Genomic DNA, 144,179 nt, shown 5'->3' with positions numbered 1-144,179 from the left:
TTTTGGATCTGGATTGGTTTTGCCAAAACCACCCTTCCGTGTTTTGGGTTCTGGGTTTTGTGTTTTGGATCTGTATTTTTTTTTAAAAAAGCATAAAAACAGCTAAAATCACAGAATTTGTTGGTTTCTCTGCTCCTATGCTATTATTAACCTCAATAACCTTAATTTCCACTCATTTCCAGTCTATTCTGAACACCTCACACCTCACAATAGTGTTTTCATGTCCAAAAGGTTGCACCGAGGTAGCTGGATGACTATGCTAAGCGACACGAGTGGGCGGCACAAACACGTGACCCATCTAGGAGTGACACTGCAGTGGCAGACAGGATGGCAGTTAGAAAAACTAGGCCCCAAACTGTACATAATGCAAAGAAAAAAAAGAAGTGCAAGATGGAATTGTCCTTGGGCCCTCCCACCCACCCTTATGTTGTATAAACAGGACATGCACACTTTAACAAATCAATCATTTCAGCGCCAGGGTCTGCCACACAACTGTGGCTGAAATGATTGGTTCGTTTGGGCCCCCACAAAACAAGCTGGCAATTAATGTGTCCCTGCACAAACTGGCTCTACGGAGGCAAGATGTCATCCTCATCCTCCTCATCCACCGATTCCTCACCCTCTTCAGTGTGTACATCCTCATCCTCACAGAGTATTAATTCGTCCCTGCTGGAACCACAGGTCCCTCTGTACGTTCTGGAGGCTGGTCTCCCTGGAAGAGTTGATAATTCATTTTATGAACATCATCTTCTCCACATTTTGTGGAAGCAACCTCCTACGCCTTTCGCTGACAAGGTTCCCGGCTGCACTAAACACTCTTTCGGAGTACACACTGGAGGGGGGGCAACTCAGGTAAAATAGAGCCAGTTTGTACAGGGACCTCCAAATTGCTTCTTTTTCCTGCCAGTACAGGTACGGACTGTCTGACATGCCTACTTGGATGCTGTCACCGATGTAATCCTTTAACAGACAGACGCACGCTTGTCGCTGCTGCTTTGAGGATTCAAGTGCGGCTACAGCCCACACAATTCACAAAGACAGAAAAAAAAAAAGAATATTTTTATTGTTTGTGGAGCACACTTTGAGGGTTACACCACCCTTTAACAGACAGACGCACGCTTGTCGCTGCTGCTTTAAGGATGCAGGTGCGGCTACAGCCCACACATTTCACAAAGACCGAAAAAAAAAAGAACAATATTTTAATTGTTTGTGTAGCACACTTTGAGGGTGTCACCACCCTTTAACAGACAGACGCACGCTTGTCGCTGCTGCTTTAAGGATGCAGGTGCGGCTACAGCCCACACATTTCACAAAGACCAAAAAAAAAAGAACAATATTTTAATTGTTTGTGTAGCACACTTTGAGGGTGTCACCACCCTTTAACAGACAGACGCACGCTTGTCGCTGCTGCTTTAAGGATGCAGGTGCGGCTACAGCCCACACAATTCACAAAGACAGAAAAAAGAACAATATTTTAATTGTTTGTGTAGCACACTTTGAGGGTGTCACCACCCTTTAACAGACAGACGCACGCTTGTCGCTGCTGCTTTAAGGATGCAGGTGCGGCTACAGCCCACACAATTCACAAAGACCGAAAAAAAAAGAACAATATTTTAATTGTTTGTGTAGCACACTTTGAGGGTGTCACCACCCTTTAACAGACAGACGCACGCTTGTCGCTGCTGCTTTGAGGATGCAGGTGGAATCTAGACGGGATTTGGAACCGAGGACACACTACCTCCATCAATTGTCTAAATCCCACTGCACTAATGTCGGATACCGGACGCACGTCTAACACCAACATAGCAGTCAAGGCCTCAGTTATACGTTTTGCTTCAGGATGACTGCTGTCGTACTTCATCCTCATCGCTAGGGACTGTTGGAGGGTCAATTGTTTAGTAAAAGTAGTGATGTTCCTACTTCCTCTCTGGGATGATGAACAACTCCCAGCAGCAGCAACAGCACTAGGAGGAAGAGGTTCTTGATCTTTCCCTATTTTATTTTTATCGGAGAAAGTTTGGTCCTCCATTTATGTTATATTGATATATATACGTGCGGCTAAAGCGCACACCAACACAGAAAATATTATTTTATTTTTGCTGGAGAGTAGTGCACTTTGTGGGTTACACCACCCTTTAAGAAATGAGCCAGCCGGCTCTTTACTTATGGGACACAGGCGCACGCTTGGCGCTGCTCCTTTGTTGATGCACGTGCAGCCACAGTGCACACAATTCACAAACACAGAAAATAATTTTTTTTTTGGTTTGGACTGGAGTGTACTTTCGGGGGTTACAGCACCCTTAACGGTCAAGCCAGCCGGCCCTTTACTTATGACACAGGCGCACGCTTGGCACTACTTTGTTGATGCACGTGCGGCTACTGCGCACACAATTCACAAACACAGAAAATAATTTTTTTTTAGGTTTGGACTGGAGTGTACTTTCGGGGGTTACAGCACCCTTAACGGTCAAGCCAGCCGGCCCTTTACTTATGACACAGGCGCACGCTTGGCACTACTTTGTTGATGCACGTGCGGCTACTGCGCACACAATTCACAAACACAGAAAATAATTTTTTTTTGGTTTGGACTGGAGTGTACTTTCGGGGGTTACAGCACCCTTTAACGGTCAAGCCAGCCGGCCCTTTACTTATGACACAGGCGCACGCTTGGCACTACTTTGTTGATGCACGTGCGGCTACTGCGCACACAATTCACAAACACAGAAAATAATTTTTTTTTAGGTTTGGACTGGAGTGTACTTTCGGGGGTTACAGCACCCTTAACGGTCAAGCCAGCCGGCCCTTTACTTATGACACAGGCGCACGCTTGGCACTACTTTGTTGATGCACGTGCGGCTACTGCGCACACAATTCACAAACACAGAAAATAATTTTTTTTTGGTTTGGACTGGAGTGTACTTTCGGGGGTTACAGCACCCTTTAACGGTCAAGCCAGCCGGCCCTTTACTTATGACACAGGCGCACGCTTGGCACTACTTTGTTGATGCATGTGCGGCTACTGCGCACACAATTCACAAACACAGAAAATAATTTTTTTTTAGGTTTGGACTGGAGTGTACTTTCGGGGGTTACAGCACCCTTAACGGTCAAGCCAGCCGGCCCTTTACTTATGACACAGGCGCACGCTTGGCACTACTTTGTTGATGCACGTGCGGCTACTGCGCACACAATTCACAAACACAGAAAATAATTTTTTTTTTGGTTTGGACTGGAGTGTACTTTCGGGGGTTACAGCACCCTTAACGGTCAAGCCAGCCGGCCCTTTACTTATGACACAGGCGCACGCTTGGCACTACTTTGTTGATGCACGTGCGGCTACTGCGCACACAATTCACAAACACAGAAAATAATTTTTTTTTAGGTTTGGACTGGAGTGTACTTTCGGGGGTTACAGCACCCTTAACGGTCAAGCCAGCCGGCCCTTTACTTATGACACAGGCGCACGCTTGGCACTACTTTGTTGATGCACGTGCGGCTACTGCGCACACAATTCACAAACACAGAAAATAATTTTTTTTTGGTTTGGACTGGAGTGTACTTTCGGGGGTTACAGCACCCTTTAACGGTCAAGCCAGCCGGCCCTTTACTTATGACACAGGCGCACGCTTGGCACTACTTTGTTGATGCACGTGCGGCTACTGCGCACACAATTCACAAACACAGAAAATAATTTTTTTTTAGGTTTGGACTGGAGTGTACTTTCGGGGGTTACAGCACCCTTAACGGTCAAGCCAGCCGGCCCTTTACTTATGACACAGGCGCACGCTTGGCACTACTTTGTTGATGCACGTGCGGCTACTGCGCACACAATTCACAAACACAGAAAATAATTTTTTTTTGGTTTGGACTGGAGTGTACTTTCGGGGGTTACAGCACCCTTTAACGGTCAAGCCAGCCGGCCCTTTACTTATGACACAGGCGCACGCTTGGCACTACTTTGTTGATGCACGTGCGGCTACTGCGCACACAATTCACAAACACAGAAAATAATTTTTTTTTTGGTTTGGACTGGAGTGTACTTTCGGGGGTTACAGCACCCTTAACGGTCAAGCCAGCCGGCCCTTTACTTATGACACAGGCGCACGCTTGGCACTACTTTGTTGATGCACGTGCGGCTACTGCGCACACAATTCACAAACACAGAAAATAATTTTTTTTTTGGTTTGGACTGGAGTGTACTTTCGGGGGTTACAGCACCCTTAACGGTCAAGCCAGCCGGCCCTTTACTTATGACACAGGCGCACGCTTGGCACTACTTTGTTGATGCACGAGCGGCTACTGCGCACACAATTCACAAACACAGAAAATAATTTTTTTTTGGTTTGGACTGGAGTGTACTTTCGGGGGTTACAGCACCCTTTAACGGTCAAGCCAGCCGGCCCTTTACTTATGACACAGGCGCACGCTTGGCACTACTTTGTTGATGCACGTGCGGCTACTGCGCACACAATTCACAAACACAGAAAATATATTATTTTTTTAGCACTTGGGGGGAGCACCCCTGATGGACAGAGCACCCCCTGGACAACACTACAGCACTCCTTTAGGACTGGGACACTGCACAGGACTTTGGAGTGGACACAGCCCCTATGGAGAACTGACTGCACAACACAGTCCAGCCAGCCCCTATGGACTTTGAAGTAGTGGACACAGCCCCTATTAACAACAGCAGCACAGCACAACACAGCCAGCCCCTATGGACTTTGAAGTAGTGGACAACAGCAGCACTACACTACACTACACTACACTACACAGCCCTAACTCCCACCCTCCCTCTTCACTGTCCACAGCCGAGTGAGAAAATGGCGCCGACGCGGGTACCTTATATAGGATCCAAAACCCGCGAGACTCGGAAGGCGGGATGATGACGTTTTGCCTCGATTTCAGATCCGAGTCAGGCGGGAAAAGTCGAGCCTGATTCGGATCGGACTCGGATCGGGGGGGCTCGGAGGGGTTCGGATTTCAGAAATCCGAACCCGCTCACCCCTAATAAATATATATGTTTTTTTTCAAACTGAGGGTGAAGAGCACCCCTGATGGACAGAGCACCCCTGGACAACCAGCAGCACAGCCAGTCAGCCCCTATGGACAACAGCCAGCCCCTATGGACAACAGCCAGCCAGCCCCTATGGAGCGGAAAGGACAACAGCCAGCCAGCCCCTATATATGGACAACAGCCAGCCCAGGCCCCTATGGACATAAGCAGCCAGCCCCTGAGTGACAATGACAACAGTAGCCAGCCCCTTTGCACAGCGTCAGCAACAGCACATTCACAGACCCCTCTCTCTTCACTCTCCACAGCCAGAATTAAAAATGGTGGCTATAGCGGGACCTTTTATACAATCCAAAACCCGCGAGAATCCGACAGTGGGACGATGACGTTTTGCCTCGTTTTGAGATCCGAGTCAGGCGGGAAAACCCGCGCCGGCTCGGATCTGACTCGGATCCCCTAAGTTTGGGTGAGTTCAGATCTCTAGAATCCAAACCCGCTCATCTCTAGTTAACATATCATACATAGTAACACGGCACCCTAAACCATAATACATAATTATTGAGAGGGACAATGCAGTTATATAAAAAGAGGGACTATTACACACAATAATACCACATGTTCATATTTATCAATATAACGTCCTATTAATATGCAGTGCAGTTCTGTCCACAGCAGTATGTGATGCACAGACACGCCATCTGCATTATAATGTGACACACAAGCAGTGTTCTGCAACAGCCATGGACTCTCTTGATTATCTGTTCTTCCTGCACTTATATACTTAGAAGCAGAAACAGGCTGTAAAAAGTATGCTATTCGGGTTACTTACTACCCTTGGATGAGCCAAGCTGTATGGTTAGTCATGAGATGGGGAGCACTTGGGTAGTCCCACAGTTATTCTATTTTGCTCAAAACACATTTGCCCTCCGCAAACTTGACAATGAATCCTTTCTTCTCTAGGAATGTTGAAGATGGATAGTGCTACTGTGCAGACTCCAAATTGGAACCTCCGGGGAGTCATCACTCCCTTACCAAGGCCACTGCATCTAGCACTGCGCATACATGGCACAATCTTTTTTACCGTGTTAGAGTGCCACAGTGGGAGATGCAAAGCTTCCACTTACCTCTCTGAGACCTGTGATATATACTGCCTTATACTACCTTCCAGAAAGTCTGGTTCCAGCTGCACACCGCTACCTACATACACTCACCAGCTGATGAGCTGTACTACAGTCTGCTCCACTCCATAACCAGTGTGGATAACTGTGAGTATGGCTGTACTTCCACTGCTATTAAAAAAACACCCCATTGGTTAACCAATCTGGACTGTTCAATGTCTCAGGGCATCTGCTGGTGTGTACAGGGCCAGTTCTACCGTTACGCATTGTATGCAGCTGAGTAGGGTGCCACATAGTGGAGGGCGCCTCAGCTGTGTACCATGCGGGCCGCGGGCAGACTGTGTATCTGTGACATAGCTGCACCGCGTGTGTAGCACTGACCGGACGGATTTCGGTCAGCACTACACAGTGCCAAACACAGAGCTGCCGGCGCCGGCAGCTGTGTATTTGTTTTGATTATCAGCCAATGAGAGTCTGCCAGACTCTCATCGGCTGCTGCGCCCACTGCCGGAACCATCTTCCGGCTCCTGCAGTGGGTCATGATGTCTCTCCCATAATGCAAAACGGCCCGGGAGGATGGATGAAGGAGCTGATAGCAGCAGCGGGACCAGGAGCAGGAGCGGGTTTCAGGTAAGTAGGGTTTTTTTATTTTTATTATGTGTGTCTCTTCTGGGGGGGGACTTCTACTGGGAACACTACAAAGGGGGGCTACTACTGGGGGCACTACAAGGGGGGGCTACTACTGGGAGCACTACAAGGGGGGATTACTACTGGGGGCACTACAAGGGGGGGACTACTACTGGGGGCACTACAAGGGGGGACTGCTACTGATGGCACTGCAAGGGGGGATTACTACTGGGGGCACTACAAGGGGGCTACTACTGGGGGCACTGCATAGGGGGGGAACCTCCACTAGGGGCACAACAATGGGGGGACTACTACAAGGGGGGACTACTGCTAGGGGCACTACCAGGGGGGGACACTACTGGGGCACTATATAAATGGCAATACTGGGGGCATTGCATAGGGGGGGACTACAACTGGGGCCACTGTTTAAAGGGCACTGCATATGGGGTACCACTATTAGGGGCACTGCATGGGGGACTACTACTGGGGGTACTATATAAGGGGCTTACTACTGAGGACACTGCACAGGGGGGACCACTACTGGGGGCACTGTAAAAGGGGAACTGCATAGGGGGGCGCCAAAAAATATACTCGCTTACCAAAAAATTTCGGCTAGGGCCGGCACTGGGTGTGTACACTAACTCTGCCATTCCACCACCCTCTGTACACACATATTCCAACAAGTTATGGGCCCAGCATGATTACACTGTGCCGCTACCCACATAAACTCACCGGCTAGTGAGATGTAAGGCCCCTCTCCCACTCGGCTCCATAACCAGTGTGGATAACTGTGAGTACGGCTATACTGCCACTTCTATGAAAAAACCATCCCACTGGTTATGCAATCTGGGCTGTTCATTGTCTCAGCGCATTCACTGCTGTGTACCATAACTCTGCCATTCCACCATCACCTGTAAACACATATTCATAAATAGGATACCTTTGGAAATGAGGTTTTCCCCATATATGTGACTTTGGTCTCACAATAGAACAATAGGCACCATCAGAATTGTAAAATGGAGTTTAGGCCAGACAGTTTGCCCTTAATTAAGTTAGCAGTTTTATTAAGGATTACAGCAGTAACAGATCTAATAGCGGTTGTCAGCGGTAACATAGTAATACAGAGTAAGCAGTTTGTGACACAAGGGGTGGTATTATAGGTACTCATGCCCTGGAGAAACATGTGCTGCACATCAGTGCAGTACATCACACTCGGCAGATGGCGTAGGGTAGCACATGCGCAGTAACTGGACCGGAAGCCATCTTGGTAAAAGTGGCAGGCCAGAATCAATAGAGAACAGGAGATGGTGCTGGAGCACACTCCTATCTATGATAATTGGCCTAATGCTTCCTCTTTTTTCTGCGTGCTGCTATTTTAATCTGTTCTAGTAAACAGTGGAATAGATAACAGCTGATTACCATTACAATGACACTAAAGCTGGGTACACACTGACAGATATATCTGCAGACATATCTGTCCATCGGCAGGTGTGTAGGGGGGGTCACCAGGCCGCCCATATACACACAGCGGCAGCCATGAGGAGGGGGCGGGACACGCCCTCCGCCTGTCGGGACACGCCCCATGGTCGCTGGAACCAGATGATGGATGTTCAGTGTGTATGAACAACCATCATCTGCAGATATAGCTGTATAGTGTGTACCCACCTTTAGCCAATGCAAATTTATCAAGACTAAAATTCAACAACGATCAGATAAGAGCTTTTTATATATATATATATATATATAGATAGATAGATAGATAGATAGATAGATAGATAGATAGACAGATAGATAGTGTGATAGACGCACTGGAGAAGTCTGGGATGGCATATATGTGTGTCCCAGATTCCTTTCATATGTGTTTTAAAAAACCCCAAGGAAAAGTCTGTTATGCCAAACAGACCAGGAGTTTTGGCTTTTGGTAAAAGCCAGATAATGGGTCCTAGGGGTCTGGAAGTGAGAAGAGAAGGGAGGGCTCCATCCACAGGCCATTCCAGGTGTTGGGCCTTTTAGTCTCAGAGCAGGCTGATTAGTAGTTGCACCTGCAAGTGGTTCATATAAGCTGTGTTAAGGGTTTGGTTCAGTGTCTCACATACCCTGGGGAGACTGAGGTTTGTTCAGAGACACTGTGATATTTGAAAGTGCTTTGTTTGTGTTTTGTGGTAAGGCAGTAGGCCCTGCCACTTGTAGAGAGAGAATAACCTGTCTAGTTAGTGCCCAGATGGGCTAGGATTTATTTTTATGTTTTGTTTATTTTGTTGTTTATATTGAACAATAAAACTAGTTCCAACCAGTTTGCACGAAAACCCAGGACTGGTGTGCTGTTTTCTGGCTGCTGTGTGTAAGGAGGTGTCCATCTACCCCGGGAGAGGGACCCCCTACCCCGATTATATCACAATATATATATGGATTTGGTATGCAGTATTCTATTACTTTGTGTATTGTTTGGTTGAAGTGCTACAGCTCTCTCCTGGAGTTTTGTTGTTTGCCTTTCTGAGGGCCCCATTTACAAACGAAGGGAACTGCCAGCGGCAATTTTTGTTTAGTATCACTGTGATACAAATTAAAATTCCGCTGGTATTTAGTAATGCTTACCCCTCCGGCAAGGTCCTCAGCTGGGCTCCAGTGTCATGCGCATGCGCGACGGTCCGTCTGCGCATGTGCATGAGAAGGAGACCTGGCAGTACCTGGAAGGCTTCGCTGAAGCCAGAAAGGCACCGCCGGGTCTCCATTGCTGGCAATGGAGCCAGCATCGTTTGCAGAGCGATACTGTACAAACAGCGGTAATCTAAGATTACCGCTGTTTACTAAATATAGAAAAGCGTCATAACCCCTTTAGTGAGCGCTAAAGGGGTTACTTTTTGTTTGTAAATAGAGCCCTTAATAAGGTACCTGATTCAGAGTTGTATGCTGTTAGCATCGCTGCTGCATTCTTGGACGCAACAGCGATGCTAACATATGCTAATACAGCAGGAACCATCTGGTGTAAATAGATGCTTCCAGCTTGCTTATGTGATCTGCAGCTGCGTCTGATGCAGACATTGGATCACTTGTGAGACCCTCAGGTTACTCAGATGACCATCTTACATCCTTAGCCGAGTCCAGGAAGTCTGATTTGGAAGAAGCAGACCCTGGCCTCAGCACTCCCAGAAAACGGGGGCAATATCCAGTAGCGGATTTACCACTAGGCTACTAAATTGGGCACCATGTGGCCTGCAGCATCGGCGGTACTTACATCGGGGCCCGCGACACTGTCAGTGTCACTGACTTATTATTACAGTATTCTATGGCTGACTGCGGGGCCACAAGGAAGGAGGAGGCTGTTCTCCTACCTGACTGCTTTGTCTTCTCTGCCTTGCTCTGATTGGATCCTCTTCCTTTTTCACCACTGCTGGTTCTCTGCTCTGATGCTGGCTATAGCGCTCAGTATGTGTCTTCCGGTTGTGGTGTGTAGTATTCATCCTCGTGTGTGTGTTCTAGCTCCTCCTGTCCAGCGTGTATCATCTGTTACTAATATCTCAGCCGTTTCAGCTGCATATCAGTGTCTGAGTGGATTATCTGTTCTTTACATCACTAGGAGATGCTCTCTGGATTATGTGGTGCTTACTGCGACAATCTCTGCATTATATGGTGCTTACTGCGACACTCTGCATTATATGGCGCTCACTGCGATGCTCTCTGCATTATATGGTGGTTACTGCGACGCTCTCTGCATTATATGGTGGTCACTGCGATGCTCTCTGCATTATATGGTGGTCACTGCGATGCTCTCTGCATTATATGGTGGTCACTGCGATGCTCTCTGCATTATATGGTGGTTACTGCGACACTCTGCATTATATGGTACTCACTGCGATTCTCTCTGCATTATATAGTGTTTACTGCGATGCTTACAGCGATGCACTCTGTATTATATGGTGCTTACTGCAATGCTCTCTGTATTATATGGTGCTAACTGCAATGCTCTCTGTATTATATGGTGTTTACTGCAATGCTCTCTACATTATATGGTGCTTACTGCAATGCTCTCTGCCTTATATGGTGCTTACTGTGACACTCTCCGCATTATATGGTGCTTACTCATACTTGCCTACTTTTGAAAATTAGTTTCAGTGAGATTACAGTCGGTTGTAATATGTTCCTTCGAGGGAGGTGTGCCATGCTCCGCCCAAAGGGTGTGTCTAGCTTTACCTATGGGCATATCCATTTGGTAGTGAATAGATCCCCTTCAGCAGATGTACCCCAACGTCATCGCTCACTGTCCAACGTCATTAGTTACTACCCATGTGCACATGGAGGGGAAATATAAACCTGTGACGAGTGAAGCGTAGCGAGTTAACAAATTTCTACTTTTGGTGTCCTTTATGGGCATGGAACCGCACTTCCGCCCCCACTCTACATCACTTCTAGGTACATCTACTGAAAGGGATCTATACACTACCATATCTATTTCTACTTAGGGGTGAGACGCCAGCAATAACGGGAGATCAGGGTTGTATACTGCAAAATGCATGTGCTGGGGATTGCGGGCAAGAGTAACGGCTGCCAGTTGCTGTGTGTGGGCTGATGTCTCAATGCTGTTGCAGCAGTGCAGGATGTATCATATATCATTAAACAGTCCTCTCCTCTATATAATACCACAATAGTGTGTGCTGGGAGCTGTGCTATTCCCCATCATATATCACTGTACAGTCCCCTCCCCCTATATAATAATACCACATAATGTGTGCTGGGAGCTGTACTATTCCCCATCATATATCACTGTACAGTCCCCTCCCCCTATATAATAATACCACATAATGTGTGCTGGGAGCTGTGCTATTCCCCATCATATATCACTTTACAGTCCCCTCTCCCCTATATAATAATACCACATAATGTGTGCTGGGAGCTGTACTATTCCCCATCATATATCACTGTACAGTCCCCTCCCCCTATATAATAATACCACATAATGTGTGCTGGGAGCTGTGCTATTCCCCATCATATATCACTTTACAGTCCCCTCTCCCCTATATAATAATACCACCACATAATCAGTGTGTACTGTGAGCTGTATCTCCTCATATATCACTGTACAGTCACCTCTCCTATATATAATAATACCACCACATAATCAGTGTGTACTGTGAGCTGTGTCCCCTCATATATCACTGTACAGTCCCCTCCCCCTGTATAATAATACCACATAGTGTGTACTGCGAGCTGTGTCCCCTGATATATCACTATATAGTCCTCTCTCCCCTCCATAATACCACATATCAGTGTTTACTGGAATCTGTGTCCCCTCCCCAGGTCAGGTTGCAGTCACTTACCTGGTACACATGATGACTCTGCTGCTGCAGCTCAGTTCTTGTGGCACTGACTGCCGTGGAGGAGGAAGCGGGTCCCGCCGCATTGTGGAGAGGAGGTAAGGGCACTGTGGCCGTAAAGGCAGCGCTGCCGCAGCACAACACTGCCGACCACCCGCGCACATTATACAGCCACACTGGGATCTGGCTGGGTTAGGCGGCCGGCCACCGCCACTCACTCCCAACCCCGCGGTGGTTGGCTTACAGTAAGCCTGACGTCCACACACGCGCCATGCAATCTCAAACCCCGCGCCTGTTACATCCGGACTGAGACGCGCATGCGCAGTCCGGATTTCTGATGGGGCAGTGGGGAAAGCGGGGGATTCCCTTTATATTGCGGGGTAGCGGGAGCTCCCACCTAAAAGCGAGAGGCTCCCGCAGAAAGCAGGAGGGTAGGCAAGTATGTGCTTACTGCGACACTCTCTCCATTATATGGTGCTTACTGTGACACTCTCCGCATTATATGGTGCTTACTGCGACACTCACTGCATTATATGGTGCTTACTGCAATGCTCTCTGCATTATATGGTGCTTACTGCAATGCTCTCTGCATTATATGGTGCTTACTGCAACGCTCTCTGCATTATATGGTGCTTACTGCAACGCTCTCTGCATTATATGGTGCTTACTGCAACGCTCTCTGCATTATATGGTGCTTACTGCAACGCTCTCTGCATTATATGGTGCTTACTGCAACGCTCTCTGCATTATATGGAGCTTACTGCTACATTCTCTGCATTATATGGTGCTTACTGCAATGCTCTCTGCATTATACGGTGCTTACTGAGATGCTCTCTGCATTATATGGTGCTTACTTCCACAGGGCCATCTCTTCCATTGGGCTTGTTGGGCAGATGCCCAAGGGCCTGAAGCTTGTAGGTGCCCACCAACCTGCCCCCCTGCAGCCACGGCCAGTTGGTAATTTTGTGATATTTTTATGAGACGCCGCCAGTGCACTGTATTCCGGTCTAACCTCCCCCACCCCATCCGCTCCCCGTGATGAGTACTCACCTCAGTCCCAGTTTCACTTCATCCGCCGGCTTCAGACCAGTCAAACAGAGTCTCTCTGCATGTGTGGGAGGTCTGATGGGCATGCGGGAGGGTTTAATTTTATTGACCATTTAAATTTTTTTCCTGTGAATGGGTGGGTAGGGGCCCCAGTGCTTTGGTTTGCCCAGGGCCCACACTGCTGTTAAGACAGCCCTGTACTGCAATGCTCTTTGCCTTATATGGTGCTTACTGCGACACTCTCAGCATTGTATGGTGCTTACTGCAATGCTCTTTGCCTTATATGGTGCTTACTGCAATGCTCTCTGGACCTCATTCAGAGCCGCTCGTAAAATGCGAGCGCTCGCTCTGAATGAGGGCGGCCGCATGTAAAAAATGATCCAGCCTCCTGGCCGCTCGCTAGGCTGTGGGTTACCACCCACAGCCTTAACAAGCGGCCAGGATGATGGCCATCGGGGCTTGCGACGAAACCCTTGTGGTAGGGTCTCGTCTACCGCAAGCCCCAGAGACTTTTCGGCTCTAATAGAGCTCTCCTATGGTCCTTTGCGGAGCTCGTGAGTCATAACTCACCGCTCCGCCCCCATCCATGTCCGGTAGACTCCAGCAACTCCAGGGAGTCCATGCGCAGCCAAAGACTGAAGCAAAACAGGTAAGGGCAGTGGCACTTGAGTGTGTCACTGTCACACATTTATATTATGGCAATGGGCTGCATACTATATGTATTATAAATACTGCTGGGGTCCTATGTGTTTACTAACTATATAAAATATCATGCATTTATGTTGCACTTGCACATGTATTTATTTAGGTGACATGCACATGTGAATGTCACTTTAACAATTACTACAAATGCAAGTGCAACCTAAGTGCCACTGCCAGCATATTTTATATTAGTAACAAACACATAGGGCACTTCACGATTATATATTGCAGGGGTCCTCCTATACTATAAGTAATTATTTAGGCGATGGAATGATATATAGTGTAGGTGTCATATTATTGTTACTTATATCTCATGCACATTGACATTTATGTAGGTTGTACTTGCACATGTGCATGTCACCTAAATAATTACTACATTTGCTCCTACATAAATGTCAATGTGCATGATAGATAAGTAACACACACGGGACAGCTGCAATATATTTCAGCCCATCCCATAAATAGCTATTACATATTGGATAGGACCCCAGCAAAAAAAAAACAATACTTTCTGCTCTGCAGTGCCACATTATGCAAACCACACCCCCAACATTATTGTCATGCCCATTTTAACATTGCATTCGGTGGTAGAAAAGCTGGGCCACTTGCCTTTGTTTGCCCCCCAGGCTGAAAGTTGCCAGCCAGCCCCTACCCAGCACTCCACCTCCTCCTTTCCAGATCACTCCTCCCCTTCCATTTTACCTACTCTGACATCCTTCTCCCCTGTATCTGGAGAGGAAGTCATGGCCCTCATCCGGGCCTCCCCCCTTGACCCTATCGCTTCACATCTCTTCTGCTACCTCTCTCCTTGTGCCTGTTCCCATCTTGCCCACCTCCTCAATCTCTCCCTCTCATCTGGCACTGTCCCTTCTGCATTCAAACATGCCCTTGTCTTCCCCATTCTTAAAAACCTATCCTTGATCCTAACACTCTCGCCAACTACCGACCCATCTCTCTCCTCCCTTTTGCCTCCAAACTCCTTGAGTGCATTGTTTACTACTGCCTTATCTCCTTTCTTTCCTCCCACTCCCTCCTTGACCGTTTTCAGTCTGGCTTCCGTTCTCTCCACTTCACTGAAACTGCCTTCACGAAAGTCAGTAATGACCTCCTTGCTGCCAAATCCAAGGGCCACTACTCTCTGCTCATTCTCCTTGACCTCTCTGCTGCTTTCGACACTGTGGACCACCCTCTCCTGCTGCAAATCCTTCACTCCCTTTAGCTATGTGACACTACCTTCTTCTGGCTGTCCTCCTACCTCTCTGACCGATCATGACTCCTCTTTCCCCCCACATCCTCTTACAGTTCTGTTCTTGGACCACTCCTATACTCCCTCTATACGTCCTCTCTAGGTGAACTCATAAGCTCTTTTGACCTCCATTATCATCTCTATGCTGATGATACTCAGATCTACCTTTCCTCCCCTGACCTCTCCCCCTCTCTCCTCACTCGTATCTCCAACTGTCTCTCTGCTTTATCTTCCTGGATGTCCCAGCAATTTCTAATATGTCTAAGACTGAGCTGATCATCTTCCCACCCTCCCACATAACCTCACTTCCCACTATGTCTTTATCAATTAATGGCACAACTACCCCTCTAGCCCTAAAGAGCACTATCTTGGAGTCATCCTGGACTCCTCCCTCTCCTTCAACCCACATATCCAGAACCTCTCATAGTCCTGTCATTTTCATCTTAAAAATATTTCCAGGATCAGACACTTTCTCACCCAGGATGCTACCAAGACCCGAATACACTCACTGGTCATCTCCAGATTGGACAACTGTAACCTCCTCCTATCTGGCCTCCCCAACTTCCATCTCTCTCCTCTCCAGTCTATCCTCAATGCTGCTGCTTGACTCATCTTTCTCTCCAAACTCTCTACATCTGCCTTCCCTCTCCTATAAGCCTTCTTGCGAGCAGGGCCCTCTACCCTCTTGTGCTTCTCCTTACTTTATTTTTATCTACTTCTTACTCCCCATTAGGGCACCTTGCTTCTGCTCTGATGCTTATTTGGGTGTTATGGTCACCAATGTAGAAATGTATATTATCCATGTCCTTGTACTGCATTGTATTGTACTGTACTGTAAGTCACTTTTTTGTTTATATACTTTGTAAGGCACTGCGGAACACTTGTGGTGCCATATAAATAAACGATAATAATAATAATAATAATAATAATAATAATAATAAACGGAGATAAAGTACCAGCCAATCAACTCCCAACTGCCATGTCACAGGCTGTGTTTGAAAAATGACAGTTAGAAGCTGGTTGGATGGTAATTTATCTCCGTTCACTTTATCTCCATCCAAGGTTTAGTAAATAGACCCAATTTCTAATGCTGGGCATACACTATACAATTATGTATGATATCTGTCCAATCTGGCTGGTTGGAATGAAAATCTGGTAGTGTATGGGAGCAAATGACAATTGAACACATGTTCACAAACACTGAAAACACTGGAAAACAGACAAAAATGGCCGTTCAGCCAAATTGGTTAAATAAAACAAATTTAACCAATTTGAACAATCGATTGTCATTTGCTTCCATACATTACCAGATTTTTCAACCAGCCAGATTGGACAGTTATCTGACGGATAATTGTATAGTGTATGCCCACCATTAGTGTTGTGACCAAGCCCAGATAATTGGTAAATATGCTAGGTAGCTTTATATTAGAGCGATTTTCGATGGAACCAACATACGGTATGTTTTTTGGAAGATCCTGATATTGGCAGTACACACTAAACCAGAGGTTCCCAAACTCGGTCCTCAAGGCACCCTAACAGTCCAGGTTTTAAGGATATCCATGCGTAACCACAGGTGACTTAATTAGTACCTCAGTCAATTTGATTTAACAACCTGTGCTCAACAATGGATATCTCTAAAACCTGAACTGTACAGGTGCCTATTGGACCACTTTTGGGAACCTCTGCACTAAACTAATTTAATAAAAAATCAGCAGATTTTCAGTTGCATGAACCTATAATTTGCATATATCTGCTCATAAGGATCATGAATTAAACATTAAAAATCAGAGGAAATAGGGTCTTATTACTATGAATGCCCACACACTACACAATATTGGAACCTTTTGGAAGTTTGAATGATTGCATATTCGACAGTGAGCGTTTTTGGCCCATTTTATCAGCATTTAGCACAAACTATCATGCCTACCCACTACAGAAAAAATCAGATATCCCAATTATTGGCTGATTAGCCCAATAATTGTATAGTGTACCTAGATTAAGACTTATTCACAGTTGGAACATGGCTGATTTGTGTTTGCATTGTAAATGATTTAGGGGTCTATGTACTAAGCAGTGATAAGAGACAAACAGGGGTATTCAATATGGGAGCGAAAAGTCCGTGCTGGACTTTTCGCTCCACATCGGAGATTTTCCCGGGATAAAGTATCGGGTGCGGGCCCGCTTTATCCCCATATTCAATATAAAACCTACGAAAACGGGAAGTTGCGAAGTGGGAAATTTTCCTGGAATAAATTGTAGGACCCCCCTAAAGTTGTAAAAACATGGGGGATCACTATGGGTACCCCCGTTTTAGCCTGCAAATGAAAGTCGGGGATTTAAATACCCGCAGCAGGTGTTTTTTCCCGACATTGAAGAAGCGTTGCAGAACAGCACTTAGGTTTGTTTTTTTTCGTTTTTTTAAGTGGTCCCACCAAATTTGGGGTACATGAAAATGGGTACTAGCATATTTTTAAGTCCCTAAAGTAAGTTTTAAAAAATTCTGCAACTATGCACCTGCCGCTAATAGCCTATTCTAGAAAACACCTGGCGCATACTTGCAGAATAGCCCTGAACCTATTTCCCTATTTTTAAACACTTTTTTTCCCAATTTTTTTTTTCACCCCAATTTTTAAATTAATTTTTTGGGGTGTCCCTATTTTTTTAAAACTTTTTTTGACAGTTATTTTTAAAATGTCATTCCCAGGGTTGCAGGCTATTTTTTTTAAGCCTGCACCCCTAAACCCCAATTCTGCACTTTTTTTCGCCACCTATTCAGTGGTGAAAAGTTATCCCCGTTTTTTTTCAAAGACTTTTCGCAGGTTCGAAAAGTCTTTGAAATTGAATACGGTGTAAAACCAAAACCTCAGAAATGCCGTCATTGGTGCGAAAACATCGCAAAAACTGAGTTTTCGCTCCATATTGAATACCCCTAAAAGTGATAAGTCGGTGATAAGGTGCCAGCCAATCAGCTCCCAACTGTCATCTCACAGGCTGTGTTTGAAAAATGACAGTTGTTAGCTGATTGGCTGGCACCTTATCACTTCCTTATCACTTTTCACTCTGTCTCTTAACACTGCTTAGTACATAGACCCCTTAGATGTATATGCCCTGTGCATTGCAGCTAGTGAAGCATAGCAGAGCTCACTTATATCCCTTTTACACCTAAGTCCCGGGTCTGACCCAGGATTTGGAACATGATTCCAAACTGGGTCAGACACATGACAGACCCCTTTCACTGTGGCGCCAACCCAGGTTATTCCCAGGCGACACCGTTCACTCTGCACCCATGTGCAGTGGAACTCTTCTGCTGCACTTGGAGATTACATCATCTCCCCATGCTGTAAACGAGACCGGATAACCCTTTACACTACAGGGTTACACTGTTCGTTGTTAAAACCTGCAAGCTACCTGGGTTGGAGTTCCAGGTCACTCTACCCAGTTTATCCAACCCTGGCTCCAGGGCGGATTAAGGTCTGTTGGGGCCCCTGGGCAATAAACGTGTGGGGACCCCTATCAATAAAAGTTGAATATATATATATATATATATATATATTCACTCTAGGTCCAACGCTCTAGAGAAAGGGCACTTCTAGACACGCGCGTCCAAAAAGGAGGCGTTACCAATGAAAAGGGGGCGTGTCTTTGGGATGCATCCCCTTTTTGTCACTCTTGGGGGCGTTCCGGGCTGCCCCCAAGCGCTGCTGTCAGTGTGAATGCATGCGTCCTGCATCCATTCACCAGCAGTTTTCCCCACCTGCGGGACACTGCGACCAGTGGGTGGGGACGGCACCTGCAGGCTGTTTCAGCAGGGCGCCCCGCTGGCGGGCAGGGTGCTTTTTTGCTTTTTAGAATTAGGGCAGGGTGCAGCACTCTGCTAAAAATGATTTTATATATATATATATATATATATATATATATATGTGAGACCAGATCCCCTTCATCAAAAAAAGGGGAAACCAACCGCTGAAGTCAGCACACCAGACAGACGGTCAATGAAAAAAAACATATATTGTGAAGTACAGCCAAATTACATCGGGGAAAAAAAACTTGCATGTCACATCTGCGATGTAGTAGATACTCAACAGTGCCTGGTGACCTAATGCAGTATGCTGAGTGAAGCGCCCGATGGCCGTTTCGGTGGTACAACCACCTTCATCATGAGCACAAGCTGAATACAGTAACCTGGCCTAGAAACAGGAGAAAAGGTCGCCGAATCAGACATATAATTAACACTCTCACCTGATGCTAGGGAGCCAAGACTCGGTCTGGGCTTCACATACCAGACATGAACGGCTGTTCATCTCAGACTGCGAGATACAGGCACCCCCCGCAAGATGTCATGCCGCAAAGAGACCAATGTCGGCGCGTGATGCGAGGGGCGTGTGGCAAGCACAAAGCCTGTGCAGTGGACAGCCGGAGACATGTGGTGCAAATGCGTCACGTGTCCCAGGAACCCGGAAGACCTGTCCCATAACGGTTGCCTAGGTAACCGGAATACACATACAAATCCGTGCAGAGTGAAAATAGACGTCTGACAGGCCCCCTTTAATCCATCAATACAGCAATAAATCACTGAAGGACACACACATATAAAAAGTACATAGACAAAATGACACAGGAAGACATTATTGCCTTGTGAAAAACATCTAACATTAAATTTCCTACTTATAATCAATCCCGAAAACCAAGAAAAAAAACAAAAAAAATTATTATATGTGCACAACCTAGACAAAAAGAAACATAATAAAAAAAATTAATCAAAAAAAGATAACATAGTGTTACCATCCAGTGAAAATCAAAATAAAACAGGATTGATGAATCATGTTAACTGAAAAAACAATCATCAAATCCATCAACTACGCCCAGCAGTCCCCAAAATAATCTGTCCTATGGGCTGGTCACAAAAATACATTGAAGGATAGTTCATCATTGAGACCAAAAGGAAGAAGCGTACCCAACTGATATATTAGTTCACATTCCTTTTGCAACAGTTTTTTACCCCGGTCACCTCCCATTCTCAGGGGTTGATCTGATGTATAGGCATAAAGTGAAAATCACCCATATTATGTCCTTTATCAACGAAATGTCTTGCCACTGGTGGCGTGTTAACATCGATAACTGAAAAAGCTTTTTTAATCGATGATCGGTGCATGGCAATGCCTTCCTTTAACATTCTGATTGTCTTGCCGACATAAATCATTGGACAAGAACATTGTATGACATACTCAATATAACGGCTTCACAATTCATCCTCTGATGTAAATAATATTTATAGCCATTAATTGGATGAACAAAGATATCACCAGTCAAAATGTATTTACAATTGACACAGCCACTGCAACGAAAGGCACCATTCTTCGGCATAAGCCAATTATCTGCCCCACCTCCAGGTCGTATGTCAGCATTGGTCACCAGGTCTTTTAAATTACTGCTCCGTTTATAGGCATATAGTGGCTTATTTTCACATGCATGTTTCAGGATGGGGTCTGAGCTAATGATGTGCCAATGTTTGAGGATTGATTCTCTTAGCCTACTTGATGAAATAGAATAGGTCGTGGGAAAAATCAACCTTTCAGGTGTCAGTGTAGGCTCACTAGTGGTTTTTAGTAAGTCATGTCTGTCCAAAGCAAGACATCTTTTAATGGCATCGTCCACCTCAAACTGGTTATAGCTCCTGTCAATAAAGTCCTTGCCCATTTTGTGGAGTGCTTGGGGTAGCTTTTCGACTTCAGAAGTAATTCCCGTCACCCGTAATAGTTGGGAAAACGGCAAACCTCTTTTGAGTGGAGTCGGGAGAACACTGTCAGCCATGAGTATTGTGTTTAAATCAGTGGGTTTTTTAAAAATATCAGTCACAAATCTCTTCTGCTCAATGGAGACTGAAACGTCCAAAATTTGTAAACATTGGGGACTGCTAGAGCATGTTACTCTAAAGGAACTCGACAAGTTGTTCAAAAAATTGACAAATTGGTCTAAAGCAAAAGGACCCCCCGTCCATATTAAAAAAATGTCGTCAATGAACTTGGTGTAGAACTTAATGTAATTTGAAAACCTCAGATTGGACAAAATGTATTCTTGTTCATATTCATGCATATATAAATTAGCGTAGCATGGGGCCATGTTCGACCCCATTGCTGTTCCACGGAGCTGCAAATAAAAACGATTTTCAAAAATAAAGTAATTTTTATGCAAAATTACATCAGTCAAGAGAAGCAGAAAGTCACATGGTGGACCTGTATAGACTGCATTGTCTGTAATCGCTTTTTTAATAGCTGATAGCCCCTCGTCATGCTCAATGTTTGTATAGAGACTTACAATATCAAGAGTCACCAACAAACAATCAGAGGGAGGGGCCCCAAAACTCTGAAGTTTAAGAAGAATTTTTTTTGTTTTTTTCTTGGTTTTCGGGATTGATTATAAGTAGGAAATTTAATGTTAGATGTTTTTCACAAGGCAATAATGTCTTCCTGTGTCATTTTGTCTATGTAATTTTTATATGTGTGTGTCCTTCAGTGATTTATTGCTGTATTGATGGATTAAAGGGGGCCTGTCAGACGTCTATTTTCACTCTGCACGGATTTGTATGTGTATTCCGGTTACCTAGGCAACCGTTATGGGACAGGTCTTCCGGGTTCCTGGGACACGTGACGCATTTGCACCACATGTCTCCGGCTGTCCACTGCACAGGCTTTGTGCTTGCCACATGCCCCTCGCATCACGAGGGGACATTGGTCCCTTTGCGGCATGACGTCTTGCGGGGGGGTGCCTGTATCTCGCAGTCTGAGATGAACAGCCGTTCATGTCCGGTATGTGAAGCCCAGACCGAGTCTTGGCTCCCCGGCATCAGGTGAGAGTGTTAATTATATGTCTGATTCGGCGCCCTTTTCTCCTATTTCTAGGCCAGGTTACTGTATTCAGCTTGTGCTCATGATGATGGTGGTTGTACCACTGAAACGGCCGTCGGGCGCTTCACTCAGCATACTGCATTAGGTTACCAGGCACTGTTGAGTATCTACTGCATCGCAGATGTGACATGCAAGTTTTTTTTCCCCGATGTAATTTGGCTGTACTTCACAATATATGTTTTTTTTCATTGACCGTTTGTCTGGTGTGCTGACTTCAGAGGTTGGTTTCCCCTTTTTTTGATGAAGGGGATCTGGTCTCACTTTTATATATATTATTAAGTAGTTTAGGCACCCTGTGTTGCTTACCAAAGTGTGTGCGGTTCTTTCCTGGAGTTATATATATATATATATATATATATATATATATAAATAATTATTATTATATACACACACATATATACATAGACACAGATAAGCATTTACATTGCTGCTTACCTCTCCTGGTTTCAGAGGCAGCAGCAGAAGTGTTGGAGGACCAGCGCGATTTACGGGTCTTTAAAAAGGGGGCGGAGCCAAATACAGTCAGGGACGGGCTTAATCACAGACCGCGGCTGGCGGCTCCGTTAGAAGAAAAAAAAAAGTGTTCATCGGGGGGATGTGGCCGAGGACAGTGTATGGGGGGCCCATATTTGCGGGGGCCATGGGACGACCTCCCCGTGTCGCCCTGCATATAATCCGGCCCTGTCTGGCTCCATTCACACTGAGTAGCAACCCGGGCTAACCCAGCAATAACCAGGGTTTTAGCTGCAGTGTAAAAGCGGTATTACAAGCATTGCATTTACTGTAGGTACAAAATTTGCAGAAAATGCTAGCAGCCAATCAGGCCATCACTTTCATTGGTTACCTCACACAAGGCAGAATCAAACTCTGGTTCAGTGCAAAACTGGCAGCTAAATGTAATATTGGTATATGAGCCAGATAGGCTTTAATACTAACCGCAAAACTAGTTTCAGGACAAAATGGTAATAATTGAAACTGTTTTCACATAAGCAAACATTATGTAAATCACATGAACAGCTCTAATCACTGCACTTGTAACAAGCAATTCAGTATTCAGATTCCCAGTCTGAGTTAAACAATGGACATTCTGTTAGCAGTAGATTTTGTGGGCAGTGAAATTCACAGTGGGCCTTTTGTTTTCTTCTTCCATGGTAGGAGGAGTCCCTAAGTACATACACCTGTTGTGCTCATGTAATACTGAAAGTTTCTAAAGAGCAGAAAGACAGCTATTATGATACCAGCTTGTCAAGTAAACTTATTTGCAGGTTGTGATGATCAAATTGACTTCTGAGTATAATTTTTAACTCTTTAACTGACTGATGTGTTTGTGTTTCTCAGCAGTTAGAGGGCCTGATTCTTTACGGATCGCAACTGCGATTGTAATAGTGATTACGCACGCAGTCTCACTGCAAAGATATGCTAATCCACTGGGAACGCTATGCCGTAGCAGCACAACATAAGGACGCCCACTTTACCTTACACACATCCGTAATGCTTCGCAAGACTGCGAGACCATCGGTAACATCGAGTACAAAAGCAGCCTCATGTACACTTGCACAGGCTCTGACCTTACTCAGGAAATGCTAACCTCGTCGCACGCTATGTATGGCATTACAGTGGATAATTTATGCACGTCCATGCAACAGCGTTCAAACACACTGGCACGCCTGTGTTTTGCCGACCATTCCCGCATCACCTCCCACAAATGGCACTTCCTGTCACTCTGCGATGGGTCTGTGTAGTCACTGCGATCGCAGTCCCGATCGCAGTGGAGTCTTCGCGCACTGCGATGCTTGTGTGTGTAATCGCAGTGGCGATTGGTAAATAATCAGGCCCAGAGATAATTATAGAAAGTGAAGGTTGCCTAAACGTGAGATTAAATAATATTCCTGGGGTTTTTGCTGATCGGCTGTCTTGACAGCCTTGTTACTAGGCAGATTAAGTGGGTTTAGGTGGTCAGGTGGTTCAGCTGACCAATGCTGTGAATCCTGGGTGTGACTGTGACTAGGGGTATAAAAGAGGTGGTGTGCATGTGATCTGCCTCTTTGCTGATTCTAGAGGACAGATGAGTATCCAGCTGTTTGCAGCGTTATTACTTATTTTTCTTAATCCTTTTCCTGTTCCTCCCTGCTATCCTCCCCTTCTTTACCCCCTTGCTCCTTTCGTTCTCCTGTCTTTGCGTAAGTGTTTTCCTCCTCTTTATCACCCCTGCCCCTGCAGGTCCCCCCCCCCCCGGAACCAGGCTTATTCTTGCCCACTCGTTCAGCGCTGCAGAGGCGCAGGAGCGCTCTCCCTGCTGGCCTCCCAGTGGCCCCCTCCTTGGCAGGACTCGGCGCTGATGCAGAGTCCTGCTCACTTGCGGATTTCCCTGCACCAGTGGGGGGAGTCGCTGCCGCGACTCCCGCTGGGCACGCTCCCCTGCTGGCCTCCTAGTGTTTCTTATCGTGCAGGACTTGGTGCTGACGCCGAATCCTGCTTACCTGTGCGTTTCAGCTGCACCAGAGGGAGCAGTCGCGGCCGCGACTCCCGCTGGGCACTCTGCAGGTCTCCGCAGCCTGTCCCCGGCAGGTGGCCTGCCCCACCCCCTGCGGTTTTGCGCCCCCCCCTGCAGGGAGCGCTTGGCTCCCACCCCTTTTTTTAGTGCCCCAGGGGCCTAGCCCTCACCCTGCCCCAGTCCCTTACAGGTCAACCCCCTTCATCTCACAGCCCTTCCTCTCCCGGACAGATTTATTTATTCATTTAATTTTCCTTTGCACTATCCCCTGGGGGCCAGGCTTTCTCAAGCCCTGGTCCCCGACACCCCCCCCTTCCTTCCCTCTTCCCTTTTAGTACCTCTCTCCTTGTTTCTTGCCGTGCTGTTTTTTTGTTTTTTTTCATTTCCCCCCTTTCATAGTACCCCCCTCCGCTTCATCCTTGTCCCATGCAGTTTATTCCTCCCCCACTCCTCATCCAGTTTTCCTGTAAGGCCCCCCTTCTTTCTTAGGTTCCTTTCCCCTCCACCCAGCACTCCTGCTTCTGGCTCAGGTGCTCACCTTTCTCATTTAGTTACAGGTCTGCAGAACTCAGTTGTGGTTCCTCAAGATGATGCAGTAGTTGTACGGCTGCTGTTCCAGTGTGCGACGAGATGACCCATGGTTACGATCCAATGGCTCCTCCAGGTGAAGTTGCAGACGACACAGTTCCCGTGCCTTCTGGTGGTGGTGAGTATGGATTGCTTGTTTTTTTTCTCACCCTGACTGACTCTGTTACAGCTCTTGCTTGTCTAGTTCCCCCAAGCGTTTTCCGCAAGCTTATTAGGTGTTTTGCGCAATGGTGGTCCGAAAGTCAGGTGCTAGGGTCGGGGGGCAATGACTTCTCAGACTGCAGAGCCTTAGATGGGGGCAGGCTCTGTACATTGTGCCATTGCAGCGGTCCTTTAGGAGTTACGGAAGAGTGTGCGTGAGAACATTTGCATAGGTTTATGTGTTTTTATTGCAAACTTAATTAACTAATTCTATTTGGCTCCTTAATTCATGTTATTGCTGTTTATGCCCCCGTGAGTCCATTTCATAGCAGCGCGGCTTGTTGTTTCACATGGCATGGGTGTGCCAGGCCCATGTTGCACATTATTTATACCCAGTGTTGCCTACCCTCCCAATTTTAGCGGGAGTCTCCCGTTTTTTAATTAACCCTCCCGCTCCCCTGCAAACATTACCGAATCTCCCGATTATTTCTAACCCTCCTTTACTGCGCATGCGCAAACCGGACTGCCCGGGGGGCGGAGTTTACGGAGGGGACGTCATGACGTCCCGACCCGTGATGCCATGATACTTAAGGGCCGGCCACCACGGGGTTCTGGGTAGCGGTGGCCGGCTAGTCAGGAAGCTGTGCACGAAGTGTGCTTGTGGCTGGAAGGTGTGGCGGCGGCGGGCAGAGGCAGAGCAGAGCGGAGCGGAGCCGGCAGCACTGCACTCACTGATCAGCGCTGCACTGTGTGTGCACAGACAGGTGTGTGGCCTCCAATCTAATTATAAGGGGCCAATGAGACCTCTGTCATCTGCGCTATATGTATACCTTGATGGGGGCTGGGTGATGAGTGTGGGGGCTGAGTGTCACAGGCAATATTAACTGCACTTTGAAAGGGCACTCACTGACAGCCAATAAATGGATAGCTGTCAGTGACTGCCCTTTCAGAGTGCAGTTAATGCCTGTGTCTGGTCACTAGATATATAACAGAGCTCTGACTAATACAGCTGCCCCTAATCATTGACAACTATTGTCTAAGGACATTTAATGGTTAAGTTAATATTTGATTTATATATTTTTTTGAACAGGCAGCTGTACTTTCAGGAGCCTCCTGCTAAAATGCTGCTGTTAGTACTAAAGTTTTCAAATGCCACTGCAGAACATGCCCCTAAATGACTAGACACACCCATAGGTGAAGCTAGACACGCCCCCCTGGGGCGGGACATGACACGCCCCCTCAACGGCACATTATGCTACCACCTGCAATCTCCCTGAAACTAGTTTTCAAAAGTAGGCAAGTATGTTTATACCACATTTCTCTTTATAGGGCCAGGGGGGACTCCCCCTCCTTTTCAGATTTCGGGTGTTTCGGTAGTGCATTACAAGACAGATATTTTATATTCATGATTGTTGTATCTGGGCACTTAGTTAGGCGTGGTTGCTAGTCGCTGTTTGCCGCAGGTTATATCGTCTAACTTTTATTTTTTGTATCCTTCACGCATGACAAAAATGAGGGCCCCTCACCTTGCCTTTCTTAGTTGGCCATTGAGATAGACATGGTGGCAGGTTGTTGTTGCTTGCCAAAAAAAAAAATGCAACAAAGTAAATAAGTTGCTTGATCAGATTGCGGTTTGTTTAGAAACAGTTAGTGTTAAATTGCGCGCAGTTCAGTCTTTGCTTGGATCATTTAATTTTGCCTGTCACATTAACCCCATGGGACGTTTTTTTTTTAGAAAGTTGGAGAAGTCCACAGCAAGGGTGAGCCAGCCTCATCACTTCGTTCATTTGTCTTCTGAGATTAAGGAGGATCTTCGAACTTGGGGCCTGATTCAGAGCCGAATGCTCTGACCAGAGCGCTCGCTCTGAATCAGTGCCCTCCTCCATGAAAATGGAGCGGCCTCCTGGCCGCTCGCATAGCTGTGGGTGACCACCCATAGCATATGCGAGCGTCCATGATGATGGTCGCGATGGTCTTACCATCGCGACCATCGGGCATGCGACGGAGACCCTGCGGTAGGGTCTCACTGCTGCAAGCCCTGGAGAGATTTTGGCTCTATCAGAGCCAAAATCACTCCCACTGACATCACTAGTGATGTCAGTGGGGCCGGCTTCAGACGGTAGGCGTTCCCATGGGAACGCCTCCGTCTGGCAGGCACGCCCCCGGCACGCCCACCAAAGGGGGCGTGCTGTCAATCAACATCGACAGCACGCCCCCTTTGGTGCAAGACCCAGAGCGATGGAGAGCCCGTCGCTCGCCGGGTCTCGCGCATGCGCACGACGGAGCTCCCTCCGTGGGGGAACATCGACCCGCTTGCGAGCGTCCTGTGCTCGCGAGCGGGTCTGAATGACCCCCTTGGTCCAGTTTTCTGGATCGTTTTAATGTTGAACGCATTTGGCCCTCTGCTCCTGTGGCGAATGCTACTTTGCAGCTTTTCACCGATGTGGCAGGTTCCTTTAGTTTTGGGCATTTTTTAACGAGGAGTGGTGCGCAGCGCTCCGGGATCCTGAATGGCATTTGGAAGGCCTTACTGTCAGTTTGCTTTTGTTGGAACTTTTCCCTGTTATAGTGGCAGTTGAGCTATGGAGGGAGCGTTTGGCTAGTCAGCATGTAGTTTGCTAGTGCGACAATCTAGGGGTGGTTCAGGCCATTAACAATCCGCGTTCTTCCTCCCCTCCGGCCTTGCGTCTCCTTATATATTTGGTTTTTGCGTTGCTAAAAGTCCAACATTCGGGTTTTGCGCGTGCCTTGCCCCTGGGCTGCATAATGTGATTGCTGATTCATTGTCCCGATTTCAATTTGCCCGTTTCCATTTGCTGGCACCGGCAGCTTCTGCAGTTGGGTTTTCTTGCCCTCCTTTTGTATGGCAGTTCATCAGGAAGGAATATAGGGCCTAGCATAGAGGTCGCTGGCTCCAGCAACTCGGATGGCTTATCCTGCGGCGTGATAGGACAGGCAGGCTTTCTGTTCGCAAAGCCCCCAGCCGGGTAAGCCTTCCTCGGAGTTTATGGCTAGGTTCGTTTGGGGGCATTAACAACACGGTCACTCCAAGGCTTCTGTGGCCTCGACCCTGGCAGGGATTTCCTTTTTCAGCAAATTAAGGAGTTTACCAGATCTCACTAAACCATTCCTCCCTTCTAAAGCCCTTAAAGGTTGGGCCGAGGAGTTTCCCACCAGGACTGACTCCCGAAGGCCTATCGATCTCAATCTCCTTGTTCGCTTGCTGGGTGTGATGGACAGTGTGGCTTCGGATTCTTTCAAGATCCCGCTGTTTCGTTTGGTTTTTGCAGGGCTTTTAGGGTCAGTGAGATTGTAGCTTCCAGAAAGTCCCCGGTGACCACAGGGTTCATGATGGGAGTGCAAACTACGGTTTTCCAAGACGGATCAGTTAGGCCGGGCCAGGTGTGTTACCTTGCTTAAACGGGGTGACTCCTCTTTTGCCCGGTGCGACTTGCCCCATTGTATGTGGCTGGTGGTACGACAGGCGGTGCCCAATGGTTGGCGCATTCAAATTTGTCCCTCTTTCCAAATGTCAATTTGCTGCTATTCTTTGGCGTAGTTTATTGGTGGTAGGTTTAGATGGCGCTAGTTGCGGGCCCTTCCTTTCGGATCGGTGCCCCTGCTAGTGCAGCAATAGCGGGAGCATCCAGCTGTGATATTCAAAGGGTTGGGAGGTGGAGGTCCTCTGCATATAAATCTTATGTTCGCTGCGACAAGCTTTAGGTGTGCTCCTGCGCCAACCCGAAAACGCCATTTACCCTCCAGTTATCGAATGGTTAGCATTCGATAAGTGGGGGTGTGAAGGGATTTTTAAATTTTTCCTCCTGGGGACCATTATCTGGCCCAACTTGGTTCACGGGGAAGGTTTTTTAGTTTTTCTAGTTCACTCGGGTTACCTGTTTCCCCCATTGCATCCCTGCTAGTTTAGTTGCTGTGTGTTAATTTTGTTGTGTACAGCTTGGTTTTGGTGCGGTGGCTCACGGTTAGGGTGTTCTTTCCTTACAGTGGAAAGACTTTGGAGAAGAGCAGGTTTGGCTGGTCGGCCATTGCTATATTTTCCTGGGCTGAACGTCATGGTTTGGTTAGACGTGCCAGTTTGTTGTTGGGTGGTAAGCATGTTCGCTGGATAGGTGTGCATGGCCTGCTGTGCGCATCCGTTCAAAGTTTGTTGGTAGAGTCTGCAGCGAAATGGGGGATGCCTGATTGGTTGGTCCTGCATGTTGGTGGGAATGATCTTTGTAAGATGAAAGGTTAGAGTAGTCTTTTCGGCTGAGAGAGTTGGTGAATGCGGTGTGTTTGTTGTGGCCGGATGTGCGCATTGTCTGGTCTGAAATAGTGCCGCGACTGGTGCTTTGAATACACGTTCTGTCCTTTGGTGGCTTGGTAGTCAGGCATAGCTTTTAGGGTTTGGATTTAGCCAGAATTTTTCGTCCATACGGTGTTCATTTTAATAATTTGGGTTTAGGTTTGTTATTAAGGTTTTGCTTGCCTTTTGGATTAGTGGGTTTTTTCTCTAAGTGGCAGGCCAGTCTGAATTTGAGTCTGGCTTTGGTGGGAGAACGCTGCATCTCAGTGGCTTTATTGTAGCGCAAGATAGCATTGTGAGGGAGCTGGACCTCATTGTAACATGACGAGTCTGTCCTTCTCGTACGAGGGGACCCGAACGCTTTTGTACGGAAGCGCTCAGAGTAGACAGGCCCAGGAGGGAGGCGGGACCTTCGCAACGTAAGTGCGTCTTTAGGGGGAGGGTTTCAGTCGTTCCCCATGTGTGTCTCCAACTTGAAAGCTAGAACTGAGTATGCAGCATCTCCTGGCCACCTTGGTTAGGTGAATTAATTAATTCAGAAATAAAAGCTGTAACCTTTTATCCAAGCTGTTATGGTGTCCGTCTCTTTATTTAATAGATAAGTTAAGTAAGGATGTTTAAGGTATTTAATTAGCAATAAGCCAATGGAGATCTTATAGAAAGCCAAGGTTGCCTAAACGTGAGATTAAATAAGATTCCTGGGGTTTTTGCTGATCGGCTGTCTTGACAGCCTTGTTGCTAGGCAGATTAAGTGGGTTTAGGTGGTCAGGTGGTTTAGCTGACCAATGCTGTGAATTCTGGGTGTGCCTGTGACAGGGGTATAAAAGAGATGGTGTGCATGTGATCTTCCTCTTTGCTGATTCTGGAGCCCACCCTCCCGCCCAAAGCTTTGCTGTTTGTATTTTGTTGTGTTTAATTTTTCCTTATTTAGGGAAGACGCAGCATGGCGGGAGAACGCTGCATCTCAGTGGCTTTATTGTGGCGCAAGAGAGCGTTGTGAGGGCGCTGGACCTCGATGTAACATGACAAGTCTGTCCTTCTTGTACGAGGAGACCCGAACGCCTTTGTACGGAAGCGCTCGGAGTAGACTGGCCCAGGAGGGAGGCGGGACCTTTGCAACGTAATTGCGTCTTTAGGGTGAGCGTTTCAGTCGTTCCCCGTGTGTGTCTCCAACTTGAAAGCTAGAACTGAGTATGCAGCTTCTCCTGGCCACCTTGGTTAGCTGAATTCATTAATTCAGAAATAAAAGCTGTGACCTTTTATCCAAACTGTTATGGTGTTCGTCTCTTTATTTAATAGATAAGTTAAGTAAGGATGTTTAAGGTATTTGATTAGCAATAAACCAATGGAGATCTTCTCACATCACACATAGGCTTACCATACTATCCATTTAAACTGGGACACATGAATTACACAGTTTATATGGCTGATCAAGCCTGCATTTCATCTGGTTTTAAAGTCAGCCAGCAACATAACCTGTGTAATTCATATGTGTCCCGGTTTAAAGGGACAGTATGGTAAGCCTATCACAGGGAACATTTGATATATAAGGTAATGTAATGTCAATTGCAACTGGCAGAGGGGAAAGTCTGTGTGGCTACCGTGAACAGGGGTGCCAAGGTGGGTGCGGGGTTGGCACTCTTTATGTGGCCTGGGCTTGTTGGAGGAGCCCGACGAGCTCACCGCTCTCAATGGCCCTAACTGTGAGGCAGAGGCACCATGAACATTGACATGCGTGTAGCTCTGAATCAGGCCCTATGTGAAACTTTCGTGTTTTGAATGCTCCCATAAGGAGCGTCAGCCCCTGACATGAAGTGGAATCAGCTGTCATAATGTGAAGCAGACGGCTGCTGCTCCTCAATGTCAGTGTCAAGCTAAAAGTCTGGTGCTCAACTATAATGTCACATGCAAGTGCCACACTCCCGGTTTGAGGAGCAGAAGATGCCGCTCCCACCTCCTACCGGCTCAGGTTAGAAGTGGAGGGGGTGGGAGTGCAACTCCTGAACAGCTTGTGCCAAACCAAGACACAGAACACCCAGATTACCTCAGTTATTGAGACTGGGTGAATGAACTATGCCCATTCTACAGTCTCTAAAGAGGACCAAAGAGAGCAGGTTACTCCGCTTAGTAGGGCTGCATGTGAGCATTTTGTGATCCATTTACAGTATGCCTGCCCCACCACTGTAAAAGAAAGAACAATCACATGTAAGCTACAAGGAGCAAGTCTTGAATATGATGCTGGGCTTATTATACAAGAACGTTTGTATAACTCAGAAGTAGACAACTTGTGGCACTCCAGACGCTGTGGAACTACACATCCCAGCCTGTTTTAGCATGCTCTAAAATACCTGTTGCAGGGCGTGCTGGGATGTGTAGTTCCACAACAGCTGGGGTGCCACATGCTGCCTACCCCTAGTATAACTAATTAATTTAATGTATTCCTAACTATTGCAGGCATGTTTGCAGGAATGTAAATATATAAATAAAATAGTTATGTTAGGATGTGAATCAATATTTGTTTACATGCCATTAACTTAGTAATAGATGATTTTAAAGATATTCTGTCACAAATGAATAGACATTTCATAGTGCAGAGGTTCCCAAATGCGGTCCTCAAGGCACCTCAACAGTTCAGGTTTTAGAGATATCCATGGTTGAGCACAGGTGGTTAAATCGAATTGACTGAGGTACTAATTAAGTCACCTGTGCTCAACCATGGATATCTTTAAAACCTGAACTGTTGGGAAGCCTTGAGGACCGCGTTTGGGAACCTCTGTCAGTGTATTATAATAGTATTTCTACAATTAAATACTGACTGGTGCTATCCAAATCTAATGTCTTACATCACTACCATTTAATTATCTTATATATAAAATTAATTGGTTTGTTTGTCTTGTTATGCATTCGGACACCCCTGCACCGATTGGAATGAAACCAACGCGAGGTGGTCCAGTTGGATCTTGGACAGGTTTTAGGAGGGCTTAGGGTCCCGGTCAGACCTCCCGTTGGTGTACGCTGGGCAGAACCTTGACCCGGGGAGTCTGTTCTGAGCCTTCCACTGGATGGATTTGGACAAAAACTTCAGAGTGGTAACATTGGATCCCAGAAAACATACTAGGGGGTTGAGGTCCCGGTCGGACCTCCCGTTGATGCATGCTGGGCAGAACTTTGACCCGGGGACACTGGGAAGAATTTTGACCCAGGAGAGACTGTTCTGGGCCTTCCACTGGATGGATTTGGATGAAAACTTCACAGAGTGGTGGCAATTGGTCTGGGATGCCTTTTTGAGTGGTTGGGGTAAGGGTCGGACCTCACGGCGGAGTGCGACGGGAAGACCTTTGACCCAGGGAACCTGTTCTGGGCCTTCCACTGGATGGATTTGGACGGCATCACATGATAAAACTTAACTTGAAGATTTAAACTCTGGCAACGCCTGGTACTTAGGCTATTTAAAATATATGTTACTAGCTGAAGTCACACTGAAAGGTATTTATCTCTGAGCATAATACTATGGTATTATCTCTAAGCATGTTATGGAGCCTATGTATCAAGCTGTTTTTTTACATAAAATTATATAGAAACTGCAGTTTCTGCATAATTTTTATGTATTGTAGCTATGAAACTTTTCGGAGTTTGGCTCTGGTAGTTTACACCATCTTCAGCTTATGGAGGCTTAGGAGCAGGAGAGAGATCTCTCGCAGCCCCCAGCCAGCACCGGAAGCTGACACTGTGCACATGCGCAGTGTCAGCTTCCACAGGAAAACTCTTTCACACATGTGAAAGACTTCTACTAAATGCTGGGGATATAACTCGCAGGAACAGCAGTTAACACAACCACTTACCATGCAAGTTCCCCTTTATACATAGTGGGATATTTTCACTAAAAATTTAAATATACCCTGGGATGTAGACACATAATAATCACCACAGTTCCGCGATTATTAGTTCATAGACCCCTATGATACTAAAGTGCAGTGCAGTTGGAAGTTATAATGAGGATGTAGTATTCTTTATGAAGAGAAAAAAAAATATCTAAAAAAATCCCCAGTAATTTACTAGCTTTTGTTTCTGATGGATAGCCATCAAATAGAAACAAGTCTGTAGCTTTATTAAACAGTAAAATCAGCTGTCTCTATGAAAACACTGCAGCTCAGCTTTTCACCGCTACAATAAATTCTGAGAGTTACCACATGGGGGCACTTATTTCTGTGGCTGTCAATAACAAATAGGTTATGTTGTACCTTTAGAGGCAGGGCGGAAACAGGGCAGCAAGGCCATAAAGCCTGCCAACTGTCAGTAAATCAATGAGTCAAATTTCATGACAGCAACATAAATGTAATGATCAATAATATTAAAACATACAGTACTCCAATTGTTTATCAGTAATTAGGCTACAGCCACTTCATTTTTTTCATCTCAGGCAGCATCTGTGAGCATGAAAAATAAGACAGCCCTTATTTTCCACTTCCGTGTCTGGCGTAGTTCTAAGACAAACACTCTCAAACATGTGGAAGCTTTTAAAATGTATTTTTCAATGCTATTGAAGTAAATGGAAAAGGTATTTTAGTAAAATATACAAAGCATCAAAGTGCAAAACAATGTCTGTCTAGGCCAGTGGTTCTCAAACTCGGTCCTCAGGACAGCACACAGGTCACGTTTTCCAGGTCACCCAGCAGGTGCACAGATGCAGTCATTACTCACTGACACATTTTAAAAGATTCACAGGTGGAGATAATTATTTCACTTGTGATTATGTGAGGAGACATGGAAAACATACACTGTTTGGGGTCGAGTTTGAGAACCTGTTGTTTAGGCCAAGTTCTAATGCTGTGAGACCCTTATTTCACATTTCTCCTTTGGACAGGGCCGAAACTAGGATTTTTGTCACCAGGGGCAAGACAGTAATTTGGCGCCCCCCATGTAATTCCCCCTGCAGTAGTGCCCATATTGTAATGCCCCCATAGTAATGCCCATATGTTAATACCCCCATAGTAATGCCCCTGTAGTGCCCACCATACAGTAATGCCCCTGTAGTGCCCATGCTCCCATATTAATTCCCCTGTAGTGCCCATGCTTTCATAGTAATGCCCCTGTAGTGCCCATGCTCTCATAGTAATGCCCCTGTATTGCCCATGCCCCCATAGTAATATCCCTGTAGTGCCCTTACAGTAATGCCCCTGTAGTGCTCATGCCCCCACAGTAATGCCCCTGTGGTAATGCCCCTGTAGTGCCCATGCCCCAATAGTAATGCCCCTGTAGTGCTCATGCCCCATTAGTAATGCCCCTTATTGCCTATGCCCCCATAATAATGCCCCTGTAGTGCAGCTTATTAAAAAAAAAAATACTTACCTTGAGCCCCGCTCCTGCATCCAGCGTCGCGTCCGGTCCGCCGGCTGCTCCTTGGAACTATGGGGGAGATGTCATGACGTCTCCCCCATAGTGCCCGTGGGGAGAGCCGGAAGCTGGAGTTCGGGAGAGAATTCCAGCCTCCGGCTCCGGCTACACCGCGTCGCTGCAGAGAAGGAGCCGGGCGCCCGCTGGTAATAAATATTACCAGCGGACGTCCGGCTTGGAGCCTCTCTGCAGCGCCGGGCTGGAGGTCACTGGCACCAGGTACAGCGGCTCACCCGGTGCACGTGCACCTCCAGCCCCCCCCCTAGTTGCGGCCCTGCTTTGGATCATTTTCTTTTTTTAATAATTAGCATTTTACATAAATAATGTATTATACAAATGACAGTACAAGATATTTGAAAGGGTTGGCCACTCTACCTGTATTGTATAAGCCAGAAGTTCCCAAACGCGGTCCTCGAGGCTCCCCAACAGTTCAGGTTTTAGAGATATCCATTGTTGAGCACAGATGATTTAATTAGTACCTCAGTCAATTTGATTTAACCACCTGTGCTCAACCATGGATATCTCTAAAACCTGAACTGTTGGGGAGCCTTGAGGATTGCGTTTGGGAACCTCTGGACTATAAGCAATAAAACATGAGTGTAGATATTTCTAGTAAAGGAAATGCAGCTAAAAGGAACAAAAATCTTCTACTTACATATACTGTACTGTTTTTTTAATTTTATTTACATGATGCTCGTCTGGTTACCTCCTTTGAAACAATACATATTTACTGTATGTATGTATGTATGTATGTATGTATGTACCTATTGAAAGCAAAACTAATTCCTCTTAACAGTGAAAAAGCACCTGCTTAACATACCACAAATCAAATTGTTCCTCTTTAAGATAATGGTGCGTACAGACGGGACGATCGATAACGATATCATTCGATCTCCAGGGTGTGCTGGATGATCGATATCGATCATCCAGCACACCACCAATACACCGACTATAACGACCTGCTATCAACGATCGCAGGTCCCTATTGTAACCGGGTCAATATCGAACAAGTTGGCCTGCATGTACGGGCGATGGTCGATATCGACCATACGTACCTGCACATCGCAGGTCATTGGTGGGCGAAAAATGCACAATATGAACGATAATGATCTAATCAATCTAGTTATCGTTCATATAGTCCATTTAAATCATACGGTGTGTATGCACCTATATACGATGCCTGTAAAGAAGAAGAAAAATAATTAAATGCCAATCAAAATGAAAACAGTATCAGGCACACTGAATGCTATTGGGGTTGTGCTATGCATTTAAAATGATAGGTCTTGCAACATACTGCCTAGTGCCTACACCTCAGATTTTATATTTGCACTACTAGTACATTAGGTGAAATGAAACCATGTACTTGGTAAGTGCATTCTGGGCCATCTGGTGATAAATAGGAACAATAATAGTACATCTGCCCGGATAGGCTTCTTATACAGTTATACACCTGCTATCGTTTTGGAGGAAAAAAATGTATGTCCACGAAAACAAACTTCCATATTACGTATTAATAAAGTCTGTATATAATCTATGCCTCACAATACATGCAGCCTATCCGAGCTTGCAGCAATAGCTCAGAGCCTCCAGTGGGACACGAGGGGTTAAGTTCCTGTGCCGCTTGTTGAATGATCTCACAGCCGCTCAGTGTCACATTGTTTCTGCTGCTGTGTGCAGGAGCGGAGCCGCCACAGAGACTCACTCACTGCTGCTGTACCACACATACACACACACTCACAGAGCCATCTCCCACTATCCCGGGGAGGGGAAGGAAGGAGTCAGGGCTGCTGCTCTCATATATAATCCTGCTGCTGCTGCCTGTGGAAGTGAAGATGGCGGCTCCCATCCCCACCAAGCCTGGCACAGTCGGGGGAGGCAGCAAACCTGCCTCCCCCGAGCTGGATTTCAGGTCTGGAGCACGCATAGAAGAATTAAACAAACTCATCCAGGAATTTAACAAACACGATCAGCGGGAATACGATGACCAGAGAGCCTTGGAGATCCACACCGCGAAGGATTTCATCTTCTCCATGCTAGGTAAGCAGCACCTTGCAGTGTGTATGTGTATAATAGTATGTTGGCCCTTTATGCCAGTGCCCCGCTGCTACACCCAGCGCCTGCCAGGCTGTGATCTGGGCTGTATAGTGTATATGCATATGGTTTGAGCAGCTGATCACCACATGTACTATACTGGGTGATATGGGAGCAGCTGCTCATCCATGCAATAGCTCAATTCATGATTCTAGTGTAGGAGGTGCCCCTGTCACATACATGAATGCCAATTACAGTATCTTTACTATCTGCTATCGTACCTATAGTGATTAACAGCTGGTGGTGTCTATCATTATATTCTATTTTACACAACTGTTTTCTATAATAGGCTACCTGATTCAATGTGAATTAATAGCGCAAAATGTATTAAATATAGGCAGCAGGGAGACGTGTATATGTTACACACATGTATGGTTAGGGTACAGTATCAGTCAATTCGCTCACACGGTTGCAGAAGTCATGTAATTGTATGTGATTGACATGCCATATTCCACTGATTATTACACACATGTAGGTGCATCAGCTGAATGGTTACCTGCATATGATCAGTGGTGTGATTAATCTGACAGCCTCTCATTATTATGACATATACACTTCGGGTGAATAATGCCATGTAATGAGGGAGCCTGAGGCTATATGTGTTGCATGCAATACATTGATCCTCTGAGATGGATGCAACGCTACATATACTGTCCTAACTTGTACAAAAGCCTATAGTGCAGCAATATTTTCTTTATTACTCCTGAAGCTTAAACTACAAATGTACACTTCAAAATGACTTCTTCTACCTGCCTTACTGTTTTCTATAAATGATTGTGGCCTGGCTCTACTTTAGACGTGGGCTGTCTGCACTTTCCTTTATCAGAATAATCATACCTGCAGCAAAGGTGTGGTATATTTACACCTGGATTGTGTAACTCTCCTCTGAGTGTTTCCAGGCCTGGGAGTGACTCCCTTTTTATAAATCTGATACACCGCCCTCCCATATAACTTTGCCATGTTTACTTTTTATTGTGGTGATTGACAGAAGCAGTTATGCTAGTCCCTGCCAAACTGTCCTACTTGTTACATCCAGTCTCTTTGTACATGGGAATATGCCATGTCACTGCAGTGCTCATTTATTTAGAGAGGCCCTTTTCTTCTACCTGCCTGTTTATACTTGTTAAACAGTTTGTATGTGTATAATGTGACAGCTGCATGGATTTCTGTATATATGGGGGAAAAATTGGTTTGCTGCACCTTGTGGAAATAAATCAAAATGTAATTCTGCTAATGTATAATGTCTACTCCACAGTTGCTCCTAATGTCTAATAATCTGGTTTTATTAGTTGTAAGACAGTTTCTTGAGCACTTGCATTAGAAATCAAGTTTTATCTTCTGTTTCTCACACTTTTTTTTTGGTTGGTGTTAAACAGACCGTGCTGAATACATTGCATCTTATTACCGTGGCTCATAGGAAATATATTATACATATATATAATATATCTTTAGGAAAATGGGTCATGCAGGCAAGGTGTGTATCCTAGCTCTGTAATTGATTGTCAACACAATTAAAGCTGTCCATCATCTTTCTCATAGGTTGTGGCAGGGTTTGTGCGGATGTGATCTGAAAGATCTCTTTTGCAAGTATTCAATGCCTTGCTCTTCCATGGGAATGAGATTTGTCTGCTCTCACAGAATAGCAGAAGTTGCTCATATGATTATTAAATGTTTCTGAAACCTTTTTTTTGCCACTACAGGGCAACAGTGTTACAGTTTGGACATATAAAATGCTCAATTTTTAAGGGGAATTTAATTTATAATAAGAAAAATATTTATTTTTTGCGACCTGTTGACCACATACACACCTGCATTATTTTAAACTGTTTTCTTGCCCTATCAAACCATGTTATCTGGTAGATTTACCCACAGTTTTTTTTTGTTTTTGTTTTTTACCAGGTTTAACATTTATTTCTGTTACCTCAGCTTTGGCAATCTGACAGATAACATAGAAAACAGAGAAACCAGATGCACCATGCAACCATTAATAATTATGCATAATATGCAAGGTTTTTGGCATAAATTTGGCCAAAGTTATGAGCTTACCCACCACCGTCAAAGTAACCTCATTGGGTAAGTCCAGGCCCCCTTTTCCCAATCTGACAGATAGTAAATACCTCTAAATGTTCTCTGACTCTGATGGTCTCCCCACAAAACATGCAAGTTGAATGGTCCTGCGCAAACACACTTTCTGCCAACATTACCATGCATCCATTTTGACATGGTTTGCAGTGCTCAGAAGCATTAAACACATCGGAAGGTTTCATTTTAGTGGTAGCAAAGTGCTTACAGGTAGCATTTGACCAGACTTGAGTGCTGCAGGAAAACATATAGAGACGCATCCTTTATTGCACACGGAATACACCTCAAACAGTGTTAATATGCTTTGGGTGTGAAGATAAGGGGCAGGCTTTGGGGGGTATTTATCAAAGCTGGGGTAGAGATAAAATTGTAAAAAAATAAAATACCAACCAATCTGCTCCGATCCATCATTATATAAACAGCCTGCAAAATGTAAATTAGAAGCTGATTGGTGAGTACTTTATCTCAGTTTTTTTTCCCTCTCCCAGCTGTGATAAATACCCCCCTTTGTCTGTTATTTTCACTACTCCCTTTTCCCATTATTTTCTAACAAGTTATTAACTTGTTAATTACTGTTACAGCAAAATGCCAAATCTGTTTAGAAGTTTACAGTGAGCAAAGTATACTTAAAAAAAAAAAAAAAAAACCCAAAAAACTTTTAATTGCTTTTCACCTCCACATTGCAGCAGACACCAATGGGTTAATACCGCCCTCTTGGAATATGACAAGTCCTTCTTAAATCTGAAAGAGAAGTTGTCTTTCATTAGTCATCTCCTCAGTCTATTTTCTTTCCTGTCCCTGGCATCGGACTCAATATTTCTCACTGTGCAGTTTGCAATAGGAGTCTTCCTCAACCTCCAAGTGAAGTAACCAGTATAATGTAGCCATATAACTGTTCCCTGAGGGTTAGCCCTGTGAGAGGGCAGGTGGCATAATAAGTGTACTGTTTTCTTCTAAATTGCTGCACTTCAATTCCTGGCCCAACAAACAATACTGCGCCAGCAGAACTACAAGATGCAAGGTACCAGGTGTAGTAATCTCGAGTGCACAATAAATCTAGAGTGCAGATACCATATGTGATAACATATGATATGTGGTACCAGATGCATGGTGTAGTACCATACTTCAAGGTCTCACAGTGGTTAGCCTTGCTACTGCACAGTGCTGGGGGCATGGGTTTGATTACAGCTAGTGTCCTATCTTTGATTACATGTTCTCTCCATGTTTGCACATGTTTCTTCTCTGTTCTCCAGTTGACTCCCACAGTCCATATAAACATAACTGGCTTCTGACAAAATGAACTCTAGTTTGTGTGGTAGGTAATATTTGTGCACTCCACTGGGGCAGTGACTCTTTAAGGGGTCTATGTACTTAAGCGCTATATGTACTAACAATCTTGGAACTGCAGCGATTATTAAGGTTTCGCTACATGGCGGATATTTTAATTTTTAATGAAAATATCCCGCTATGTACTATGGCAGTGGTTCTCAAACTCTGTCCTCAGGACCCCACACAGTTCACTTTTTGCAGGTCACCCAGCAGGTGTACAGGTGTATTCATTACTCACTGACACATTTTAAAATATCTACAGGCGCAGCTAACTTACTTCACTAGTAATTATGTGAGGAGACCTGCAAAACATGCACTACTTGGGGTCCTGAGGACCGAGTTTGAGAACCTGTGTACTATGGGAAACTCGCAGGGACCGCAGTTACGGTAACCTCTGTACCTGCTAGTTATAGCCCTGGTTTTTTGTGGGAGTCTTTCAATTCACTTTTGCGAAAGACTTTAATGGGGTAAGTTGACACTGTTTGTTTATGCGCACAGTGTCCCTGATTCCGGCTCGCTCTGAATAAGGGCGTCTTTTTTTTTTTTTCACATTTTTATTTTATTTTATGGAGCGGCCTCCTGGCTGCTCACGTTGCTGTGGGTTGCGACGAGACCCTTGTGGTAGGGTTTCGTGGCCGCAAGCCCCTGAGAGCTTTCGGCTCAAACAGAGCCGAAAGCTCTCCCACTGACATCACTTGTAATGTCAGTGGGGCCTCCCCCAAATGGTAGGCGTTCTCATGGGAACGCCTCCATCTGGGCAGTCACCCCCCCCTGGCCGCCCACCAAAAGGGTCGTGCTGTCACTCAACATCGACAGCACGCCCCCTTTGGTGCGAGACCCGGAGCGACGGATTGCCTGTCGCTATCCGGGTCATGCGCATGCGCTCTGGGCCACCATTGACCCGGTTGCGAGTGCTCAGTGCTTGCGACCGGGTCTGAATCAGGCCCAGTGTCCGTTTCCGTTGCCAGCCAGAGGGAAAATGGTAGATCTCTCTTGCTCGTAAGTCTTCATAGGCTTAAAGCAGTTTACAACATATGAAGATGGTGCTCTGCTTTTCAGAGTTTGGTACATAAGGGTCAGATCGTAGTCCCCATTGATAATAACGGGGACTGTGATCTGCAGTGCTAATTAGCATTTTTCTGGAGATTTTCTGTGAAATCTCCTGCATTGTGCTATTAGTACATAGTACCAGTTCATAAAATTATGCAGAAACCGCAATTTCTTCAAATTTTTAAGAAAAAAAAAAAAAGCTTGATAAATGGGCCCCTAAGTATTCCCTGTAAAGTGCTGCTTGTTTAGTTTGTCTTTACTGAAGTCACTTGGGCAAAAGATCTTTTTGTGGAGTGGTTCATTCATTCTGTTAAGCAATTCCAATATGGATTGTCTTATTGAAATATACCATTATATTGGAAACTATATTGAGCAATTTTTTCTACTCGATTTGTCAATGAGATGATTAAGGTGTGAGGTGTCAACGCAATAGATCTATCTGAACCTCATCTGGTTTTACATCAAGACAAAAGTTCCTTTATTCCTAAAAAAAAAATAAAAAGATAAATTTTAAATTGTTCTAATATCCTGCACATTAAGGGGGCGATTCAGTTGTTTTATCCACGGCTGTTTGTTTTCGGTGCTCGACAGAGCAATTAATATGTTGCTCTGTTTGTGCGGGCATAGCTATGACTGCACACATTTCTGCTTGCAGCCTCCCGGGGTGGTGAGGAAAAATGTGTGATAGGTCGGCTGTTTGGGCATCTGAAGCAGGATTTTAGACTGGGTTAGATGCTATATGCAGCTCAACCCCTGTTTTGGGGCGCGCACAATCTGCACGGGCGCCCAAACGGAGCAACAATTGATACTGACATCCACTGCCTTGTTCTGGATCTGGAATTTTTAGTTTTCCCAAGAGAACATTTAGAGGTATGTGTGTGTTTAAAAATAAATAAACATGTATAGGTCTATATTGTGTGAAATAAAGGAAGGGGTCCCATCATTTTGGCGTAGAAAAATCTGAATTGTATGCCCTGGACCTTTGCTTTGTCTATAAAAACCCTCCCTTAAGCAGGGTATCCACTAAGCGATATACAAACGACAGCACGATTGCGACATTGCAATCGTGCTGTTGTTTGTATAGCTAGTGATGTGCTAGGACTGAACGTTCACATCCCTCATCCCCGCACATGCAGAACCTGACTAGATCGTCAGGTTGAGCTGCATGTTCGGGCAATGTCGGATTTTGGAAGCAACCCGCGGGCACGCGCATCGCTGGTCGCTTCTGTCCAAAACATCCCCGATACATGCGCGATTTGCAAGTGATTGCACGATAACGACATCATTATCGTGCAATCGCTTGTTTAAATCGCTTAGTGGATACCCTGCTTAAATACCTGTTTGGTGCCACATTCAGTAACTGTATTCTGCAAATCTATTGGGAAAAGTCTTTGATCTAGATTGTACAGGATTCTTGTTCTAAAAACAGGCATTCTAAACTTTAAGGTTTGCATTTTAGAAAATCAAAACTAATGTCCAGTTTCTTGAGGAAACAAAGAAAACCTGGCGTCTCTGAAGGCCCCCATACATCAGAGATTGATTGCAGCAATCGTGCAATTTGCAATCGATTGAAAAAGGGAAAGATTTTTATACAATCGATTGCAAATTGCACGATTGCAATTGATTGAACGATCTCTGATGTATGGGGGGCCTTAATACGGGATGCAGTCAATAGATCGACAATCACAATGTTGACGGTTATTATGTTGGCCGTGTTGAAATGTGGACATGTTCACATTGTCTATCTAGAATGTTGCATGTGAAATCCTGACATTCTCAGAAAGGTGACATTAGGCACGGCCTGTGGGATGGGAAGGTTAGACTCAGGCTATTTTAAGTGATATTTTAAGAATACCTCAACATTTGTATGCAGTAGATTGAACTACAATAAGTATAATTGTTTTGTTGTTAATTTTCAGAGATATGATTTCCTTTCACCTTCCCTGTCTGCTTTATCAGTAATCTTGGCCCTGATCTTTCTATTCATTACCTGGTCTCCAGGGGTTTGAGCTCAGTACAAGTGACCTTTACCAGAGGAGACAGAGGCCATGTTTTAGAGATTTGTGCATGTCCAAAATGCTGAAACTCTGAGGTTCTGCCATTTATGGCTACAGGATTGGGAGGAAACATGTCTGTTATACTTAAATAATTTTAATCACAAGAAGTTTGTGGTATATCCCCCTGAAAACACCCTTTTTCAGGTGTTGTCTGCAAGTTTGTAGTATCCCCAGAATGTATCTATGGCGGGACTGTGGCAGATATTGGAGATATTTGCTGTGGCCCCTCGTTTTCACTCGTACAAGCAGCAACCATGGGTTTCTATGGGCACTACTATATTACGAGTTTTACCAAGCAGTTTGGTCCCAGTAGCTACTGCCATCTTCAGATTACATTAGCCCATAGTTGTCAATGGGCTATTCCTACACAATTTTTCTTACTACCCCTGCTGGCCCCCACCGATTATATGCGTAGCTGACCGCTGCACATGCGATTTGGACTGGCTGCGTCCAAACAAACCATCCACACCGCATCAAAAATGCAGGATGTGAGAAATAGGCCTTTTGTTTTTTCATTTTGCATAATTTTATTATCTGCTTTTTGGTGTATTGGGGACAGTCTGTTACTTTTATATTTGTGTTACTTCCCATCAGTGAGTGGCATGTTACATCTGTAATTCAGGGCCTTATTTAGCAACAAGTTTTATCATTCACAATGAGTGATAAAACTTGTTGTGTATGATAGGAGGTGATTGGCTGGAGCACCTTTTAACTGTCATTGAAAAATGACAGTTGGGAGCTAATTGGCTTCAGCACCATTTATCATATGCACCATTGTGAATGATAAAACTTGTTGACCAGTAGGGCCCTTAGGGTGGAATTCAGTTGTTAGTACATGCAGCTGTCCCCGCTTTGCACCCAATGGAGTTATCCAATTGTTGCTCCTGCCAGGCGTGATCAGCTACGGGTGCCGGCATTTCAGCTCGCACCACCCGGGCTATTGAACTGAAATGTGCGAAAAATTACGTGTTTGGTTGGGTTTAGCAGTTTTACGCGACTAAACCTGACCTCTGGGCACGACAATCTTAATCATTTGAATATCCCCCCCCCCCCCCACGATCTCCCATCACTTTAGACAGGATCGGGGGCAATTTAATTCCGCCCTTAGAGAGAGAACATTCTTGCTCATTAGCAAAAATCTAATTTTTAATAGCTGAGTACAATGCTGTTTTTGCTTAATTGATCATTTATGATTATGAATATTATTTTGATTTGAATCACTATCTTATTTTTCAATCTATTTTAGATGGATAATTCAGTTGTGCCATGTGAAAGATGTATGATTGTGTTAAGCTCTAATTTGCAGTCAGCTGGGAGCAGTATCCAAGGCTATGAAGCCGGTTCATTATTCCCATGATACATGAGACTCCTTTAAGTCTTTCATTCCCTTTTAAAATATACCCATCATCACCCAGTGTGTTGCCAAACAGCACAGGATGCCCTCAGTATGACTTCGAGGCTCTGCAAATTCATGGCTTTTGTGAAGCCGTTTTATATGCCTAATATTTTTTTTTTTTATTGGAATATCTTTTGTTTTGATCCAACGCACTTCTTAGCAGTTGACCAGTTTGGTGACCAATTCGGAATTTGCATGTGTTACATATGTGTAGCATATTAAAACATTAACCATCATTTGTGCTTTCTGTTTTTACCATTTGCAGGAAGAAAGTCATTAGTTTGTTGCATCGCTTTATCTTTCATTGCATCAGCCTATTTTGCTCTACCTCCATGTCTAGTGGTTTCATTGGTGTCATTGTTTTGAAATGCGACACTTTTTTATGTTATTAAGGTTCATGTTACAGGACACATTGTGAAATAAATGGCTTAATGATCATGTCGGTAAAGGCCCTCAGCAATCGATTGTGGCAATGTATGTATCACTTGCAGCACGCGAGTGGAATTGTAATGATTACTGTAGGTATATATGTCTGTTTTTCTGTTATTAATGTGTAATCTGCTGTCCCTGACGAAGGGGGAAACCCCGAAACATTGGATTAAAGAAAGGACCGTTTTTAAGTTGATTATAAGACTGAGTGGCCTTCCTGGTTTCTAAGTACATGGCGTGCTTGTTACACTCTGGAAAGACACCAGAGCAAGTATCTTTATTACCCTGAATAGGCGTGCCGGATTCATATGGATGAAGATCTATATAATATATTTTTTTTTCTCTTTTAAGTTATGCTTTTCTAGCTTTGGTTTTCTTTGTAGCCACTGCTCACAGAAGTGAATTTAGCTGAAGGGTCTAAGACAGTGGTTCCCAAACTTTCTTGAATCATGGCACCCTAGAGTATCAACCTTTTTTTCACGGCACCCCTAAGCCAAAAGTTTGTTATTGAGAAATTCAGAAAAAAAAATGATTAAGTAAATTGTTTACCTGTCATCCTTAGGTTCCATTATGTGGTGGGCAGGGATGCACTTCTGTTTGTCCGCATTTTTTGTGTTTTTGCCTCTTACATTGACCATAAATAGTTTGATTTGGTGCTGGACCACCAACCTGGGGCACCCCAGGCTGTCACGGCACACAGTTGGGAACCACTGGTCTAAGAGAATAGTAAACATATTTGCTCACCATAAAGATATAGGGGGGGATTCAATTGTTTTTTGGGTGCCCATAACTCCCGTCTAAAGTAACGGGAGCTATTCAGTAGCTTGTGCCCCTGGGCATGAGTGCAGAATTGGGGTTTTGGGGTGCAATGTTGCGGGAACCCCCGTGCAGCCTTCAGACAGTCCCCCAAAGGTAATCTGTGTCAAAAAAAATAAAAAATAAAAAAAACTTAAGGACACCCCAAAAATTGACTTTGAAAAAGGGGCGTAAAATAAAATGTTGGGGTACAAACTTAAAAACTAGCGAACTTGTCTCTTGGGGGGTCCCCAAGTATGCCCCAAATGTTTTTTTTGATTGCAGGTGCTTGCGGCAGGTGGATTTTTCACTATTGTTCAACTTCACTTTTTCAACTTTATATATGCTGAGCCCTATTTTCAAGTACCCCAAATATGCTGGGATAACTTATTTTCTGGAAAAAATACTCTTGAATACTATTCTGCATTAGGTATAGAAAAACCCTATTTAGCAGCTATTGAGCCCATTTAAAAACACCAAATACCTTCAGCAAGCCAAATCGGGGGGTACCATAGTGAACCCCCATGTCAGAACATCATTTGGGGGGAGACAGGCTGATTTCCCCAAAAATTACAGCACTTTCCGCTTGTTACAGTATCGCCGTGTGCCGTTTATGCGTACTTTGAAATCGAATACAGGGTAAAGCGTGCACGCGCGCGATATTGTAACGCCTACAAAACAGGCTAAGTCGGCGTTAAGTCCGGGTCGCGTTAACTTAATGCGGCTCGGCTCAAATTGAATACGGCTCAAAGGATGAAAATAAGGATCTTGCATAAACCAGCAAAGGAAGGCGGCTTAGGATGCCCGATTTTAAGGCTTTACTTTTATGCAGCAAACCTTGCACATGGAGCACTCTGGCACTCTGATCCTGCTTCTCGGCTATGGGTTCAAATTGAATCTGACCTGATTTCACTTTGTCTCTGCCTCTTGATTATTATGGTCCCAACAACTCCATAGGCACGCTCTAATACACCATATGGGACCGTTTTATGAAAGCCTTCTCTCTTTTGCCCTCTCCCTTTCTCCATTGTGGGACAACCCAAGTTCTTCTTCACCTGGATCTGACTATAGGGCATTACACCCCTGGGTTAGTTGTGTTGTTTGAAACCGATATTGCCCCTTTTTGTCCTTTCCCCTCCTACTCTGAAACTCAGGATAGGCTCCATCTCCCCCCTCATTGTTTTTCAGTATCTGGAATTGCGCAGCTTTTAGAATTCTATTGTCACCGCGTGGACTCATACACTATCTACTGAGTCTTACGGTCACACAGTGCTCCTTCCCTAGAATCTCAGCGTGATACAGGGGAGACCTTTTGGAGCAGACATTTGGGACTAGTTAGGTATTGGTGTAATATCTTCTGCATTGTCCGCCCATCATCCTAAAAAAAATAGCTGAAAATATACCTTCAGTGGTATATGGTCCTGCAGAGATTACACTTTGGGCCCGATTCCGAGACTGGCGCAATGCCGATTATTTTTGCAGATCGAGTGGTTGTTTGCCAGTGTGCACGTGTATAAATGACAATGCACCCACAAAATGACTGCTTTGATCCACTCACAAAGTGAGTGACAGATACCATTTGGGGGAGGTAACTGGGTTGTCCGAAAAATGCAGGCATGTCTGACTGTTTAAACGCTGTTTATTATTATTAATAATAATATTATTATTACCAGTTATTTATATAGCGCACACATATTCCACAGCGCTTTACAGAATATTTGAATATTTGTCCACTCATATCAGTCCCTGCCCCAGTGGAGCTTACAATCTACATTCCCTATCACATGCGCACACACATACACACTAGGGTTAATTTGTGTTGGGAGCCAATTAACATACCAGTATATTTTTTGGAGTGTGGGAGGAAACCCACTCAAGTACAGGGAGAATATACAAACTCTGCACAGGTAGGGCCATGGTGGGAATCGAACCCATGACCTCAGTGCTGTGATGCAGTAATGCTAACCATTACACCATCTGTGCATAGATTATCCCTTGTGATTTCCTACGCAGCATGTCAGCCCTCTGTGTGTCAGGAGAGCTGCCGAGTCTGCGGATAGTCAGACCTGCCGAATGGGCAAGATGGCCGCTCAATGTGCGTCGATGATACCGATATTTATTTACACAGGTAAGCGACGTTGTACACATATGAGAAGGCAGCAATGGGCGCCCTTATGCTCGGGTAAGCTTTGATACTATTAGCATATTTTCGCTGCTGCATTAATGCAAAATTGCAGCTGCGACCACATTAGGCGTCCATCTCTGAATCAGGCCCTAAATCTACCCTTCCCCTTTGAAGCTATGTTGGGGGGAGTTGTCATGAGGAGGGCACTCTGTATCACATATTTTGGTCCTGTCTGAAGTTGTCTCTCGTGTGGTCTGTGGTACGCCACCTTATTACTCGGGTCATTAATGTTACAATCCCAACCTCTTCTACCTACTCTGTTTTTGCCTAGACCCATTCCTGGAGTCCCCTTGTGTGTTAAATAGACCCTTTGTGTTTTAAAGTGTACTGTCATAAGTAATGTTATTTCTTGGTAAAGCCAATTAAGTGTTTTACTATTTTTTTTTTTTTTTTCCCCAAAGGGGACATTGGCCCTCATTCAGAGCCACTCGCTAGCGGCAGTACGCTCGTTCCGAGCGATGTTCGCACATCTGCGCATGCGTACGGTTTTTAGTACGCATGCGCGAACCAGTCAGTGCGGCCGAAAATCGTTGGTACGCAATATAGCGAGGGCCTGCTATTTTGAGTGACAGAATGAGGCGTATGTGGGTGGTAACAGGGGAAGGTGCTTGAAAACTGGGAGTGGAGATCCGAACGCAGGCGTGCTTAAAGGTCAAAACGGGCGTTTTAAGGGAGTGCATAATTAATACAGCAGCGTCATTGACCACGTCACTTGGTTTTTTTTAACTCAGAACTGCTCGCAAAATAGCGGTTGAAAACACCAACCACAAGAATAGCGAGCAGTTCATACGCTGTACGATGTACTCGATTAATCTAATAAATAGCGGACATGACGTATGGTGCGTGCGGCCAGGGGGCGTTTTTATCAAAAAAACGAGCGTATGTTTTGCTCGCTCGTTCAGACTTAGAGGTGGGAACAGACTGCAATTTGCGAACGGATCATTTGAATAGCCACCCCTTGTTTTTGAACGAACGACCACAAATAGCGAACGGCTCTGAATCAGGCCCATTGTTTCCACTTGTCTGGTGTTATCATTTTAAGTGGCAGAAAAGTATTTGCCATTTATTGTATTTGTAATAAATGTGAAATGTGTTTAGTTTAATTTTGTTTTTTTTTTTCATAAATAAAACTAAAGCAGTCCCTAATTTTAATGGAGCATACACACGGTCAGATTTGTCAGATGAACGATTTTACCAAAGATTTGAACGACTGAATGATATTTGACTGCAGTCAGACTTGGACGATTCCATTCATTTTAATGCAAACACATCAGATGTCAAATATCGTTATCTGACCATCGGGAACGCTCATCGTTCAGGCATGTTAGATTTTCCTTCAGATATGAACGATTGAACGATTTTTTAAATCATTATCGTACATATCTGAAGAAAAATCTGACCGTGTGTATGCACCATAAGAGTTCATATATTTTCCCTACAAACTTTGTAAAATAAGCGAAACTTAATTCTGTATGTATGTTAAAAATGCATTATTCTGGCTGTATATTTTTTATTTAGGTTGTTTTTTTTCCCCTTCTCTCCAGCCACATTATTTCTTCTAGTTACAGATGGATCTTTTTGAAATGTCCTGCTGAAAGAAAAAGAGCATCATGCTCATAACATGATAAAATTGTCTTTGCTTTGATGTGTATCTCGCCACCATTGATATATTTAGCTATGACATGTCTCCTAAGTGGTATAATATTAGAGCACAACACAACTATGAATAGCAACAGGCAATATGTAATATTAGTGTATGTTAAAATTGGTTTATTGGGCTGTCTACAATTACAAATTATAAATTGTCAGCAGAACTTGAGGACTAAAGGCCCCCATACATCAGCAATTGATTGCAGCAGTCGTGCAATTTGCAATCGATTGTGTATAAAAATCTTTCCCTTTTTCAATCGATTGCAGATTCCAGAATTGCCACAATCGATTGAAAAAGGGAAACATTTTTATACACAATCAATTGCAAATTGCACGATTGCTGCAATCAATTGCTGATGTATGGGGGCCTTTACATGTAGATTTTCTATGTGTAGCTGAGGAATACCTTTTGTAAAAATTCAGGTTGTTAATACAAACATTGGGCCTGATTCAGACCCACTCGCGAGCGGCTGTCCGCTCGCAAGTGGGTCGATGGTCTGCACTGAGCATGCGCACGACGGAGGGAGCTCCGTCGTGCGCATGCGCCAGACACGACGAGCGAAGGACTTTCCTTCGCTCGTTGTGTCCGATCAAAGGGGGCGTGCTGTCAATGTTGATTGACAGCACGCCCCCTTTGGTGGGCGTGCCGGGGGCGTGCCTCCCTGACGGGGGCGTTCCCACGGGAACGCCTCCCGTCAGAAGCCGGCCCACTGACGACATCACTAGTGATGTCAGTGGGAGTGATTTTGGCTCTGATAGAGCCAAAATCACTCCGGAGCTTGCGGAGTTCTAGCTTTCTAGAGCCAAAATCACTCCGGAGCTTGAGGGCCCTTGTTTCATTATGCTTTTTAAACGTAAATTAAATCACATTTAATCCTGTAACAATAATAATTTTTAAATTGCAATATTTCTAAACTAAGATTAAGTTTTGATTAGTTCGGATTTATTTTATTGGCTGTCCATAACACGAGAGCCAGATAGCCAATATGATGCCATTTTTGAGATCCGAACATAACCGAGTAAAACTGAACCACTCATCTCTACCTATAACGTAGGTAACCGTGTCATCCTGTTGGAAATGCTTTCAAACATATACGGTAGATCTTCTAAAGTTGGAATTTTTTTGTAAATGGTCAGTGACACATAATTTTCAGGATATAATAGTTTTGTTGTGATACCTCTCCAGAGGTTAGGACAAGATGCTATGAAATTCCCGTAATTTAAATATTTTATCTTCTAATTGTAAAGGAAAGTAGTTCAGTCCCGATCTCTTAGCTGTGAATGTACCAGTATCCTCTCGCCATAAGCACTCCTTAAACTTGAGAACACCTGGGACTATATTATTACCGCTACCTGGGCACACAGTGCCAGCGGTTACTGTCTGCCCAGCTTGCCGCCCCTAGGCATAAGAGACTTGCCGGACCAAACGGAAAGCGCACTGACATCATCCAATCATCCACCTACTAAAGGTCCCGACCGCCTCGCCTCTGTTGCGACTGTGTGACTGGGGATCCTGTCAGAGATAGTGGTACGTTCACAGCCTGCTATCGAGGTACCTTTTTAATTCACACGTGCTCTTGTGGATACAATTACTAAGCGATCCAGCCTGAACTACAATCAGGGCCGGTTCTAGACATTGTGGAGCTCAGGGCGAAAGATTCCATTTGCAAACCCCTCCCCCCCCCCCCCAAAAAAAGTGCTTACAGACGGCATTCCTCTGCTCGTGCTTCCGGAAAGGGGGCATGACTGACCAGGAATGGGGCGTGTCCATGCAGAACACCCCCGATTCATCACACTTTGGGTCGTGCCCAGCACTTAAGGAGGTGCTGGGCTACCCGCCAGCTCTCCCCTCACGATCAACAATTGCTGTGCGCAGTAATGTGCCTTCCATAATAATGCCCTTTATAACACATTATGCCACACGCAGTAATGCCCTTTAGAGTACATTGCAGGAGCCGTTCTTCAGTAGTATCTGGGTATGTGAATGAGACTGCCTCCAGTAGTCAGTGCCAGTCTCTAGGGTTAAGTGGTACCTGGGTGTGTGGAGGAGCCTGTCTCTATTGGTGAGTGGTCCCTGGGTATGTGGAGGAGCCTACTGCCTCAGTGGTAAGGTGTACCTTGTTTATGTTGCCCCTCCCCCAGTGATAAGGGTTACAGGTGTATATGGATGCCTCTCAGCAGTAAGGGGTATGTTTCTGAGCCTGCCTCCATTACTTGCTCCCCCCCTTGACCACGAAAGCGGCTAAATCCCCTTCCGTAGATTGACCATGATGTCATCAGCCAGTATCCAACGTTATTCCCTACCATCCAAGTGGGCATAGAGTGGGAATATAATCATGTGGCGAGCCACCGTGCTCGAAGCGTGGCGAGCGAAGCGAGCCCGTGAGGGTCTAACTTTCTTATTTGCTCGACTGTGTGGGCAGGAAACTGCACTTCCGCCCTTAGTGCATGTCCCTTCCAGGTACAATATCTGAAGTGGAAATGGTCTTTACCCGTTGACCACCACCCTAATACCAGCAGCAGTTACATTCCCCCTCCCTTACACCAGCAGCAACACCCATCTCCTTTACACCAGCAGCAGTTACACACTCACCCCCCCCTTACCAACACCCCAGCAGCACTCTTTCCCCCCCCCTTACCAGCACCCCAGCAGCACACTTCCCCCCCCCCCCCTACCAACACCTGAACAGCACATTTCTCCCCTCCCCCTTGCAACACTCCAGCATCACTTACGTCAGTACACTAGTTTTAAGAAAAAAAAAAAGACTCCTTCCCTGATGCTGGTCATCCAGTCCGAGTTGGCTCTGTAGTCTGCTGTTATCATCCCACACACTCGATGTAAGCAGCTATGCCCGGGCGGGAAGCTCCCAGAGCAGAGCACTGACTGACTAAGAGCAGAGGAGGCGGAGCTTCTCAGCCTCAGAGTATGCTTATGATGCTGCTGCTGCTGCTGCTGCTATATAAATCTGGCTGCCAGTAGCAGCAGCAGCCCGTCAGCTAGGCCAGCAATTCTAATGAAATGTAAAAAAAAAGCCTGCAAATGACAGTGTGACTCAGCGGCACCCTCTAGGGGCCGGCGCTCCGGGCGACTACCCTGTTAGCCCGCCCATAGAACTGTCCCTGCTTACCATTTAAATGATAAGATATTTAAATTACGGGGATTTCACAGCGTCTTGTCCTAACCTCTGGAGAGGTATTACAACAGACTATTATTTTATTATATCCTCCCAGAGAAATCTAGATCTACTATTGTGGAGGATTGCTTCTAAATCACAGCTTGGCAGTTATCAATTGATTTTTTTTTATTTATTAACGATTACTTTAATACACACTGTTTTAATAAATATTCCTTTTATTTTTGTCTACCTCCCTTTTTTTTTTTTTTTTATATATATATTGTCAATTTTAATGGGTTGCAGGGTATGCAGTTGGGAAGCCGGCAGACGTAATCCTGATAGCCGGCTTCCCGACTGCTTTATCCCGGCGAGGGTTAAATGACAGGCATCTAAATCTAGACACCTGTCATTTTACCGATGCCGGGAGACCGGCGCCCGGCATCCTGATCGAAGTGATCCCGGGCGCTGCTGCGGACAGCCGCGCGTGCGGGGGGTTAGGTTTAAGGCTCCTGGGGGAGAATTAGGGTTAGGTACCCCCCGGGGGACTTAAATTTAGGCGGTGGGGAAGGGGGGGGTTAGGTATAGGCACTGGGGGGAAGGTTAGGGTTAGGCACCCCTAAGGAGGGTTAGGGGGGCGGGTGCGTTTAGGTTAGTAAATACTTACCTGGGGACGATCGGGATTTTCACCCATGTCGGGCAGCCGCTGTCGGGATTTGAACCGCCGGACTTGCCGTTTCCGGTTGCAGTTACCAAATGGTATAGCTGTTATTTAGACAGAAATTTCTTAGTAATACAGATCTGCACACCCATATCGATTATCATAATTGCACCAACGTGTCCGAAATCGAAAGAACGGCCCGACCAATGTAGAAGTGTGTACCCAGCTTACATATACAGGATGAATGCATGTAGCACACTGGGAATGCAGTTAAATGTTAGTTTTCCTCATTAACTACTTTATGAAACCTGTGGCAGTGGTGAATGCCAATTTTCCAGGGTACTGTGTCATGCCCTGGGTAGCAGGAAAATGGCTTTCCTCCCTTCTGGAATGGTTTGTGGGACCACTGCTGCTTACTGAGCTTTTTAGTACAACAGTTATGCCAGAAGAATTTGAAGTAGCTGCAGTTTCATTAGGTAGATGTACAGATGTACTGTATATCAAAGTAATTCAGCATAGTCATCCCCATGTATGTGGACAAAGCCTGACGGACGGACCAGGCACTTTTCTTGTCCCCCCCCCCCTTTTAAAAATTAGTGTTGCTAACTGTTCATAATCTAAAGCACAGGTTCTCAAACTCTGTCCTCAGGACCCCACACAGTGCATGTTTTCCAGGTCTCCTCACAGAATCACAAGTGACATAATTAGCTCCATCTGTGAATCTTTTAAAATGGGTCAGCCAGTAATGAATGCACCTGCTGGGTGACCTGGAAAACATGACCTGTGTGGGGTCCTGAGGACTGATTTTGAGAACCACTGATCTAAAGTAAGAGTTTACTAGGGTTGGGTACGGGATGCCAGCACTCTGGATCCTGGCGGTCAGAATTCCAACACCTGCATCCCGACATGTTTAGGATACCGACACCTATCTGTCAGTATTCTAATCCTCTCCCTAACCCTCCCTCCCCGCTGCCTAAACCTAACCTCCTCTCTTAGTGTCTAACCCTAACCCTCCCCCTAACCCCAGTACCTACCATCGGTGTGCCGGGATTTTGACAGGTGTTGGGATTCCAGTACCGGCGTCTCAACTATTGTATTATGACCACATCCCATCTACTATGTGTACAGACTAATCTGATTATTCTGATTGCTGAATATTTTAGAAACTGTCTGAGCGGTTGTAAAGCACTGTTAAATGTTGGAACTCCTGCATTGTGGTTGCCAGGGAACCTGTTCATATATTCCCAGGATCATTAGTGTTTATTCTAGCACCCTGGACCTGTCACAACCCGTGCAGTTCCTCTTTCCTGCCTGGGGTGTAGCTCTCTAGTGCGTCTAGCACACTCTAGTCTATATGTCAGCAGTTTGTTGCATTAGCTGAATGTGCTAGAAGCACCAGATCATAGAGTGACACCCCAGGCAGGACAGAGGAACTGCACAGGTTGTGATGGGTGCAGGGTGCTAGAATGAACACTAAACAAGTAATCCCTCAGTGAGAGGCGTTGGTACTGCCGGTATGCATTACTAACACCGCAAAGGACCGCTCTCTCAGTAAGAGCGGCCCTTTGCGATGGAGGGACTTCCGGGTCTATGACCCAGAATCCCCTCTGGCGTCCTTCTGCGCATGCGCAGAAGGAAGCTCATGCTGCGTGGGGTGCTGGGAGGGATCAGATTGGATCCCCCTCTCTGCACTCTCGCAATAGAAACCCATAGGCTTCTATAGGGTAATGCCATCAGGAACCCCGCATTCTGGGGCTTGTTGTATATGAGAAATGCAGTCAATCCCGCATTTTTGGGTTTGACCGCATTTCTACCTTTTGCTGTATCCCGCTCCTAATGAGGTGTACGGGAGTAAAACTGCTAGGCTGAGTAATAGTGCTCTAATACAGCTGCCTTTTATATAGAGGCCCATTAATCAAAGTGTATTTGTGGTAAATCCCCGAAAACACTCGTTTTCGGGTGTTTATCTCAAATACTAAGTATCCCCCATATGTATGAAGGAGGAACCACAGCAGGTATCTCCGATCCCTCCATTGCCGCCGGCAGCCGCCTCCCCCATAGGTTTCTATGTGGGATGGGATGCTGCCAAATTTACCAATATCCGGAATGCGATACTTTCCAAATATTGGCTAACGCCATCTGAAGATGACGTTAGCCGCTGTGGGCTACACTGCGCACTATTAGCCGGCTGAGGGATCCGTCAGAACCCTCCCCGGCTATGGCGGATGTGCATGGGCAGTCCACGGGACTACACATGCGAACTGGCCGGCAGCTCTCCGGAGACATCGCAGGGACGGGCTACATTCGGAGCCCGTGGTCCCAGCATGTCCCGGATGATACATCTAGCCAATAGGATCGCTTTTTGCAAGGCAATCTGGGATGTTACTGGCATGCCCTGATCGCATTGCAAAAGCGATCCTTGATAAATGGGCCCCATAGAGAGCAGAACAAACTGTATTATAATAAAAGCAGCAGTTTAGCACAACTTGCATTATACATACACCTGTGACTGTCATGGCCACTTTTGGAAAGGACTAATCCAATTTCTTTATAGTTTTAGATATCCGATTTATTTATTTTTTGAGCAAAGCTTCCCTAGATTTCTAGTATTGCAGTTCACCATGTGAGGTAGGTGTGCTGACCAAAGAAAATGGGTCATGGCCAGCTAACACTATAACGTCTTCTACATACAATAATAGCTTAGAGCAGATTAAGCAGAGTATTACAGTGAGGAGGATTACTTTCCTTAAGTGTATAAAACTGACAGCGAATTGATGTATGTATGAATGAATGCTTCCCACAATTTTTTTCCTCTATCTACCATGGCACTATAATCTTCAAATAGATATGTGTACATTTATTGATCTATGCTACTTTATTGAGCACAAATGGCTGCAGATGATGTATTTTAATATAGCTGCATGTATGATAACTATCACGTAGAGACTTTGGTTTCGAATCCTACATGCAATGGTTAATGACAGTGCAGTTAATGGCTTTTATTCTATAATATAACACGCTGCTGATCAGCAAAGGTTTCCCCTCATTGCCTTTGATTTGTTAGTTTGTGTTATGGCCATAAAAATAACACCCCCTCCAAAAAATGGAGAAGAACGGTATCAATACACTAATTATAGAAAACAAAGAAGCATTGTTACATCCTAATTAACTTCCAGTACAAATTAGGGTCAAAAGAATAATTATCACTAAAAACCAGTTAGGGCATGAACACTCACACTCAGTATTCATCAGCATTGTCAAGCTGTACAAAATACCATAAAGCAAACAATTACTAAAACATGAATGAAAACTGTCAACATGTTGTGATCTATGGAGTAGTCAACACTGGTCTTTGATTTGGTTGTATTTTAAGCAGTAGCATTACTAGTTTAATATTTACTTTTTCCCCCATTCACTAAGGAACACAAATGTCAATAAATCTATTTGTTTTACATGTTTTTTAATGTTTTGGTTTTATGCAATGGGGATCTAAAAACGAACCTACTGATTAATTGCTCTCTAGTGCCTAGACTGTGTGGACTGAGGTATGCAAAGAATTTGCCTTAGACTAAAATCTGAATGCCATCGTTAATGGGGCTTTAGAGTGTAGGTTAACCTTTTCAGTGCAGTCATAAATTATTGCTAACAAAAACTATTTAAGATATATGTGTTGAATACACCTTTCCTAAATTAAATTTTTACATTTAGTGCTTCACAAAATATTATTTGAATTATAAACCAGCTAGGCTGCTCTCTGACCTTGAAATATGCAGATGGCTCATTGGGAGATCAAGTAGTTGCTGCACTGAACCATCTTGGAAATGTTTGACAGGTTCCAACCTGCAGGTTATACAGGAACATGCTGACTTCAGAAATTCTACATGTATCATCAGCAAAATGATAAAAAAAAAAAAAGTGCGATAGGCTTCATGCAAAACTAAACCTTCCATACCACGCTGCCTTAGTTTAAAGGGAAAGTATTATAAAATGTATATGCTATGGGGAAGCAGTTGGGAAGCCGATGGATGGAATCCCGACCGTCTGCTTCCCAACTGTCTAATCCCGGCAAGGGCTAAATGGCAGGCGTCGAAATCCCGACGCTTGTCATTTTACATATGCCGGGCGCCCGACACCCGGCTTACCGATCGAAGGTAAGCCGGGCGCAGACAGCCGTGGGGGGTTAGGTTTATGGTTCCCGCTGGGAAGTTAGGGTAAGGCACCCCGCCCCCCGGGAGTTTAGCGTTAGGCTAGTGGTAGGGTGGATTGGGGTTAGGCACCCCCGGGGGAGGTTAGGGTTAGGCACCCCCCCCTCAGGAGGGGACTTGCGTTTAGGCGGCGGGGAAGGCGGGGTTAGGTTTAGGCACTTAGGGGGGAGGTTAGGGTTAGGCACCCCTAAGGGAGGGTTAGGGGGGAGAATAGGTTAGTCAATACTTACCTCTCGACGATCGGGATTTTCACTGCTGCCGGGATGCCGCTGTCGGGATCCATGCTATGCTCTTCATTATTCACATGTATGTATATTGTTCCTAGATTTGAACTTTTACAATACATATAGTACTTTCTTCTTGTTTGTATTGTGTGACTCTGTGTGTGACATGTAGCATATTCACTTTTGTATTGATCTAGAAAATACTGGTACTGTACTGAAAAACAAAATGAAAACCCAGCTTTATCGTTTAAATATTCCATATTTAAAAAACAGATGCACATGAGGTAAGAGGGACCTGATTATGAGAGCTTCCATTCTAAAATGGGAGGGGCAGAAATACAGGGGTGACAAAGATTAGGTAGACAGTGAGCAAGGAGCAGAAGCTGCGACATGCATTAGTGGAGACATGCATTAGTGGACGAGTGTGAAGGGAGATAAGATCATAGTTATAAATGGGGGAGGATTGGGTAAGGACTTTGTAAATGAGGTGTGAGAAGCTTGAATTGGTTTCTGGAGGGGGAAGGGGAGTCAGTGTAGGGCTTGCAGGAGAGGGGAGGCAGATGTAGTATGTTTGGAGAGGGAGATGAGTCGGGCAGCAGCATTGAGGACAGATTAAAGTGGGGAGAGGTGGGAGTCAGGGAGACCAGATAGGAGGAGGCTACAGTAATCCAATCTTGAGATGACCAGTGAGTGGCTAAAGGTCTTAGTTGCCACGAGGGTGAGAAAAGGTCTGATCCTGGAAATATTTCTGAGATGGAAATGGTGACTGTTTATATATAGTGTATGTATGCATGTGTGTGTATGTATATGTATATATATGTATATGTATGTATGTGTGTGTGTGTGTGTGTATATGTGTGTGTGTGTATATATATATATATATATATATATATATATATATATATTCATTCATATTGTGTATGTATATATTCATTATTTTATTACAATTACTTCAAGGGCGCTACGACACACTTAATAATACTTGCAATCCTTATATATAAATATAACAATCCCTTCAGGGCTTTTAGGTTCCAATTCTTTCCATTTTGTGGATGTAGATAACGATATTCATGCTCGCTTTTCAGAGATGATCGAAAAGTTCATATGACAGGACTTGTTTAATCGTCCTCCTTGAGGTTCTTACAAATAAGTGATGCAATGTCCACCATTTGTATAAACCTACGCGTTTCGTCTTACGTCAAGACTTCATCAGGGGTAGATCTCAAAATAAATATGCTTAAGGCTATAGCTTGACAGTGATCAAAACGGCTCTCAGATTCAATCAATAATTAACCTCACACTTGTTGTATATATTGAGATAAACCAGATCTTTAGATCATCAACATTAGACTATACAACACTTTTTTGGTCCTTCTTCCTCTCTGCCCCACTGCCACCTGTATAGTCTAATGTTGATTAATAAATGGAGAGTTGAGGTTCTTCTGTTACTGTTTTAGGGGGTCAAAGTCTTCTCGTTCTGTAGTGGCAGAGAAAGTCTGTGTGTAGGAGCTCTCAGGGAAAGTGGCATCAGTGCGATATTACTGCACCAAATTACATAAGATGGCTAGAGAAGGTGGACTGCTTGAACCAGGAGAACCAGATCTTCCTGTCAAGTACGGCCTGTCTTGCACCAGCGATACTGGTGGTCTAGCTGTCGGGGTATCTTCCGGCAGATCCTACACGGCTTCCGGCGGTAAGTATGACTAATCCTATACCTCTATCTAGTGCTTAACACTAACCCTCCCTTCCTGCAGCCTAACCGTATTTATTCCTCTGCTGCCGGTCAGTGCAGAATGTCAACACCTCTGATGTTGAAATTGCAAACATTTTGCACATGCCGACATGTTCAATATCGACATGTCAACAATGTAGACATGATTAATGTAAACATTATGACTACATACCGTGTGTGTGTGTGTATGTATGTGTGTGTGTGTGTGTGTGTGTATATATATATATATATATATATATATATATATATATCTATATATCTCTCTCTATCACTGAAGTATATTAATGTAGTGCTTCGTAAATAGTATCTTAGGGAAATATGATGCTTTGTAATTCTAATTGTGGTAATGCATGGAGCGAATAGTTGTGGAGTTTAAGCAATGAGTGACAGGCAGAATACTGATACACTTGAACTGTAAGAGATAAATCTTTCCTAATAAAAGCTTTAATGTGACACAATAGTACCAGGGATAAGTTGATCTTATGTTGTCTTTCTGAAATTGCATCCTATGTCATGTTGGCTTGTAGTAATTCATGTGTTCTGCGTGATGCTTGGAATATTAACACACAAATCACTTAGAGAAATTGGATGACCTGAGGTTAGCAATGATGGATTTAAGTAGTTGTTTGCTTTAACTCAAAAAGGTCATGTTCAGAATATGGGTGCAAATATTTTTTCTTCTTATGTAGACTATATTATGTTTAGTAAAAAGGTCGTACCACTTAAAGTGATGAACGTACAACAACATGGACATTTTCTTCTGAATCAGAAACATATATTTTTTTGTTATATTTTGTTTTTTTTCTGCTACCTTGAGGTTTGCACCAATCACCAGTTACTAAGGGGCATGTTTATCAATTACCATGTTGTGGGGGCATTTTTTTTCAATTATTGGGTTTTGGACCCATTATTGTAATTTTTTTTTTTTTTTTTTTTTTTATCGCCTCTTATTGCCTATTCGAGGCAATAAGAAATGTTATATTTTGTATCAAAACTCACACACAGGGACAGGGTCTCCAAAGGAGCCCATCCCTGCGACTTGTTCAAAGTCAAGTGACTGCATCAACTTCACTATCGGGACTCCTGTGTGCTGCTGTGCAGTCTGCTGATCATGTATGTCTGGTGGCCATTGCCAGGGAGGGTTCCGGAGGAACCCTTTCCCAGTAATTTTAGCAAAATGTAGATCATAGGCTACAGCGGCTAACACCATCTTCAGATGGTGTTAGCTGCGAAGGCCAAACTGTAGAATGCTTTGCATTCTGGAGCTTGGTAGCTCCCCATAGCAACCCCGAGTCCAGGGCAAGATGTGGGCGAGCTGATGTGCCATTGTCTGTGTTTTCATGCCATTGCAATGGCAATTTGCACTGCTAGCTTCTAATTGAATCAACCCCATAAAGTTTCATGGGAAAGGTATAAAACACTAAAGAGTCTGGGGATATATTTACTAAAGTGCAGGTTTTTAGAAGTGGAGATGTTGTCCATAGCAACCAATCAGATGCTGGCTATTATCTTGCAGAAGGTGCTAGATAAATAAGTAGAATCTGATTAGTTACTATGGGCAACCGCTCCAGTTCTGTAAACCACTTTAGTAAATATACCCCTAATGCTGGGTACCCACTGGCCAACATATCGGCCGTTCAATTGAACCGCAGATATATTGTGTGTGTGTGTGTGTGTGTGTGTGTGTGTGTCAGCGATATGACTTCATTCACAGACATATCGCGTCGGCAGAGCCGATGCCCAATATATCTGCAGATGTATTGGGTGTCACGACCAGAGCTGTTTTACCTGGTGAGTCGCGGTCCCTGCTTTGGCTCAGTCCTAATGGTGGGGGTGTTGGTGTCTGGAGGTTGGCGCGAGGTGCGCGTAGATGTCCTAAAGGTACAGGCCATATGGAGACGGGTGAGACTGGCAGCGCTGGGGACTGCTGAATGCCGCCATCTTGGTTTTGGGCACGTGACCTGAATAGGCCAATTAGGTCAGAGCATCTGGTGTGAACTCTCAGCAACCAATCATGCACCTTCCCATGATACTTAAGGGTGTTCAGCACATCCTCTAGTTGCCAGTGCAATGTATACACAGCATGGCTGTGTGAGAGTGCTCTGTGCGGAATCAAATCCCGACAGCGGAAGCCCGGCACGGGTGAAGATCCCGAACGTAAAAAGGTAAGTATTAACTAACTATTCTACCCCCTTACCCTCCCTTAGGGGTGCCTAACCCCCCCCCCCCCCATTTCCCTGCCTAACCCTAAATCTCCCAGGTGGGGTGCCGGACCCCAAGTAACCCCCCCTCCCCCTGCAGCTGTCCGCACACTGCTTACCTTTAATTGGTGTTCCGGTTGCGGGGTCCCGGCGTAGGTCTAATGACAGGCGTCGGGATTTCGTCTGTCTGCTTCCCGACTGCTTCCCCTCTATGCTCCCTAGCTCGTTTGTTTTGCAGTTCCAGCTGTGACTCGTTACCTGCTCTGTTTCCACCTCAGGCTGTTCCCGGATACCCGCATCTACCCTGCCATACCCCGATACTTGCCTCACTGTTGTGAATTTGTTAGCTCTCCGGTTTCAGAGCCCACTCCAGTATACAGACTTCTGTTCCTCAGTTAACTCTCCATTGGACTTTCTGCTTATCTGCCTGTCATTGATTCTCAGCCTCACTATTTGGATTGTTTTTTTCTGACGAGAAATTTGTTTCAGCCTCACATCACTCGGACTTGTTTATTTACTGCCAGTTACTTGTTTACTACCATTTCATGAATATTAATAATCCAATTAAACCTGCTGCATTTCAATACTGCAAACCCGTTCCTGTATTTTCTCCTACATCCACCCCGGGTTCAAAAAATAATCCAGACCTGACATTGGGGCATCGAGCTATGCACACTTTCTGCACAAGCTGGCGCATGTGAATGCCCGCCCAGTTATGATTTTAATCACGACGCATAGTGCAAAATCTGCAGATCAGTCCATCTGCAGATAAATCTATCCGGTGTATACCCACCTTTTTAAGAGCTTATAAAAAAAATAAAGTTAATTTAACCAACTGGTATGTACAAAGAGTAACACATCACTATGCAATCAATTTCTTCCAACAGTCTCACAACTAGAAGTAGGTTTTAAACCCAATAGCTTCGCTTCTTTCATACATCGTGAATACTTTAATCAAGCCAAAAACATCTAAGGGGGAAATGTAATAGCCTGCGACTTGCAGGCATCTGTGAGATGATGATGATGAAAGGAAAAACCTACCTGGCCTTTTAAATTATTGGCACTTTAAAACATCAGGCAGACGCGACTGATTCTCGCAGATGCCTGCAAGTCGCAGCCCATTACATTTCGCCCTAGAGCTGGGTACAGACTAACTGATATATCGCCTGTTCCATTGAAGGAGCGATATATCTGTAGTGCATCAGTGGGTGTTTACAGATATGTTGTTCACAGACATATCGCATCTGTCCAGCAGCACTGCCAATGCCAATATATCTTACAAAATATTGGCATGTCTGGCTGTGTGTATGGGCGACCTGCCAGTGACTGACCTCTCAGCTGGGTGGGCAAATTTTAAATTTCCCTCCCAGTTGTGATGTCAGTGCCGACACATCGACCAAACGATTGACAAGTCTGTGTGCACTTACCAATCATTAGATGGGTTCGGCGGGTCAACCCGTTGACCAGATGTGTGTACCCAGTATAAGTAGCGTTCCCGCTAGGCTGTTTTAGCGGGGCGCGGCGCCCTGCCCTCTTTCTGGAAGGCAAAAAGCGCCCTGCCCTCCAGAAGAAGGGCAAAAAGCGCCCTGCCCTAACAGCCTGCGGGAACTGTCTTCACCCGCGGGTCGCAGTGTCCCGCAGGTGAAGAAATGTGTGGTGACCCGGTCACCGCCGGAGAATAGACGACGGGCGCATGCGCCCGGCGTCTATTCTCCCTGTCTGCCGGGCTTGGGGGCTGCCCGGCGTGTCCGTAAGTGCCGGGCACGCCCCCAAGAGTGACGAAAAGGGGACGCGTCTTATAGACATGCCCCCTTTTCGACGTCCCCTCTCTAGCTCCGGCGCTCTGCCTCGCGCCGGAGCTAGAGTGAACACTATATAAGTCTTTAGTCTATAAATAGCAGTTAAGTCACATTTAACACATTTCATTATTGAAATCTCTTAATAATAATTGTTAGAATTCAGTTTGACCCATTAGTCATAGGTCACTCTTATGATTAGTGGAATGACAAAATGCCAATTGCTAGAACATAAGAGATGTTTGTACCAACCTCTTCAAATCAACAGTCTGCAGTTGAATTGCTTTTGAATTGATTTTACATTGAGGCAGTGTTTTTAAAAGAGAGAGAACCATTTGTTCTATTTTTAAATGAGAATTAAGTAATTTAATATACTCAAATCTATATGAAGCTACTCTAGTAATATCTAAAGATCTTCACAGTTGTTTGGAACCTAAATCCTGAATTTTTGGGTTTATGGGGTAAAATCTCTATCTTAGGACGGAACTTCTCATCCACAGACTTTGGCAGTTAACCGCATTTTTATTAATTGCTTTCTTGTAACATCGATACTATATATAAAGGATGATTCCCCATAAAATGTCTTTTAGCCAACATCTCAGTTACCTCTCAATGGCATTCATGCTATATCTTTGCTATGACCCAGAAGAGATGCATAATCTAGTTTTAGAACCCATTACAAAAATACAATAAAGCTGTTGCATGGGATGCCATGCTGTGATGTCCTAGAGGAGTGTGTTTGGGCAAGAAAGAACAAAGAACACACTTTTCAGTAATTTGTTATCAACCACTAGACTATATATACCGTTTAGCTTTTCCAAGTTTCAGACTATATGCAAAAGAGTACTCGTGTGTGTGGTTTTTCTGTCTTTCTATTTTATTTCATTTTTATTTTAAGATTATTTTGCATCTATATTTCTGTATGTCACTATCACCATTTGTAACTTTGTGTCATATTAAATCTCAATTTTCTCTTTGTGTTCTTAAAGAAGTAACATATCGGGCTTGACTTTTGTATTGCTATATTTATGCAGAGAATTGTTTTAATACTGATTTGATTTCATTTAATTTAGGTTGTGATTGACTTTTGGGATAAATTGAAGAGTAACGGAAGACTCCTTTTTACTATCTGATTTAGACACTCATTTTTATTCTTTCAGGACTAAACACTTTCCATACATAGGGCACCGGAACACCAGGTATTCTAATCCAGCTAATTATTCCAGCCACTTATCACCAGACATTGCAGATTTGACAGGACTGTCCCACGATTGGTAGGTTTGTCTCGACTCACAGGAAGTTCAGAGACATGTTCACTGACAGTCTGCTGCCAGCCTGCATGCAGTCATACAGGACCTGTACTGAACATGCACAGTACGGGTCCGGCGCCTGTGCAGATTCCTAACCATCGAGAATCAGCGTTCACACTTGCGTGCACTGCTGAATCAGGCCTTGTGTCCATTCAATTAGGGTGGGTACACACCTCCAGCGACTTGAGACTAGACCAATTTTACAACCAGTTTCCCTTGAGGCCAGAACATACAAAACTGTCCAATATCGCATATGAGCAAACTATATACTGTATCGTTTGATCGTATATGACTTATCGACGTCAAAATTGGCCAAATTGGACGATATATCGGCTGGTCGTCCAGTTGGCCGTACATACTATACGATTGGCAACGAATTGCATGCGATATCTTCCGATTGGCCGTGCAGCATGGTTGACCAGAAGATGTTGCATATGACCAGCAGCATGGTTGACCAGAAGATGTTGCATATCGCAGGAGTGTGCAATAGTGCGTACACACTAGCCGCTATGCACGTTTTGTCGTGTAGATATGGCAAATCGTGGAGATATCAGCCAAGTGTGTAGCCGGCCTTAGATTGAGCTTTGGCTGTTTGGATGAAATTGCTCATAAAACAGTATCTTTGATCCTGGCCAGTGGTCGTCTGATGTCCACTGTTTCCATAACAATCCAGTAGTGTAAAGGCCCCCTACACGGTGCAATTTTTTATTTTTGTTTTATACAATTTGGCCGTGTTCGATCGATTGAAACAACCAATCATATAAAAAGTGCTGTGTGTGGGGATGATCACGATGCCTAGAGCATCCCCACCGTTGTACATAGTCATCGCTGGTCAATTGAACCTGCAGAAAGATATCGTCCTATGTTTTACGATTTGGCACACATCGTTTCGTGTGTGTGCGCGATGAATGATGCATTGGACAATATGTTGTCACTTTTTCTCCCATTATTTAAATTCCAGCATCGTGAGGTTGTTTGCTACAAACACTATATCGTTTGCAGCAAACACAATATCGATGGACCAGGAGAGTTCAGGAATTCAAGGGAAATTGCAAACGAGATTGGATCATTTGCAAATCGCACCGTGTATGGGGGGCCCTTAGTGCTACAGCCCAGGAATTCTACTCTTAGCTGCTGTCTGTCTGCTGTGGAAATAGAGGCTGACCAATGTAACACGCAACATTGAAAATGTGGACTAGAGACTGAATCAAAATGAATGTTGGTTTTTATTGAATGTGTTCATATAAAGTAATAATGTCAAGTGCAGACAACCATTGTCCTGGCATTAGGATTGAACAAGTGAAATCAGACAGCTGTTCACATTCCAGGACGTGGAACTAGTTTATCTTCCAAGCTTGCTGTGGAGAATGCATTGTCCTTAGTTCAACTGATTTTTCTCCAATAACTGTAATCTTTTGCGAAAGTGGGGTGAAAAAATAATGTAGGCACAGTGTATAGCTGGATAACTGCATTATTACTATTACTTATATTTGTGGTGGTTTATTCATAATTAATTCCACACCAGAAGTGGGTAGATTCAAATGTTAAGAAAATGATTCACATTTAATTATTAGATACTGCTACATTTGAGCATTCGTATTATAGTATACTTGTTCAAACATGTAAATCTGTGTCTTCTTTGCCAGGTGTTTAAGGTTGGTACTAAGACAAGTAGCATATAAAATATAATAGAAATAAATATAAAAGCAAATGAGCTCATGCTCCCTGCACGTACACACACATAATCATGTTACAAAAGGGGATCAAGATGTCTGAAGCCTTTGTGCTGTATAATTTGTCTGTGATATCTCTGTCTTGTGATAACAAATCCCACTTTGAGAGCTTTGTCAGCCACATTGAATTAGTTAATTCTGATCTCTGAAGTTGGATACAATGCAGGAGTTTGTGTGTACAGCCATGGCCAAAAGTTTTGAGAATGACACAAAGTATTGGTTTTCACAAAGTTTGCTCCTTCAGTGTTTTTAGACCTTTTTGTCAGATATTACTATGGTATGCTGAAGTAAAATTACGGTCACGACCGGCTGTGTTCGGGAATTCCCTGCTGAGGGGATATAAGGCGAGGTCCCGGGCTGAGGAAGGAATCTGAGGCGTGGGGCCTGTATGTAAGATCTCCTCATCCACGAATACCAGCGGTTGGTGAGACCTGACCAATGGTGCGGAGTCTAACCAGCCGAGAGGTGTTCACCAGTGACTCGGGATATGGGTTTAGCTGCACCCAGCTGGCAGGTCGCAGTCCTTTGGTCAGGTGTCTGGTACCCACGGGTATAGAGAGCTTACTACTGTGGCCCTGTAGAACTACTTCTGTAGAAGTAGACTGCACCAATGAGGAGATTTGTAATTTGTACACTGGAGAAGTTTTTTGATGCACAATTGCACCGAGAGGTGGCACTTGTAATAATACACAAGGAAGATGGTTTTGACGCAGAGTTGCACCAAGAGGCGCTGCCGATAATACACTCCAGAGTGGTGTCCAGACTCACTGTTGCACAAGGAGTTAGCAGTTGTTCGGCACACAGACGAGATGTTTATAGGACGCACTTCTACACAAAGAGTTGGCACTTGTCAGCACACAGAAAAGATGGTTATGACGCTCTGTTGCACAAGGAGTTGGTATTTGTCAGCACACAGGAAAGATGGTTATGACGCGCTGTTGCACAAGGAGTTGGTATTTGTCAGCACACAGGAAAGATGGTTATGACGCGCTGTTGCACAAGGAGTTGGTATGTGTCAGCATACAGGAAAGATGGTTATGATGCTCTGTTGCACAAGGAGTTGGTATGTCAGCATACAGGAAAGATGGTTATGACGCTCTGTTGGACAAGGAGTTGGTATGTCAGCATACAGGAAAGATGGTTATAACGCTCTGTTGCACAAGGAGTTGGTATTTGTAGACACAAGGATATCACAAAGAGGGAACCTGGAACGAGGTAGCGGCAGTAAACACTGGATAGTGACAACATTGCACAGGCAACTTCCTTCCGTCCGGAGACTGGCTTTATACCCTAAGGTAGCAGATTATAGCTGGACAGCATCAGTTGACCACTACCATGCTACCATTGGGTAAAGGGTAGTCAGGTGATGCGAACTGTCATGGCCGCATTCATGCCGGCGACCACAGTAACCAAGGCACGGCACACGGATGTTCACATGGCACTCAGAATAATGCTCAGCACGTCACCCACCGCTACAACTGGTGTCTGACCACCCGAGGGATCAGGGGAAGCCGGCATCGGGGTGAGTAACGGCTGATCCTAGGCCGCAACCTGAGAATTACAAGCATTTCATAAGTGTCAGGCTTTTATTGACAATTGCAATAAGTTTATGCAAAGAGTCAATATTTGCAGTGTTGACCCTTCTTTTTCAAGACCTCTGCAATTCGCCCTGGCATGCAGTCAATCAATTCTGGGCCAAATACTGACTGATGGCCGCCCATTCTTGCCTAATCAATGCTTGGAGTTTGTCAGAATTTGTGGGTTTTGTTTGACCACAAGTTATCAATGGGATTAAGGTCTGGGGAGTTTCCGGGCCATGGACCCAAAATTTTGATGTTTTGATCCCCGAGCCACTTATCATTTTTGCCTCATGGCAAGGTGCTCCAGCATGCTGGAAAAGGCTTTGCTCATCCCCACACTGTTCTTGGATGGTTGGGAGAAGTTGCTCTTGGAAGTTGTTTTGGTACCATTCTTTATTGATGGCTGTGTTCTTAGGTAAAATTGTGAGTGAGCTCACTCCCTTGGCTGAGAAGCAACCCCACACATGAATGGTGTCAGGATGCTTTACTTGTGGTCAATCCTCAAGAGGCGGGTGGACAAACAAAAACCCACAAATTCTGACAAACTCCAAGCATTGATTAGGCAAGAATGGGCGGCCATCAGTCAGTATGTGGCCCAGAAGTTGATTGACAGCATGCCAGGGCGAATTGCAGAGGTCTTGAAAAAGAAGGGTCAACACTGCAAATATTGACTCTTTGCATAAACTTATTGTAATTGTCAATAAAAGCCTTTGACACTTATGAAATGCTTGTAATTTTACTTCAGTATACCATAGTAACATCTGGCAAAAAGAGTCTAAAAACACTGAAGCAGAAAACTTTGTGAAAACCAATACTTGTGTCATTCTCAAAACTTTTGGCCATGGCTGTACAGTATGTTTCAGTTACAATGCTGTGTGTTTCAACAGTTTCCTAAAGTGCTGTTATTCGGGGCATATAGTATATGCAGGATTATTGATGATTTAATGGGTTTTCAGTGTACTTTACTTATATATTGTCATTTCCATATTTATAAAAGCCAGTGTTTCAGGCAGGTCTACTACATGATAGTGGGCAATGGGCTTCTACCTACAGCTGCAAATCACGGAAACAGTTTTGGGTTTGGTGCACTGCCTTTTTGTAATCTGTGGTGGACGTACTTGGCCGGCTGCATCGCTGCTTATCTTGAATGTCTGTCCTGCCATTATCAAAGACAGTGCACCAAACCTGTTTCCGTGACATGACGTTATCACCATAAACCCTGACAAGTTGGTGATGAATTTCAGCTGCTGATGTGATCTTTAGAGGCAGAAATCTGATATGAGGCGCAGTCTAATGGCGGTGAGGGGAAGCAGTGATCTTCCTGCTCTGGCCTGGTGGGAAATTAGAATGAAATGGAGAACATTACACACGGGAGTGGTCTTGTTACCTTACTTATTGAACCACCATTGTATATAATCATTTGTAGAGTGAATGTAATTTACTATGTGATTCTACCGCCTGCAAAGTATTTGGGGAATCCTAGATGTAATTGTTTTGCCTGGGCTCCACATTAAAATGGCAGCAAAGGGGGGTTGAGCATGAGCCCCCAACCTTCCCATTTTCTTCCAGGCTGTAAGAGGAACAGAGGGAAGGTTTTTCCCATGCTCCATCTTGGGACACAGCTGGTATGTGTAAAATACAAATGAAGAATAATGCATTTAGCCAAAGCTCTGTTTATGTATTTTGGTTATTGTTTTAAAATGCCACTTTGATGAATGCTCCTCTTCACCTGCTTTACCCTCCTGTCCAGCCCCTGTAGCCGTTGATATGTCATGTCATGCCAGGAACCCTTGCACCTCACAGCTTAAGATAGAGCAATGAATTCACTTTGGACAAACCTGTCTTATTTCTGGCATAAGTGCAAATGACTGGGGGACATTTTATAATAGCATTTATACTGCTGTTACTTTTTTTACATTTATGTACTAAGACCTCTATAAATGTTCATTCCTGCCCAGTGTCTCTGTGATGCATGTGCGACAAATCCACTCCTTTCAGTGTATCAGTAGCTTACTGCCCATCAGATCCCATAGACTTGATACACAAAAATAACAGCAGTAATTTACTTAATATACTTTTTCCTGCTTTTCTAAGAATCATGCCATTGTGATTTCTGAATGCTGAGCTGTAATCAACATCTTCTCCACTTCAGTGGGTTCTGTAGATTGTATGATAATCGCAAGCACCATTTTATACGGTACTTGCTAAACAGGCCGGCAGCAGTACTGGGAACACTAAAGCTTTTTTATTCATATATAGCTCAACTTCTGCACACAATGTAAATATGGGAGAAGCTTGTATGTTAACTATCTATGGAAGACAAATTATGAATGTTTTTTTCGACCTTTTTTGAAGGTAATATATGCCGATCTATTAGTATAGTTTAAATATATTTTTTGGGGAGTATTTTTATAATGGTAATTCAATTGAAAGTGAAAATTCTTCGTTGGGTTCAATAACCTTTGAAAAACAAGTTGCCAATCCAGGGTGTAAAGCTGGCCACACACTAGACCAACTTACATCCAACCAGCCAACTAGTTGATTGGTTGGAATGAAAATCTGGTAAGGTATGAAAGCAAAAGACAATCAGCAATTTGCTCCCAAACACCGGAAAATGGACAAAAACTGTTGTGTGAACAAATTGTTTAGATCAAACATTTAACAAACTTGTCTGACGACCATTTTCATCTGTTTTCTGGCATTTAGGAGCAAATTGCTAATCATCATTTACTCCCATATGTTACCAGATTTTCATTCCAACCAATCAGCTAGTTGGCTGGTTGGACAGATAATCTTTAGATGTGTGGCCAGCTTTAGTTCTTATACCGATTACCCAAGATTCTGCTTGTGCCCGTAGCTGTTGCCTTTGCTTCTGTATGCTCCCACAAAGAGTTTGTTGCCAGTGTGGAACTCTCTGCAGGTCCTATGATGTCTGCAGTGTTCTCCTTGCTCAAGCTGACCCTTTTTCAATTTTTTTTTTTTCCTTTATACTAACCATACGTTTTCTACATACAACACACTACCTTTGTGGAGGACCTGAGCATTGGCAGGCAACACAAGTTATCACGGACTTGAATTGTGTGTAAATATCATGCCCCGTTAAGTCCTCTTTCGAAACTGGGTTCTACTTGGGACAAAAACCTAAATTAAAAAATATATATTATTTTAAAGGCCCTTTTGAGTGCCTTATTTTAGAATTAATATTTGTTTTATATAGCTCCACCCACAGTTCCTGGACCTAGTTTTCCAGAAAGATAGCCCTGTGTGCATTTATTAACATGAGGGGTAACAGACACACTGTTCAATTGTTTGAATTATTAAGGATATTAGATGTTGCCTACTTTGCTATGTAAATGTTAAAAAGCAAACAAAAAACAGCATTTTTTCTGCTGCTAGTAATCATGAGGCAAATGAGTTGTGACATAAAGGCACCTATCCAGTAGTGAGAATAGCACAGTATGCAGGGCAACTCTCGCACAGGCCCCATATTTGCATACAGTATAGAATGTTTCCTCAACAGCAGTGAGAGACCACCTGACATACTTCACTGGATGCTTTAAACATTATCTTTAATCTCCTTAATGAATATGCAGCCCTAACATGACCTTAGCACTAATCCAAAAATGTCCTTCACTTGCTCCAAAATTCTACCACAAGCCACTTAGACCATCACTTGCCATAAAATGCCACCATATGCCCATCATCCCACATGTCCTCCAAAGTTCCCTGAATGCCATTCAGACCTCCCCACATGGCCTCACTCACTTGTATTTCTGTAGCTTAAAAATTGCTTACCATCACAGCAAGCAGGGCGTGCAAAGGAAACCCAAGTATGTGGTCTATAATACATTGCATTCCCCTTCCTCTATAATTGTAATGTGTTACATCCATGCATTGTGAGAGGAAATCACCTTATGCTCCTGCTCACTACTACACTCTTCTAAATCTGAGATTGTTAGTCAGTCCGTGCACACAGTGTAGGGGAAAGCTTGGGCTGCCCGCTCTACACTCCTCCCTCCCAAGCAGCAAACACATAGACATTTATTTTACTTTTTCTTACATGTGCTAATAAATATTTCATACATGAAAATTATATATTCACCAGTTCCCTTTGAGTCCAAGTCATTACAGAAAATTGGTTGTATCGTATTTTCAAAGTGTGACCACTTTTTGTTCTAGTCTGGAAGAGTCATGTAAAACGAATATATAATTTTTGGAATAAATAACATTGCAAGGGACTGGATGAATGCTCTTACCTAGTCATTCCATACAAAAAGATATCCTCCTATATCTAGCCTCAATGCACAATGCAGCGCGACTTGCCTGCTGTGAGTGAGCCACCAGCTCCTGTGCAACTCTGCTAGCGTTGGGCATCTTTTTTTTTTTTTTGCCAAAAATGCGTCTGTCGCAAGGTGATGCTAATAGGACCCTTCAGCAGACACTGCTGATTAATTTCATATGCGACACGTGAATGTCTGTCTGCACCCGAGTCTGTATATGAACCATCATTTAATTTGGATTGAAAAAAGCTGTGGCTGCTACTTTGCAGCACTTTGTATACAGATTCAGGGACTCAATCGCACACAGATATACAAGTGTTGCATATCAAATAAATCAGCACAGTCTGCTGATGCGTCCTACTGGCATCACATTGTGGCTTAGAGCTGTTTTTTCGGCAAAAGAGGCACCCGACGCTAAGTCTCATGGCACCTGGCGTGCCGAGAGGGGCTTTTTGTCTCGACTGCAGCAAAGATGTGTAAGGACACATCTTTATGACAATAAGCTGGTGTGAAAATAGGGTTCCAGTTTTCGGAAACCGTGAGCCTGTATAAGTCATGTGCCATCTTATTGCATAAATGCCAAATGTAACAATTATTTAACTTTGTTTCTATGACCTAATTTCCAGGAATTTCTGTGATTTATTAAATGGATTTGTCCTGGGAAACAAGGATACTTGGGATCCCTTTGTGGACACTTGCATGTTTATTTAGTTAAATGTTCAGTGTGGTTATTCACTTATCTTTTTTAAACGTAAGTGTCGATGTGCCATTGTTTGGGATACAAATGAAAAGTTTTGCAGATCTGATAATATCCTACTGTTGCTGAGTGGGGTTCTAGTTGTGCGTAGCGGTGCCCCATTTGGAGGCAGGACAATTTTATTTTTATCTATACAAGAGGTACTATGATTTATTTAGCAATGGGGGCAACGGTTGTAATCCACACTCTTATAGCACTACACACATAAGGGCAGATTCAATTAGCCGCAGGGCTTCCTGCAAGGCTGCCTTGAGCTATTTTAATGGGATGCAGTCAGGAAGCAGACGGTCGAAATGCCGACCGCTGGCTTCCCGACTGTCAAATCCCGGCAGGGCTCTAATGATGGGCGTCGAAATTTCGACGCAGGGAGCCCGACGCCCAGCATACCAAACGAAGGTAAGCTGGGCAGCGGGTGCAGACATCCGCGGGGGAGGCGGGGTAACCCACCCCCCTCCCACGGGTGTCTGCGCCCGCCGCCCGGCTTACCTTCGTTATGGGTTCCCGGGGGGACTTAAGGATAGGCACCACCCCGAGGGTTAAGCTAGGGGAAGGGGTGGTTAGGGTTAGGCACCCCCGGGGAGAGGATAGGGTTAGGCACCCCCTGGGAGACTTGGGGTTAAGCTGCGGGGATGGGGGGGTTAGGTTTAGGCACTTACGGGGAGGGGTTAGGGTTGGGCACTAGGGGAGGAGGTTAGGGTTAGGCACCCCTAAGGGAAGGTTAGGGTTGGGAGGGGGTTGGTTATACTTACCTTTTTTTTAGCTGTCGGGATCTTCACTGCTTCCGTACTTGCATCCGGCGGTCATTCATACCGATCCCCCTATTTAATTACTGCTGCCACCCAGCACAGTAAGCCAGGCCTCCTCCCAAACAACGGTGCTTGCATATTATTTTTATACATTGCTTTATACATATTTTATTGTGTTTATTTTTAAGATAAAATAGATTAAATTTAAGATTACATTTAAGATTAAAAAAAATAGCCTTTCAGGGGAGGAAATATCTATATAATAAGCCAGAAACTGTGTGTGTCTGTCTGTCCTTTAAGCTAGGCCAGAGTTAAGTACCGAGCTACACCAAATTTGGCATGGTGGTGTAGTTTGACCAGGATTAGGTTTTAGGCTCTGGTTGCAAATAATCGGAGCCATGGAGGTCTACAAAGTGCCCACCAAGTAGGCCATGGAGTGTCTGATTTTAAATTTTTTGTTTAAGCAAGTTCACTTAGCATGTTTTTCCAGTGCCTAAAACTGCACCGATTTCAAGGCACAGGCTGATATGTACCAGTGGGAGGCAGGCAGAGCTTCAACGGAAGAGCAGTGAGTCGGAGGTGCACCTGCACTGACAATTACAGGTTGAGTCTCCCATATCCAAAATGCTTGGGACCAGGGGTATTTTGGATATCGGAATATTCCGTATTTTTTAATATTTGCATACCATAATGAAATATCTTGGGAATGCATTTGTTTCATATACACCTTATACACAAACTCTGAAGGTAATTTTATATAATATTTTTAATAATTTTGTGCCTTAAATAAAGTTTGTGTACATTGAACCATCAAAAAGCAAAGGTTTCACCATCTCAGTCATGTTAAGAAAATTCCGTATTTCGGAATATTCCGTATTTTTAAATATTTGGATATGGGAGACTCAACCTGTACTAATTTCCTCCAAACACATTTTCATGTGCCATGGTCTCCAATGTTGGTCTGCAATGTAAAAAATGAAGGCTGCAGATGTACTTCAAGGTCCATTCTTCAACCTGGTCAACGCCGGGTATCCCAGCCAGTTTAAAATATAGAATATATACAGTGAGTGCCATATTATGACTGTCAGGCGATTTTATGCAAAATAGCTATCCCACAGATAATGCTGACACAGACTGGTGACAGTGCATGAAATGAAAGATAATGTGACCAGTTCTGGTTATTATACTGTCATTTGTAATTGTTCGACATTGTTAGTGTGAATCTATGCAGATTTAAATGAGAACTATGCATTTGATTAAAGTGAACAGGACTGAGTTTAATTTATCAAGATGGATTGAAATATATTTATCTAGTATTTGAGTGGTGTATAATTGTTTGTATATGAATCAGAGAATTTCAGATATTGAGATGCCCTATATAGAGTACTGTTGGCTATGCTATTGTGTGCTCAATCTTATAAGTAAAGTTGATAGTATACTTGAGGAAAAATATTAGTGATCCAGTGTCCAGCCACATTCAATAGCCAGTTCATGTGTAGACAGTGGTGAGCTTTGGATCCAATTGGTGCCTCACTACTGTAACAGAAACCAAGATTGATATATACACTGGAATGTTTTTATTATATGATTTGCAGATTGGTGGTGTTGATAAAATGTTATAAATTGTAAGGTTTTTACGCCTTATTTGGTTGACTGAGACATTGGTCTCGATTCAATTCAACGCAAACTGAATAGCGCCGGGAGGCAGCTCCTGGAGTTATTCAATTCTGCATGCTGTTAACCCCGCTTAAGGATTTCTTCTAGCCTCCCTCCTGGGCTGCGAGCAGAAATCAGACAAAACTGCTGACGCGATTCTGTTTTCTGCCCTTAGCGCCGCGGAAACAGCATCGCGCCGGGCAGTTTAGTCGGAGAATGCCAGTTCTCGCGACTAAACACCATGTTAGGGGCGCCAGAACCGGCATCCTCCAACAAAACAGTGCACTGAATTGAATAGCTCCGGGAGCTCCCTCCCAAGTCTATTCAATTCACATTGAATTGAGCCCATTGACTGTATGCTGTGATATTTGACTAAAGCCACATTAGATGTGGAAGTCTTGTCCGTACCCTCTCTCTACAATGAGTATATCTGCAAGTGTGTGTGTGTTTGTTTATGTATAAAATTTTATATACAAATGCGCCACAGCTTTTTTTTTTTTTTTTTGCCATTCTTGGATGTCACAAATTGGGAGCATTAAACCAGTTTGACTTTTCTAAGATCTATAATGTTGGCATTAATTTTTTTGAAAGAATCACATATTTGCATATGAACACAATTATTAACAAGTGAATGTCTGTCAGTCCCTGTTATATGTTTTATGAGTATATAAAACGAACAAAGGGTGTCCTGCACAAGAGCCAAAAATTATTATATTCTGAGAAGTAGATTTTATTTTAAAGTGATATCACCAACAATTCTAGATCATGTTATAGAGAGAAAAGACCCCTATGTGTAAATAGTTTGTGTTGGTGGTGCTCCAAGAGAAGGGTCTGCAGGAGTATAAAGAGAGAAAAAAAACCCTGTGTGGGGCCACAAACATCAAAGGTAAATATATTTTTGCTATGGATAAGTGAAACTAAACTTTTAATATATCAAAAGTATACAAAATGCAAGGCGACTAAGGTCTATAGAATTCTTACCTCTTCACTCCAAAAAATCACAAAATTAACCATTTCTTGGCAAATCAGAAAATAGTATCAAATACACAAATGCGTATGGTTATTGGCTAACTTTTTTTATACTGTAAATACTGATTGCTAACAATTATATCCACGTGGTAATTATTAGGGTTATAGAAAACAAGTTCCCTATAAAAGGTGAAAAATATTGAAGCAATTACAAAATATTCTTGCAGTTTTCTATGATATTTTGTAGAATATTTTGTAATTGCTTCAATATTTTTCACCTTTTTATAGGGAACTTGTTTTCTATAGCACTAATAATTACCATGTGGATATAAATGTTGGCAACCAGTATTTCTAAAAAGAGTTGGCCAATAACCATATGGCTTTGTGCATTTGATACTATTTTCTGATTTGCCAAGAAATGGTCAACATTGTGATTTTTTTTTTTTTTTTTTTGAGTGAAGAGGTAAGAATTCTATATTTTCTATGAGCCTGAGTGAGAGAGACTCTTCATTTATATGAATAATTTTCCACCTGAATATGGAGGTTTATGAGCAGTGGATCATTTGAATATTCCTGTGTGTTTTATGTAAACAGCTGTGTTCTTTTGCATCTGCAAGGAGGATCTTGCAGCTGAAATCATTCAAAAAGCAAATATATGGTTTTATTACCTTTTTCCTTTATGCAGGTAATCTATCAATTCTGTCATGTTTGGAAATCATGCGATATCCTGGAATTTTGATTTATGGTAAATGATTTACTAAACTAGAGATTTTGCCGAAGTATACCATTTCGTTTGCTACGTGCTTAATATGGAAAGATCCGCGGCTAATTAGCTCGGCCAAGGCTATCCAATTAGCTCCAATGCTGGCACTCATCAGGGATTTTGTTTCGCCTGCCTCAGGCAGGCGAAACCACATCCGTGATAAGAGGCTGGTTTTCTCCCGATCACGGCAGTGAAAATACATAGGTCCATGACTTTTCGCGTATCCTATGTGTTTTCATGAGAAAAACAAAGTTTTCGGACGTAAAAAAAGGGGTTTAATTGGATAGCGCGAAAAAGACCCTATGTTTCCCGAAATTGAGAATTGATTTTATTTTCACCTTAAGACCATTACTGTTTTGATTACTCAACATTTCAGTAGAAAAATAGTGTAGCGCTGTTATTGCAACAGAGATTATCTGCCTTTTGAAAAAACCTCACCAAGTGAGGAGAAACGCGTCAAGGAACAGATCCTTCTATTTTGAACTGCTGTTGATGGTGAGCCAAGCAGTCGATTGCCGCTGATAGGAGGAACAACACACCGGAGTGTGTATCACTCATTTTAAACCTTAGCGGATCCTGCTGCTTCACCTAATACTTTGCCGCTGACTGATTCCATTTGATCCCAGACCATAGTGGATCCTGCTGCCCTGCTGACCACTCTGCCGCTGACTGATCCCAATTTGATCTCAGGTGACGGGGTCTACTGCTACATGCAGCTTTGCTGCATCCAATTGTGGAATCAGCTTGTAATCAGAGATTCTGTGAACGGAAAGGCTGTCACCCGTGGCCGGCTGTGCTCCGGCGATACATATCCCTGGCTGGGTTGATTGCCCACTTGCATCCCCACTTGCCGATCCCTGACCTGCTCTGGATTCCACGACGGTGGTGAGTGGCAGTCTATAACAGAGGAGATGCGAATATCCAAAGTAAGGGGAAATAGCCATTTGCTATCCATTGAATTATCCTTGATTACCAGCTTTTTTATGGAGCTATACCATTGATAAAGGAACTTATATATTTTCATCAGTGACTGTATTGTGTAGGTCATTTGGACTTTATATGGCCTCATGCCCTTACTAACATTCGGTTTTATTGTTCTTATTGTATGGGTAAATCATTGTATGTGAACTGCAGTTCTATAGGCACATTGTTGCTATTTTAATAAATATATTATGTGATTCATTTTTTGGTTTGTTTTGATAGAGCAGTGATCCTCGGCGCAGACACATTTTTTCTTGTTTGTATTGATTACTCAACATACCTGATGCTTTATTATCACCATATGCCAATTATTGTTTGACTATTTAACATGTCACAATACTCGATGCTATACTAGGGGTGGCTAGAATCTTCTTTATGTATAAACTCTAGTCCTGATACCCCATTTTTTTTAAGGAGGAATAAATTAAAGGTTATATTTTAGTATAATTATGCAATTTCATATTAATTTTTAAATGTGCCCCCCCAAAAGATTATTCTATTTTTTTGTTTTTTTTGTTTTTTAGCCTAGGCTAAATTACAATGTGTATGGATATATGAAAGATAACACAGACAAGCCTTAAAGAGTTAAGGCGGTTATCCACTACCCGATTAAACACAGCGATTAAACGATACCGACCACGTTATCGTTCAGTCGCTTGTCAATCAGGCACAAATCGGGCATGCAAATGTCGGAAACGGCCAGCGATGCTCGCTCCCGCTGGTCGTTTCCGACATCAATCTGCCTATAACGACAGATTGGCCATGTTTGGGGATGATGGAGGGTGCCTACACTGAACGATTGATCGTTCAGTGTAGGCATTGCAGGGGATGGGGTATGACGGTACCATTACGATGTCGGAATCGTACTGTCTTTGCCTAGTCAGCATGGTGATGTGCGCCTTTACCAGCTGGAATGCAGACTTGTCTTCTATAACGATACCGACCTGCCCCACTATCTTTGATCCTGTTAAACTATTGTAAGTTGTGTTTTTTTTTTCTTATGTATTTTTACTGGAACCGTGATGACATCATCCATGTCCAATGAAACACACGTCAGACAGCCCATTGAAAGGTATTTACTAATCCAGGACTCCCTTGTCAAACACCGTTTTTCTTTATGGTATGACCAATATCCTATACATACTGTTACTGTTACCTCGTTTACTCTCTTAGATATTACACTATTAGGCGCATGTCCTTTCTCTGTCTTTTGTACCTATATATAGAACTGTGTATAAGCAGCAAATGTTCTAGAGGAAACATCAGGTGGCACTCACGGGGATTAGTATCAAACTGAAATATAGTGTATTGTCATATAGAGCTTCTCAGTACATAATTACAGCTCCAGCATACAAACAAATCACCAGGCATATTGTGGTCCCTGTCAAAGTGTCAGGGCTCCCATGGCCTTTTGTCAGGACTGCATCAGATCAGCAAGTAATGAGCTATAACAGCTTATTTACCTTTAAATAGCATGTATGGAGAGTGAAAGCACGCTGGACTGCCCAGAAGAGAAGTGCCCACAATCCAAAAATATACTGATGAGGTACTTTTTGTCAGCAGCCATTTAACCTTTGTGTATGTCTGTGTGATAGGGAATATAGACTGTAAGGTCAGCTGAGACAGGGACTGATGTGAATGGCCAAAATAATCTCTATAAAGCGCTGCGGAATATGTGTGCGCTATATATAAATGGTAATAAAATAAAAGGAGGCTTTCTGGTTTTCAGAGTTGCAGGGCAGTATTGCACGGTGTGCATTTGTGACTTCGTACACCGGACCAGGACTTGTGATGTCACAGCATTTGCTCCATCATTCATTGTGTGAGAGCCTGGCAGATCACTGTGATTAAATATTTGGAAGTAGCTTCAGCTGTTTGTAATGGTGCCAGAATACTTACTTTGTTAACAGAGCTGCAATATAATCGTCGTGTCATCTTGCTGAGTTTACTGATTTAAACTGTAATCTACAGAAAGTCTTGCTGTTAGTTGTATGGATCTGAAATTCAGGTGGCAATTTGTGAACAATCACAAGGGAAAATCCTGCAAGCAATAAAGTGCCGGTAAGATTTTCATCTTACGGTGTTGATTTTATTTTGATTTTAACCTTCAACCTTTTCATAGACCCTACCTTTTTCGCAAGGAATTACCTTTCTTTAATTTTTGTCTTTTCCTAAACTAGCATGTCCTCTGCTTCTGAGGTTGTGCATGTTCTGGTTTTTTTGTTTTTTTTTATTAATGTGTTAAGTATTTCAAAGCTGTGTTTTTTTTTTTTTTGTTTGTTTTTTTTTTATTATAGCTCCTTGTTTTTTTGTTGCAGTTTGTACTTGATACTTGCCGACAATCTTGTCAGGTGTGCGGTGCAGAAGGGCGGGGAGTCTGAGTCCTGAGCAGCACGCAATTTTAAAAAAAAAAAATCTTGAAGGAACGGTTTACTGTAATTATTTTTAAAAAAAATTTTTGGTACTTCCTAATTTTTTTGGCCCCCTGCTGGAGGCGCTGGTTACGCTATTTACGTAACTTCACTAGTCAGTGAAGATACGTAAGTAGCGCAAACATGAGGAAATATCATTCGGCCCCTTGCGGGCTGGCTTCACTCGCCACATGGTTATATTCCCCCTCCATGTGCTGTTCAGGTGTTGGTAAGGGGGGGGGGGGGAAGTGTGCTGCTGGGGTGTTGGTAAGGGGGGGGGGTGAGTGTGTAACTGCTGCTGGTGTAAAGGAGATGGGTGTTGCTGTTGGTGTAAGGGAGGGGGAATGTAACTGCTGCTGGTATTAGGGTGGTGGTCAACGGGTAAAGACCATTACCACTTCGGATATTGTACCTGGAAGGGACATGCACTAAGGGCGGAAGTGCAGTTTCCTGCCCGCACAGTCCAGCAAATAAGAAAGTTAGACCCTCACGGGCTCGCTTCGCTCGCCACGCTTCGAGCACGGTGGCTCGCCACATGATTATATTCCCACTCTATGCCCACTTGGATGGTAGGGAACGACTTTGGACACTGGCTGATCTTTACGCTACTTACGTATCTTTACTGACTATTGAAGATACGTAAGTAGCGTAACCAGCGCCTCCAGCAGGGGGCCGCAAAGATTAAGTACCAAAATGTTTTATGTATATTTTCTACCAACAAAGTATTTAAGACTTGGACATCAGAAAAAAAATTGTGGTAGAGGAACAATTCACGTACTTGATTGCATGTAACTGTCCCATGCGTCAATCAAAAAATCGCCCACTGGTAGTTAATTGACTGCGGACTAAATAGACCCTAGTTTGTGTGTGCTTGTGTGGGAGGGACTTTAGACTGTAATCTCCAATATGACAGGTTATGAGGTGAATAATAAATATTCTCTGTAAAGTGTTCCGTGATGATGTGTTGATACCTAAAGAAACAATAGTACATTTAAAATCATTCTTGATTTTGTTGATTACTTGAAAAGTTATCTGACATGTCGTTAGCTCTGTCTGGGACCTTCAAGATGATGGGACTATGGCAGTTTATTTTATTGGCTGCCCTGCGTGCATGAGAGGCAAATTGTATATTGGAAGTTACTGTTGTAGATCTTAGGCTAGATTTATGGCTCTGTTAATCTGAGTACCAGAACTTTGACCTCCAGCCATGGGCTGTAAATTGAATCCAGAGTCCATAGGACAGTGACTCCACCCATGCATGACTGCATGTCAGCAGAACAGTCTGGAGGCCTTCCATAAAGCACTTTGTACAATCACTGTCGCTTAAATTATTGGGATTTGCCTTTGGATGGTGCTATGACCAGACTACAAGATGTACTGAAAAAACACTTAATAAATGGCTTCTAATTGTCATATAAAATTAAGAAAATATCTGCTCCCATACAAGTGCATAATGGTGCGTACACACGGTCAGATATTCTGGTCGATATTAACGATATTGTTTATTGTTCGATCATTTATATCGACTGGAATTTTACCCCTTTCAACGACCAAACGATGCTCGATATAGATATCGACCATCGCCCGTGCTTGCAGACCAACATGGTGAATATTGACCATGTTAGCCTGTTTACTGTAGGGACCCGCGATCTACGACGTTATAGTAGTTGGGGGGGTTGCTGGATGTTCGATCCAGCACATGCAGGACGATCAGATAACGATCGTTATCGTTATCTGATGGTCTGACCGTGTGTACCCTCCATAACACTTGCAGGGTTTGATATCTTACAAGACCTTCTAGTACAGTAATCTGCTCCTTATAATGGAGCTGCTGAACGCAAGTCTGTTTTGCGGAGGAGTGCATCTTGCATGTACATACAGCCCAATCCGGGGATATTGTGAGCGATGCCGCTCCCCCCCCCCGCATTGCCAAGTGTGTATACCAGGCCTGCCGCTGACTATGTCACTGCATACACACATCGTCTACTGTGTATGCGGCTTAAGTGTACACAACTATGGGAAACGCAGAGTCACATGCATTTCTTATGTCTTTATAGGTGGAACAAGGTTGTAGCTCGCATAATTCATGTAGGCCAAGATCGGAGGGAGCGTGTTGCCTGAATTACAGGTTATGCAGAGTCAGGCATGCATGTAAATATGGCACTGAACTTTTGCCCCAATCATAGGTCTGGTCCATGTGCGCACAAATAATGATGACCGTTATGAGACCAAGAATACAGCTGCAGAGATGCGTACAACTCTGCATTCCATTGAATATACGGATTTATGTGCACGCAATGTGGCAACATCTGCAGCCAAGTTGCATTCAGCTCTGCATCAGGCCCAATGTCTTTATTTTCCTTTCATATCTACATGTGGCTTTTTCTGTGAGGCATGCTAATTTATTAACCTTTTGTTCCGACACCAATTTAATGCATAATTTCACCTGTGCGTTAAAAGGTATCTATGGTTATAAGGTACCAAGAGGAAAAAGGGGAATCTGTTTTAATGACTATTGGTGCAACACAATTCCAGTATTGTAGTATCCTATTTCTCCTCTTCTATCCTATTACTCTTTCTTGGCTATTGCCTGCAGGTTGAGAATGTTATGTCTCTTGACCATGTATCTAGACTGTAAACACTTAGGGAAAGGCTATTTATTTCCATTGTCTTATATGTGTTCACTCTCCACTCTCTGTACATTCCGTCATGTCTTATGCTGAATTATTTTGTTTGCCAGTCAAAATTGCATCCATTCAATTAATCACTTTTATGTATATCACTATGCAGTTTTTGTCTGTATGCCTTGTGATTTGGTCATTAATTGCATCCATGCATCTCATTGTTCTGTTTACCTGTATGCCATACGTGTGTGTGTGTGTGTGTGTGTGTGTGTGTGTGTGTGTGTGTGTGTGTGTGTGTGTGTGTGTGTGTGTGATGCGGGCCATACACGATGCGATGGGCGCGACACGACGAGGGATCTGACGTCTGACATACCGGGCGGTCCCCACACACTGTGCGATCGGGTGGCCGACCGCCTGATATGCCGGTTCCCCCCTCCCCTACTTGCATAGCGTGCCGCTGCATGGGATCGCACATCGCATACCCTGATCGACCGCACCTCCTGATCTTACTGCAGGTTCAGTCGATCAGGGGGTGCGATGTACGACCCCACGGGTGCGTGCTCGGTCCAACATCAGGCCCATACACTGTGCAATATAGCAGCCAATCTTATAAATCCGTCGGATCCGCAGCTTTATCGCACCGTGTATGGGCTGCTTGACACTCTGTATGGCACTCAGCTAAATGATATCCAATGCAGCACCATCAGATTTCAACCTCCCTTTTTTCTAAATTCCCCCATAAAATCATTCTAATTTATTTTTTGTTTCGTTTTATTACATTACATTACAACCATCAGCCATAACGTTAAACCTACCTGTATAATAATGTGTAGGTCCCTCTCGTAGGTGTCCTGTGCTGTCTGGCACCAAGACATTAGCAGCAGATACTTTAAGTCCTGTAATTTGTGATGTGGAGCCTCCATAGCTCAGACTTGTGTTTCCAGCACATCCCACAGATGCTCAATCAGATTGGGTCTAGCATGTGAGATGCACCAACTCATAGGAGCATGGCATAGCACCCAGCATCTGGGATTAAACTAGTCACTACTGTATTAGGATGGCTGGACAGTCCCATAATATATCCATTTTTTATCAGGATGTATTTAGATGCTAAAACGTAACACAATAATTAAAGTGCTACAACTTTATTTTGTACATCTCTCATGTAAATAACACATCATCAACGTCTATTTTCTGTCATAGAGATAGATGAATGAAGGACTTAATTTTGACATTACATCAGGTCATCTTAAACACACACATTCCGCAGCACATATCCTAACCCATTGCTCCATGCTCCTTCCTCACTATCTATCCCAGGGATGGGGAACCTCAGGCCCGGGGGCCGTATAAGTCCCGCAGAATCATTTGGACTGGCCCTCTGCGGAACCTTTGTGGCGCCATATAAATAATGGATAATAATAAATTGAGATCTGGGGAATTTGGAGGCCAAATCAACACTTTGAACTCTTTGTCATATTCCTCAAACCATTCCTGAACAATTTTTGCAGTGTGGCAGGGTGCATTATCCTGCTGAAAGAGGCCACTGCCATCAGGGAATACCGTTGCCATTTACGGGTGTAATGGGTCTCCAACAATGTTTAGGTGCTACGGTTCAAAATAACATCCACATGAATGCCAGGACCCAAGATTTCCCAGCAGAACATTTTCATAGAGCATAACATTGCATCTCCCGGCTTGCCTTCTTTTTATAATGCATTCTGGTGCCATCTCTTCTCCAGGTAAACGGCGCACATACACCCAGACGTCCACATGATTCATCAGACCAGGCCAGCTTCTTGTATCACTCCATGGTCCAGTTTGGACACTCACGTGCCCATTGTAGGTACTTTTGGTGCTAGACAGGGGCAAGCATGGGCACAGCAACTTTTGATACACTGTGTGTTCTGACACCTTTCTATTATAACTTTTAATTGACATTACAAGTTATGTTTTAATAATTGAATTTCTGCTTGTGCGACGATATCCCCATCCTTGTTGCTATTTACCTTTCTATCATATCCTGATTTATTTATTTTTTTTAGCAATGTGTGCGGGGTTGGCTGATTTAAACCAAATGGTTTAAAAAATTATTTTTTTTTTCAATTATACTGTGACTACAGGCAGCCTATTATAAGGAAATCCCCCTGGTAGTATTCCACATTCCTGTTGCTTGTGGTCTTCATTTGAATGAGCTGAACCAATACAGTAAATTCACACATAACCGAGAAATAGGGAGGTTGAGAGGGTGAACCAGATCAGAGAGGTACTAAATGTTTGCATCAACTAAGACTCCACAAACTCCTCTCCTAACAATCCCATATGACAGAAAAAAAGCACAACTACAATTCTCATGCTTAAAGGGTAAACCACTCCAATACATAAGAGGCAATACACAGAGAAACACCTCATGGTTTAATATCCTTCATGTTAACCGCTGTCACTGCGAGTACCATCCTTGGCATTTTAATTAAGTCTTTCACATTTATGAAAGCTGACAAAATGTGTGAAAGCTGACACTGCGCATGCGCAGAGTGCCAGTTTCCACCGGAGGCTGCAGGAGAGAGACTGAAAGGTCTCCTCAGGCTTGAAGCAGTTAATACCATCTTCAGATGGTGTTAACTATCGGGGCCAAACTCCGAAAAGCTTTGATTTTTGGAGTTGGTACATAGGGCAGAGATCGTAGTACCCATTGATTTATAATAAAGGGGACTGTGATCTACAGTGCTAATTATCACTCTGCCTGAGATTTCTGTGAAATTGTGCTATTAACACATAGCAACAGTTCTTAAAACCTATGGAGAAACTGCAGTTTCTACATAATTTTATGAAAAAAGCTTGATGCATAGGCCCCTTAGGGGGAGATGTATCAAGACTTGGAGAGGGATAAAGCGGTGAAGTTCCCCAAAGCAACCAATTCGCTTCTGTCGTTTATCTAGCACAGTCTATGAAATGACGTTCGTAGGGGATTGGTTGCTTTGGGCAACTTCTCACTTTCTCCCTCCAAGGCTTTGATACATCCTGCCCTTAAGGTCTACATATACTAGCATCATTCCTTCTTATTGAAATGTTTACTCTGTACTATAATTCAGTATAAATTACTGTAGCAGATTTGTAAACAACTTTGCTAAAACATAAATTGAATTAGTATTAATAGATGAGAACAGGTAATCAAAATTGACAAGGTAAGTAATTTGTTTATTTGGAAGTTCCACATGACCTATACTGCTAGTATATAGATTGCCATATTCTGGTTTATATTTAGTCTCATTTACTCTATTCTGGCAGGCAATAGAATTGGATTGGAAAAGAACCCTTTATTTCTTTCTCATCCTCTAAATTTAGAGTTTCTTTATGTAGAGATGAATGTCTGTCAGAGGAAGCTGCATTGAATAAACAAGAATGTGCCTCTTCTTCCTAACAAACCTTTTCTCCCAATTTTATATAAGTGGGGAATTCATTTTGCTGCACCATTATTTTTTAGATCAAAATATAAATGCTCTGCTGCCAGTGAACCAAAGTACGCTCCAGTGACTTAGTAAGAGATGGATTTTTCATGTTCCTTTATTTTATTTTTTTTTTAAGCATTTTCACTCAGTTTATATAGTGGGATCTATTTACTATCCCTGTGGTCAGGATGCCAATGCTCAGAATACAGGCGTCTGAATCCCGACCACCAGCATCCCAACAGTAAGCAATTATGGTTAGGGGGATGGTTAGGCTGGGGGGAAAGGAAGGGGTAGAGGTTAGGATTAGGCTGCGGGGTGGGGGGGGAGGGTTAGGTTTAGGCTGCAGAAAAGGTGGGCAAGGGTACTTACCTGCAGGCGTTGGAAATCTGACTGCCGGCATCCCGACCACCAGGATCCCGTACCCGACCCGATATAGAAAAACATAGTATACCTGTATTTGAGCAAAAGTTGAGTACTAAATGGTATTTGTTTTTTGTTTTTTTTGTACATTTTTCATCTAAGTAGATAAACACAGAAGATTAAACTTAAAAGGAACATCGAGCTATTTAACCAACCATTGCAGTGGCTGATAACATATTATTATTATTTTATCCTGTTGTCATCGCTGCCCTTTGTACCTTCCTGTAATAATCTGAGTTTAATTGATAGTTTATCCTTCCCCCCCCCCCCATAATGACCTTTGTAAGTAGATCCCTACTGTGGTTTATTGTATTAATGTAGACTTCACTTTAGAAGACCTTTTCTTCTAAATGATGCTAACAAGATAACGACAATTAAAAGAAGGGCTTTATAAAATTGCGTATGGTCTTGTGAAGCTTTTAGCCTGATGTACACCTCTTGGGCACTGTTTATCATATCCAATCTGCAGGGATCGCTTACAGTGCATGTTTTCTGTATCTCCTAGATGGATAACGTGTGTAATGTGTAGTAATTATTTACCTTGTGTTTCTGTGGGGAGGCCTGGAAAGCATGCACTGTGACCAGATTTGACTTGTGGATGCTTTCAGTCTAAAGCTAGGTACACACTTTTTTGCAATCAAACCTGAGATGCATTTGCTATGACAGGTACACTTAGGTTTGAAAACCCAGATTAACATGCAGAGTCATACGTATACACCATTACAATCTACCTTTGTAATCTGCAAATCTATTCTTTAAAAGCCATCTGCTGAAAACATTGTGACTGGAGGCGCATCAGCAGAAGTTGGACGGAATGGTTGGTACTTGGTAGTGCACATACACTACCAGGGGGGAAAAATTTACTAAAGTTCGATTTGGGAATCATTTTTATGAATCTCTCAAATCAACTGAAATCTAATTGAAATCAAACTGCAAAATCCCTTAGCAAATCTCAAATTTACTAAGATTCTATTTTACATTCGATTTTCAAATCAAATTCTATTTTTGTTTCATTTTAAGAAGGGATTTGATAACGAGGTCTGATTGACACAGATGCATACAAACATCAGTGAGATGTATGCATGTATCTTAGTGTAAAATGCTTGTTAAGTGTTCATTTTTACAAAAAAAAAAATTTGTGGGGTCCCCCCCTAAAGAGCACAACCAGCCACGAACTTTTCATAGCCAGTCCTGGTTGTGGACATACAGGGTAAAAATGCGTAGGGGTCCCCTGTAATTTCCATAACCAGCACCTGGCTATTTCTAGCAGGGGGTACTGCCACAGCCAGGGAAATTCTCACCGGGTCCCCTAGCCAAAGCATTACCACTGACTGCTAGTCAGCCCAGGCCCGGGGACCCCCTAATAAAGAGGTCCCCCCATTCCAGGGCACACCAGGCCTAGGCTGATAGCCCAGGGCTATCCCTGGCACCCCTGGGCGGTGGGTGCCCGGTTGATTTAGTAAAATGTGTGTAAAAATAGAAGTGAAAACATTGTCTTCAGCAGTAGAACTGCACGTCCCAGCAAGCCTCCCCATATGCTGGTTCTTGGAGAACCACAAGTACCAGCATGCGGGGTATTAAGGGCCCACTGGTACCTCTAGTTCACCTTTAAATAAATGTTAAGATAAAGACAAGACACACACACACTGACAGTATACGTTTATTACACACTCACACATACTCACCTACAATACCTCCTTCTCCATGTAGGCATCCACCGTCTTCTGAAAATAAAAAAACGGAAAGTCCCGACCCACGAACTCAAGTACCATCCTGTAAGGACGGTGCCCCCTAAATGACTGACTGCCTCAGCCGCGGCATTTCCCTTAGAAGTGGTGGGGCTGAGCATTCATTGGCTGAGAGAGATGAGCCTCCACCTCTCTCAGCCAATGAACGGCTCCCACTATTGAAGTCAATGGTGAGAACCGCAAGGTTACTAAAGGTTTGCAACTCTCACCATTGACTTCAATGGTGGGAGCCATTCATTGGCTGAGAGAGGTGGAGGCTCACCTCTCTCAGCCAACGAACGCTCAGCCCCAGCACTTCCTTGGGAAATGCAGCGGCTGAGGCCATCATTCGGGAGGTACCATCCTTACAGAATGGTACTTGAGTTTGTGGTTCGCGTTCCAGGAGTGCCGGGGATAGCTCCAGGGTGCCCTGGAGAGGGGGACCCCTTTATTGGGGGGGGGTCCCCAACACCCCAGGGATTCCCGGCCTGGGCAGACTAGCGGTCAGGTGTAATGCTTTGTGCTTGGCCGAGGGTGATAGGGTTTCCCTGGCTGTGGCATTACCCCATGGTAGAAATAGCCAGGTGCTGGTTATGGAAATTACAGTGGAACCCTACGCATTTTTTCCCCCTGTATTTCCAGAACCAGAACCGGCTCAGAGCCTGGTGCTGGTTGCGCTAAGTACAGGGGAACACTACGCATTTTTCCCCTGTATTTACACAACCAGGACTGGCTATGAAAAGTCCGGGGCTGGTTGTGCTTTTAGGGGGGGACCCCATGTCTATTTATATAAAAAAAATTGACACTTCTCAAGCTTTTTACACTAAGATACATACTTGCATCTCACTGATGTATGCATGCATCTATGTCAAATAGAACTGCTCATGCTAAAATCGAAAGCATGAAGCACTTAAATTCATTTGGGGATTTTAAGTTCGATTTAGAGTTCATTTTACTTTCGATTTGCAAATCGAATGTTCGTAAATGAAGGGATCCTATATTCTTCTATGGAAAAACATCGATGTTTTGCAGAAATTCGATTTGAAAGAAAAATATTTTTTCTGTTCAATTTGATATTTGATTTGGGCTTTAGTAAATCTACTCCAAGAAAATCGAACCAAAATCGAATGAAAAATTGAACAGAATCCAAAATCGAACTAAATAAACCCCCAGGTTTGCCAGTCATTGTACAGTCTCGTCTCTTTTAGGACTCCTATAAAACCAGATCAGCAGATGAGACCGGTTTTCTTGAGATAACACATGATCTTGGGTGTGTAATGCAGCCTTACAATATCTAACCAAGGTTGTGAATATTATGATCTGTGAGAAGATTGTATAGGTGTGAAAATGGGCTTAAACTGGAACCTACAGATCCTCCGCAGAGGATTTAAGTAGAGGATATAATAAAATCTTGTCTTGTCCCTTAAATTGTATTTTTTTTTTTCTTGACGGCTTGTACACACGTGGTTACATTCTGACCACCTCTTGTTCTCAAAGCCTACTAAGTGTCTTTTTAAAAATAATGTATGCAAATTGGCCTGTACAAATTAACTTTTGACTTTTTTTTGCTTCAATAATGCTTGCAGCGTTCAAATGCATTAATGCTCCATACAGTACACTGATCTCCACATGAAGTACCTAGTACACTGTGCTGCAGGTAGGTTTTAATAACCGACTTCAAGGGTTATGAGTTTACAAAATATAACATTTTGTCTATACTTAACTTTTTTTTCTTCTTCATGTTATGCAAAAAGACACATGGATTACATTTCATGTTTGTAGTGATTTATGTGGCTGTCCTGGACTAAAGCAGGATCACTGCCATGTCTACTTAATTAAAAATGTTTTGTAACTGGAAACGTCATACCTCTGCATATTTACACAAAGTAACATCCTGATGTGTTGTCTGCCAACAATTGATATGGTTACATATGAGTTTTGTCATTGCTGGCACATTTCTAAGCTTGTGAGCATCGGCCTTCCTACCTATATATCTTTCTGTTATTACCCAATCTTGTTCTATCAATGTTTCCAATTGTAAAGCGCAATGGAATATGCTGCGCTATATAAGAAACTTAATAAATACATATTCAAAAGATGAAAACGCTGGCTTGTGGCTCTCGCACTTGCTCACAGATAGAGCACTTGCTAGACTGCTTACCTTGCGGCTGTGAGATGTTCTGCCATGTGTGCCTCTGCCTGATGCAGTGCTAATTACTTTTATTGACCCATTCTACACTCTATCAGTCACCTCAATATCACTACTTTGATAGAGAACAAAGTGATTAAAGTTGAATTTCCAGAAAGAGGCGAGATAAAAGCATTGCTACTGTACAAGGACAAAAATAATTGATTGTGATCAGAGTCCCACCATACTTTACTGGAAAAGAAAAATCTATTTTGTATCTATCTCATATTTATTTATCCATCTATTGTGTGTATATCAAGAAACAGGCTCATATTAGCTGTATTTTTTAGACCTCAGTCATTCTAGATGCTGATGATCAGAGAAATCCAGTTGAACAGGGAAACCCAGCCGAGAGGAGACACCAATCCCTAGTTTAAATATAGATCCCTCAAACCTCATGTGTTCCATTGTGTGTGTGTGTGTGTGTGTGTGTGTGTGTGTGTGTGTGTGTGTATATATACAGTCGGGTCCATAAATATTGGGACATTGACAGAATTTTCAGATTTTGGCCTCTATTCACCACCACAATGGTTTTGAAATGAAACAAACAAGATGTGCTTTAACTGCAGACTTTCAGATTTAATTTGAGGGTAATCACATCCAAATCGGGTGAATTGTGTAGGAATTACAACAGTTTCAATATGTGCCTCCCACTTTTTAAGGGGCCAAAAGTAATGGGACTATCAACTCAAAAGCTATTTTATGGACAGGTGTGGGCTATTCCCTCATTATTTCATTATCAATTAAGCAGGTAAAATGTCTGGAGTTGATTCTAGGTGTGACATTTGCATTTGGAATCAGTTGCTGTCAACTCTCAATATGAGATCCAAAGAGCTGTCACTATCAGTGAAGCAAGCCATCATTAGTCTGAAAAATCAAAACAAACCCATCAGAAAGATGGCAAAAACATTAGGTGTGGCCAAATCAAGTGTTTGGAACATTCTTAAAAAGAAAGAACGCACCGGAGAGCTCAGCAACACCAAAAGACCCGGAAGACCACGGAAAACAACTGTGGTGGATGACAAAAGAATTATTTCCCTGGTGAAGAAAAACCCCTTCGCAAAAGTTGGTCAAATCAAGAACACTCTCCAGGAGGTAGGTGTATATGTGTCAAAGTCAACAATCAAGAGAAGACTTCACAAGAGTGAATATAGAGGGTTCACCACAAGACGTAAACCATTGGTGAGCCACAAAAACAGGAAGACCAGATTAGAGTTTGCCAAACAACATCTAAAAAAGCCATTACAGTTCTGGACAACATCCTATTGACAGATGAGACAAAGATCAACTTGTACCAGAGTGATGGGAAGAGAAGAGAAGGAAAGGAACTGCTCATGATCCAAAACATACCACCTCATCAGTGAAGCACGGTGGTGGTAGTGTCATGGCGTGGGCATGTATGGCTGCCAATGGAACTGGTTCCCTTGTATTTATTGATGATGTGACTGCTTACAAAAGCAGCAGAATGAATTCTGAAGTGTTACGGGCAATATTATATGCTCATATTCAGTCAAATGCTTCAGAACTCATTGGACGGCGCTTCACAGTGCAGATGGACAATGACCCAAAGCATACTGCAAAAGCAACCAAAGAGTTTTTTAAGGCTAAAAAGTGGAATGTTATGCAATGGCCAAGTCAATCCCCTGACCTGAATCCGATTGAGCATGCATTTCACTTGATGAAGACAAAACTGAAGGGAAAATTCCCCAAGAACAAGCAGGAACTGAAGACATTTGCAGTAGAGGCCTGGCAGAGCATCACCAGGGATGAAACCCAGCGTCTGGTGATGTCTATGCATTCCAGACTTCAGGCTGTAATTGCCTGCAAAGGATTTGCAACAAAGTGAAAGTTAGATTTAGGTTTGTTTAGTTTGTCCCATTACTTTTGGCCCCTTAAAAAGTGGGAGGCACATATAGAAACCGTTGTAATTCCTACACTGTTCACCTGATTTAGATGTAATTACCCTCAAATTAAATCTGCAAGTCTGCAGTTAAATCACATCTTGTTTGTTTCATTTCAAAGCCATTGTGGTGGTGAATAGAGGCCAAAATGTAAAAATTCTGTCAATGTCCCAATATTTATGCACCTGACTGTAAATCTTTGTTTATGTATAACTAATCTACTTATCTGCTGGTAACCTGGGAGAAGATAGAATGTAACAAATGATTGCAACGATAGTTACTATCCCCACAGATTGAGATGTGCAAGTTGCATATTGTATAAATTCCACACTCTCAGATGTCTTTAAAATAAAGGAGGTATTATAACCAGTGAATTGTTTAAATAAGTTGCATATTAAATAGGCTTAATTCAAACTGATGTCCCATGCTCTCCGTATGGCTGTAATGATAGATACCGCATGTAGTATTGATGGTGTTCTCTTGGCTGTTATATAGTTACCGGCGGGATGCAGTTGGGAAGCCGGCTGACATTATACCGACAGCCGGCTTCCCGGCTGTCATATCCCGGCAAGGGTGAAATGACCGGCGTCTAGATGTAGACGCCGCTCATTTTACCAACGCCGGGAGACCGGTGCCCGGCATCCCGATCGAGGGGATGCCGGGCGCCGCGAGCGGACAGCCGCGGGGGGGGGGAGGGTTAGGTTTAGGGCTCCCGGGGGGGACTTAGGGTTAGGCATCCCCCCAGGAGGTTAGGGTTAGGCTAGGGGGAGGGAGGGTTAGGGTTAGGCACCCCCAGGGGGAGGTTGGGGTTAGGCACCCCTAAGGGAGGGTTAGGTTAGTTAATACTTAGGGATGATCGGGATTTCCAGCGCTGTCAGGCTACCGCTGCCGGGATCTGTTCCTCTGTCAGCCTGACACTGCCGGGATTCGAACTGCCGGCCATGTGGCCGGCGGTATTACATACTGATTACGTTACCGGCAACTCAATCACCGTATGAAGGCTGACTATAATGATACCGCTGATGTCTGCCTGAGAGTGATGAACGGCACATGAGTCTGGGCAGTGTAGCACCCCCTGTGATCACGACCGGCACAGGAACTCCCCATTCCCGCAGGGGAGCCTGTCGGAACTCAGCTGCTCACCCGTAGTGGTGGGTAGCACGGATGCAACACCTCCGGTGATCGCATCTGCCTTGGGATCTCCCAACCGCTGCAAGGATGTAATGAGCAAAGAGTTTTAGGAACATCCCTCAGAGCGTTGTCTGCACAGTAAAATCCTCCCCTCCTTCTACCCTCTCTGCCATCACATAACATATTGAGAGTCTGAGGGGTATATTTACTAAAGTGTGTGTTTATAGAAATGGAGGTGTTGCCCATAGCAACCAATGAGACTCTACTTATCATTTATCTAGCTCCTTCTAGAATAGAAGGTTGCTTGGTTGCTATGGGCAACACCTTCACTTCTACAAACCTGCACTTTAGTAAATATAACCCTTTGTTAGTGTAAATGGAAGCCACACTTTTCTACCCTCCAGAGAGATTTTGAAAAAGGAGATATTAAAGGACAGCTGTTAAAAAAAATAATAATCAGTTACATAATTAAAAGCTGCTGTACTTGCTATTTAAAGTAGTCTGATTCATTTAAAAAATGGAGCGCCCCCCCCCAAACACAAGTAGGTACGTGCACCAAAAAGTGGGTGTGGCCACATGCCACAAGGGGTGTGGTCACTTGAAAATGGGGGCATGGCAACATGACACACCACCGTTTCTTGTCACTCTGGGAACATTCCTTTCCATTCCATATGCACCTTAATGCCCCAAGTAGTAGTGCCCCTCTTGCAGTGCCCACTGTAATAGTGCCCCTTCTGCAATGTCCCCAGTAGCAGTGCCCCTATACAATGCCCCCAGTAGTGCACCCTTATACAATGCCCCCAGTAGTGCACCCTTATACAATGCCCCCAGTAATGCACCCTTATACAGTGCCCCTTATGTAGTGCCACATATACAGTACCCCCCGTAATGCCCCTTATACAGTGCCGCTAGTAGTGGTCCCCCTATGCAGTGCCCCCAGTAGTGGTCCCACCTATGCAGTGCTCCCAGTAGTGCCCCTTATACAGTGCCCCAGTAGCAGTCCCCCCTATGCAATGCCCCAGTAGTGGTCCCCATAAACAGTGCCCCTTATACAGTGCCCCCAGTAGTAGTCCCCTCCTATGCAGTGCTCCCAGTAGTGGTCCCCCTATGCAGTGCCTCTTACATAGGGCCCCCAGTAGTAGTCCCCCCCCCCCCCAATGCAGTGACCAGTAGTGGTCGCCACCCCCCCTATGCAGTGCCCCCAGTAGTAGTCCCCACCCTCCCCCCGAACCCCCCCACCCAAGCAGTGCCAGACAAAGACAAACGCATTAAAAAAAAACACTTAGCTGAATCCCCACACCTGCGCCCGCTGTCGTCCATCCTCCCGGGCTGGCCTGCTCTGCATTATGGGAGAGATGTCATGAATTCTCTTCCATCATCCACTGCGGAAGCCAGAAGATGGAGCTCTTGAGTGAGCTCCAGCCCGGCTCCGGCAGTGGGCACAGCAGTCAATGAGAGTCTGTCTGACTCTCATTGGCTGCCAAAACAAACACACTGCCGCCGGGTAGTGAGAGTGTACTAACCAGCGGCTGTGTATGTTACTGCGTAGTGCGGTCCGCACTACAATGACCACCCGTGTCCTGGACCGCAGTTACGCCACTGTTGTAAAATAATATAATGTACAGTACTGCTCTCAATAGTGAAAAAATGTAATTTATAATGAACACCAAATTCCTAAAGAAGCTTACTGCATGACTTGATTTGGTCAAAGCCAGCATTCCCAAAAGACGTGATCTTGAAAATCTATCTGACATTAAAAGTGAATTCTAAGCAGTTTTCTGTATATGTCCATACTACTTCCAATAACTTATTTACTATCAAATCAGTATTTTGTGCAACGAATAAGAACAAACTATATAGCTGTGTGTAGCTATAAAAGGAATTAACTGAAACCTTCAAGCATTTTTTTTGTGAAATTTATTTTTTGTACAATACATTAAATGCTGATTGATTTAAGCTTTAGCAGCTTATCCCAGTGCCATAGTTTAGACCGTTTCAATCAAACCACACATTTGTGCAAGGAAGTACACAGGGCTTTCAAACTTACATAGCATATATTTTTATAATCCAGCTTTGGCTAGCCTAACTAATCAGAAGGAGAAATTTGAAAATGTTTTCCTGGATTCAATCCTTTTATAAACTCACTTTCACACGTGGTGTTTCAATATCATTTTACGTTTTAAAGTGTAGAATTGCAGTATTTAGAAACACTGATTATTAACACATGGGTGGGCAGGTATGAGTTCCTGTGGTGCAGTTGCCCACCAAGGCAATAAATATTGAGCAACTGCAGATCAGGTGCCTATGATTGTCACCCTGTGGCTGGCTCAAGCATTTAGTTTAATAAATGTTTTAAACTCCACAGTGCAGCATATTATACTTATTATGCTCAGGCTACTGTTCATAAACTGTTTCTCAAACCCAGGGCTTAAAGTGGTCCTGGAGAGGTGGTGGAAGTCATCTCCCCCGCCACCTACTCCACCCCCCCCACCTCCCCAACACACACAAGGCAGAGCTACACTGAGAGGCAAGAACAGTTTCTATACAGACACATACAAACTCTGGTGTGCTTTGGAAACTCTAAAGTGGATAATCTTTGGGGCTTTGACAGTGTGAAATACATTTTAGATGCTTTTTTAGCACTCCTGCCGTCAGCTGAGTCTACAATGTTAAGTCACTTAAAACGAAAAAAAATGTTCTATCAGTGTAACTCTTAATTATTTTTCTGCCGTGCCTCTGAGTTGTTTTTCTGGGGTCCCCACAAACAGCAGCTCCCTACCCCTGCTGCTCCCTGTGTCTATTTTCCCACCAGCAGCTTATAAGGGGTTCCTTTAGCAGCAGCTACCTGTCAGTGGCGTAAGTTCATCCCAGGCGCTCGGAGGCCAGTTATAATTTGGTGACCCCCCCGTCACTGCGCCTGACACTGTAAAATAGCAATTTGCATGCAGACAGGCTATAGATAGAGGAAGGCAGCAGCTGATGGTCTTACATGGAGCTCTCCACTAGTGTATGGTGGCTTCTCATGTGCCGGGAACGGGTGCCATGTATTGGGCGGCCGTGACAGTACACTCCAAGTACATAGTTACAGCCCTAAGTAGGGTGAATATGTTGTGGACAATGGAGGAGGTGCCCCTTCAGAGCTGGAGCCCGGCGGCAGGTGCCTCCATTGTCTCCCATAGTTCTGCCCCTGCTCCCTGTCCATGTCTCCTTTCCCACCAGCAGATTACCCCTCCTGTGTCCCTCAAGCAGCAGCTCCCTGTCCCTGTAACGCCTCTCCCACCGGCAGATTGCACCCACGTGTCCCTCTAGCACCAGCTCCATGTCCCTGTCTCTCCTCTCCCACCAGCAACTTATCCCCCCCATGTCCATCTAGCACCAGCTCCCTGCCCCTGTCTCCCCTCCCACCAGCAGCTTATCCCCACCTCCCATGTCCCTCAAGCAGCTCACCTTCGTGCCTGCCCTGGCCCCTGCTCTTTTGTGCGGCTCCTTAGTGCATGATGCTGCGGCAATGACGACATGATGTCACATACACTGTGCTGCAAAAGGAGCCACTGGGACGTAGGCCCGCAAAGTGAATGACAGGAGGGGTGGGCCGTGGGCGGGGAGAAACATGGAGCCGGAAACCGAGGAGGGGGGAGGTAGCTGCGGCCAGATAGTGGCTCTCTGTCTGTGGGACTTCTGTGCAGGGACGTGGTGGAGGTGGAACTAGTTCCGCCTACCATTAGAGGTGACAGAACCCAGTTCCACCCTGTTCCTGCCCACTTTAACCCCTGCTCATACCTGGTAATGTACTATTGCAAAAAACGTGCACTTGGGCTACCAAATGATGAAGGAAGGTTATCTGATGAGATTAATTATCCTTCACCATTTTCTTGACAATCTATTGAGTCATACCTAACTACACTCCCGAAAGTTGCGGGAGATTCCTGATATTTCGGGTAGCCTCCCGCACCCCTGAAAGTGTAGGCAGATCTCCCACTTCCTATTGAAGCGAGCAGGATGGGGAGATTTAATGGTGAACTTGCAGGTCCGTAGAGAGGGGATGAGGATAAATTACTCAAATTGTAGTGTAGCCCCGCCCCCTCCTTGCGGACACACGAATCGCAGACTTTTCAGGCAAAGGGACGGGGCCTAATTACGTCTACAGCCTGGCCCCACTCCCCAAACCGTCGAGCAGCAGCTCTCCGAGAGATGAATTCTAGAAAGTTGGCAAGTATGTATTGAGCACATGAGTGCCTCCAACCTAAATAACTCTAATGCTCTGAGTGTTCATTTCTAACAGCTATGGTTTCTTGTAGTTCTGTATTGTAGGGTGCTCCATGGTTTGGGTGCAATCTTTCTGTGGCCCTGCCCCCCCCCCCTGTGCCAGAGTCTACTGCGCATGTGCTATGATGTCCAGGAACATGGCCCCTGTATTATTACCCTGTGATCACTACTGCGCATGCACAGATCTCCGGGAAAGTGGCGCCTGTGGTATTTTCCCAGTGATTTCTGCAGCTCAGACGGGCAGGCAAGTTTCATCTATGGGGGCACACCTTTATAGATATATCTGCAGATCGAGTGAATCTGTATGAACAACCGTCTTCTGGCCGTGGGGCATGTCACGCCCCCTCCCAGTGGCCTCTGCAGCCAGTATTCGGGCGGTTGGCAGACCGCCTGTACATACAGCACGATGTCCCAATATACAGTCAGGTGCATAAATATATGGACATTGACAGAATTTTCATATTTTGGCCTCTATTCACCACCACAATGGCTTTGAAATGAAACAAACAAGATGTGCTTTAACTGCAGATGTTCAGATTTAATTTGAGGGTAATTACATCCAAATCAGGTGAACAGTGTAGGAATTACAACTGTTTCTATATGTGCCTCCCACTTTTTAAGGGGCCAAAAGTAATGGGACAAACTAAACAATCCTAAATCTAACTTTCACTTTTTAATACTTTGTTGCAAATCCTTTGCAGGCAATTACAGCCTGAAGTCTGGAACGCATAGACATCACGAGACGCTGGGTTTCATCCCTGGTGATGCTCTGCCAGGCCTCTACTGCAAATGTCTTCAGTTCCTGCTTGTTCTTGGGGCACTTTCTCTTCAGTTTTGTCTTCATCAAGTGAAATGCATGCTCAATTGGATTCAGGTCAGGGGATTGCCTTGGCCATTGCATAACATTCCAGTTTTTAGCCTTAAAAAACTCTTTGGTTGCTTTTGCAGCATGCTTCAGGTCATTGTCCATATGCACTGTGAAGCGCCGTCCAATGAGTTCTGAAGCATTTGACAATATATGAGCATATAATATTGCCCGAAACACTTCAGAATTAATTCTGCTGCTTTTGTCAGCAGTCAAATCATCAATAAATACAAGGGTACCAGTTTCATCCATGACACTACCACCACCATGCTTCACTGATGAGGTGGTATGTTTTGGATCATGAGCAGTTCCTTTCCTTCTCCATACTCTTCTCTTCCCAGCACTCTGGTTCAAGTTGATCTTTGTCTCATCTGTCCATAGGATGTTGTTCCAGAACTGTAATGGCTTTTTTAGATGTTTGCCAAACTCTAATCTGGTCTTCCTGTTTTTGAGGCTCACCAATGGTTTACATCTTGTGGTGAACCCTCTATATTCACTCTTGTGAAGTCTTCTCTTGATTGTTGACTTTGACATATATACACCTACCTCCTGGAGAGTGTTCTTGATTTGGCCAACTGTTGTGAAGGGGTTTTTCTTCACCAGGGAAATAATTCTTCTGTCATCCACCACAGTTGTTTTCCGTGGTCTTCCGGGTTTTTTGGTGTTGCTGAGCTCTCCGGTGTGTTTTTTTTTTTTTTTTTAAGAATGTTCCAAACAGTTGATTTGGCCACACCTAATGTTTTTGCTATCTCTCTGATGGGTTTGTTTTGATTTTTCAGCCTAATGATGGCTTGCTTCACTGATGGTGACAGCTCTTTGGATCTCATATTGAGAGTCAACAGCAACTGATTCCAAATGCAAATGTCACACCTAGAATCAACTCCAGAACTTTTACCTGCTTAATTGATAATGAAATAACGAGGGAATAGCCCACACCTGTCCATGAAATGGCTTTTGAGTTGATAGTCCCATTACTTTTGACCCCTTAAAAAGTGGGAGGCTCATATAGAAACCGTTGTAATGTCCCAATATTTATGCACCTGACTGTATCTGCAGATATATTGGGCATCGGCTGTGCTGCACAGCCGAAGGAACAGGTCTGTGAACTACGTCGTTCAGATATATCGCTGGTACACACTGGCCGACGCACACAAGATATATTGGCCGATCAATTGATCTGCCAATGTGTTACCCAGCAATACCATCTAGGCAGACTATGGATCACTACAATCCCCATAATTTCATGTTTACTGGATTTAGTTATTTTTTTTATTGTAAATAGTGATTTCATTAAATGGCACCTAGTGAATGCTAGGTAAGACCAGTTGGCAAAAATTACATCTAACATGTATTTTATTGTGTAGTTATAGGTATTTATTGTGCAGTACAAATAAACATTGTCATTGTGAAGGATGAACATTTCTAAGGTCAAACATTTAAAACTGGGAAGTGGTCCTTGAACTTGACAATTATGCTACATCTAATTTGGCACTATTGATGGGAATTCTCTCCCCCCACTTGGGGGGGCACCTGTAACAGTTTGTGACTGCATTCTCTACTCCTCAGGCAGGGAGTGTGACGTTTGGCTGTGCCATTAAAGCCAAGTGCTAGATTCCTAGCCTTGCAATATAGTTCTGTCGCTCCCAGTTCTTTTATGCGAATTAGACACGTTGCCGAGTTGCATGTGATCATGACAAAAAGTCTGAGATTTTGTATGCAGCTGTTTTTTATGAGACTTTAAAAAATTAGTTTTTTTTAAAAATGTTACCAATTGTACCTATTTTAGGCCTAAATATCACTGGTTGGCAACATAGGAACAAAAATATTTTTGTCTCAAGTCAAGGTCTATTTGATACTAAGCTATTGTGAAATTTCAAGTGCCATTTGGCAGAGTGAGTACCGGAGGTCTAGGAAGCATTAAATCCTCGTTGGGATCCCGGCGCCAGTATTGTGAGATAGACACTCACGATGTGGACAGCAAGTATGTCTATCTCATGACCGCATTACCTTTTATCAGGAGACTTTCATTTATGGGAAATTATTTTTTTTGTGTGACATGTATTGTCCTTCGGTATGTGGCCATGATGCTGTATGAGCAGGACAGGTACATTTCACTTCTAATAGCATTTGATTAGCATTTGTGGGTTTTACTGGCATTCATAGGCATTTCAATACCGAATTGCAAGTAAATGTAATCTGTACAGATGTGTTCTGCTTCGTCGTTGCCGCCGCTGCGACTTACCGCGGCACGCATGCTGCGAGATGCCCATCCGTGGGCATCCATAGGATTGCATGGTGTGAATGCTGCCACGGCCTGGTGTACTGTGGCATAGACATGCCGTGATACGGACACACGTTTGCCGCATCGGCAAAGATGAGCAAGGACGTATCTGTAGTTTTCCTAAAAGCTTCAGTTTCTCTTCATATTGTCACTTTTCCTGTATTTAACGTCAGATCTATTTACATACTCTTTACAGATCTTTAAAAAAATCATGTAATTGCATTTAAACAATGGGCATGAACGTGTGAAAGTGTAAAGCAGACCTGTCGTCCTCTAGTAAGCAGTTTATTTCCATCTCTTTCTAGGGTGAATAGGGTTAATCTGGGTACACCCTGACAGATATATTGGTCAATCAATCGATCGGTCAATATCTGGTGCCGTCTGCCAATCTGTACCAGTGATATGTCTGTGAACGACGCCGTTCAGACATATTGCATCGGCTCTGCTGCACAGCCGATGGCAGATATATTTGTCCATCGGGTAGTGTGTGCGGGCTGTCTGCCGACTGCCCGTACATTTGTAGCAGAGGCCGTGGGGAGGGGGCAGGACCTGCGGCCAGAGATAGACGATGGTCCGTTCAGTGTGTATGAACGACCATCATCTGCAGATATCTGTTCAGTGTGTATTCAGCTTTAGTTTTGTGGGGGGGTTTTATTTGGTCAACCTAGAAGATCTGGTCAGTTCTAAATAGCAATGGGGATGGGGGGATAACTCTGCTAAACATATTGTATGAGGAACTACCTTCTCAAAAATAAGGTATGACACCACCCACTTACCCAATGTTGTATTCAGATCCCTTATATGACAGCTATATTTTTATGCTTCAGTCAGCCAGTCTTCAGCATCAGAGCTTTGTGGTTTTGAATGGAATAGAAGTAATCGTCCCTTTGTTTCCTAAGGACGTGTTATGACACCAGTGGCAGAGTAAATGAGAACTGAGGCATCTGGTATAGCAGTGTGAAATGACTTCCAGCAGCATTACACACACTTGGCTAAGCCAGGGACAGCAGTGTCTGGTTCCAAGCAACGTCATGTGAATTGTCGGCCAGTCTTTTAGAATTTCAGAAGAAATGGAGCTTTTATTAGAAACTGTTTCATGTTCGTGAAACGTGCACACATTTACCATTATATTACTGCAACCATGATTTAAAAGTAGCAAAAAGATGACCACTATCAATTAAGGCACACCTAGTTTCTCTCACTTAATAAAGTTGTTAATAATGCCCCAAAAAAGTCTCCTAATTCAATACTATTGCAAAGAACATAAGACTTATAAACCCAAATTTATCAGTCTATGAATTGCAGAAACTGTCTCAATATAAGCTCAGGTCCGGCAACAGAAATATTGGGGCCTGGCACACATGTTGCGCCACCTCCCCTTCTTTTCCCAGTAGGTACAGTACATGCAGGCTGGCCACTGTGTCTCATAGCCTCGGCCCCTGTGTTGGTCAGCCTCAAACCCAGCCCCAGAGTCTCACAACCCCCAGCTTCTCACAGTCCCATCCCCTGTGCCTCTCCATCCCACCTGCCACTTCATCTCCAGCTTTCCCAACCACCACCCGAAACCGTGTCTCCCCAGCCATCACAACCACCGCCCAACCCATGTCTTTCTTCCCCAGCCACCAGTTGCCTGCTCCTGTTTCCTGGCGGCTCGGACCCGGCTCCTTTGTGACCTAGCGGCATGACATCAAGTGCACTGCGCCGGGACCAAAACGGTTTTTTGGGCTGCAGGCGGCCTGCCTCCCTCTACTCGTCTTTGTTCCCTGCTGAATAAAGCAGAGGCAAGGGGGGGGGACACATTAACTGGGCTCCTGAGGGGCCGGGGCTCGGTATATGTGTCACTTTTGTTCCCCCCCCCCCCTGTCAACGGGCCTGTATAAGCGGTCTAGCCCATAGATTTAAAGCGCCTGTTTTGCTGCTTTAAATCTATATGCTAAATTACAGGAATCATGCTAGTTTCTGAACTTGCAGGCTATTATTACATAAGGGCAATCAAGATTGTAAAGTTTAAGTGTACATATTGTATCGTTTCTTTCTATGTATATTTTTGCACTGATCTAAAGGAATCTGTATGAATTACCGATGCCGGAAGGCCGGCATATGAAGATCCAGACTGAGTTGAGTAAGCCCCCTAACCCTCACCTCTCAGGCCCCCTTAACCCTCCCTTAGGGGTGCCTAACCCTAACCTCCCCCAGGAGTACCTAAACCTAACCCTCCCAGGGGGGTGCCTAAACCGAACCTCCCCCTGGTGGTGCCTGACGCTGACCCCCCCCCCTCCCTTACCCAAGCCTAACCTGAACCCTCCCGGGGGGGGTGCCTAACCCTAAGTCCCCCTGGGAGTCCCTAAACCTAACCCTCCCCTTCGCAGCTGTGACCTTACCTATGGTCGATATGCCGGGTATCGGGATTTTGGTGTGGGGCTCGTGATAGCTTCCTGACTACAATATAAATGTATGTATATGTGTGTGTGTGTGTGTGTGTGTGTGTGTGTGTGTGTGTGTATATATATATATATATCAGACAATTAGGTGATATTGTCTTGATAAAAGAGCACATAGGCTCTGAAACATTGACAACTACTTTAGAGGTGTACTGTGATTCATAACCAGTCCCGGAGTGCCGTTCAAACTTTTTCCTGCTATCTATGAGAGTACCTCAGGACAGGCACCTGGGCCAGCTGTTTTTTCAGATCATTTGGAGTGCCGGACTATTACTACCTGATGGTGCTATCCGGAAGGGGATCAGGATACAGGTGCCGGCATCCAGAACGAAGGATCCGGGTAAGTATCAGCGTTAGCCCAGAGAAGAGGAGGTTAGATTTAGGGCCCCTGGGGGGAAATTAGGGTTAGGTACCACCAGGGTGAGGTTAGGGTTAGACATCCCCCCCCCCCCCCCCCTCCAGGAGGGTTAGGTTTAAGGTGCGGGGAAGGTCGGGTTAGGGTTTGGCAGCACCAGGGGAGGTTAGGTTTAGGCACCACTAAGGGAGGGTTAGGCGGGGGAAGAATAGGGTACTTACCTGCCCCTTCAGTCATTGGGCTTCCGGGGTCGGGATTTGACCCGGCAGCTATTTAGCCGCCGGTATTTCATACCCATTCCTGCTCTATGGGCCTGATACAGAGGTGAACAGTAATGCAAGAGCATGAATTTATGCTAATGCTGTAGCCAGTGGGCTGTCTAATTAGTCACCCGCCGGCTGCAGCTCTAATACGCTGTTGTACGGTACAAGTCGCACTTTCAAGCGGACATCGTCCTCACCATTGGACATTAGAGCAACCCTATGGTAGCTAAAAATGCCTGACCATATTTGGCAACTGGTGTCAGTGGAACTGTCTTACGATGCAATCCCTGCCACAGACACGGCCACTGATGAGTCACTCCCCCAGTCACCACCCAGGAACACCTATTGGAATTGCATGGATAGCCATGCAATTCCAATCTGCCTCCCCAATGGCAACCATTTTTACATATATTTTTTCGAGGGGTTGTATCTTTGTAACAGTGGTGACTGTGGAACTTCTAGGATTCTATTAGGTAGGCAGAAGTTTTGCCTAGGGTGCCAAGAAGCCTTGCATCGGCCCTGGGTACATCTGTGCTTTTGTATTGTGTCTCCTCAGGTAGCAGCTGCCCTCCTTACTGCAGGCTGTTAACTCCTCTCAATGCTCACAGCAAAATCTCCTCTTCGGAGCATAGGGCTGAAAAATAATTTAGACTTGCCAAGAGCAGTGCAGGGGACCCCTCCCTGTGCAGCCCCACCCACAGCCCTCTGACATTCGATCGTGATGATCCTTAGCCTAAAACCTGCATAGGAAAATTACCTACACAAAACTAAAAACCGCATCACAATCTTGTCAGTGGTTTCAGAGTTTACCGTGACTGGACAAACAAGCAGTTGTATTTGTAATACTAAAATAAGTTACAAACATATAATATTTTCTACAAAAAGTGCCCTTATCTTGTGCTAGAACACCAAGCTATTCCTTGCAGTAGATCTGCTGTTGGCCGGAATAAAAAACAGTTACAAACACAAGAAAAAAACCAGAGGGCACTACGTAGAATTCAAGAGGAGATGTTTTCCTACAACACAATTAGTTTCAGAGATTAAGGGCCTGATTCAGACCCACTCGCGAGCGGCTGTCCGCTCGCAAGTGGGTCGATGGTCTGCACTGAGCATGCGCACAACGGAGGGAGCTCCGTCGTGCGCATGCGCCAGACGTGACGAGCGAAGGACTTTCCTTCGCTCGTTGTGTCTGATCAAAGGGGGCGTGCTGTCGATGTTGATTGACAGCGCGCCCCCTTTGGTGGGCCTGCCGGGGGCATGCCTCCCTGACGGGGGCGTTCCCAAGGGAACGCCATTCCGTCAGAAGCCGGCCCACTGACATCACTAGTGATGTCAGTGGGAGTGATTTTGGCTCTGATAGAGCCAAAATCACTCCGGGCCTTGCGGTTGAAAACCTCAACCGCAGGCTCCGGCTCGCAGTGGCGATGGTCACGACCATCGCGGCCATCAAACTGCACGCTCGTATAGGCTGTGGGTGGTGACCTACAGCTATACGAGCGTCCAGGAGGACGCTCCATAATTATGGAGGGCGGCCCTCATTCAGAGCGTGCGCTCTGCTCAGAGCGTACGGCTCTGAATGAAGGCCTAAATTCTTTCTTTAGAACTTTAGGTGAAATCCTTTCACTTCTGTCACCACAAATATCCAATAAATAAGCTTCAAATATGTCCAATGAATATCTGAAAAATATTTCCCTCCACAGCATATAATATTGGCAACATCCAATACCACTTTTTTGGGGGGGAAATGACAAGCAGTCCTGCTATCACCCTTTTGGTGTGAGCTCAAAAGGCAGGAACTTCCCTCATGCTGTATGGACTGTGCGCCTATTCTCTACGCATTTCATCCGATAACATAGACTTAATCAGGGGTACACAATCAAATCAATGGATGCATAATGATACATAGAGAAAAATTTGCTCCAAAAAAAGGGGTTGATGGTCTATATACAAACGCACAGGCAATACTCTTCCAAGATGGCTGATTGACAATAATCCTGCAGCCTAAATCAAGGTGCGTGTCCTCCAAAAGCAATAGTGACTATTGTTCATTGATTTGTTACATAAGAGCAGTGTGAATTGTGATTATCTGTTACTAGTGACCTACCCTGGCTTCACACAGGAGCAATTTAATCTCACCACATCTCATAACGTACGCCATGTCACCACAGACCCTTGCATCACCCCACAGGCACCTGCTTCTCACTCGTGGCACTGGTTCTTACCACTGCCCCATGAACCTCACCACAACTCCCTGCTTCTCACTCCTGCTCCCTGCATCTCACCAGTGCCCCCCCCCCCCCTTGGGCCTGGCCACTGGAGTGTGCTGGGAAGGGCAAGAGGATCATGGATAAGAGATTTGTATTGCAGCTACCATAAGCGTTATCAGCATGTCCCCGGGCTGGGGCAACCATGCGCATCCCTCCCCGGTTGCTGAACATGGCAATGAGCAATGTCCTCTTTGCACAATTACCCTGTATTTCCTGGTATTCCTGTTGAGCTTCCTCTCCGTGGTGCCCCTGTCCGAAAATAGCGCTGTCTTCCCGTTCAGCCGCTCACACTTGGTGAACATGGAACATCACACTGGAGAGGAAGCATTTCACGGTGGAGTGGTGGCCATAGTCCGCCTGCAGGTTCAGCAAAGGGATGGATATTGGAATCCAATGGTTACTAACATCTATGTTTTTGTTCGATGGTAGTGTTTTTACAATTTCATGATGTTGGCCCGATGTTTGCCCCCATTGAATGGAAATCATTTGATGGTGTTCCGATGGTCATTTTTTTCTTTTACATTCCTAATGGCTTTGCCTCCCCTGGTTACTGTCTGCATCAGGGCATCTTCATGGGTTCCCTGGAAGCTGGCTCTCTCACTCTTTTCTGCCTCTGACGTGACCCTGCTCAGTCCCTGACTCCCTCCCTTCTCTAGGCTGCTAAGCAACAGAGTACATTGCTACTGTAGCTCTGATTATCTCTCTGTCTGAGAGCCAATCAGAGTGCAGCCCTCGTCCCTGCAGCTGCAGTCAGTCACTCACACAGCACTAAAGTTTGTGACTTGCTTCACTAAAATAGTCATTGCTCGGCTCCCTTTTATCATAGTTGAATGGCTCATACACCTAAACCTTTCTTGGCCAATGCTGTATAGAATAGTGAAAACCCCATCAAAATCCGTCCAGTGGTTCAAGAGATTAGTCCGAATGAACACGCACACCCCAGAACCGAGAGAGAGATTACTCTCCTCTGCATAATAGTGCACTCAGTCTTGCCACTTCAGAGACTGCTAAAACACAGATCAGACATGACTAATAGGATCCTTATAGCTCCCCTTCTAATGAGTCCCTCCATCTTCACCATTACAGATTTGTTTTCTTCTCCTTGTATTGATCATGTATTAGGAGTCACCAAGGTGCCTAAATCTTTCAGCTTATTGATTGATTGTACTCTTATATCCCCCATTCATTTGTGTTGGGACTGCGGCTGTTTATTTCTAGTCATCTTAAAATTGATTTTTTTGTGTTTAAAAATTGCATGTCAAGTGTTCTACCTATTGATCCTTGTTCTGAAATAAAATAATCAAATACATGAATGAATACAGAATACACAGCTGAAAGGAACCTTATTGTGTGTAGTCAGGGTAAGGGAACATGTATGTATGGCTCTTAGGGTAGAATTCAATTGTGTTGGCGTGCCCGATCTCCCCTCTAAAGTTACGGGAGATTGCAGGGCGCTATTTAATTGATGCCAATTATCGCACTGATCGTGCCCATAGTGGTCGAGTTTAGCTGCGTAAAAAAAGCTAAACCTGGCCAAAGTGCTGGGCGCGATATTGAAAAGTGCTGTTTGGGTCTCTTTTCATGTATTTCAGCTCGCCACCGGTAGCTGGTCGCGCCGGCAAGAGCAGCGACTGAATAGCTCCGTTGGGCGCAAGGGGGCCGGGGGGGGGGCAGCTGCCGGCGAAAATAATTAAAGTGCATATGTCATGACTATACAACTGAGGTAGCCATGACATGTTATGGCTGTGAATTGTACTTTACCCCCTTTCTCCCACCACCGTCATAAGTTGAAGTTCTGAGAAAAACAAATGTACTTTATACACTCCCCCTTATTTTCACCATCTTAAAATATACCTATAATTTAATTATTGAGAATGAGTAGCTCATAGACTTTAGACTAAACACCCCCCTTTCGGCAAGATTTTTAAGGTCTGTGAATTAAATTGTACTACAGGTTGAGTCTCCCATATCCAAATATTCCGAATTACGGAATATTCCGAAATACGGAATAATTTTGGCATGACTGAGATAATAAAACCTTTGATTTTTGATGGTTCAATGTCCGCAAACTTTGTCTAAGGCACAACATTATTAAAAATATGGTATAAAATTACCTTCAGGCTGTGTGTATAGGGTGTAAATGAAACATACATTTATTTCATGTATGTACACAAACTTTGCTTGAGCCACAAAATTATTGAAAATATTGTATACAATGAGCTGCAGGCTTATGTGTATATGGTGTATATAACACATAAATACATTCTGTGTGTATATTGGGGTCCCATTCCCAAGATATTTCATTATGATATGCAATTATTCCAAAATACGGAATATTCCGTTATCCAAAATACCCCTGGTCCCAAGCATTTTGGATATGGGAGACTCAACCTGTAGTAACACTCAGGCACCATGAAGTGTTTTGTACTCCAGTACTGCAGGGGGGTGAGACCAATCATCATTATTGAGCCCCCATGGAAATGTCATGCCGTTGTATGATGCCAGAGGTGATGTAGTTACGCCTCCATGGCTGCCCATACACAGTTTCCCCTGGCCACACTACATTAAACCGTGGCAGGTGTACTTTAAATGCTACAAATACATAAGTAACCTTTAAAACTATAAATATAACTATAGAAGAGTGCATGATGTAAACACTCTAAATTTCATCAGGAGCACATGCTAATATTCAGTAGGGGCTACAGTAGGTGTTCTGTTACAATATAGAGATGACTTCTAATATCCTTATAATCTACAATAAGTTTGACATTCTTTTTAATGAACAAGAGGACCTATTTAAATGTGTTCATGTGATTATTGAATGTTATACAGATCTGTTTTGGAGATTATACAAATCTTCAAACCATTTGAGCAGAGCCGGCCCCAGGCATAGGTAAACCAGGCAACTGCCTAGGGACATGCATTCCAAGCCTAGGGCCAGCTATGCTTGACAACAGGCAAATGCGGGATCGGGGCGGTCTGAAGCCACAGGAGCAGGAAGCAGAGACAGTGGGGGCAGCGGGCAGTCACAAAATCGCTGCTGGAGGAGAGCTTCTGGGCATGCCCAGCCACAGAAGCTCCTCCTCCCATGGACCTTTGCGGAGTCCAGCAGGCTGGGCCTGTCTGCAGGTAGACACACGGGGGTGGGGGCACCAATGATCTTGCTGGCACAGGGCACCAAAATGTCTAGTTGCATTTCTCTGGATGAGGATTGCAATGGGTGAGGGTTGATGAATATTGCTGGCTGCTGTTGTGATATGTACTGCTGGTTTATGGGTGCTGTGCTGGCAAAGGAGCAGAGGGGTGCTGGGTCAGAGGTGGCGCTATGGGGCACCACCCAAAATTGTGCCTAGGGCAGAAAACTGGTAAGGGTCGGCTCTGCATTTGAGTATTGTAGCATTATAAATAGATGTTAATTTGAATTCTGTAGTAGCGACAATGTAGCCGATGTCTTTTTTGCAATTACAATAATCTTCTGATTCTACCTTATTAGAATCTAAAGCTGGGTACACACTATGAGATTCATTGCACAATATATAGTTGTGATGCAGATCATAATGCTATACCGTGCGGAACACACAGTGTGTACGACTCAACCACGCATACCCACGGAGATGCAGCACAGCAGATGGGACAGTGCAATGAACAACGCCATGCTGCTAAATACAGCATGGAACCACATATCACGCTGTCGTCCACTGCATCCTACATTGTGTATGGGCGGCACAATGTATTGTGCCATCGCAGGGTACACACTTCCTGTAGTATGTACCCAGCTTAAGAAGGTAGAAGCTAACATTATTTTTTAGGACTGACTAATGCAGTGGAAGTGAAGGGGTTAACAGCTTCCCTCTTTTAAGGAGGTAGTTTCTGGCCTTCATCCCTTTGATTCATATCCCACAGTACCATCATCTTATTGTTGTGCAGAATGCTGTGCAAATTCTTATACCATCCACCTCCCTCAATAAATCACCAGTTCCTTGATATGGTAATGAGGGTTTCCTTTTTGTACCGGGCTCTCTGGTGTCTTGCTGGGAGAGAGACAGGAAATGGGAAACCAAGAAAGCCCTGTTTATTTTTATCTGACTTTAAATATAGGAAAATCAATTTGATGAGAGAAAAAAAAAGATGTATACAATGATGGCGTTTCACATTCAGCAGCCCCGCAGTGGAGCCCTTTGTATGGTTTCCCATGTTAAATTGCATATTTCCCATGAAACATTAATCTGGTCCTGAAACCTGACACAGCAGCTCACTTAATTATACAATATTCTTCATAGAAGTGGAACTTCTCAAACCTTCTATAGTGCACAAATGAACTTGAAAATATACACTCTCCAGATAGGCATTATATTGTATGGTAAATACTTTCATATTCCAAAACATTTCAACATTACTTTCAACAGAAATACACAGAAAATGTTATATGGTCAAATCTCCCAGTTTATGATTTACAATGTATTAACTGTTGTGCTGCCCTCTGGTGGAAAAAATAAGCAGATTTATGTTTGTTCTAACTTCAACAGTGTTTGTGAGCTAGATATTTTAGTGATTTCTATATTGAAACAATTATATAGTATATAGAATATTTGCTTTTTGATTGGTGCAACTTCCCTTTGTAATGAGCCACCAGCTGAGCGTTTCCTTGCCAGCTGCTGTTTATTTTAAGACTCCCATGTTTTATATGAGGTAAATCATTAGTTGTAATTAAACTGCTTATACCCATGTGAAGGACCCCTTACATCAGCAATCTGAGAACCACAATTGAACAGTTTGAAGATTTATTGCCCGATCTTGGGATTTCCCAGTCTAGCAATCTGCGTCCATACATTACAGATCTTTTTCAGTGATCTGCAGATCGATTGCTGCAAACACAGATCTGACAATCTTTAAAGGCCCATCATTTTACTAGTACCGGTCTGCAAATCTGCTGATCATGTCCATACACTAGCAATTACAGCCCCAATCGTCCTGTGAAATCCAACATGTTGGACAATCTGTTTGCAACCAAAAAGTGACTGGAATTGTTAAATCTGCGATCTGTGAAGCCCATACATTGCAGATTTTTTTACACAATCAAATGCAAATTGCAGCATTGTCACAATCAATTGCTGATGTATGGGGGCCTTGAATCATTAACTAGCCCCAAGTTTCTGAGCCTTGACTGTTATTGAAAAAAGGGAGGGGGGGGGGGGCGTTGTAATGGCATGATGTTTCCCCTTTTTTCCAATAAGCCAGCCAGAGCAGCTCACACTATAGCAGGTGGACCCATTTGTTTTAATAACTTGAAAACTTTGGGCCGTAGCAAAGGTGTATTTATAATTGGTGCAGGGTGTGCAGTGCACATGACCGCCTTGGTCTATGGGGGCCCACACTGCACACTATGCACCCATAGACAATTTTATACTCCGCAGCCTCTAGGGTGCTGCTCTGCAGTGCTGTGCCAGCGCAGGGAAAATGTCCTTAATACAGTGGTGATATATTAGGCGAGTAGTGTTTGGATCATTTGTCCTGTAAAACGTATCCTTATGTTGAGTTAACAGAGATGTTGCTTGTCACATGGCTCCATTTTAAAATGCTCTGTGATTAATGTGGATGTAGCTTCATGCTTTCAATGTACCGTTGCTCGGCAGCATTTGAGCACGAAGGACGGCAAAACTCCTACAAAAGCCTGTGATGCTGTAGCCAGTGCTAAAGCAGAATACTCCTGGATGCGAAGATCATCTTATTCAGGCAGCCACTTTATTTCAATTGTAATTTTTTTTTTATATTTTGTTGGGATTTATACCTTTTTTTTTTTTTTTTTTTTTTTTTTTTTTTTTCATTTTATATTTCCAGCTATTTAGATTTTTTTGGTTTTGTGGGGTTTTTTTTTTTTTCTTTCAGGGATTTGTCTTTTAGCTATGAGATGCTTTTAGGCTGCATTTAGTTCCCACCCTTAGTAGCAAAATTGTATCTGTGTATTTTTTGCTATTGTACAGCATTGCAGATTATGCTGGCACGTTCTATATCCAAAGTAATAAATCTAGAAAGATGCTGAGCAAGGCATCCTTGTTGGCAATGCGATGCTTCTGCTCTATATAAAGAAAACAGTCGTAGAGATTGAAAGATAACAATTATTACACTCAAGCCAATAAATAAAAATTAATACATAGCATTTATTTATAAAAAAGGAGGTCACACATGATCTAACACATTTCACAGTAATTAAAATGTGTATTATATACTGATATTAATAAACTTGTATAAAACGATGCACACATCTAGGCATTAGTTCATATGTAATTACAGCACTGATCTCAGGATATGGCTCAAAAAATGTAAGTCTTTCCTCAGATAGGTAAAAATGTATATATAGTAATAGTCTTGTAATAAGGGCCACTGGGTGTTTAATAGGCTGAATGGGCAATAGGTCCTTATGTGGATATTGTTACCTGCAGACTCCAATCCTGTGTAGCATGGAAATAAAGAGGGTATTGGCACCCTAGTACCCGGCTGGTACTGTGCTCAACCCGACCAGCGGGGAGCGACTGACAATTATTGGTGAATCCTGGAAATGGAGGGGCTGCAGTGAAAAGGATTATTCCTCCATGCCGTTTATTCTTCTCCAGCAGTGCAAATCATAGGCAGATTCTAGAAGAATATCCCCATGGCGTACCTGATCCCGTGATCCTGTCCCATGCTCCAATGCCGCCGGCGGTTTAAACAGTGAAATGAAGTCCGTTCTTCTGGCTCACACGTGGCTGAATTTGTTTGTGTGAGCGGGAGACGTGACAGTCCGCACTTGGATGTATGTGCAGCAGGATGTGAGGAAAGAGCCATCACTGGGTCTTATGGAGTCAGTCTGGTAGCTGAGGTGAGCCGTATCCTTCAGATCCTGGAACTGTAGGGAATCACCTACGCGTTTCGACGTCACATGGGCGTATTTGTCAAGGCTGATACATTGTAATAATTTCTCAGTACTTAACTAGCATTCTTAATTAGCCTAATCTAATACAGCTTTATTCAATTAAAATAATTGGCTTGAGTGATATACTTAAGAGTGCTATTGAGAGATTTCAGAAGGAGAGAGTATGCAGTCTATTAATCTAAAATATACATAAATAACGTTCCAAGAAGATTCATGTCACATAATCATAAGAATGGCATTTTCTATTATTTTATCATTAACAGACTAATGTGTATCTGTCATTAAACTAAAAGGTGAAATTCATATGCACATACATACAAATAAATATATATATATATATTATACATATTTCATTAATTTATTTGTACATCCCTTGCTTATTTTATCGTATCAGAGGATATATATATACAAAAGAAACCTTCCAGGATTTCTAATGTGTCAATTTTAAGGAGACAGAGAGCAATTAATTTAAATGCAAATTTAAAAAAAATATATATTATATATATATATATATATGTGTGTGTGTGTGTGTGTGTGTGTGTGTGTGTATAAATAAAAAATAATAAAACCACAGAAAGTGAAGATAAAGGAAATCACCCTTCCTGTGCTATCAGCAGAGCCCATATGAGAGGAATACAAGAAACTGTAATTACATATGAACTAATGCCTAGATGTGTGCATTGTTTTATACAAGTTTATTAATATCAGTATATAATACACATTTTAATTATTGCGAATTGTTAGATCACATGTATGACCTCCTTGTTTTATAAATAAATATGTATTAATTTTGATTTATTGGCTTGAGTGTAATAATTATCTTTCAATCTCTGCGACTGTTTTCTTTTATATATAAATATTTTTTCCATGAGGCTGACTACCTCATTCAGTCGCATTTAGATTGAAAGGATCTTATAACTCTAATAAGCGCCTGGGTTTCTTCTCATAGATGCTTCTGCTCTAGCCTGCTGGTGCTGTAGGGTTCAGGCTCTCTTATATTGTTAGTCCCTGACTAACCACTAGATGGCACTGTTTGTCATTCTTCACTAGGGTTATATTGGCATTGGATATTTTCAGCTTTTTTTTCTTTATTTTTTTTATCTATTCTAAATGTTTTAGTAATGTTTCAAATGTAATTGGAAATAAGAATTAGGAAGAAAAAAAATCATCCAAATTAATAAAAAAAAATAAGATTTGATGGTATAGATGATTTTTGTGGTGCTTTTTACAAAATAAAATGAAAATATCTGTTTTGCACATTTTACCTGGTCACAAGTTTGTAAACAGTACATGTTTTCTAACAATTTCACTATACTCTGCTAGAATTTGTAAGCCTTATCCACTTTTTATATTCAGAAATTAAAATATTTGTCCTTTTGGCTATTTGGTTACCAGTTTCCATTAAAGAGTGAGGCTGAGCAGCCATTAGCAAAACCACCCTGACAATTATCTGAGCAAGAATCCATCACCCCACTAGCAGAATTAGAGGGAAATGTAATGAATAGCAATCTGGCGACATTTGGTGTTAAATTTAAAGCAGAATAATTTTTTTTTTTTCTGCAAGTAGTTTTTATTAAAGAATTTTCACATAAGTTACATAAGCATAATAACATGTGAAAAGGTACATAGTACATAACTTTGTTCGAAATAAAATAGCCCAAATATTGCAGAGTAAACATCATACAGACTCAACGTCTATAATCAAATAGTATGGCCATTTAGTAAACCATCACATAAAAATTGTCAAATTTAGTTAGTCTAGTAGTATAACATAACAAAACAAATACAAAAACACTAATAAAACTTAATAATAATAATAATAATAAAGATAGTGATAATAAAGATGAATGATAGAAATAATAAAAATAAAATAAATTAAAATTATATAAAAATAATAAAAAAGTAAACGAGAGGGAAGGGGGGGGGGAGGTGTTACCACCGGGAACCTGAGAACCTGACTGAGAATCTAAAATCCAGTAATCTAGAGTGCGTGGGATATATTTTATTTACTTATAATCGTCCCATAAGGGATTTATAACGGGTCGACTCACAAAAAACTATCCATGGAGACCAAATTTTCGAGTAGTTTTTGTAATGGTCAGTTGAGGACAATATAATATCGTCCATTGAGCGATATAGTTCAATTCTTTTGAACCAATCTATTAGGGTCGGGGGGGAGTTAGTTCTCCATCTCACAGGGATGACCGCCTTAGCAGCACTATTGAGGTACTTAAGAAGTGATTTTTTATAGACCGGTAGAGGCATGGAAATCAAGTTCAGGAGCCAAAATTCAGGCCCAACCGGTACCTCCTGGCACATAATCTCCCTGCTAACCGAAATCACCTCATCCCAAAAAGGTCTAAGATCCTGACACAACCACCAAATATGAAGAGGATTACTATATTCCCTACTACATCGCCAACAATAGGCCGACACACCCTGATACATTTTAGATAATACTGATGGACAACGATACCACCGAGAAAGCACCTTAAAATGAGTCTCAATAGTTAGTATGTTAGTAGAACTACTCCAGGATTTCTCAAAAATGGAAGTCCATTGAATATCACTAATATCCATGCCAAGATCCTTTTCCCACTTTTTAGTAAAGTTAGGCAATGAGGAAAAGCGATATTCAATCAGCATTGTGTATAAGGTGGACACCACATGGGACGGGAGAGTTGGTGACAATACCATTTGTTCAAAACGGAGGGACCTACGGAATCCTGAAGAATAAGGATTCTGTGTTTGAATGAAATGTTTAATCTGGAGATATCTCCAAATCTCGTTATTTGATAAATGCCATTGTTGAACATCCTGAAAAGACTTAATTCCAGAAGTATCAAATAATTGACCTATCCTGGATATCCCTGCACCCAACCAGCCTCAAAGTCTGGATCGACATCCCAGGAGGGAAAGAAGGATTTTCTAACAGTGGGACTAGAGGAGAGGGGACAGTGGAAATACAATCTAAGCCCCTAAGTCTTTTCCAAATTCTTAATGTAGGTTCAATTGTTGGATGAGAAATATTAGGTAATCGCAACATCCAAGGTACTACCTTTAGGGGTATCTGCATAAAGGAGCCCTCGATAGTTACCCACTGCTTGGCAGAGTCAACCCTGGACCATTCCAGTATTCTACTGAGTATGACCGCGTCATAGTAGGAATTGAAATGCGGGAGCTGGAGACCACCCACGTTTCGCTGACTAAATAGAATATTATGTTTGAACCTGGGAGTTCTCCCGCCCCATACAAAGTTTTTAATCACCCGATAGAGATCCGTAAACCAACCGTGAGGGATCAGTACTGGCAAAGTTTGCATGATATAAAGCACTCGAGGTAAGATGTTCATCTTTATTACATTTATCCTCCCAATCCATGAGATGCCTTTACATGTCCAAGTAGTAAGCTCATGTCGGATCTTTGCAAGTAGTGGGACATACTTTAGTGAATGAATCTTAGAGAGATCCCTGGGGAGAAGAACTCCCAAGTATTTTAAATGGGAAGGATGCCATTGAAAGGGAAAGGCCTGTTGTAAACCCGCAAGCGCCGGTGTACTAATCGTAAGATTCATTGCAATCGATTTGGAATAGTTAATTTTAAAAAAGGAAAGATCGCTAAATGTTTTGAATTCTTTCATCAAGTTAGGGAGGGAGATCATGGGGTTTGAAATAGTCGCCAACAGGTCGTCAGCAAAGAGGGCTAGCTTATATTCTGATCCACCCACCCTCAGACCTGAAATATTTGGATTGGCTCTTATAGCTCGCGCAAGGGCCTCCATGCATAGCACGAATATCAACGGAGACAACGGGCACCCCTGCCTCGTCCCGGGTCGGAAAAATCCCCATTAATTTTTATTCTGGCAGTAGGTCCCCTGTAAAGTGCTAAATTTCTATGTAAGGACATCGGACCAAATCCCATATGTTCCAGCAAACCCTGAATAAACGTCCAACCAATGCGATCGAACACTTTCTCCGCATCAGTGGATAGAAGCATTGAAGCCTCCGGAGACCGGGATACCAGGTGAATCAAGCTAAGCATTTTGGTTGTGTTGTCCCGGGCCTCACGACCCAGAACAAAACCCACCTGATCTGAATGAATTACTGAAGGCAAGAGTAATTTTATCCTATTTGCGATTAATTTTGCATAAAGTTTTATATCCACATTTAAGAGGGATATGGGTCTATAACTAGGGCAGCGTGATGGGTCCTTCCCCTCCTTAGGGATAATGGTAATATGGGCCTCCAATGATTGCGCCGAAAAATGATGATCATCAGAAACTGCATTAAAGGCCTGGAGCATCATAGGTGATAAGATATCTTGGAAAGCTTTATAATATGAAATCGGGAGACCATCTGGACCCGGACTTTTCCCCGATGGAGTCGTTTTAATCGCTTCTCCCAATTCCTCTATTGAAAAAGGCCTATCCAAAGCAAGACCGTCATCTGCTGACAATGTGGGGAAATTAATGTTTAAGAGAGAGGCCCGTATCTCTTCAATCCCAACTTCGCCTATAGTCTGAGTGGGACTTTTAGACAGATTGTAAAGTTCAGAGTAATATGAATGGGATGCTGCAGCAATCTCCGATGTCAACTGACAATCCCGACCCGATTCGTCTACTATCGACTGGATATGCATGGAGGCCCTCTGCGCTCGCAAAGCTCTGGCCAACATCCTGCCAGGTTTATTTCCCCATTGAAAAAAGCGACTTCTACATTTACGATAATCCAACTTAATCTTATCCGCCATGAGCTTGTTCAGGGACCGCCTAGCATCTGTAAGTTTTGCCAGAACATCACCCGATTGGGAAGATTTATGAACCGTCTCCAGCTCCTGAATCTGTTTCAATAAATTCACCTTGAGCCTCCCTCTGCTTTTTCATGTAGGAGCCTAGCTGAATCAGCTTACCTCTGGTTACGCATTTATGCGCTTCCCAAAGGGAAATTTTGGATATATCGGGAGTGTCATTAAAAGAGATATAGTCGTCAATGCATTGCTTCAGCTGACTCCTACAATAGGAGTCTTGTAGAAGAAGATCATTGAGTCTCCAAGAATGAACAGAGGGAGTTGAACGGCAAATTGATACTTTAAGGGAAACAGGTGCATGGTCAGACCAAGTTATAGAGCCGATCTTCGCGTCATTGATCGTATGCAAGTGTTGGTGTTCTAAAAAAGATAGTCTATTCGGGTGTATAAAGTATGTGGATGCGAGTAAAAGGTGTAGTCACGTTCTGAGGGGTGACGCAGCCTCCAAACATCCACTAGTTGGTGTTCGTGGAGTAAACGTCTCACTCTACGGTGCTGTGAGTCAGGTCGAGTGGAAGACTTGGAGGACGAGTCTAATAAGGGATGAAGCGTCCAATTTAGATCTCCCCCCACCATTAAGAACCCCGTTTTAAGAGTGTGAACCTGGTCTAATAGTCGGTTTAAAAAGGTAAGTTGGTGTAGGTTTGGGGCATAAATGTTAACAAACGTAAAGGCCTGAGCATGGATCGTGCAGTTGATCAGAAGACCTCTTCCTTCGTTAAGGACATGCAAGGCGACATCAGCTAATGGAAGATGATGCAAAAAAAGAATAGCCACCCCTAATGTTTTGCCCAAACTATTGTTACTAAAATAGGAGTGCTTAATTTTGGGGCCTTCCCCTCCTTAAAGTGAGTCTCCTGAATAAATGCCACATCCGCTCTCTCCGCCCAGAGCTCCCTTAGAAGTCTAGACCTTTTTTCTGGGATGTTCAGACCCTTTGCGTTTATAGAAATGAGATTTAGCTTAAGAGGAATTACGATAAACAGGGAGGAGAGCTCTCACAAATAACTCCTGCAATAAAATAAGATATAGAGACCTCCGCACACAAAACTGGTCATATTCGTTAGTTCCCGGTGGAAGGGAGGGAAGGAAAAAATATAACAAAAAATTATATCGGAAAATAAAGGAACAATGATAATATTAGAAATGGGCAAATTAAATGAGTAGAAACCAGTAAATAGAATATCGCTCCCAATAAGGAAGGGAAGAAAAAATCCTCTCCCTATTAGGAAAAACATAGGCGGTATAGGGGCACTGGGGAAAAAGTGCCAGCCGCAGCAACAAATATGTCAATGGAAAACCTTGCTCAGCACATAAATACAAGCATTAATAAATGTCGGAGAAAAAATTAGCAGAGGTATAAAATATTACATAACCCAAACAGTCTATAACATTAAATAATAATTATTGACTAAAGAGAAGAAAATGATCAATACGTTAGTACCCTAGCGGACCAGAGGGAAGAAGCCTCAAAAAAGGGAAAATTACTCTAAATTTACAAAATATCTAGGACATTCACCAAGAATACCTAAGAAACATTGTAGTATGAGACTTATAGTTGAATGAACGTTACATGTTAGCAAGAAATCTATATAATAGAAGGATATGATGATATATCACAGAAAACATAGACAATCAAACAAGTTCAAGTAAGTAAAACAAATCAGGTGACATCCGGAATAGCTACCGATTGTCTTCGCCTCTGTTGACGTCTGGGACCTCTTACCAAATGAAAAGCCCCATCGTGAGATGATTTACTCGAAGGTTGAGGAACTATATAGGTTTCAGACCATCCTGGGAGATCAGGAGCCGGTAAGTCCAAAACTGAACAGAAAGAGACGAGATCAGATGAGTCCCGGAACACAGCAAATTTGCCATTATGTGATGATTGAAGGCCAAAAGGAAAAAGCCATTTATATTTCCAGTTGTTTGAACGTAGCACTTCAGTTAATGGCCTTAGTAGACGCCGCTGTTGGAGGGTATGCCAAGAAAGGTCTTGAAAGATCTGGATACGGTGGCCATTAAAATCCACTCCTTCCACAGAGCGCATTTTCCGTAGGATCTCCTCTTTCTGGGTATAATAGTGCAGCCTACAGATTACATCCCTTGGTTTATCGTTGGAATCATCTCTCGGTTTTAAAGCTCCATGTGCTCTGTCAAACGTGATACCAACATCAGAGTCGTTACCCAAAATTTCGTTAAAAATCTTGGTCAAGACATCTATTAGACCCTGTGTCTGGATATCTTCAGGGATACCACGAACCCGAAGGTTGTTTCGGCGGCCTCTATTGTCAAGGTCATCTACTTTATGTTGCAGTAGAAGAAGACCTCTAGCGTGGTTGTTGACTGAGTCTCGCAAACACTGGAAATCCTCGTTCATAGCCTCCTTCCCTTCCTCCAAAGCCACCAACCTGGTTGACAAATGAGAGATGTCAGCTTGAAGAGTTGCTACTTCTTTACGGACTGTTTCTTGGAGTTTAATTTCAAGCAATTCAAAGTCTTTTAGATGGAAGTTCTTGTTTGGTCGGAAGAGATTTAAGAAGTCTCATTATGGCTGAAAGATCGTGGGATTCTGTTGACGCGACACTACTAGAATTTTCCTTGTGAGGGAGTTCCAGTGAAGGAGATGTGGCTGGGGAGGAGAGAGGTGGAGATGAAACTTCCATATTAGCTGAGGAAGCCCCAGGAGGGTTTAGGAATTTACGTAAATCAGGTTGAAGAGAGGATCTCTGAGGCTTAGGAGTGTCGACCTTTGAGGAAATCTTCTTATTCTTGCCCATGGAAAGTGGTGGCTATATAGTGGCTTTCAAAATGGAGATACGTCTGGGCAGCTTTATTGAAACATAGACTGATGGTATAAGCAGCGACCGTATTGAAACATAGACTGAGGGTAGAATCAGCGGCCGTAATGTAACATAGACTGTAGGTATAATCTGCTACCGCATTGAAACATAGACTGTGGGTATAATCAGCAACCGACTTGAAACCTAGACTGAAGGCATAAGCAGGAACACTTGCACTGCCACTGGTCACATTCCCCAGAAAAATTGGCCTAGGCAACCATACTCTGGAGCAGCATTAGGGTGTGTCAAAGAGTCACATCTTCAAAAAGTATAGGCAGCAGCTTCCCCGCTCTCCCAACCCTGCCAGCTGGACAAAATTGAGTTGAGTGAGACCAACAAGCTCTCACCAGGCTGCAGTGAGCTCAATCTTAGTAGAAAGCACCGAGAGTGGGCTAATAAGAAAATGGCCACCCAGGGAGCAGTGACAGGGGCCCCACCTCTATCAGCAGAGACAGCCGACCACCAGCAGAAGAGAATGTCCAGGTCACTACAGGCAGGTGCACGTGGTTTGAGATCCTGGGCAGCCTCCGGTTCCACCACCAGCGCTGTGGAGTAGGTGAGAGAGCTGCAGAGAGGGTCACTGTGCCGAGGAGGATGCGGGAAAATGGCCGCCTCCCGCGACTTGCGATTGCGTCTGTGGGTATGTCTAGGGGCCCCCTGGGGGAGTGAATGACCTCACCTTAAGCCCCAGCAGCCGGCAAGTGTCCGGTGAGTAGAAAGAGGCCGCGACTCCGTCCTGCGGCTGCCGCGATCGCTCCGGACCGCGGCGCTTTAAAGTCTAGGCCGGGGACTCTGGAGGTGATGTAGGCACCGATCACCCCCGGACCGCAAAACTCTCCCAGGGCCCGGGCAAGAGATCAGGAGGGCTGCAGGAGGTCCAACACAGCAGAGGGGACCAACACAAGCCGCAGAATCAGGCTAAAAGACCGGTATGGCAGAGGTAGTTTAGAGGAGCTGCAGAGATGCACGTCTGCTCCGTTCAGCCATCAGGCCACGCCCCGAATTATTATTTTTTTATTAAAAAAATTATAGAATTTCCAACGCCAAACTTTCTGCTTTATTACACCCTCGGCCTCATATTTATTTATTTTTTGTCCACCCCCATCCCATTGTTACTTTGATGAACTGAGTGGAGATGGACACTCTCCACAGATCTAATAAAGTAATGGACTCTCTGTGCATACAGTTTCTTTACACAGACGGATGACAGAGCAAGTAAGAAATTTTAGAGCTTCAGCAAAGCCTCAGTGTGCACAGCCTCATTATCATAGAGGCCGATGGTCCTTCTATCTTCCAGATCTGAGGGGAGAGCAATAAAAAGATGTGTGCAGTATATTGCAGCTGTGACTGGTTTACTTAACCATAAATGCACATATAACTTTTGTACTTTGGCTTTATGTGATGTTACCAGGCAACATGCAGTGACAATCTTTGGGGTCAGTGTAGAGTTGCATTTTGTGGACTGAAATTGCATGTGTTCTCACTTCGCATGCTCTATAGCGCATCTACTGAACTAAGGGCCTGATTCAGAGCAGCTCGTAAGCGGCCGCTCGTTCGTTTCCGAGCGATGTTTGCCCAACTGCGCATGCGTACGGATCGTAATACGCATGCGCGAACCAGTCAGTGTGGCCGAAAATCGTTTGTTCGCTAAATATCGAATGCCTGCTATTTTGAGTGACAGGAGGAGGCGTATGTGGGTGGTAACAGGGGAAGGTGCTTGAAAACGGGGAGTGGAGATCAGAACGCAGGCGTGCTTAAAGGTCAAAACAGGCGTTTTATGGGTGTGCATAATTAATACAGTAGCGTCATTGACCACGTCACAGGGTTATTTTATAGTCAGAACTGCTCGCATGATTGCGGTAGGAAAAACCAACCACAAGAAGAGCGAGCAGTTCATACGCTGGTCGATGTACTCGATTAATCTAATAAATAGTGGACATGATGTAGGATGCGAGCGGCCAGGGGGGCGTAGTTTCCCAAAAAACGACCGCAAGTTTTATTCGCTCGCTCAGACATAGAGGTGTGAACAGACCGCAAAGAGCGAACGGTTCATTTGAATAGCCACCCCCTTTTTCAGAACGAACGACCGCAAATAGCGTCCGGCTCTGAATCAGGCCCTAAGTCTCTTTATTATGTACACTACCGTTCAAAAGTTTGGGGTCACCCAGACAATTTTGTATGTTACATGAAAACTGAGTTTTATTTCTCAAATGAGTTGCAAAATGAATAGAACATATAGTCAAGACATTGGCAAGGTTAGAAATAATGGTTTTTATTTAAATAATAATTTTGTCCTTCAAACTTTGCTTTCGTCAAAGAATGCTCCTTTTGCAGCAATAACAGCATTGCAGTCCTTTGGCATTCTAGCTGTTAATTTGTTGAGGTAATCTGAAGAAATTTCACCCCACGCTTCCTGAAGCACCTCCTACAAGTTGGATTGGCTTGATGGGCACCTCTTGCGTACCATACATTCAAGCTGCAACCAAAACAGCTCAATGGGGTTGAGATCTGGTGACTGTCTGTAATGGAGTGGCCAGTGCAGATTCCAGCTGCCTGCTTCTTCTCTAAATAGTTCTTGCGGTGTGCTTTGGGTCATTGTCCTGTTGGAGGAGGAAATTGGCTCCACTCAAGCGCTGTCCACAGGGTATGGCATGGCGTTGCAAAATGGAGTGATAGCCTTCCTTATCAAAATCCCTTTTACCTTGTACAAATCTCCCACTTTACCAGCACCAAAGCAGCCCCAGACCATCACATTACCTCCACCATGCTTGACAGATGGCATCAGGCACTATTCCAGCATCTTTTCACTTGTTCTGCGTCTCACAAATGTTCTTCTGTGTGATCCAAACACCTCAAACGTCGATTCGTCTGTCCATACCACACTTTTCCAATCTTCCTCTGTCCAATGTGTGTGTTCTTTTGCCCATATCATTTTTTTCCTTTTCTTGGCCAGTCTCAGATATGGCTTATTCTTTGCCACTCTGCCTACAAGGCCAGCATCCCGTAGTCGCCTCTTCACTGTGGACGTTGACACTGATCTTTTGCGGGCACCATTTAATGAAGCTGCCAGTTGAGGACGTGTGAGGCATCTATTTCTCAAACTAGAGACTCTAATGTACTTGTCATCTTGTACAGTTGTGCATTGGGGCCTCCCACTTCTCTTTCTATTCTGGTTAGAGTCTGTTTGTGCTGTTCTCTGAAGGGAGTAGTACACACCATTGTAGGAAATGTTAATTTTTTTGGCAATTTCTCGCATGGATTAGCCTTCATTTCTAAGAATAAGAATAGACTGTCGAGTTTCACATGAAAGTTTTTAAGTTTTTTTTTTTTTTTTTTTTCTGGCCATTTGGAGTGTATAATCGAACCCACAAATGTGATGCTCCAGATACTCATCTAGCTCAAAGGAAGGCCAGTTTTATAGCTTCTCTAGCGAGCAAACCCATTTTCAGCTGTACTAACATAATTGCACAAGGGTTTTCTAATCATCTATTAGTCTTCTAATGCGCTTAGCAAACACAGTGTACCATTAGAACACTGGAGTAATGGTTGCTGGAAATGGGCCTCTGTACACCTATGTAGATATTCCTTTAAAAACTATACTAGCTGCAAACATCTGGTCATTTACCACATTAACAATGTATAGAGTGTATTTCTGATTAATTTAATGTTATTTTCATTGAAAAAAAAAAAAAAGTGCTCTTCTTTCAAAAATAAGGAAATTTCTAAGTGACCCCAAACTTTTGAATGGTAGTGTATGGTGGAAGGGATGTAACTTGGCATTGGCATGCAGGCTAAGTCTAAATGACTCTGTTTAGACAGAATTGTGCGATACTGAGTTGTGTGTATGCAGAGTGCATATCCTCCAACATGACCCCTTCGGCCAGCAACAAAATGTTCTGTTCCTAGGCTTTCAACTTATTTTGGTTGCAGTCACTCCTGCATAAACTCCCTTCAACCCAGTAAGAGCAATTGTGAATTAGGTGGACAGTCCCAGGAACAGATCATTTTTGTACCTGGTAGAAGGGGACATGTTGGAGGTCTGAGAGCGCCATCTGCTTTCCTCCTACATCAAGGATAGGGCTGATGCAAGTGCACACTGGTGATGACCGCTATTAAACCGGGCATATGTATAGGAGCAGTGCAGTTTCATTGATGTGTACAACTATGGGCTTATACCAGCATTTTGTTCCATGCATGCAATGCTGATATACTTGTGGCTTTCTTGCGTACAACTCTGAATCAGCCCTTTTATTTTTAATCCAGTAGAAAGACTGCAGAACCTGCCTCCCCTCTCAAATAACTCTTCCAGATAAATCATGTAAGAAACAATAATTGCATATATTGCAGGAAATGGTAACCGATATACTTTTAAATATTAAAGGATTCATATAAATTTTGAAAACCTATTTTTTTTAAAAAGTAATGTGTCCTATATCTTTTGTTTTGTTTTTTGTGCACCTTTAAGCTGCTAAGGCACATTTTTCCAATTAGCAATGCCATCTGAGAGGCATGAAAATCTCTGATTTTAATTGTGTATTAGAATTGAAATGTTTTGCTTTTATATTATCACTCGTAGTTCTCTCCAGGTTTAGGTTGTTAGATTGTGTGTGTGTGTTGTGAATAATAAGCAATTATTACACTTTCAGTGTACCGTAAGAAGGTATTAGTGGTGGCACACCTTGGTAATAAAATGGAATATTTTAAGCTATGGTTCTAACAGACTTTGCACTGTTGGGCATAGTGACTAGGCATTTTAGCAGGATGTGACTGGGGATTTTATCCCGACACTCGTTGTCTCTGTGGAGCTAAGCTCCATGTGGAACTGCTCACATCTAATTATAGATTGCTAAGCGGGTGGATTGTACCGTGCTCCTGAAATCTTTGCTCAACAGCCAATAAATACTTTCATTTTGAATTCAAGCTTTCAAAGATTAAAGAAAAATATTATACAAGTGAATAGTTTTGCTACTTTTCTTTTCCTATGAATTATGTAGATTATGCAAAAGCTTTTACATTTTAATACCACATTATTTTAATATTTGAGAGGTTTTCTTATTAAATCCAGCACAATGGCTAATACCAGATTTAGTTCGACAAGTGATCCTAATTGATCTACTAATAGGTCTGACAACAAAGCATATCTTAATCAGTTTAACAAGTAATAAGATGTTTCAGTACAACTGCCTTGGGGGACTTTAAACTGTAACTGTAGAAGTCACAGCAAGCAGGGAGCATATATACTGAAAGTGAATTTGTGCTCCATCTAGTGGAAAATGTATAAAATGTTTTTATTTTATTATGTAAATAGTCATTCTACGGTTATTGTTATACATTAGTTTTACATTAATTTGGGGAATTCAATTCAGCGCGAGTTTAAACTCCTGGGATGAGTGCCAGAGCTATTCAATTGCCCTCAACATAATTCTGCAACCCAGCAGATTTATGCTCGCAGTCTCATAAGGTGCGAATAGAAATCTGCGCTGCACCGGCACTTAAGTCTGACAACGCAGTTTACCATGACTAAAGGCACACATCCACTTAAATAAATGAAAACGACTGCACGATTACGACATTGTAATTGTGCAGTCGTTTGTCAGTCTGTAATGTTCAGTTCAGTGCGGCTCATCAATCATATGCAAACATGCTGACGTTATCGTCTGGTTGTACAACCTATTTGCCCGATGATAGATGTCTAAACGACCAGCGGGAGCGCACATCGCTGGTCGTTTTAGAAATTTTTTTAAACTATGTGCAAACGATTATTGAACGATATAGTTATCGCTCAATTTAATAGTCTAGTGGATGTGTGCCTTAAGCCCCGGGCATTAGTCATGGTAAACTGCATTTCCTGACCGAAGTATTGGGTGCAATGCAGGCAATTGAATGTCTAGGGGCACTCATCTAACAAACTCTCGCTAAGTCCCCTTTTCCACCAGCTAATTGCCATGTCAATCTGGGTTGCGGCTCCTAAGAAAAAATCCTGGCATGCGAGTAAAACCCTGCTCAGGCTCAGTAGCACTGGTAACTCGGGTCTTCTGACCCGGGACTACCTGCCTGTCTCCCTGTCGACAGCTGTGACATCAAACAGCCTCCGGGAAGGACCCCCTCCCCTGGTTGCCAGTCCACACCAGTCTGGCGGTCAGGGGAGAGCTGGAGTTTCTGGCGCTTTGTGATGACATAATCTCCAAATGCCGACACTGCACTTGTGTGCAGTGTGAACGGCGCTGACCCGGGATATGGGAGTAAATCCCAGGTCTGACCTGGCTTGGAACAGTATTCCAAATCAATCAGACCTGGGATTTTGGTGGATAAAGGGGTACAAATTGATCTCCGACCCCCCCCCCACCATTGTATTTTGTAAACTGCCTTGCATGACTAATTGTTTCCCATGCAAATGAATACTGCACATACACAGACAGCTCTGATTGTTACACACCGTGACTGTGTTGTCTGACTCCCCTGCAGAATTGCTGTTCTGTGCATCTAGCTACATACACTGCATACAGTAGATAGGGCTCAATTGCAAATTGATTGTGAGGTAAACTAGTAGATACTGGATACAGGAAGTATATCTATTAGTTTCAGCTGCTCCTAATGCACTTGGCTTATTTTTGTATTGATTCCTTCCACGTTTAAAGTTTTCGTAAATGATGCTTAAAAGCTAGCGTGTAATATGGAAAAAATAACTGACATTGATCTGATGAAGCCGCTCCTGCACACAGCTGCTTCAAAGTGCATGGAACAAGTTTAAATTATCTGTGCCACCTGGTCTGCTTCGTTTAGCTAATTAGACATACCAAAGTGCAGATCTGAAACCCGTGGCATTTCAATGTCTGCCAATCTCTTGAGTATTTCTAAAATTTACATTTTGAACTGTCAACCATCACAAAGGGCTGCAGCCTCATTATTAGCATCATAATCAACATCCGTTTAAATGTCAACACTGTTTTGTGCTCTGTATGTTGTAACTTTGCTTATAAACTGCTGTGGTAGACTATAGAATGACTGAGTGTCTGATTCAGCGCAGAACGCAATTGCAACCGCATGCGAGTTCCGTACTGCGTATGCACCGCACTGTGCGTGCATGGCAATCGCACTGCGATTACGCACGCAGACAGGAATCCATCGCAGAGTGAGTGACTGGCTGTGAACGTTTGGGGGTGGTGACGGGGGAGTGGTTGCAGAAACGTAGGCGTGCCTGTCCATTTGAAGGCTGTTGCATGGGCATGCATAAATAAGCTGTGTATGCAATCGCAGTTGCTAGAGTACTCACTGCATGCGACAAGACAAGTGAGACCTGCTGTAATTGTGCGTGACGGGTTGATTTTCTCCGTTTTATATGGAGGACTGCGAGGTATTATGGATGTGAGAAAGCAGTAGTGGGTGTCTCTATGCTGGCTGTGGCAGGTATTAGCATATTTTCGTAGCTTCATTGCGTGCAATTACGCAGCTGAGATCGCAATTGCAATCCATGTTGAATCAGGCCCTGAGTTCAAATGTAAGGTAGTGTTCTAAACCAAGTTTCATATCCAGAGAGCTACAGTGCCTACGGCTTTACTACTATCTAAAATTTTGGGGCGCAAATTCTATAGATCAAAATGATTTGCACTTTTTTCCTGTTTCCTTTAAAAGATCTAGCTGGTTCATAGATTTTTTTTCTTTAGCTGACTCCTGACGTCTGTTATTCTGTCCACCTTTATACCAGCTGCAAGTGGTACTCTTATAAAGCTTTACATTCATAAAAGGTATTAGAGATTACATATTTTCTTCCCTGTCACTTTGAAATGACAATTAAAAATAGTAATTTAGATCATTTTCACAAATAGGGGCCCATTTAATAATGAGTGATATGCTTGTTATCACCCATTACTAATCTTAAATGGTGCTCCAACCAATCAGATTCTGTCATTTGTCAAACACAGCCTGTAAAGTCAGTCAGGAGCTGATTGGTTGGAGCACCATTTAAGATTAGTAACAAGTGATAACAAGCCTATCACTTGTAATTAAATGGAGCCCTAAATATGAGCCTTTTTTCCTACGTTGGCATGTCATTGTTTAATGTGGCTAGTTACTTTGTGAATGTGTTTTTTTTTAAATATGTATAAATAAATTCTTCATCATGTTGGTTTAGAAACCAAATTGTGGATATACTTTCCTATACTAAACTACTACTATTTTGTTTTTCACAGGCATGGTGCAGAAACTAGACCAGAAGCTGCCAGTAGCTAATGAATATTTGTTGCTTTCTGGTGGTGTCCGAGAAGGAGTTGTGGACTTGGACCTTGATGACTTAAATGTGTATGCCCGTGGAACAGAATATGACATGGATTTTACTCTGCTAGTGCCAGCTTTAAAACTTCATGACCGGAACCAGCCAGTCACACTGGATATGCGCCATTCCGCTCTGTGTCACTCATGGCTTAGCCTTCGATTGTTTGATGAAGGGACCATCACAAAGTGGAAAGACTGTTGTACAATTGTTGACCATATAAATGGGGCGACTAACTATTTTTTCTCCCCTACGAAAGTTGCGGACTGGTTCCACGAGTCCATCAGCATTGTCCTGTCAGAGATTCAGAAGAAACCTCAGAGAGGGATGCCCAAGGTGGAGAAGGTAGAGAAGAATGGCACTATTATTTCCATCATTTTAGGTGTTGGGAGCAGTCGCATGATGTATGATATTGTGCCTGTCGTATCATTCAAAGGCTGGCCGGCTGTCGCTCAAAGTTGGCTAATGGAGAATCACTTTTGGGATGGCAAGATTACAGAAGAAGAAGTCATCAGTGGCTTTTATTTAGTGCCAGCTTGCTCTTTTAAGGGTAAAAAAGATAATGAATGGAGGTTGTCATTTGCCAGAAGCGAGGTGCAGCTAAAGAAATGCATTTCCAGTAGCTTAATGCAAGCCTATCAAGCTTGTAAAGCCATAATCATAAAGCTTTTATCGAGACCAAAAGCTATCAGTCCGTACCATTTGCGTAGCATGATGCTATGGGCTTGTGATAGACTGCCAGCTAATTACTTAGCTCAGGAAGATTATGCTGCCCATTTCCTACTGGGACTCATTGATGACCTACAACATTGCTTAGTCAACAAAATGTGCCCCAATTACTTCATTCCTCAGTGTAATATGCTAGAGCACCTTTCGGAGGAGACCGTCATGTTACATGCCAGGAAGCTGTCTTCCGTAAGATCAGACCCGGCAGAACATCTCCGGACGGCCATTGAGCATGTCAAGGCAGCCAATAGGCTAACCATGGATCTCCAGAGGAGAGGAAGCACCACTAGCATACCATCACCACAATCTGACGGGAGTGGCGACAACCAGCCAGATGATCGGTTAGCCAAAAAATTACAACAACTAGTGACTGAGAACCCAGGGAAATCCATCTCCGTCTTCATCAACCCTGATGATGTAACCAGGCCTCACTTTAGGATCGATGACAAGTTTTTCTAAAACTCTCAGATGCTTACATTAAAGACTTGATGTGTAGTCTATGTGATGTCTCTTGTTTTTACATATCCAGCATAGATTGGATCTGACAAGAAACAATATGAACTTTTTAATCCTGTTTGTGCAGGACTTTGCAAATTTTGAAACAGTATATTACTATTTCATATGCTGCTTTATCATTTTTAGTTTTAAGGGAGAACATAAGCCTTAATGACCATTTTATGTTTGCTATTGTCTATTTAATTTGTATAGATGTTAAACATTCTGATTTATGTTTTGGAAATAAATTAATCACATTGGGCTTCCATTGTTTTACATAATGCACAGACAACGTTTGGTACTCCCAGCTAGTGCTGAACTGTATCCCTCACACTGCTGAACCTGTGTTGCCCGTATCAGCTCTATATTATTAGTTGTCCTGAATGCAGTGAGCTTGTACTCAAGCGTTCTTCTTCAGGACCCATTGTGTTTTTGGAGAATTACTGTAGATTGAGAAAATTTGCTGTTTCTATACAGTTCCAAGAACAAGTTATATGGGTAAATCTGCAAATAAACTAATTCTAATCAGATAACACAACAACCTATTACATTTTCATCCATCTTGTGTCTAATTGGAATGATTTCACTTCTGTTTTTTTTTTTTCAGAAGTTTCAATCCAAAGAATGTTTTAGAGCTTTTCAATTATTCATCCTTTTCCTTTCTAGGTACAGTTTCTATTGTAGAAAGATGTAAAACGTTATGACTATATAGTACTGTAAATGCATTGATGCTATTCTGCCTAAATACTTTACTACTGGAATTTATGGCATTCAACATCAGAGGTTTGCTACAGGATATAATACTTGTAATATTATTTATCATTTAAATAGGTGATTGCAGAATTGTCTTGAATGTTTGCAATATTTATTTAGCATAATTTGTTGAGATTTTGAAACCTTGGGCGTACATCATCCTTTGAGACTAATACTCCTTTCATACTAAAGTCCTGGGTCTAACACAGGATTTGTAACACTGTTCCAAATCAGGTCAGACCCGGGACTTACCCCTATTATACCACGGCGCCAATCCATGTTATTCCCAGATCAGCGTTGTTCACGCTGCACACGAGTGCACTGCCTGTGCTTGGAGATGACTTCTCCTTGCACCGGAATGTGGCTGTCTCTCCTTGCTGTAAATGGGTCCCATGTCGGATGACCTGGGTTACCCATTTACATTGAGCTTTACCCGGGTCCTTACCTGGAAAAACACTGCTCGCTAGCAGGGTTGGCTTCCCGGGTAACTGGACCCGAGTGGAGCCGTTTCCACTGATCAAAATCCTGGGTTGATGCGTGTTCACGTGAAATAACAGTGGAAAAGGGGTATAAGTCGACAGAAGAGTACAGAAATTAAAAAGTTTGAATAGATACAACTGATATTTTTCAAAACAATGTTATATGCAGAGAGTCCTGTGAGTAAGAAAGTGTAAAGACTCTAAGACCATTTTCTCCTGCGGTGCTTTAGTAGCAGTTGGCCAGCAATCTGCTATCACATACATAGAACATAAGGTGAGACTGTCACCATCAATAAATATTGTCTGCTTCCTTTAAAAAAATAAATATATATAAACTGAACTAATTCATACAGGCCTTTTATTTGGTTCGCTGTCACTTCTTCTAATACTGGTGGCATGCTATGCAAATGAGAGGAGACAGACTGTGAGGGCATTATTTGCAAAAAAAAAAGTTAACGATTCTGATGAAGTTGGGCAGATGATTTGCGAAACATCCCTCTTCTCTGAAAGATGGCAAAATCTACCAGAACACTTTCTCAAAAGTGGAGGAGCTGTTATTCTTTATACTACAGTTAAGAAACAAAACTAATATTTGGTGCTATACGTTACACCAATTTTAATAAACGCCCCAATCTTGTATAAGTAAATGCTATACAGAACAAAACAAAAATTGTGCGCTCAAGTTCCTGCAACTTTTCCTAACTGATATTCATATGAACCATACTCAACCACATTTTAGCCTAGGGGCTGCATCCGTCACCCCCAGTGAAACAGTCTTCTGGCAGGGACAGTGACGACTTATGAGAAGCAATCCCTGCTAATCACAGCCAGTCAGTCCTTGGGGAGGTGATTTCTCCCCTTGGGACTGGCAGTCCAAACTATGTTTAGCAGAGAGAATACTTCCAATGGGAAGCCACTCCTCTGCCTTTCTGTGAGCCCTATCCGGCTTCTAGGGGCTGCCGCTGATGACGACATTTGTGCGCATCTGCCAGTCGTGGGCCCTGCCAGATACATTGCGCATTCGCAATACACCTGGGAGACGCCAGGAGAGAACAGGGGCCACACTGCTGCTCGGATTGCATCCCCCTCTTATAAAAAGGTAGGAGATGCCACTGGACTCTATGTATAATTTACAAGAATTATCAGCTATGTTTATAGTTTATGTTGAATGCAGATTGCAGGCTGGCAATGATTGGGTCACCTGTGTAAACATGGTAATGCCTTGTCACTGATGTATGAAAAGATTTAGAAACTAACAATAAGCATTACCATATGCATTATTTGCACTAATGTTAGTTATGTCTCTTGTCATGTTCTAATTGTTTCCTACCATAAATATGTGCTTGCTTTCTCTTACATAGAATAAACCTTTTTTCATTTTACTGGTCTTGGTTCTCCTTTAAATATGAAGCAATGCATTCACCCTGCTGAAATCCTATGTTCTCCTTGATTATGTATTACATGCGTGTTTTATACATCATCACCCAGAGAAGAAACTTCTGTCATTGTGTATCTATATGCTGCTACCAGACTCGCGATGTATAATTGATATGCATTTTTTTTTCTCATGCAAATTAAAAATGGAAATCCTATTTTTTGACTTTCTTGTATTTTTCACCTGCTGTTATCAATTTGTGATACAAAGTCATCATACTTACTGTGTGGACATCGTGGGATTTGTAGTTCAACAGCCAAAGATGTGTCTTTACACATCTTTGCTGCAGTCACGCTAAAAAGCCCCTCTTTGCGTGAAGTCCCGTGAGACTTTACTTGCGCTGGGCATTTTATTTGCATCTTCTGGCAAAAATGCATCGAAGTCACAATGCGATGCAACTAGGACGCACCAGGAGACTGTGCTGATTAATTTGATATGAGACACGTGCATATCTGTGTGTGAATGAGTCTCTGAATCTCTCTATGAAGTTCTACAATGTAGCAGCCGCTGTTTTTTCATTCCAAGTTCCGTTGTGCTTCATATACAGACTCTGGTGCACACAGATTACAAGTTTTGCATATCAAATCAATCGGCACAGTCTGCTTGTGCGTCCTGGTCCTATCACATTGCGACTTAGACGCATTTTTAGAAAAGACTAGATGAATGAGGACACATCTGTACTTGTGATTGGTTTCACTAAGCTTTATCCATTGGATAAAATGAAAATCACAGAACATATTTAGGTGCAATCAAATACCGGCCTTTTAAAATCAAAGTGTCCCTACTTGGAGCACTCTGCAGCAAGTTCTAAGGCTCAACAGGAACTTCAGAGGCTACGCTATCAACTTATTGAAAAAGAAAATTATTTTGTTGCCAGTGGTGCAGTTAGTATACGAATCACCTGAAAAGCAATACAATTGTTCACTGTGTTCTTTATGGTCAACAACTTACATTCTGCTATGGAGAATACGGTTCTTCAAATGGTAACCTGTCAGGTAGAATAGTCAGCACATGATGTCTACTATTCTCTATCAGATCTGAAACCTGGTTATTCATAACTGAAAAACTTAAGGATTATTTATAAAATTAGAGTTTTATGTGGCTCTTAAAATGAAAAATATTAAGGCACATATGTACAACCAGAAGCCCAAGAGTCACGTGTAGTCTGTAGGAATGAATTACTATACAGGGAGATCCAGGCACCGGACCAAAACCTACAATAGTGTCAGGGCACTGGACTCGCCCAGTCCTCGCCGTTGCACCAGTGCTGAGACCCACCTATTTATCAGTGTTTTCAGACAGTCTCTTGCAGTGAATCATGTGATCATGGACCCCAGAAGGATTATGGACCCCCTGGCGAATTTTGATCCTGGACTCCTCTTAACATCGACAGAGGAGTTGAAAAATGTTCTATCACAACAACTTGTACATGGTTTTCTAGTGAAAAGTGTAATTAAATGGTTCACTGGTAGCCTCCCGCCCTCCCCCCCCATACTTTATAAATCAGAGTAACTTATATGAAATCCTCCTTGCATGCTAATCTCGCCCCTCTCCCACCTGCAATTTATTCAAACCAATTCATTACTTTTATGTTATATAGAATGACTAACTCTAAAGCATGACCCTCTGTCCTCTCCGATTTGTTGTAAGATTGGATACATTAAACTATGTAGTCCTGATCACTCCAAATACTGGGGTACTCTGTGGCAGTGTTGTGGTCGTACAACAACTGAAAGACATCTGTGACTTGAAGTTGCAGGATGGGGTGGGGGGGAGCAGATTTTCATACAAAAAGATAAAAGCCTGTAAATCGTAATTTATAGTGAAGTAGTCCAGCAGACAGTTGTGGGATTCAGTCATAAATGCCACACTTCATGCAGAATATATAGTAGATCCCTAAACTTAACCTTTTATATACAAGTGTACTATACATTTTGATTTTAGCACCACAAACTTAACCAAATATTACAGAAGGGACAGATGGGCCAATTACACTATCACAGGCCAATCTATTTTTGGGAGGAGAGTTGGAAAAAAAATATTTTCTATATATCGAATTGAGAAATTGAAGCTTAGAGTCCCACCTCTTTATCAGATCTAGAAACACCCAATAGTGACAAGCCTGTGTGCACCATACACACTCCATCTCAGTGACAGCAGAGGGTCTGTGCATTACACAGTCTAATAAAGTAGTTATATACAGCAACAACTCCTACTTGTTATTCCTGGGGGCTCTGCTCTGCCAATCAATCAGAAATGTGTTACTTGTGCGCATGTGCAGATTTGCAAGCCTGCATATGCACACAAATTAACAAGCAGACCAGCTTCCAGAGACTGCATTGGCTGCAGCCCCTAGAAGCCAGATATGGATGCCATTATAGCAGGGGAGAGGCTTCTTTATTTGAATTGAGGTCTGGACTGGCAGTCCCAGGGGGAGAAGCCACCTCCCCCTGGGGCTGGCTGTGATTAGCAGGGAGAGCTTCCACTGGGAAGTCACTGCCTGTCGCTGGGATACCAGATTTTACTGAGGGAGGCTGCAGCCCTTAGGTAAAATCTGCAACTGGTTATATCCTTACCATAGACACTGATGAGCTCTGATCACTGTAACGCCTTAAGGCCCCCCATACATCTGCGCAATGGGATCGGAAATTCCGATCTGCCAGTCGTAAATGCCATCGATGTTCCGCGATCCGTCGCAGGATTGGTGAAATTCTACATCTTAAATTTCACTGATCTGCTAATGACTATCATTTTTTGATTATGATCAGCATATCTGTGAAATCCAACATGTTGGTTTTCAGCGTTCCTGCGACGCCGGGTTGCAGGATCGCTACATTGCGACGATCCGTCGCAGATGTATGGGGACTTTTAGTTTGCAGTTCACCATCTGGTCTCAACGAGATCTCCATTTCCTGCTGAGGAACATCCTTGTAATGCTGGGCATGTACTATACAATTATCTGTCAGATATCTGTCCAATCTGGCTGGTAATGTATGGGAGCAAATGACAGTCTATCATATGGTTTTAAACACTGGAAAACGGTCAAAAAAAACAATTGTTCAAATTGGTTAAACTCGTGTGTTTTTAACCAATTTGTCTGAACAACCGTTTTTGTCTGTTTTCCAGTGTTTGTGAGCAAATGGTCAATTATCATTTGCTCCCATACATTACCAGATTTTCATTCCAACCAGACAGATATCTGACAGATAATTGTATAGCGTATGCCCAGCATTAGTGTTTGCCCTATAATAGCATGCTCAGAATTTTGATAAATAAGTTACCTTCAATGGTTTTTTGTAGAATAATTTTGCTTGTGGTTTTTTATGTCCTTCCGAACAAATCTTTGTTCTTGTTGAGTATCCAGTGTACAATGATTTGTCATGGTTTGGTTTGTTTTGTCGACATTTGGTGTGAAATTTAGTCCTCTTAAATGCAGTCTCATAAATGGAAGCTCCCAAGAATAAGGACCATCTTTGTAGTGTGGCAGCTATTATTGCAAGTACTTTTTTTTAATCAGATTTAATAGACTGGGATAGGTGGTCTATAACCAATAAAGATACTGGTGGCATTTCTTTCCTCCCCATGCAAGACTAAGCTTCATTACCAATTTGTACAGAATGACTTTTTTTTTCTCCTGCTATTAATGAGCTCAAGGGATATGTGCTACAGGTAAGGTGATGGGGAGAAATAGTTACAAATGAATGCCCTTTGTGTCCAGGCATTGCACCCCCTGGTGGCACGCATGTTTAGCTAGGCAGTATGACATAGCTGCAGTGAGATTTCTCTTTTTTCCTGAGGTAAATTCTGTGCATTTAAGCAATCAGTTTAACAATGTACTCATTTGAATGATATAATATGTATCATTTGGACCATAAACAATTGAGCTTTCCTGATCTAAGGTAATTCCTGCAGCTAAGAGTCCTAAATATTATGAACAGGTTTCTAAATTTTATCCAGAAGACACAATTTTTTGAATCATTCTTATTTTATTCTTGACAGGAACAAATGTTCCATAGCCAACATATACAGTTTTATAATGTTCAGCAGTAAAGTATTTAAAAGAAAAAAACTTTTCATGAATGTATATCATTTATCATTTATAAAAATTTTATAATTACCTTTATATAAAAAAATAATTTAACTTGAAGTTTCACCTTCCTAGCTTACAACATTTTGAGATGTGAAATGTGTATATTAATTGTTACAGTGTATAATTTGTTTCAGAGTACATTTGATTTTTCTATGGATCTTTTAAGAGAAGAAAATATATTGATAATACCTTTGCAATCAAGCAGACTTTCTAGCTACAGGTAATTTATAATTAACTAAAGGCAATCATTTTTTTTTTTTTTCTTTCATGCGTGGAGTAGATGCTCAGGACGATGGAAGGTGACATCAGCAGGAGCAGATTAACAATAATTTTTTATTTTTTTTCCCAAAACTATCAGAAGACTACCATACCTGTACCCTGATCCTGGCAGGATGGCACAAGAATAATGGGAACCCTATTAGGAGTGCACAACTGCCTTTTTCCATGCCATCACTCTGATCCCATGGGGGATGGCCACAGCACCTACGATGCACATACTGTGCTCTGTAACCACAACTGCTCCTCTTCACATGGTGTCCAGTAACTGTTGCTCCACCACCACTGGATGATCTCTTCCTTACATCTGCACCATCCTTCCCTCATTGTATAGCTGTGTGCCCTCCTCACGTGTGTCTCATCACCCCTTTGTGTCTTTCTCCTCTTTGTGTGTCTGTCTCTCTTTACCCTTCTTAATATATCTAACTATAACCCACACTATAATAACTATAGTTGTTCCCACCACCCCTCTGCCCATCGTAACACACTTTTCATCTTACCATGCACCTTCATCCACCACCAATTTATTTTTTGATTAATAACATTTTTATTCAGGCACCATAGATCAGTTGTTTGCAATCATATAATGAACATAGTCACTACAACAAAATAATAAAAAATATTTGAATCAGCACAGCATTAACAAATGTGGCCCTACAGGGACCAAATAAAGAAATGGAACATGCATAAAAGTTTACAACATTGAATATCTAAAACAGCAAGTGTAACATGATGTACATATCAACATTTTTGCTGTCTACATATGAATAGAAAAACAATACCAAAAAAATTACAATTACTTATAGCTTTTTTTTTTTTTAGCAGCAATTTCTGATTGTTCTAGGAACCTGGGAGGGAGACACTAATGAATCCTCACCTATAAATTCAGGGAGATAGGTGGATCCCGTGCCACTAGTCTGCTGAGATAGCAGGTGGTATTTCTAAGGCTATGGTGAATTTGCTCTCTAGTTTCCACCACCAAATTATTTTTCTACCTCGTCCATTCTTCATCCTGTACCTTCCTGCTCCTCATCTGCTGGAGTCCTGGTGGCTGCTGATCAGGAATAACATGGCTGAACCTTAGAATGGCAGGTAATTTTAATATATATTTATTCTCCTTATAACCCTGCTATTTATGGTGATCACCCTGATAGCAGTAAGATCTGATGACTTTCCCCAGTCGAATTACACATATCATGGTGGATCATTTCATCATTTTAAAAATTGCTTTATTCCTTTAGGGAAAAGGAAGCCATATTAAGGCGAAAAGCATCAAGTAATTAATTCTACTGATCATCTCTCTACCTGATGATGATCTGGAGCACTGTGAAAGTTTATGTTGATATTGCTATCCATAGATGGACTGAAATGCTGAATAAAGAAGTACTTTTTACACTGACATTCGTATCTGGAATTATTTTTTATTACACTTAATAATGTTCATTGCTTATTTCTTAAAATATATCGATATTTGTCCTAGGGTGGGTGCAATAGCAATGGAGTGCTGTACAGGTGGTCTTACAGTATGTCTCAGCTAACCCAAGAAAAAGAAAAAAGATCTAACATAGTGTGTACCAGTAGGTAATGGTTCCAATCTTTACAAATAAATATTTATATTATACTCCCCTTATGATGAATTGGTCTGCACATTGGACATTCAATCACCCAATGTCTGTCAGTATATGAACAATGAGGAGTGTGGTGGGGTATAAATAATTTGCAAGATGAGTCACTTAGAATAGAAGTATTATGTAATATATGTATAAAAAAAAATGAGATTAATCATCGGTGAGAGTTCTGAAGAGATCCTTCTCCTGCACAATCTGCCGTGTGAAGAGCTTCGGGGCCAGTACACCATCTCAGGACAGGACGGCATACAGTAACAGACAAGTTCCAAATAAATGCTTTTTGAATAAAATATTTTCTCGGTCTCGCTACTAAAGTACAGTATGAGGACGGTGGCCGCTATCTGGTGTGAAACCAACCAGGAGATATGCTGCGGTACAAGGATAATGAATGGGTTTGTTACTACGATAACAGTATAAATACATACATGTACTTAGTTAGGTAATGATAAATGTGCCCCTATATTTCTTATCTTTTACATATATTTGGTTACCTTCACTCAAAATAATCTCCAAGAAAATACTATGACTGTTTGAGTGGCGCAGCTTGTTCTGGCTGCACATCTCATCCTGATATTCCCAATAAAGACCCTGATGCACACAGGCACTTGCTTCCCTGCACTCCTTTCTTCCTTCCCCTTCCAAACTCTCACTAACTGTCACTGTAGACAAGGGACATACTAACTTTTTTCTTGGAGTGCCATATTAAGAAAATCATTTTGAAGGTGGACCACAACATTTTTCTCAGTTTGCCTCCCTGCAATTAGGTGAGTTCCTTAAGACCCCACTTATGTGTCAACTCAGAGACCACCTTTTGTTACTTACCTGCCAAGTCTACTGGTCTGTGTCCAAGTCCTATCTCCCTCAGCCTGTCTGTCCGCTGCTGCAGTCGAGTCTGCGTGCCAATGTAGTCTGCTCAGACAGCGACATGTGCAGCTGTAACAGGTTGGCCTGGGAGTGACGTCACTTTACTGCGCTGCCACAAAGCATTTACTTTGTAAAGACAAATTGCCTACATCACTCGGTGTGTACGCTCAATATGCACGTACCCACAGTCACTAGCTACGTCGTCAGGTTTGACATGCTGCACATGAAACCTGGCGACATTGCATGGGGAGGTTGAGTGGATGGGGTCTTTTTGCCTTAAAAAATAGCCTTCACTCTTTGGTACAGTAAATAGACTTGTATATATTTTACATTTGCACTGGTGTAAACCACATTCAATACAAGGGAAAATGTGAATATCTGAAAGTTGTGTCTCATTACTTTTGTACTTGATCACTTGTAATGGTTGTTTTCACTTAACTACACAAACAAATAGAAATGAGCCAGCAAAGTTGTTAAAAACAAAAAAAAAACAACATACTTCAATTATCCTCCCTTGCAGAGAAAGCATTGGTTCAGTAATTGTGTGCTTAGGGCAGTCACTCGGGTAGCATTTTCTCAGTGGGTCTCTAGCGCTGCTTCAAGGGAACAGATTTGAAATTGCTTTTAAACTGTCAGGAGAAGCATAACGCACCATTGCATTTTACTGTACAAAAGGGGACTATTTATCAACAGAGAAAAGGTGTCAGACATTAAAAGTAATGTCATTATAGTACTATTTTCCATATATTTGGAATATAAAATATAGAAAGAGTGATCCACCAGGGGGTGGCGTCGGCCTGCATTCCCAGAAACTGGGGTATGTCACCCTTGTTTCCTAGGAGAGTGGAGGCCAGGGTCTGCCTCAGAGAATGCAGATTTCCTGGCCTCGCAGGCGAGCAAGAGGCAGCCAGTCTGAGTAAGTTTCAGCTTACTTATATGGTCGATGCTGGGAACATCGTTACTGATGATTGTGATGTTGATTCCGATGCTTCGTCTACGGACGCAGCACTCGGATCACAGATGCTGAATGGAGGCATCTTTTTCCTTCAGACGCCTCCTGCAGTCCAAAGAGGTAGCAGCGATGTGTTCTGCATCCATTTCTGAATCAGGCCCACAGTTAATAGAGAATACATGCACAAATACAGTAGTTTGAAGGAATCTATGATCTGCAAACTATAAATTTTCTAAGGAACAGGATTACCACCTATGAACAGCTGGTGAGCTTAAGGCCAGGCCTCCAAGTGACCGCTGATGGCACGGTAAATTACATTTTTACAACCACTTTCCTGGTGATCAAAACAGTGAAGCTGCACATGCTCAGTGCGGGACTCTAGTGCACAGAGGTTACATGCACACTTGTCAGCAGCTGAGTGCCAGCAGCTTTTTTCACTGAATCAGATTTTCGGAAGCTCACTAAAGGCAATCGTATACCAGATCACCATAGAGACATGTGGAGGGATAATCTCCATTAAGAAATAATGGAAAAGAGGTATCTAGTAAACGGAAAAGACAACTGCTTATTAGGAGAAGCAACTTTCAACAATTCAAGCAAACAAGGTAGAAACATATTTTGTTATGGGGGGAAAGAGTAAAAATAACATGAGATTGTTCAGACTTGTTCTGCTCTATCTCATAAGGGACTCTATTCATGATTACTTAGTTTCCACAAAAGCTGGTAAAAATTAACATTTGCACCTGCTTTTGTAGAAATTAAGTTTTGTGGCCATTCAACAAAAAGGTAATGCAGGAGATACAGATATCTCCTGCTTACCTTTCACTTCCAATGTGGCCCACTGTCCACATACACTAGAATGGGGACCTAAATTCATCAAGCTCCAAAAATACAATATTTTCAGAGCTTGACTGCGGGAGCATTCGCCATCTTCAGATGGCATTTGCTTCCGCACACGGCGCTCACCCCGCTTCTTCGCTATGGGAGGGAGTCCTGGGTTGCGAAGAGGGATCCTTTCGGATCCCTCTGCCCGTTCCCGGTTCCTTCCACCAGACGGCAGGGCTTTGTGCGCCTCCGTGAAAGGAGCAGTGAAACCGTTTGGGGAGGCAGCTGATTTTCTGATGAGCTGTCTCCGCCCCGGAGCAATGATGAATTTCACCGGCGGTCGCCGCAAGTTAGTATGTTATCGGGGTCCGCACAGACCTCGATAATTAACATGATGAATAGACCCCAAGGAGTCAAGTACTTCTCAAGAGATATGCTGAGTAGAACACTCTACTGTAAGTACAGCATGTAGTTATTTTTTTTGAAGAATAATGAAAACTGTTCAATTTTTCCCATTGAAATGACATCAGACTTCCTACAGCTGTATTGCCTACTGCCACAGACAATATGGGATTTGTAGTTCAATGGAATGGAAAGAATATAACACACTCCTGGTAGTATATCACTTAAAGTTTCTGCAGCTGCATCACTTACTGTGACAGACAGTATTGAGCTTGTAGCTCCACTGAAAAGAAAGAAAATAAATAATTGCTATTGATAGAATCAATCCGCTAAGAGTTAAGTCCAATGTGTCTCAGGCACATCGATAATATACAGCACACAAGTACGGTAACTCTTCAGGGCTAATCCCCTACTATCCATATTATCCTTTACTCTAGTGGCTATATATCTCCGTTCAAATGCAGACAGAGCAAAATATGTCCACTGAAAGGACATTGAGTTAATCTTCCAAGCACTTTTGGTCAATATTGAGGAGATGAAAATAGGAAATTGAGGACTAGAGAGAGTGCCAAATAGATCCACTTCAGAACCAAAATATTGATTTATCATCTGAAAGATAAAGCTCTTCAATGTTAAGTTGTGAAAAGAGAGATGTTGTCTGGAGAGAGTGTCTTCCAGTTCGTTCATTTGAACAGGCAGGTAAGATGTTTTTATACTGACATCCCTTTGCATAGCCCAGTGCCAAATGTCCAGAACTTCCTTGTAAAGGTAAATTGAACAAGTTCTTCCTATTTTGTTTCTATAGGACACTGCTGCCATATTGTCTAAGAAATAAAAAAATGGAGCATTGTGCATCTCGGAAGGAATGAGAGTTTGGAGAGGAAGTTCTGTTGCTCTGAGCTCAGGGGCAGATTGACCATAGTATTAACAGGGAAGATTCCCTCTGGGACGACGAACCTGGGGGCCATCTGTAGGCTAGATTACTTTTTTTTTTTCACTTCCGGCTCCTGGACTGAGTGTTCGCATCCAGTGAGCTCTCCACTTGGGGCCCCAGCATTTCCCATAGACTGTGCCCCCAGGATTATCTAGAGCCGCCCCCTCATCCTCATAACAGTCTCCACTGATGCCTTTTTCTGGTCCAATCTTCTTCATCCCCGCATGTGGTAGACGGC

At 43.4% G+C, this 144,179-nt stretch overlaps 1 protein-coding gene across 1 annotated transcript; it reads left to right on the top strand.

Annotated features, from left to right (window-relative positions):
- Positions 1 to 36,699: 36,699 nt before the first annotated feature.
- On the top strand, positions 36,700 to 133,917 carry MB21D2 (Mab-21 domain containing 2). Its single transcript, XM_088444736.1, has 2 exons — positions 36,700 to 36,931; positions 130,003 to 133,917. The coding sequence occupies exons 1-2, from the start codon at positions 36,727 to 36,729 to the stop codon at positions 131,265 to 131,267; spliced, it is 1,470 nt and encodes a 489-aa protein (XP_088300862.1). The 5' UTR covers positions 36,700 to 36,726; the 3' UTR covers positions 131,268 to 133,917.
- The last annotated feature ends 10,262 nt before the right edge of the window (positions 133,918 to 144,179 follow it).

Source organism: Taudactylus pleione, unplaced genomic scaffold (assembly GCF_031769625.1).
Source record: "Taudactylus pleione unplaced genomic scaffold, aTauple2 ptg000372l, whole genome shotgun sequence".
Taxonomy (NCBI): domain Eukaryota; kingdom Metazoa; phylum Chordata; class Amphibia; order Anura; family Myobatrachidae; genus Taudactylus; species Taudactylus pleione.
Note: the sequence above shows the minus strand (reverse complement) of the source record. Positions and strands in the feature narration are given on the sequence as shown.

What these genes read in the sequence shown, in the direction of transcription:
- MB21D2 (XM_088444736.1), top strand. Translation starts at nt 36,727, where the DNA reads ATGGCGGCTCCCATCCCCACCAAGCCTGGCACAGTCGGGGGAGGCAGC. An exon ending in TTTCATCTTCTCCATGCTAG is followed by an intron (nt 36,932 to 130,002) that starts GTAAGCAGCACC and finishes TGTTTTTCACAG; the next exon opens with GCATGGTGCAGAAACTAGAC.